Source organism: Selaginella moellendorffii, unplaced genomic scaffold (genome assembly GCF_000143415.4).
Source record: "Selaginella moellendorffii unplaced genomic scaffold, v1.0 SELMOscaffold_50, whole genome shotgun sequence".
Lineage (NCBI taxonomy): Eukaryota > Viridiplantae > Streptophyta > Lycopodiopsida > Selaginellales > Selaginellaceae > Selaginella > Selaginella moellendorffii.
The window spans coordinates 450005-579771 of NW_003314311.1; the positions used below are offsets into that span (position 1 = coordinate 450005).

At 45.4% G+C, this 129767-nt stretch overlaps 31 protein-coding genes, 3 long non-coding RNA genes, 1 other non-coding gene and 1 pseudogene across 48 annotated transcripts; 15 read left to right on the forward strand and 21 right to left on the reverse strand.

The window, feature by feature from the left end:
* Positions 1-6456: 6456 nt before the first annotated feature.
* On the reverse strand, positions 6457-7080 carry LOC112350444 (pentatricopeptide repeat-containing protein At2g13600-like). Its single transcript, XM_024686667.1, has one exon. The coding sequence runs from the start codon at positions 7078-7080 to the stop codon at positions 6457-6459; it is 624 nt and encodes a 207-aa protein (XP_024542435.1).
* Positions 7081-8206: 1126 nt separating this feature from the next.
* Positions 8207-9146, reverse strand: LOC9648162 (mediator of RNA polymerase II transcription subunit 7b). The gene is made up of 6 exons (XM_002981699.2): positions 9134-9146; positions 8953-9086; positions 8824-8893; positions 8585-8751; positions 8438-8511; positions 8207-8387 (listed from the first exon to the last, which is right to left on the reverse strand). The coding sequence occupies exons 2-6, from the start codon at positions 9082-9084 to the stop codon at positions 8321-8323; spliced, it is 510 nt and encodes a 169-aa protein (XP_002981745.1). The 5' UTR covers positions 9085-9086; positions 9134-9146; the 3' UTR covers positions 8207-8320.
* Positions 9147-14662: 5516 nt separating this feature from the next.
* On the reverse strand, positions 14663-17658 carry LOC9648321 (oligopeptide transporter 4). The gene is made up of 6 exons (XM_002981701.2): positions 16873-17658; positions 16717-16814; positions 16084-16656; positions 15740-15995; positions 15490-15672; positions 14663-15430 (listed from the first exon to the last, which is right to left on the reverse strand). The coding sequence occupies exons 1-6, from the start codon at positions 17455-17457 to the stop codon at positions 14810-14812; spliced, it is 2316 nt and encodes a 771-aa protein (XP_002981747.1). The 5' UTR covers positions 17458-17658; the 3' UTR covers positions 14663-14809.
* Positions 17659-18103: 445 nt separating this feature from the next.
* TRNAG-GCC lies at positions 18104-18174 on the reverse strand. Its single transcript has one exon. It is a non-coding gene; the product is annotated as a tRNA-Gly (tRNA).
* Positions 18175-18263: 89 nt separating this feature from the next.
* On the reverse strand, positions 18264-19485 carry LOC9648322 (probable 2-oxoglutarate-dependent dioxygenase At5g05600). 2 transcript variants are annotated; one of them, XM_024686635.1, is made up of 4 exons: positions 19051-19485; positions 18795-18997; positions 18667-18744; positions 18264-18611 (listed from the first exon to the last, which is right to left on the reverse strand). In XM_024686635.1, the coding sequence occupies exons 1-4, from the start codon at positions 19416-19418 to the stop codon at positions 18325-18327; spliced, it is 936 nt and encodes a 311-aa protein (XP_024542403.1). In that variant the 5' UTR covers positions 19419-19485; the 3' UTR covers positions 18264-18324. The 2 variants fall into 2 exon arrangements, with proteins under 2 accessions (XP_024542403.1, XP_024542402.1); XM_024686634.1 differs by having other exon boundaries at positions 18667-18997.
* A 144-nt stretch (positions 19486-19629) lies between these two features.
* LOC9648323 lies at positions 19630-26940 on the forward strand. 5 transcript variants are annotated; one of them, XR_002993764.1, is made up of 8 exons: positions 19630-23791; positions 23842-24014; positions 24071-24188; positions 24232-24445; positions 24501-24812; positions 24877-25529; positions 25590-26634; positions 26737-26940. XR_002993764.1 is itself a non-coding variant. In XM_002981618.2 (7 exons), the coding sequence occupies exons 1-7, from the start codon at positions 19814-19816 to the stop codon at positions 26481-26483; spliced, it is 6342 nt and encodes a 2113-aa protein (XP_002981664.1). In that variant the 5' UTR covers positions 19630-19813; the 3' UTR covers positions 26484-26940. The 5 variants fall into 5 exon arrangements, 4 of the variants coding, with proteins under 4 accessions (XP_002981664.1, XP_024542401.1, XP_024542399.1 ...); XM_002981618.2 differs by having other exon boundaries at positions 25590-26940; XM_024686633.1 differs by having other exon boundaries at positions 24501-24776; positions 25590-26940.
* A 1516-nt stretch (positions 26941-28456) lies between these two features.
* On the reverse strand, positions 28457-28982 carry LOC112350483. Its single transcript, XR_002993787.1, has 2 exons — positions 28865-28982; positions 28457-28788 (listed from the first exon to the last, which is right to left on the reverse strand). It is a non-coding gene; the product is annotated as an uncharacterized LOC112350483 (long non-coding RNA).
* Positions 28983-28984: 2 nt separating this feature from the next.
* On the reverse strand, positions 28985-29354 carry LOC9648163. Its single transcript, XR_002993786.1, has 3 exons — positions 29185-29354; positions 29068-29128; positions 28985-29014 (listed from the first exon to the last, which is right to left on the reverse strand). It is a non-coding gene; the product is annotated as an uncharacterized LOC9648163 (long non-coding RNA).
* A 1004-nt stretch (positions 29355-30358) lies between these two features.
* On the reverse strand, positions 30359-33858 carry LOC112350446 (pentatricopeptide repeat-containing protein At4g02750-like). Its single transcript, XM_024686668.1, has 6 exons — positions 32566-33858; positions 31783-31833; positions 31557-31627; positions 31113-31200; positions 30763-30897; positions 30359-30625 (listed from the first exon to the last, which is right to left on the reverse strand). The coding sequence occupies exons 1-6, from the start codon at positions 33856-33858 to the stop codon at positions 30359-30361; spliced, it is 1905 nt and encodes a 634-aa protein (XP_024542436.1).
* A 179-nt stretch (positions 33859-34037) lies between these two features.
* On the forward strand, positions 34038-36119 carry LOC112350447 (pentatricopeptide repeat-containing protein At4g02750-like). The gene has a single exon (XM_024686669.1). It carries the CDS (start codon positions 34038-34040, stop codon positions 36117-36119), a length of 2082 nt encoding a protein of 693 aa, XP_024542437.1.
* A 168-nt stretch (positions 36120-36287) lies between these two features.
* On the forward strand, positions 36288-40121 carry LOC9648324 (putative ion channel POLLUX-like 2). Its single transcript, XM_024686797.1, has 23 exons — positions 36288-36377; positions 36426-36499; positions 36572-36618; positions 36681-36805; positions 36875-37119; positions 37168-37239; positions 37297-37372; positions 37428-37526; positions 37618-37772; positions 37821-37922; positions 37987-38073; positions 38136-38220; positions 38275-38422; positions 38482-38558; positions 38629-38709; positions 38762-38875; positions 38940-39050; positions 39114-39312; positions 39373-39446; positions 39493-39610; positions 39682-39755; positions 39808-39918; positions 39993-40121. The coding sequence occupies exons 2-23, from the start codon at positions 36426-36428 to the stop codon at positions 40092-40094; spliced, it is 2376 nt and encodes a 791-aa protein (XP_024542565.1). The 5' UTR covers positions 36288-36377; the 3' UTR covers positions 40095-40121.
* Positions 40122-49272: 9151 nt separating this feature from the next.
* LOC9648164 (DNA mismatch repair protein MLH1) lies at positions 49273-52387 on the forward strand. Its single transcript, XM_024686800.1, is given in 16 exon segments — positions 49273-49484; positions 49656-49828; positions 49879-49951; positions 50022-50156; positions 50209-50416; positions 50471-50619; positions 50674-50772; positions 50822-50876; positions 50924-51047; positions 51100-51206; positions 51254-51362; positions 51419-51584; positions 51635-51796; positions 51849-51995; positions 51998-52159; positions 52212-52387. Coding segments are annotated over 16 exon segments (2124 nt in total). The 5' UTR covers positions 49273-49274; the 3' UTR covers positions 52257-52387.
* Positions 52388-53045: 658 nt separating this feature from the next.
* On the forward strand, positions 53046-54733 carry LOC9648165 (cyclin-dependent kinase 20). The gene is made up of 2 exons (XM_002981621.2): positions 53046-53966; positions 54214-54733. The coding sequence occupies exons 1-2, from the start codon at positions 53076-53078 to the stop codon at positions 54682-54684; spliced, it is 1362 nt and encodes a 453-aa protein (XP_002981667.1). The 5' UTR covers positions 53046-53075; the 3' UTR covers positions 54685-54733.
* LOC9648167 (ADP-ribosylation factor GTPase-activating protein AGD12) lies at positions 54689-58314 on the forward strand. 2 transcript variants are annotated; one of them, XM_024686755.1, is made up of 7 exons: positions 56857-56977; positions 57034-57109; positions 57194-57357; positions 57415-57598; positions 57663-57779; positions 57830-57928; positions 57989-58314. In XM_024686755.1, exons 1-7 carry the CDS (start codon positions 56898-56900, stop codon positions 58283-58285), a joined length of 1017 nt encoding a protein of 338 aa, XP_024542523.1. In that variant the 5' UTR covers positions 56857-56897; the 3' UTR covers positions 58286-58314. The 2 variants fall into 2 exon arrangements, 1 of the variants encoding a protein (XP_024542523.1); XR_002993779.1 differs by lacking the exons at positions 57194-57357; positions 57415-57598; positions 57663-57779; positions 57830-57928; positions 57989-58314 and having other exon boundaries at positions 54689-56977; positions 57034-57107.
* An 818-nt stretch (positions 58315-59132) lies between these two features.
* LOC9648168 (two-component response regulator ORR21) lies at positions 59133-61445 on the forward strand. 4 transcript variants are annotated; one of them, XM_024686771.1, is made up of 5 exons: positions 59133-59245; positions 59550-59671; positions 59921-60073; positions 60230-60616; positions 60677-61445. In XM_024686771.1, exons 2-5 carry the CDS (start codon positions 59569-59571, stop codon positions 61336-61338), a joined length of 1305 nt encoding a protein of 434 aa, XP_024542539.1. In that variant the 5' UTR covers positions 59133-59245; positions 59550-59568; the 3' UTR covers positions 61339-61445. The 4 variants fall into 4 exon arrangements, with proteins under 4 accessions (XP_024542539.1, XP_024542537.1, XP_024542540.1 ...); XM_024686769.1 differs by having other exon boundaries at positions 60230-61445; XM_024686772.1 differs by having other exon boundaries at positions 59137-59245; positions 59591-59671; positions 60230-61445.
* On the reverse strand, positions 61285-64057 carry LOC9648169. Of its 2 annotated transcripts, none has more exons than XM_002981704.2 (3): positions 61629-64057; positions 61456-61532; positions 61285-61394 (listed from the first exon to the last, which is right to left on the reverse strand). In XM_002981704.2, the coding sequence occupies exon 1, from the start codon at positions 63344-63346 to the stop codon at positions 61637-61639; it is 1710 nt and encodes a 569-aa protein (XP_002981750.1). In that variant the 5' UTR covers positions 63347-64057; the 3' UTR covers positions 61285-61394; positions 61456-61532; positions 61629-61636. The 2 variants fall into 2 exon arrangements, with proteins under 2 accessions (XP_002981750.1, XP_024542536.1); XM_024686768.1 differs by having other exon boundaries at positions 61322-61411.
* Positions 63664-65357, forward strand: LOC9648325 (12S seed storage protein CRB). The gene is given in 7 exon segments (XM_002981625.2): positions 63664-63684; positions 63897-64008; positions 64135-64319; positions 64393-64668; positions 64670-64750; positions 64795-65015; positions 65082-65357. Coding segments are annotated over 7 exon segments (969 nt in total). The 3' UTR covers positions 65155-65357.
* A 6339-nt stretch (positions 65358-71696) lies between these two features.
* Positions 71697-73362, reverse strand: LOC9648170. The gene is made up of 2 exons (XM_024686798.1): positions 73043-73362; positions 71697-72995 (listed from the first exon to the last, which is right to left on the reverse strand). Exon 2 carries the CDS (start codon positions 72987-72989, stop codon positions 71763-71765), a length of 1227 nt encoding a protein of 408 aa, XP_024542566.1. The 5' UTR covers positions 72990-72995; positions 73043-73362; the 3' UTR covers positions 71697-71762.
* Positions 73363-79536: 6174 nt separating this feature from the next.
* LOC9648172 (protein JINGUBANG) lies at positions 79537-81185 on the forward strand. Its single transcript, XM_024686756.1, has one exon. It carries the CDS (start codon positions 79614-79616, stop codon positions 81063-81065), a length of 1452 nt encoding a protein of 483 aa, XP_024542524.1. The 5' UTR covers positions 79537-79613; the 3' UTR covers positions 81066-81185.
* A 162-nt stretch (positions 81186-81347) lies between these two features.
* Positions 81348-82299, reverse strand: LOC112350432. 2 transcript variants are annotated; one of them, XM_024686629.1, is made up of 3 exons: positions 82234-82299; positions 81758-82176; positions 81348-81701 (listed from the first exon to the last, which is right to left on the reverse strand). In XM_024686629.1, exons 2-3 carry the CDS (start codon positions 82149-82151, stop codon positions 81673-81675), a joined length of 423 nt encoding a protein of 140 aa, XP_024542397.1. In that variant the 5' UTR covers positions 82152-82176; positions 82234-82299; the 3' UTR covers positions 81348-81672. The 2 variants fall into 2 exon arrangements, with proteins under 2 accessions (XP_024542397.1, XP_024542396.1); XM_024686628.1 differs by having other exon boundaries at positions 81348-82176.
* Positions 82222-83627, forward strand: LOC9648173 (serine/threonine-protein kinase BRI1-like 2). Its single transcript, XM_024686671.1, has 2 exons — positions 82222-82275; positions 82368-83627. The coding sequence occupies exons 1-2, from the start codon at positions 82222-82224 to the stop codon at positions 83625-83627; spliced, it is 1314 nt and encodes a 437-aa protein (XP_024542439.1).
* A 166-nt stretch (positions 83628-83793) lies between these two features.
* Positions 83794-85670, reverse strand: LOC9648174 (DDB1- and CUL4-associated factor 12-A). The gene is made up of 12 exons (XM_002981706.2): positions 85621-85670; positions 85307-85573; positions 85144-85246; positions 85039-85096; positions 84841-84971; positions 84736-84798; positions 84531-84684; positions 84383-84484; positions 84276-84331; positions 84083-84223; positions 83996-84034; positions 83794-83936 (listed from the first exon to the last, which is right to left on the reverse strand). The coding sequence occupies exons 1-10, from the start codon at positions 85662-85664 to the stop codon at positions 84098-84100; spliced, it is 1104 nt and encodes a 367-aa protein (XP_002981752.1). The 5' UTR covers positions 85665-85670; the 3' UTR covers positions 83794-83936; positions 83996-84034; positions 84083-84097.
* Positions 85671-85749: 79 nt separating this feature from the next.
* LOC9648327 (DTW domain-containing protein 2) lies at positions 85750-86465 on the forward strand. The gene has a single exon (XM_024686625.1). The coding sequence runs from the start codon at positions 85780-85782 to the stop codon at positions 86452-86454; it is 675 nt and encodes a 224-aa protein (XP_024542393.1). The 5' UTR covers positions 85750-85779; the 3' UTR covers positions 86455-86465.
* An 81-nt stretch (positions 86466-86546) lies between these two features.
* On the reverse strand, positions 86547-86966 carry LOC9648175 (40S ribosomal protein S30). Its single transcript, XM_002981707.2, has 3 exons — positions 86902-86966; positions 86707-86844; positions 86547-86652 (listed from the first exon to the last, which is right to left on the reverse strand). The coding sequence occupies exons 1-3, from the start codon at positions 86903-86905 to the stop codon at positions 86606-86608; spliced, it is 189 nt and encodes a 62-aa protein (XP_002981753.2). The 5' UTR covers positions 86906-86966; the 3' UTR covers positions 86547-86605.
* Positions 86967-87067: 101 nt separating this feature from the next.
* LOC9648328 lies at positions 87068-88785 on the forward strand. The gene is made up of 7 exons (XM_002981631.2): positions 87068-87444; positions 87508-87670; positions 87726-87820; positions 87877-88023; positions 88079-88148; positions 88207-88301; positions 88361-88785. The coding sequence occupies exons 1-7, from the start codon at positions 87106-87108 to the stop codon at positions 88682-88684; spliced, it is 1233 nt and encodes a 410-aa protein (XP_002981677.1). The 5' UTR covers positions 87068-87105; the 3' UTR covers positions 88685-88785.
* A 238-nt stretch (positions 88786-89023) lies between these two features.
* Positions 89024-90489, forward strand: LOC9648176 (uncharacterized protein At5g39865). Of its 2 annotated transcripts, XM_024686627.1 has the most exons (3): positions 89024-89276; positions 89326-89895; positions 89956-90489. In XM_024686627.1, the coding sequence occupies exons 2-3, from the start codon at positions 89326-89328 to the stop codon at positions 90010-90012; spliced, it is 627 nt and encodes a 208-aa protein (XP_024542395.1). In that variant the 5' UTR covers positions 89024-89276; the 3' UTR covers positions 90013-90489. The 2 variants fall into 2 exon arrangements, with proteins under 2 accessions (XP_024542395.1, XP_024542394.1); XM_024686626.1 differs by lacking the exon at positions 89024-89276 and having other exon boundaries at positions 89297-89895.
* A 432-nt stretch (positions 90490-90921) lies between these two features.
* Positions 90922-95338, reverse strand: LOC9648177 (B3 domain-containing protein Os07g0563300). 2 transcript variants are annotated; one of them, XM_024686622.1, is made up of 13 exons: positions 95043-95338; positions 94427-94757; positions 94152-94233; positions 93919-94023; positions 93283-93857; positions 93134-93224; positions 92903-93077; positions 92784-92842; positions 92472-92738; positions 92367-92416; positions 92204-92317; positions 92077-92144; positions 90922-92009 (listed from the first exon to the last, which is right to left on the reverse strand). In XM_024686622.1, exons 2-13 carry the CDS (start codon positions 94546-94548, stop codon positions 91090-91092), a joined length of 2628 nt encoding a protein of 875 aa, XP_024542390.1. In that variant the 5' UTR covers positions 94549-94757; positions 95043-95338; the 3' UTR covers positions 90922-91089. The 2 variants fall into 2 exon arrangements, with proteins under 2 accessions (XP_024542390.1, XP_024542391.1); XM_024686623.1 differs by having other exon boundaries at positions 92472-92729; positions 95043-95337.
* Positions 95339-95493: 155 nt separating this feature from the next.
* On the reverse strand, positions 95494-97266 carry LOC9648329 (pentatricopeptide repeat-containing protein At3g12770). Its single transcript, XM_002981709.2, has one exon. It carries the CDS (start codon positions 97253-97255, stop codon positions 95723-95725), a length of 1533 nt encoding a protein of 510 aa, XP_002981755.2. The 5' UTR covers positions 97256-97266; the 3' UTR covers positions 95494-95722.
* A 1122-nt stretch (positions 97267-98388) lies between these two features.
* On the reverse strand, positions 98389-100349 carry LOC9648330 (WD repeat-containing protein WRAP73). Its single transcript, XM_002981710.2, has 6 exons — positions 100075-100349; positions 99498-99986; positions 99217-99438; positions 99089-99161; positions 98914-99024; positions 98389-98840 (listed from the first exon to the last, which is right to left on the reverse strand). Exons 1-6 carry the CDS (start codon positions 100189-100191, stop codon positions 98470-98472), a joined length of 1383 nt encoding a protein of 460 aa, XP_002981756.1. The 5' UTR covers positions 100192-100349; the 3' UTR covers positions 98389-98469.
* Positions 100350-100379: 30 nt separating this feature from the next.
* LOC9633872 (60S ribosomal protein L5-2) lies at positions 100380-101930 on the forward strand. The gene is made up of 9 exons (XM_002981633.2): positions 100380-100496; positions 100549-100618; positions 100673-100764; positions 100835-100961; positions 101028-101107; positions 101156-101275; positions 101334-101468; positions 101531-101703; positions 101772-101930. The coding sequence occupies exons 1-9, from the start codon at positions 100494-100496 to the stop codon at positions 101860-101862; spliced, it is 891 nt and encodes a 296-aa protein (XP_002981679.1). The 5' UTR covers positions 100380-100493; the 3' UTR covers positions 101863-101930.
* On the reverse strand, positions 101860-103519 carry LOC9648178 (putative pectate lyase 2). The gene is made up of 6 exons (XM_024686636.1): positions 103469-103519; positions 103276-103402; positions 102603-103218; positions 102417-102520; positions 102225-102363; positions 101860-102167 (listed from the first exon to the last, which is right to left on the reverse strand). Exons 2-6 carry the CDS (start codon positions 103386-103388, stop codon positions 101958-101960), a joined length of 1182 nt encoding a protein of 393 aa, XP_024542404.1. The 5' UTR covers positions 103389-103402; positions 103469-103519; the 3' UTR covers positions 101860-101957.
* A 28-nt stretch (positions 103520-103547) lies between these two features.
* Positions 103548-105366, reverse strand: LOC9633873. Its single transcript, XM_002981712.2, has 7 exons — positions 104566-105366; positions 104424-104511; positions 104254-104348; positions 104116-104188; positions 103968-104060; positions 103828-103914; positions 103548-103768 (listed from the first exon to the last, which is right to left on the reverse strand). Exons 1-7 carry the CDS (start codon positions 105177-105179, stop codon positions 103682-103684), a joined length of 1137 nt encoding a protein of 378 aa, XP_002981758.2. The 5' UTR covers positions 105180-105366; the 3' UTR covers positions 103548-103681.
* A 102-nt stretch (positions 105367-105468) lies between these two features.
* LOC112350448 (thylakoid lumenal protein TL20.3, chloroplastic-like) lies at positions 105469-106164 on the forward strand. The gene is made up of 3 exons (XM_024686672.1): positions 105469-105520; positions 105658-105855; positions 106031-106164. Exons 1-3 carry the CDS (start codon positions 105469-105471, stop codon positions 106162-106164), a joined length of 384 nt encoding a protein of 127 aa, XP_024542440.1.
* Positions 106165-111802: 5638 nt separating this feature from the next.
* Positions 111803-112425, reverse strand: LOC9633874. Its single transcript, XR_002993765.1, has 3 exons — positions 112263-112425; positions 112098-112184; positions 111803-112043 (listed from the first exon to the last, which is right to left on the reverse strand). It is a non-coding gene; the product is annotated as an uncharacterized LOC9633874 (long non-coding RNA).
* Positions 112426-118089: 5664 nt separating this feature from the next.
* Positions 118090-120187, reverse strand: LOC9633875 (annotated as a pseudogene).
* Positions 120188-120213: 26 nt separating this feature from the next.
* On the reverse strand, positions 120214-121725 carry LOC112350449. The gene is made up of 2 exons (XM_024686673.1): positions 121602-121725; positions 120214-121430 (listed from the first exon to the last, which is right to left on the reverse strand). Exons 1-2 carry the CDS (start codon positions 121723-121725, stop codon positions 120214-120216), a joined length of 1341 nt encoding a protein of 446 aa, XP_024542441.1.
* Between the last annotated feature and the right edge of the window lie 8042 nt (positions 121726-129767).

The window sequence follows — 129767 nt, forward strand, 5'->3', positions numbered from 1 at the left end:
CACTCATTAATTACTCATAACAAGATCTTACAATGCTTTGCACTTTATTGTAGAATAAATCATAGATTGAATCAAATCACTCAAAAAAGAGGAGATGACATGGTTGCACATATGGTATGACATTTCCTATACAAATATTATAATGCACACAATTATGAAATATAATCAAAACGCAAATGTGGGCATAATAAATTTTGTGTGCAATTGAAATAAAAATAACAATCACACATATATCATCATATAAAGGAATAGCTATAAAATATAAGGAAAAACTAAAAATAATAAATTAAACTAAAAAATTTAAATAAGTAAAGACAATTTAACAGCTCTATTAATGTTGTATTTTTAATTTATAAAATCTGGATGATCTATTTATAAATTAATATATTAATCATAGATAGTATCTTATATATAATATAGACTATTTGATTTGATTAAATAGTCCATCTAAGGGTTTAAAATCTAGTTAAGATATTTATATCACAAATACTAATCATTCTTATCAATGAAATATAAAAGTTTTATGTTAAGTACTTTTTTAAATTTATTCTCAAAATATATTTCATTGGAGATAATAGAGCAATTATAATGGAAATAAATATGAATAATATTATATTTTTAAACCACTCATTGCCTTCTAGTGGAAATAATATTTTTATTAGTATGGATAAGTGTATGGCTTGGCTAGTTTAGAGTACTTAAAACTCTAGATGCAAAGGCTTTAATAGTTATTTTAATGGTTTTGCATGATATAGGCATTTGATGGTGGAATTAGCTTGAGGAGTTTTGTGTAGATAAAAAACCACCAACATTTATCATATATAAGAGGTTATCTTTTATTAATTTTTTGCCTTCAAAGAGTTTAGAGAAACTTTTTGACATAGCTTGTCAACTTAACAATGACAAGTACAAGTTTTGTCAGTGGCCATATTTAACTTCTTAGAGAGAGAAGGAAAATACTTTAATTCCCAAAAATTCTAAATCCTCTTTCTTGCCCACAAGGGTTAAAGGTGGCCATAAAGAACCTTAGAGCATTTTCTTATGTTTGAGCGAGTGTTGGGGGAAGTGCCCTTCATTCCCCTAACAAATGATGAATTTGGCACAACACACCTTACTTTCTATAAAATTATTTTTCTCTTTCTCTTTTGACTACTAACTTTGAGGAGTGATTTTTTGTTAATTTAGCTCTAGATTTACTTGATCTTGGGCATGTTAGATAGTTTTAGTTCTCTTTTTTTCTGTGAAGTATAACATTCATCAAGTTGTGTAATATTTGAGGAGATAAACTATTTCTTGGCTTGATTTTGTGAACATTTTAAAGTTTTTTCTTTATTACCTAAATTCTTAGCCTAATTTCTCAAAGTGGTGCATTTGGGTTTATAGATCTGGCTTATATCTACAAGTAGAGGTGGTTCTTTGTGCTAGAATTGAGAAAATTCATAGCATGCAAAATGATTTTCTTCTTAGGCTAAATAAAGGTGTTTTTATAGCAAGAATTTAAGCTTCTTTAGGCTTCATTTTGGATGCCATTTTTTTCTAGAGGCACTTTTAGTCATAACCTTTCCATCAATACTTTTAGCACTTTAGTATCGATCTAAGTTGACAACATGGTAGTGGTTTTTCACAATATTGATATTCTAGATTTACCTTTCTTGGATCTTATGGGATATTAAGACATTGTAATTTCCTAAATTTAGACTTTCCAAGAGGATAACCAGCCCAATACTACTTAAATCCAAAGACATTTAACTCCAAGACCCTTAACTTATTGAAAAATGGAGTTCATTTTTATTTATATGCCTTTTTTCCTCTATATTTGAATTTTTATGAATTGTTTCCCAAGTCATTCTCTTTGGTTGCTTACAGGTATTTTCATCACGAATTCTTGAAATAGGGTTGTAGATTGGGTTGAGCTCTTTTCAACAAGCCTATTTAAAGATAGAATAGTCGTTAAAGGTTATTTAAGATTATACAATTTAGTGTTTGCTTCCAAAGCCCCTATAAAAAGTTGAATATGTCTAGAATTAAGATTAGGATATTTATTTCCTTTTTTAAATTAAACCTTGTTAAAGGTTTTTTGGAAAAGAAGCAATCTTTTTAGTAGACGTGTTTAAGAGTGGGTTTTAAGATGTTGAGGGAGCTACCCTAGAGCAAATTTACCAACAAAACTATATTTCTTTCATTTTCAAGCTTGTTTTCTTTGTCACATGATTTTGGTATTTTGAGTATTTGATACCGGTATTGAAGGTGTAGTGCATCTGATTATGGGATGAAATTTAAATATATTATAACCATAAATCCTTGAAATCTTAGGGATAGAAACATTATTCTTCTTTCCCCAAATCTTTGTCAGAATTTGAGTTTTCTTCTTCAGTGGGATTTGGCTGGAATAAAAAAAAAAAAGCCACTAAAAATGCTCTTTTATTAAATAATTGATCTTTTTCCAATTGGTTTAAGAGGAAAGAAGTAAGATGCATTACATGTGGTATAAGAGTAAATGACACTAGGTCAATTCCCATTGATTAATGGCTATTTAAAATATAATATATCCTTAAAATGGAAATTGTACATACTTTCCTTCATCTTATAAAGCATTTATAGACAAAGGTATCCACCGTTGGACTATAGTATCTCTAAAGAGGAGGTAAGTGTCTTTCATCTTATAAGGCATTTATAGACAAAAATATCCATCATGGGACTACAATATTTCTAAAGAAAAGGTTAGTGTAACACATGTGATTATAGGATAAGATTTGGATTTAGAGAAAGATACGATACACTACATTATGCATGTGGTAAATTAACACCCTTTTCTCATAACTCAAAACTTATAAAATCCAAAAGCAACTTAGGTATGACATAGCACCTTCAAAAGCCAAATCTTCTTTATCATTGATAAGTTCCAATGACTTAGATTTGTGAGTTATGGTGCAGCCACCTTTAACTTGAGCTTAGCTCCACATTTTACAAAAGAAGAGTGATCTGCCAACTTTTTCAAATGTTGGAGTAATCTCTCTAATGTTTCATATCAACCTCTTTGACTACTATTACACCACAAACACAATCATCAATGATGATTATATATGTTGTGACTTTTTGCAATCTCTTAAAAGCAAAGCGACAACTTAGGTGGAGTCTCTTCTCCCAATGGATAGGATGGACTTCCAGATGCTACTTGCTTCCTTTAAGTAGCATTTCATCAAAGAAAAACCCACAAATCAGCTATTTATTGATTTCTTTTTGTTCTAGCAAGGACTCACGAGTCTATCCTTGATTATATCACCAAGCTTAGAGCTTGCTAGCTATTTATGACCATCTAGTCCACATATGCATGGATTAAGTTAGGGACCTTAACCTACCCTAAAGGCTTATAGTAGTAATGAAGGTATAATGGATCTTTTGAAGTAGTTTAGGGGTGAGGAACTTTAAGAAGTATAGTTATACTTCTTTATTTTTGTTGTTTAGTGTCAAGTCATAGCAAATGTAGCTTAAGTTTATCACTTAGTTTCATACAAGAAGGCATAGAAAATTCCTTTCATACTCTACAATGATGATAAGTTTTTAAAAAAGAGGCATTCTTTCTATATTAGCAATAGTGGGCTGATTTATATTTATTTATGCATGTAATATTTTAGTGTGTACTAATCCCAACTAAGCAACTATGGTTGTTGATTGTATGTAAACATATCCTCCTCTAAGAGCAAAACACATAAAAAGGGTGGTAGGAATAGGAATTAACCATAAATATAAAGAAAAGCTAGAATAAATAAAAAATAATAACACTAAAATACAAGTAAAGACACTACTAAACATCTCCACCAATGTCACATTTTTGCTTGTATAATAATGGATGGACTAAATCAAGCTCTATATATAAATTATCTATTTATTTGTAAATTGCTATGTTAAGAATAGATAGTATCTCATACACAGCATGAACTGTTTGATTTGATTGAATAATCCATATCTAAGGGTCTACTTCTAATTAGGATATTTCATATAACAATTATTAATCATTCTCATAAATGAAATATAAAATTTTTATTTTAATTAATTTTTCATATCTTTCTATTTATTATTCTCAAAAAAGATTTCATTATGAGGATTATGGAGATAATGGAATAATTCCAGAGCAAATAAACATGAATGATTTAGCATCAATGTTTATTATTTTTCTAAGACACTCATTGCCTTCTGGTAGAAATACACAAGTGGGTTCCACATTTTATACATCTTACATAAGTTCAGAGATACATATTAATATGTTATTTGTTATACTATCTGCAAGCATAAATTGTCCAATAAGCAATGGTATACATGAAATTAATAATGATGCTACTAGGCTTTTATTATCAAGAGTTGGTAGAGAAGTTTATTTATCTTTTCGAAATGCTAGAGCATCACATTTTATAAGTATTATTATTCAGTATGATATTGGTATTTTTGTAGTTTTATATCAAATACATGGCTATATTTCTAGAATAACACCTTTTTATAATATTCACATACATTCACTTCCATATAAATTTTGTAACTTTTTTAAAAATAGATTATTTAGTGGATATAAAGGTTTATATATAGCTACACTTAATCCTGGTGAATTTTTAACACATTTTTATAAAGCATATATATTTTTAGTACAACATGATTGTAATACTGTTTTTTATTATCAAAATATAGTTTTATGGGATACTAAAACTTATGGAGCTAGTTTTGATTGTAAATTAAGATTACAAGAAGATGGAAATCTTGTACTTTATTCAACATTTGATTTACAATCATTATATGCAACTGGAACTTATTGTAAAAAATCTAATTGTGTGAAACCATCAATGCTTATTCTACAATTAAATTGTGATTTAGTTTTATATCAAGATGGAAATCCTTCTATACAAATGTGGTCAACTGAAACAATATGTTATAATTAATAAATTCAAATGTAATTAGAATTTTATATTTTACTTTAAAACTTGAAATTTTTCAAACTTATTCCCAAATATAGCTAAAATTCAAATTTACCTAAACTAGAACAAAATTTATTTAATAGTTGTATGCCTAGATAATTTATTCTCAGTTCTAATAAATTTATAATACTATATTACTTTCATTAAATCAAATATTAATTTTGTGAAGAAATGCTAAATTTATGCAATAAATATATTTAACGTAATTGTACTAAATACTAAAATACAGTTTAAAAGGATCCCATTGTAAGGAATGAGGGTTTTACCATAGAACTTCCGACCTGGAGATTTGGTAATAACACTTGAGTAGCCCCTTGTCACTTTTACTCTCTTGCTCGGCTCCTAAAAACTCTGCAGCAGACGTTTGCGAGTCCTGGGTATGGTGACGAGCAGGATTGGGATGCTCCATGACTTGTTGCGCAGCTGTTAGACCCAGGAGCTTTTCACTCTGAGTTCCACAAGCAAATAGAAGATCAACCATGCAAGCGTAATGCTCTGGTGACATCAGTTTGTTCGGCCGGTCGTCCGCTTGCATTGACTCGATACACTCGTAACCTTCGGCCCTCCAGCACAGATAACATGCTCAACACAGTGATCTCACTGCTGGAACAACTTATACAACTCTGAAAGAAGATGCACAGAAGCAAAACGATGGACAAGGATGACTCCCACTCTGATATATCATCACTGTGTATATACATATACACATGATCAACAGTTGTGACTATCCTACACCTGGATCAGTGATGTGGCAACTCCAACAAACTCGACTGCAAATTCTTGCAAGACATTATGGTGTGGTACGCTACGTGTTTCTTTGTCTTGGCCACGGACGCAGTTCACCCTTTCGTTGTTCTGCTTTGCAGAAGCTGGTCTTTCTTCACACCATGACATGGGGAAACCATTTTAAGGTTTTTATGAATGCTGGACTCGCCGTTAGAACTTATCGTTACTACGACAACAAAACCCGCGGCCTTGACTATGATGAGTGATGCTTCTCTGGATTGTTTGTATGAAACGGCATTGTTGGCTTCTCAGGTATGCTCGAAGATATTGGTGCCGCGCCAAGCGGCTCATCTGTGCTCATAATCCCACCACACCACAGAAGTGGGAAGGAATCCGGCAGGCAATCCGGAATAGAGGACATTTACTATTTTATGACAGTGCTTATCATATAGCTGAAAATACGTACAGATAGAACCGTCTCGTTCATTCAGGGGTTTGCAAGTGGTAGTTTGGACAAGGACGCGCTTGCGGTTCGAACCTTCGTAGCTGATGGCGGAGAGCACTTCATTGCTCAAAGCTTTGCTAAAAACATGGGACTTTATGGTGAGCGCGTTAGAGCTTTCAAAGTTTCGACTCTCGTTGCAACTCCACTAAATTTCGTGACCTGAAAAGAAACTTGATATCTGTGTGAGGGGGCCTCTTTGGCGAAGTGCCGATACGAAGCATGCGAGCATTCTTGTTCTATCTTTCGAAACAGCTTCCATAATCAAACCACGGTGGCCGCTCTACACATGTTAGAGAGCATTACATATGGTGAACCGACACCAGGCTCTGCTTGCATGGCAGCCTGGGACGCGACGGCAAGGCCATCCTTGCTGCTGTAATGGCCGCCCCGACACGCCGCTGCGAAGCATCTCCAGTCCAAGGCACTCGGAGCGAATGGCATGGCGGCCATCAAGGCTTGGGCGTCGGTCAAGTGTCCCGCACTGCACAAGAGGCTCAGCATGCAGCTGTAGTGCTGCCCGCTCGCTACAAGCCCAAAGTCGCAAGTCATGGACGTGAAGCAGTGGCAGCCGCCTCTCACAGCTCCTCTATGGCTCCACGCCCCGAGAACGCTCGCGAAACAGATGCCATCCGGGTGCCCCACCAGGTTCATTTCGTTGAAGAGCTGCAGTGCCATCTGCGGCTGGCCCGCTTGAGCGTAGGCGCTGATGACTGCCGTCCACGACACCACGTCCCGCTCGGGCATGCATCCAAACAAATTGCCACACTTGGACATTTGCCCGCACTGGGCATAGGCTGCAAGCAAAGCAGGGCGTTCCACGATATAACATCTCTCTCTCGCATGGCGATAAATTCCTTTATGCTTCCGCCGAAACACCGAAAGCATTGCGTTGCAGCACGGGAGGTTCTACTAATTGAGTTATCTCATTATTTCAAACATAAAACCAAAAACAGAGCAACTTGTACCTCTTGCGCGCGCTCCGCCAGCTCCTCCGCCAGCAGCCCGCCAGCGCCGCCGCCGCCTCAGCTGCCCCGAGCACGCAGCGTGAGCGTCAGCCGTATACAGATGAGCGCCACCAGGCGGAGGATGGTGCACGGGCAGCCCGCAAGTTGGTTGTCGGGGCCGAAACACTCGGGGGTGGAAGCGATAAGATGAGATGGTGGTCGACTTTTCAGGGTGGGGGTGGTGGGGGACGTCGCCGCCGCCGCCGCCACAAACGAGAGCGCGGCACTGGATCTAGGAGCACAAGAGGAGCCGCCGGGGAGGAGCGAAGAGGCGGCGGCGATTGAGTCGGCGGAATCGGAGATTGATCGTCGGGAGGCGATCGCAGCTCCGTCGCTCAAGGCGCCTCCTCCATCGCCGGAAGTGGACGCGGCCATGGCGGCTGGGGACGCCGAGAGGCAACCAAAGCAGCAACAGGGCCATCACCACCACCACCGGATCCGCCAAGAACATGGCCCGTCACTCGGTGCTGGAGCGGTCGCTCTGCGCCGCCGGATCCAAAGGGGCGTAGCGGTGGAGGAGCCCGAGGAGGAGGAGGAGGCGGAGGGGCGGAGGGGCAAGTGCTCGACGTGAAAGCGCCACCAGGTGGAGGTTGGTGCACGGGCAGCAGCACAGCGCCGCGCAGTCGCCCGGCCCCGACAACGAACTTGCCCGAGCTCGCTTCGAGCCCGTGACCATCTTTCTCCGAGCGTACAAGCGTTTCGAGCTCCCGACCTCCATCTCTGTCTCTCTCACTGTCGGAGCAAGAACAGACGCGTCTCTCTCTGTGGCATCACACGAGAAAGCCAGAGGTTTGGCATTTTACTTCGTGTTTGGTCACGGATCTGACGATTCCATATTACACGGCAGCCTGTGCTTCAGTTTTGAGCAACTCAAGTGTGTTCCACCGCTTCTTCCGGAGAACGAGAAAACGTTTTTTTCTTCGTTAGGTTGAGGGTTTAAGAATTATAAATACTAGTTGTTTTAATATATATTTGAACAAATCTACAAACTTTCCTAACTCGTATTGTGTAGTGGATATTCTCAAAATATATTGACATATTCTAAATGTGTAATCAAGAACTGTAAGTAACCAAAACTTGTAACATAAACGACAAGAGAAGAAAGCTCACAGCATTCTTTGCTAGCTAAGTTGGTTTTCTAGTGTGGCTGTCGATTCCTGGAGGAGTAATCTTGCCTCGTTCCTTCTCCTGACAAAATCACAGAGAAAAACTATGATAAAAACGAATCCAGTGCTTACTTGCGAACTTCTTCCACGGCTTGCTTTCGTCTTTGCACTTGTGTCTCCAGAATGCGAATAAGTGTCGCTCTGGCCTGGAGAACAGTGTTTTCCATGAGCGAAAGAACGAAAAACTTGAGAAAAAGAGAGATTTTTTTTTTTCCAAACCTGGTGTGGCCTGAGTGAATTCAGCAAGTGATGCATGTTTCTGAGAATGAGCCCCATGTCTTCCACTCTCCGAGCATACTGCGAAGGCCTCTCCACCAAAACATCGGCGAGCTCCATCATCTGGAGCACAAGCTCCCGGTTCAAAGCCTTGAGCTCCTTCTTGTAGTCTAAACTCCCAAAGTTTGAGGCAATCCACTCGTAGAAAAAAAGAGAAAAATCTTGGTCGAGTCTCGACTAACCAATGTTGGGTCCTTTGGGGTACAGTTGCCGAAGCCCCACTTCCTCCAAGCTGGGTAGCGCATCGTCAGTCTGGAAGCTCAAGCTTGTAAGAGAAGGAAAAGAAAAGAGGAGAAAGAGGGTCTCTTAACTGTGTAGGTGTTGCCAAAGACGCTGTAGGTCCCCTGGAGCGGCGAAGGCGGCGATGGCGCGGAGGTTTGATCCTTGTAGAGCTTGTAATAGGGAGGCGGGGGCGGATATGCAGCAGACGTTGTGGCAGCCATAGCTAGGGCTACTTATTCCCGAATGTTCTTTTTCATTTAAAATTTTTACCAGCTGCGCTCGTAACCCGGTCCTGCTGATCATCGATGTACAACCCTGGGAGCTCGCAATCAACACTCCATCGAAAGCGTCAAGGAGGACGCCACGCATGAACACGTATTCTTACCAATCGTAAGCACCTATGATGAATGAAGCCTTTTGAAACTTCATTGAAGGTCGTGCTTTACTTTGTGTTTTGAGCATTTGTTACGAAATGTGGAAGGATGTTTATCAACACTTCCTACCAAGGTCAGAATTGACAGAAAATAAATAGAGAAGTTTTTTACTGATCAGCTTACTTAAACCAATGCTTCAATCAATTGCCACAAACAACTAAGGTTTTTATGTGAAGACATAAAGAATCCCATGATTCAGTGGTCTTCATCCACATATACTGTTTACATGGGCTCATGGCAGTCCCCAAGCGGTTATGTTCTTAACCTGCCAAATGAGAGTGGGCTTTAGTGGTGAGTAAAGAAACAACATCCAGTAAAAGTGATACAACATGTTCTCATCACAGAACTCTTGAAATAATGTTTGGCCAAAGTTGGATCACATTGAGCCAGTGTTACACATTGTTGCCTAATTGATAACATGTCCAAAAGGATACTGTGTCTGAATATAATCAGATGTTTGTAATCTCTATTGTAAAACTTAAATTTACTTTTTGCTCCTATGATTTATGTAAAATATAAATTATAATTTTAAAATAAACTAAAAATTACTAATAATATAATAAAACTTATTAAACACTTTTCATCATAGTAAATTAAAATTTAATCAATTAATGCATTAATAATTCTGACTTGAACCGCTGATGTGCCTCATATAAGCATGAACAGGTAATATATGATAAAATATTTCTAATGTAAAACTATTATGAGATTCCCAAGTTTTATTATGAGTTTATGACATAATTTCAATAAATGTTTTTCAAGAAATAAGATCATATATGCATTTAGAAAAGTTTTTTACCTATAAAAACTGTGTAAGTATTAATTTAAATTGACTTGTATTATTTCAATGTTTAAAAACTTAAAATACACTATAAATTGCAAATATTAAAATTTCAGTTTATATCTTTTTACTTATCTTCTTTATGAAAGAAAAATATAATATGAACAAAAATATATGGCTATAAGGTTCAAGTGTATGGCTACAATGCCATATACTAATATTAATATAATGAATTTTGATAGCTGTTAGATTGGTTTTAATCCGAACCATTTGCTCATATATATAAACTAGGGTTTTTGGGCTAATTGATATGCATATTTCTGTATTTCATTTTCATCTTCCATGCACTCACATTGATGGAGGTGAGGGGCAGTTTTAATTATCTCTAAAAAGTGCTTAAATTTGGGATTTTAGTTTAAATCTAACTTTTGCATCATATAAATCTCTTTTTCCTTATAACTTTTTCAATTTCTTCTTTTATGGTTTTTCCTTTTTGTTCATCTTTATGGCAAAGTAGCAATGTCTTCTTCCTTTGACTCTAGAGTAGCAATTGGTATAGTTGTTTGATGCTATGTAGTTGCAATTGAACAATCAAACTTAATTAATAGTGACATTCATAATATATGGTATAGCTCTTCTTGCTCTTACTACTAATCTTTATGTTTGGCTGAAGTTTTTTTGTGGGAATCTTAAGGATGATATGTACCATTGGTTTGATCACTTTACGATGACTATCACATATTATTCTTGGGATGATATTTATATGAGTTTCCTATGTATCTCCAAGGGATGACACTACAATAGCACAACAACCACTTATGCAAGTTAGAGCATTTTCCAGAATGTCTTCAAATGCACATTTAGACATGCTAATGATTGTGATGATGCCTTTTAATAATTGCATTGTCTTTGTCAAAGGCTATCTGAGTTAGTGATGCAATTTAGTATTTGTTTCTGAAGCATCTTGCTTTGTGCAGAGCCAAATATGTTAAAGTGAATCAGATTGAAATGTTGTGGCCTGCACTTCTTCAAGATTTTGTAAGACTTTTGCATATACTTGCTGTAGCCACCTTTGACAATAATCTTCACTTAGCACAATGTTATGAGACATCACTTTTTCCACTTCTTATTATATACCTTTCAGCTTTACTTTATATAGGAGATGATTTTGTTCCAATGGAGGTTCATACTAATGCTACCCAAATTCAAGGACAAGGGTGAGGACATGGTCATAGTTATGATATCCTGTGTTAGGTGTGTGATGAAGTTGGTCATACTTATTGGCATGGTCGACATTTTTTAAATTGGCGACCTCCATTTCTTAGGTGGAGACTTTGGCGTCAACAATGTTTTGTTGGTGCTGCTAAACTATGACCATGTCTTCGGGGCTTCTTTAGCCTACGACACCTCGGCGAGTTGGTTCCTTACATTCGGAACATCGTGGCCCTACGCGGGCCTCATGGGCACCCAAGTAGTTTACTTGGAGCTACATTGTCCTTCCTCATACAAACTGGTAGTTTATTTAGATAACATATTGTGAGTTTAGTGCTAAAGATTGCAAAGCATTGTCACGGTGGGGCTTGGTAATCCTCCAAGTGTCAATCAAGAACTACTTTATAAATCCATATAAACGAAAATGAGGAAGAAGCAATTGTGTAAAACAATCTCACCTGACTTTCTAGAGTATCTTCAAAGGGTTCATTTGACATTAATTCATCTAATATTTACTTTCCAAGCTCATTTTTATAACAAGAGGTCTTCTATTATTCTCTTTGTGTTGGTTGATACAGACTCAAGTTTATCTTTCATTGCTCAGCTTGTTGCCACATGTTGCCGTCTACATTTGCAATGTGCAGTAGAGTTTGTTTTCATTCTTTATGGCAACGGCCATACACACGCATGTGCACGAGATGAGGCAGATCTAGTTGTGTGTGTGAGTGATCTTAAGCTTGAGTTGTAGTCATTTCAGGTCGTGCCAAGTCAAACTTTAGACCTCATCTACAAATCAGCGGAGGTGAACTACTCCACAACAGAGGAGTGTTTAATAGCAGTTTAGGGTTTCGAGAAACTTCATACATATTTACATAGTTCTCAAACATTACTAAAAGGTGATCATGTTGCAGCTACCATGATTCTCCTATTCTAAGTGGGTATATAAGATATCATCGTGTGACTAAAAAGCTGTGTAAGTCTTTCTATTAGCTAGAAATGTGACGTGATGTCATCCAGTATATGCATAGTTGTGTTTAGTGTCAAACTTATAATGCTCCTCCTTGTATTACAAAAAGACTATTGGAACCAATTGTAATTTCCCATCCATTTGAGTTAGTGGCATTTGATATAATGGTTACAGTGGACACTTGGCAATAAATATATTATTATTACTTTTGACTACTTGATTTATTAGGTGGAAGCTGGTACTCTTGTTAGTGCCTTTACAACTACTATTGGATATTTCCTTCTCAATCAAGTAGTGGTTTAACAATTCTATTTAGAGTGAATTCTTTCAGATAATAACCTCACATTTACAATTGAGGCATTTCATGTTTTAATGTCTAGGTTGGGGATATGTCACATACAAATATTTATTATCCACAATCAGATGGTTTGGTAGAATGGCTTGCTCAGATCTTCAATGGGATAATTTTGAAATACATGAGCTTTAAGCATTTGGATTAAGATGGTTATTTGCTATGTGCTATTCTTTAGTGTAATGTATTCTTAAGTAGTGTAATGTACAAGTCAAGATCTAGAAAATGGCGGCAGGGTTTCCCTTCCAGTTGCAACATTATATTCCCGAGAACTTATAAAACTTTCATGGTGGTTTTTATGTGAGGCCACTCCACCATTGTTCATCATTTTGAGTGCTCCAATGATCTCGGAATCCATCTACAGAGAAGTTTTTTTAGTTGTTCCAGAGTTGGAACTCTTTTCTCCCACGAGAAGTATATTCACATACCTCTTCGATTGCTCCAAGCGGTGGCAAACCAGCTCGAGGTGAGACGAAGTCCAAGCCAAGGATGAAGTCATCCTTTTTTATTGAGCGTTTTCCAGGCCTCGGAGATCACCTGTTGCGTGAAGCGCGAACCTATCAGAGGTAACATGGAGAGAATTTTGTGCTTTTACCTTCTTGGATGCTGTCTTCTTGTCGCTCAGGAAGGCTTTGACACTTTGGCCGTCGAATTTCTTTCGTACGTGAGCCATAGTTCTTTGAAGAGCTCCACATACTCGTTTTGATCGACGAGGGCGTCCTCGTTAACTCCCGATCTCGAGAGAGCAGCGTCCACCACGGGCAAACTCGCCTGGAAGAAAAGAGTTTAAACACTCCGAGGAAGCTCACACAACCCCAAAGAATTCCGCTTGATCACGGAATTCCTCCGCATAGAAGCTACTGACGAACTGGTATCCAACTTTATCATCTCCAGCTATGCAGCGCCTATCGAAGGAGGCCATGTCGTCAATCCGCTTAAGCTTGCTAACCTCGAGGATGTGCCGTAGAGACATTCTGATGCTGTTCATCTCTGCAGAGTCCTCAAAGGTTTTAAGAGCTGCCCTCCACTCGTCATCGTCTTCGAGTAAAGCCACAGCTTCGTCAACCGATGCCTCCATAAACGTCCAGTCCATAGGCAAACAAGATCCCTGGAGCACGTCAGGTTTCGGCACCAGTTTGGTGGAGGCATGGAGCCTGCAGCTTTTGTCGAGCAAATCCAGCGAGAAAGGGTGCATCCCTGCATAGTGCTCCACAAGCTTGGCGCGTTCTGGAAATCTCGAGCACAGCAGCCCAAGCACGGGAAGCTTGCCCATGAAACCTCTTGAGAATTCACACCGCAGTAACTCCATAGACAACGAGCTCAGCAGTGGAGGCAATATAAGCCACCTCCTCACGAAACCTCTTTCGCTTTTCTCTCCAACATTCTCCCTCTCCCACGCTGCTGCTAAAGATATCGAACAATTCCGCCTGATCAATGATGAACAAGAAGCTCTCGCCAGCAGCTCTCCTGACCCATGAACGTCTTTCACAGACGCTAGCGTTGCAATGCGATCCAGCCGCTTGACATCCCTGCAGTAGCAAAACCGCAGCGCGTTCATCACATAGCCCACCAAGCCGTCGTCTCGATAACCCATGAGAGCGCTCTCCACGTCCCAGAAGCAAACAACTAATCATGCAGCAAGCCAGCGCCCTCAACAAGCAGCTCTTGCCAACAACGAGCGCTGGTCGGCGTGGAGTCTCAGCCGCTCGCAGTAGCTCCTGACGGCCTACAAACGCGACCTCGCCGCCGGGTCTAACCGGTGGCTTCCCAACGCCTGGATATGGAGATCCGTGATCGTGCCTGACGTGCATAGCTTCACCTTGTCGATCTTAGCTATCTTGTCGAGTGCCTGCTTCGCATGCTCAAGATCGCAAGCCAAGATATAATTAATTGATTTTAAATAGAACTTTACTGAGAGTTAATCAGAGATGGTATGAAGAGAGCGGTAATATAATTATTATAATCAAATTACTATTGCTTTTCTATAGAAATATTCATAATAAATCATTGATTGACAAAGAACCAGGTTTGGTGTTTGAAAGCATCTAAAAAATTGATTGTCAAGGAGATGAAATTTCTTTCTAATTCTTTTCTAATATAGTAGTGAAAGTTCCTGTTACAACACATCTATACAAAAGAAAAAGCTACCAAATAATAAGCGTCCCACTTCACAAGAACTTCTCCAAGTTCTTGGAAAACTTTAAGGAACTGGACAACTCTTCACGAAGGGCACGATTCCTGGTTGAGTCGGGCACGCTGCCAGTGGACAATTATCAATGGTAGCCCCCCACCAGTTCACAGAATAGTCTCCCATCCTAGTAGCAAAGTAAACCAAGATAGCCATAAACGCAACGCCAGCGTCCAAGGCAGCTGATAGAACATAGTTGTGCCGCTGCCACCACGCCTTCTTATACCGGAAGATGAGATAGTTGAAGACAAAGCCCATGAGAAACCAGCTCCAGTAGTTCACTGCTGTTGCCGGTGGTATGGCTCCGGTGGCTCCCAAAAGAATCGGCATGTTGACGAGCCTCAGCCATCGCTGCTTGGGGAATAGCTTGATGGCGATCCAGACGAACACGGGTGCCACAGCCCCGACCAGGAAGAACCAGTTCATCTGGTTGTACTGGCCGAGAGAGCCCCACATTCTCATGGGGCCGATCAATCCCCAGATAACCGAGGCGTCGAAGAAGACGGTGTCGTTGGGACACGTCCAGGGGCTGTTTCGCGGGAGCTCGCTGGGATGGCAGATGCCTTTGATGGAGCTTAGCAGCCACCAGGCGGTGCTTAAGTTGACGGTGGCTGCGATGACAGTGCCGAGAACCTGTGCAAAGATGAACAAAGAAGTAGAGCCGAGTGAAAACTTGATTCGAGTGACTCTACCTGGACTGTGAACATGGACCTTGGAGGTATTTTCATGTAGTGCCCGAGTTTGAAGTCGGATAGAAAGCTCACGGCCTGAGTCATGCTTATGTAGCCGTAAGTTTTGAAGAGAACGTTGGCAACTGGCCGGTTTGGATAAACATAGCCGATGAGATACTCGGTGATGACGTTTAAACCGGGTACCTGGAAGCGTAGGGAAAGAACTATTTTCTTGTCAAGGAACAGTTTGCAACCAAAGACGGCTTCGTACCTGGTTAGTGGTCGCGGCGATTATGGCGATTGGCATGGTGAAAATAAAGGCGATGCCAAACGCAAATAACAGCCCCCACCATCGCAGCTGAACTGTGGAGTTGAAGTACTCACAAGTAAAAATGGCGAGTGCCATAGAGGCGAACATCATTCCTAGAAACCAAAACTGTGGGACGGTTTTATAGCGCATCATCAGCCTGGTGTGCACGTCAACCTTGCGAGATGTCAAGGCACTCGTTGTCATAGAATAAATCTCCCTGGAATGGTCGAAAGTTATCAGAAAATGCAAGAAAAAAAGCATGCAAAAGCCAAAAGAAAAAGAGAAAACAAGATTGAAAAACTTACTTGCCATGGAAGATGGCTACGTGAGCAAGAGTCGCGGTAAGCGCTGCAAACGAGGCCCCATAAGTAAACACAAAGAAGTTGCTCAGGTGGAGCTTGCTGTACGAGTTGTAAGCATCGTAGTCGAGTTGCAGACTGTGATCCTTGATCACCCTGGTGAAGTTGTATTCCGAGCCATCGTCTGCGTAGAGCCCCGAAGAGAATATAGGAAATCTCTTGGCCCCGTAGAGGTTGCTCCAGTAAGTGAGCGGCGTGACCACGTACATGAAGAGTGAGAATCCCACCATCACGTTGGCAGTAGCAAACCAGGGACTCGCGAGTGGACTGCCGAGGTAAGAAGCTATGGCGGCCCAGTCGAAAGCAATGCTGCCCAGGCCAAGTCCATAAAACCCCGAGCCTATTTGTTGTGCTGTGACCGACTTTGGCCAGGCGTAGCATACCCACGACAAGGAGCTCAAGGAAATAAACCAGTAGTCCGGGAATGTGTAGTAGCAAAAGCTGAAGGTAAGCGCGATGAGAAAAAACTGTAGTCGCGTCAGTCCACCCTTTCGACGGACATCCTTTTCATGCAAAGTCCTGTTTCAATCATAGAACAAAGAGAAACTTTATTCTAGTGTGAAGTTAGCAACAGCGTACCTGAAGATCGAGACTTGCACCAAGTTGGAAGGCCACCACATCTCGGCTGGATCCACCAAATACTTGCGAAAGATCCCAGCCCAACCATAGCCAATGATCTGTATCACAAGAACAAGTTTTCTAGATGAAGTTCAAGAGCATAAAAGACTCTAGTACCTGAGTCGTGATTGTGATGAGCAAGCCCACTCCAAAATCCATTCTTCGCTTGTAGAACGCCTTGACAATCGTGACGATTCCCACGGCATAAGCACTGCCGGCACCGGTGTTTGCGAAGATGGTGATGAGGACATGCTCCTTTTTGTTGAAAGCCCCCGGGTTGAGCGAAAACTCTCGGCCGAAGATCGAAAACTTTCTCGTCGGCAGCGTTGCAGCCATGAGCTTGCCGAGCGGGAGCGTGACAATCTGCGCGGAGATGGCAGTGATGATCAGAGGCTCCGTCCTGTACGCGAAGAACTGGTTGAAAAACGCGAGCAGCACGCACGACACGACTCCCAGCGTCCACATCCGAAAAGTGTAAACCGGGAGGCTGGGATCATCGCTAGTGTCGACTGTGAGAGCAACCTCCTCGATCGGAGACTGTTCTTCTTTCTCTCCAACTTCTTCTTTCTCGGATCCTCCCTGGTCCAAACTTTCATCCTTGAGCTTGGGTTCTTCTCCAACTTGATGATCTTGATCTTCTCCTCCAGCCTGCGAATTCTCTTTGCCATCGTGAAGATCTCTAGCTTCTTTCTCTGCCTCCATCCTCTAGACTGGCCTCGATCTGTCTCCTTTGCGAGACCAAAGTGTGCCGACAAGTGAGAACTTCGCATGAAACAAGGAGGAATAATGTCCAAGCTGGCTGGCGCTCTTCCCCTTGAAAACGAAACTTTCTTGGCGTTTACTCGGGACCATCTTCGCACTAAGACCGACCTCCTGGCCTCTGTCGGCGATTTGGATGAATCCAATTCGCGATATCGTCGATCACACGGAGAGCCAGGCCCCTCGATTCACACGGCGCGTAGATCGTGGCGCGCGCCATGGCGAAATGTAGGTCCTACCCGCGCAAACCGCCTGGACGAGTGTGGATCATCCATTGCGCTCACGGGCGACCTAACAGCCTTGATAGATTTCTGTGGCATATTCTGACATAAGCTTTGACTTCAACAAGTTTGCACTGCCCAGGAATCGAACCCGGGTCTGTTCCATGGCAGGGAACTATTCTACCACTAGACCAGCGTGCTTAGATGAGTATTCCCGTAACCTTTGATTAGATTTTAAAGTATAATTTTATAAAATTTGCACAGCCCAGGGTCTGTTCTGCAGCAGTGCTTAGATGAACGTAAAAAGACATTAGCTACATAATCTGTAATAACCTTTGATTAGTTTAAAAGCTTAACTTTAGAAAACCTGCACTGCCCGGGAATCGAACCCGGGTCTGTTCCGTGGCAGGGAACTATTCTACCACTAGACCAGCAGTGCTTAGATAAAGATTCTCGTAGCATATTCTGACATAAAAAACTTTTTTAGATTCCTTAATAACCTTTACTAAACTTTCAGCTAGATTCCCATGGCATATTCTATTGTAAGTATTAGTTTAAAAAGTTTAAACTTTAAAAAAACTTGCAGTGCTTATTTGAAAATCAAAGCTATTAAGGCTAAACCCGGTTTTAAACGGCGTAGTGCTCGATAGTCACCTCCTTGGCTTTGTTTCCCATGCTCCTGTTCTTCATTCGCAGTTGGATGTACTCTCCCTGGACGAATTTTCGATACTTCGGTGGCTCGTGGGCGGTGAATTCCTCGAGAGGAGCGATCTCGGTGCTGGATCCCGGGATGTGGAAGAAGGCCATCGAGAATCGATCGTTTTCTCTCCTCACCACCCTGTGCATCACACTCTTGTATCGCCCATTCGTCCACACCTGATCGATCAAAATCGAAGATCGATGGAGCAAAGTTTGATCGAGCTTTCCTTACCTGCATCACGTCTCCAACGTTGATGACGAGGGAGTTTTTGAGTGGCTTCACTGTGATCCAGCGATCGTCCTTGAGAACCTGGAGGCCGGGGACTTCGTTGAGCTGCGAGAGAAGCGTCAAAATCCCACCGTCTTTGTGCTGGCCGAGAACCAATTCGTGCTCGTAGTCGGGGGGGCAGGCCGGGTAGAATGGCAGCAAGAATGAGTCGCCGGATTCCTTGTTGTAGATCTCGCGAGCGCAATCGCCCGAAAGCCCGAGAGCCTCGAACAAAATTCTGGTCAGGAGCTTGGAGAAAGCCGCGCACTCGCGCATCATTTCCTCCACCACGCCCCTAAAGAACAAGAACAATATGATCATAAAGAGAGAAAGATTCCCAGCCTTTACCGGAAGCCGTGCGGCGATTCCGGCCACGCATTGTGCCGCACGCTGGGATGATCCAGGCCGAAGAACAGCAAATGCTCCTTCCGATCCACCACGCCGCTGGCGCCGCTCTGGTTAAGGAAGCCGATCGGGGACATCGGCGTGACGAGATCCAGCTTCCTCTCCAACGGCAGCGCGAAGAAGTCCCTGGTGCACTGCAAAATATTCTCCAGGCGATCGGCGCGGAGGCCATGATTCACAAGCTGGAAGAATCCCCAATCGCGGCACGCCCTGTCGATCTCGGCGAGAGCTTTCACCCTGGCGCATTCATCGCCGAGAACGAACGCGCTATGATCGATAACAGGGATGCTCGCCTCCTCGTCGATCGCCATCGCTGAAAGATAACCTAGCGATCTATCTATCTATACGATGCCCTCTGCGAAGCATGAGAATCAAAACATCGCAAAGAAACAAAGACACTAAACCCCTAAACCATAACGTTAGACCTTTGACTGCCGGAAAATACATACCGGAAGATACGTTTCCAACCGACGGAATATGCCGGGCTTTAAGCTTTGGGTTTTTTAGGGCTTTTGCATCTAAGCCCGCATTCCCGGGGCAGCCCTAGTCCTAGGGCTTGAGCGCTACAACGCGCTTTGATCGTTCATCGTCTAGATCTTCGACCCCTCGCGGTCTCGTGCCAGATTAGCAGCTGGATGCGCGGCACAGACTTCCAGCCGATTTCTCAGCGCCGCAGCGGGAGCAGCGAAGTAGGTTCTAGGGTTTCATGGCCAGGACCTCGAGCGGAGGTGGATCCAGGTTCGCGTCGTCCAATCTCAACGATCTCTATGGCAAGCAGGCATTGTCGGGTGTGAACATCGGCTCTGGCGGATCGAAATCGAGGTATTTGCATGGCGGCACGCACGGAGGTATGCTCGTTCTGGCCAGGCCAGTGCGAACGCCGCCGGGGAAGCAGGCTAAGCCGGCACAGCCCAAGCTCACAGTCCCAGCGCCCGTGAATCTCCCCTCTCTTCGCAAGGAGCACGCTGGGAACGACCCTAGCATCACGCTCGTCGGGGGGACTGGAGTTTCGGGATGGTCCAAGCAGCAGGCCCCAAGCCAGCAGCAGCAGCAAGCGCTGGTGGAAGATCCGGGCGTGGGCGATGGCCATCTCAAGTCCAACGGGTGGGGGATGGCTCAGGCACAGCACTTTGCGCAGGGCGGCGGCGGCGGAGCTGCGGTGATCTCCTCGGAGCAGTCGCCGAGGACAACAGGGAAGTACACGCCGCCGGCTGCTCGGGGCAGTGGCGCTCCTCTTGCGGCTGCTGCTCCTCCAGTTCGTGCTCCCACTGCTGTGGTGCTGCGCGGGGAGGATTTTCCGACGCTCCAGGCTGCTGCTCCTCTCAATCCCGTGCCGTCGCAGCAGCGGCAGCGGGAGATCCAGCAGCGGCAGAAGGACAAGCAGCGAGAGATGAAGCACCAGCAGCTCAAGTTGCAGCAGCTGTCGCAGAACCAGTTCGAGAAGGAGCTGGATGAAGATGATGGCTACAAGCCGCCATCGCCGGTTCTAACTCTCCAGCCGCAATCCAAGCAGGGTGGTCTCAGAGACGAGTCTGTCCGGAGCTACTTTTCTCTCAAGGAGAACAGGAAGCCGAATGACTTGTCTTTGAGACCGGGGCCTCTCATTCACTTGACGCACACTTCCAACTGGGCTGACGATGAACGAGAGACGGCTTCCGTGTCCAAGCCTCCCGACTGGGAAGATCCACCGCGCTACGGACAGTCTTCTTTTGCTCGACCGGCATTTCAAAGAGAGGAGCGAGCGAGCTACAGGAGGGATGTGCCCGAGTATGGTCGTAGCAGGGAAACGCAGGACTTCGGCTGGGATAGAGAGGGGTCCTTCGGGAGAAACGACTGGAACTTTGGGAGGAATAGCGGTTTTGATAGAGCAGAGGCGGATTCTAGAGGGAATAGTTGGCGGATGCGCGATAGCTACCACCACAATCGTGATAGTTTTTCGAGGGAGAGCTTTTTCAACAAACCGGGAGGCGACAGGGGAAGGCTTGGTGCACGAAATGGAGGTTTTGATCTTCCGGTGCGAGTCCGTAGCCCGTACTCTGAAGATACGTTCATGAGAGATTTTCCGGAGCTTCCAAACTTGGATCTTCGGATGGATTTGAAGTACAGAATGCGGAGGAAGAGGGAAGATTCGAATGAAGTCAGCTATCGCGATCTGGAACGCGAGTCATTCGAAACGGAGCTTGAGAGAGTTCAGAAGGAGCAAGAGCAGGAACGGCAGAGAAAGATCGAAGAAAGGGAGAGAGCAATTGAGCTTGCGAGAAAGGAGGAGGAAGAACGAGAGCGTCAGGCAAGGGAAGAAGAGGAGCGCCAGCAAAGACTTGAAGAAGAGGCCAGGGAAGCTGCAGCCCGTGCAGAGCAGGAGGCCCTTGATTCCGTTCGAAAGGTTGAAGAAGCTAAGAGAGCTCGGGAAGAGGAAAAGCGCAAACTGGTGGAGGAAGAGGAAAGGAGAAAGGAGAATGCACGTCGAAAACTTCTTGAATTGGAGGAGCGTATCGCTAGACGTGAGATGGAGAAAAAACAACCGAAAAATGGAGTGGAGGCCCCTGGTGAAAGCAATATTCCAGCAACAACAACAAAGGCGCTAGATGATAACGACGACAGAGCCACTTCCAGAATTTCTGGTTTTCGGATGCAGCAGGATCAAACCAGCTCCCGTTTACGATCGCCCGACATGCACAGGGTAACTCGTGAACCGGTCCCTCGTGGTGGAGATGATCGGTCACGACTTTCTTCTGCGTCTTGGAGAAGAGATTTGGGCGATCTTTCGTCTTTCCCCAACGATCACGGCAACGGTATGATGCACTCTCCGGGGCGCAGAGTTCCAGATGAAGGTGATAATTTTTACGGGAACGTGGATGGGCCTGTTGACAGTTACAGGAAAGATCGGGAAGACAAATGGTCCTCAAACGGCGATCAGCTGCGAAACATGTTCGGATCCCCGCGTCCAAACAACTTTCCAGAACACGTTTTCATGGAAGACGATAGACGTTGGAGCAGGCGGCCAAGGGAGAGCAGACCATTTTCACCTCCTTCGCCAACTTCGTACGGCGGCAGCTACGATGCTCCTGATGGAGTTTCCTACGGACGCTTGCGGCAGTCGCTTCCAAAGCAGCCCCGTGTGTTGCCTCCGCCAACAAGAACACATTCTCAGAAGCCGTCATTTTCTGGAAGTCAATCAGCTGCGTCAACTGTCACTTCATCTTCAGATCTACGAGAAGATGTTGCTCCGTCTCAAACAGCAACCGATGTGGAGAACACTCTGGCCGAGGAAATGTTTCCGGAAGACGAAGCATGTAGCGTAGGCGATGTACAGATCGACGTTACTGCTGAAGCTGTAGAGGCTGATACGAAACAACAGGGTGGAAGCACAGTGGAAGTCTCCGGTGCTCCAAATTTCGAGGAAGAGATCTCTGAAACGGTGGATGAGACGGTTGATGAAGAGCAAAGGTCTGATATCAGCCACGAAGAAGACATCTTGAAGGGCACCGGTGAGCAGTCAGAGTTCAACTCGGAGATTCACGAAGAAGTAGAGCACATTGATGCAGCAGATCTGAACGCCACCTTGTCAGAACTCGTGGACTCGATCGTGGTGCTCCCAAAGACTGAAGTGGTGGAAGCTACTCAACTTGACGCCGTTCCTGTCGACGAAGACAAGTCGGAGGAAGTTGAGCTCAAGAGCGAGGTCATTGAAGTTGTTCAGGCTTCTGAGGTCCCAGCTGCGTTACTGCCGTCACCATTGCAAACTACACAGCCTTCTCCAGCCGGGCTGCAGCAACCGTTTCACCATCCACCGAGTTTTGTTCCGCCACAGCTTCCTCTACTTGATTCCAGGCCGAGAATGCAAGGTCCAATGCCAGATCGACCAATGACCCTTCAGTTCGGGCTTCTTCCGGGTACATCTCTTCTCCAAGGCTCGATTCCAGCGATTCAGATTGGCTCCATTCAAATGCCACTTCAGCTACATCCTCCCATCGGACATCACGTCGCACACCTCCAGCCGCCACCTCAGTTTCAGTTCGGACAGATTGGTCAGCAAGCACCACTACTGCCTTCGTTTACGGTTCATCCTCAGGCAATGATGCAGCCTTCTATCATGAACATGGATGGCCAACAAGGCGTTCATGGGCAGCAGTTTCGAATGCAGCCACATCCTGAGAGGACGTTTTGGACTCATCAATATGGCCAGGGAGGTGCAATACTCCAGTCTCCGGTCCAGAATAATTCGGCGAGCGAAAAACAGGTGGAGGTAACTGAACATGACGATGGAAAGCGCAAGAAAGACGCCGGAAAACCAGCAGCCGCAGCCCAGGATTCATGGAAGCCATCTTTTACAGATGGTCAAACCTCTGGTTACAGTCGTTTTCAAGAGAAAGTTGATGCGAAGCAATGGTCAGCGAGGCACGAGGGGCATAGTTCGACAGAATCTTTTCGTAAGAAGCCTAATCGTCGGGGTAGTCTGGATTTCAGAGCGCCAAACTTGTCAGAACGTGGACATTATGTACCGCGGAAGGGGGTTAAAGGTGACGACGAAAATGAGAAGTCTAGGCAAGCGGCAGAGCTGGCTTCTTCCGAAAGATTATTTGACCCTTCCGGAGGGAGCGAAGAAGATGACTTTATCGAAGTCAGATCAAAACGGCAGCTGCAGAAGGAGAAGCAAGTGAAATCCAAGCCAAAGCACACAAAGGTACTATACTTCTACTTGCTGGTTTTCTCGCAACTGATCTTGTATATTAGCAGCAAGCTCCCAAGCAACGAAACGGGTCGAAGCCTCTCCCGCCTAGAGATGCGAAAAATGACAGTATGCCCTTGGCAAATTGCCTCGATGTTGTAGTGACGACTTCAAGAACAAGGCAAGCTTCGCTATCAAATCCTGAAGTGGGGTTTGAAAAGAGAACAAGAAGTCCACAGTAAGTGCCTTTTATTTTAGAAACATCATATATCTTTGGCTTTTCTTTTCATGCAGACCAACACAGATAAATTCCCTTGTTCCCGAGGCTCCAGCTTTTCCTCCGATTGTTGGTGAAGGTCAGAGTGCGCAGGCTAATGGAGCTGCATGGGGTTTTGGTCGATCCAATCAAGAGGTGACGCACTTTACATTAGCTCAATGTCTGAAACGTTTTATAGGTGGTTACGCTTACACAGATTCAGCTGGAGGAGGCAATGAAACCAGCTCGGTTTGAAGTTCCACTTCCCTTGCAGGTACCTCTATCAGAGCATCTCAGTTCGGGACTAGAGTCCACATCCACACCATCTGTTACAGCGAAAGAGAAAGGTCCTCGGCCTGCTGCCGCATCAGGGCCTGTTAATTCTCTTCTTGCCGGAGAGAAAATACAATTCGGTACTGCTGCTTTCGATCTTGTGACAAGTGATCTCATGAGAAGTTTGTCTTGCAGGAGCTGTTACGATGCCAGCATTTGCGTCAACAGTCCCTTGGCTGGGTCCCTCCCGCTCGGAGGGATTTCTGGGTGCTAGAAAAGAACTACAAGATGAGAATGAACTGGCATCGTTTGGCAAGGGGAAACGCTCCCGGGAGAACGAAGACGGGACAATGGACTCGGAGGCTGAAGCTGAGGCGGCCGAGGCAGAGGCAGCTGCATCAGCTGTTGCTGTTGCAGCAATCAGTAACGATGATTATCTACACGGTGCTGACCAGCTCGTTTCGTCGCACGGTATTATTGGTTCTTCTAACAAAGGCTCTCCAGCTGGTATTTTTATGCTGCAGTTTCTAAATTGCATGTCAACTAAGAGGTGTCCTTTCGCTTGTTTCAGGACTTGACACTCAAAACCCAACACAGTCTTCGGGGATTGACGAGACCATCAATGTCTCACTTCCAGCTGACTTATCCGTCGATATGCCACTGAGAGGACCTCCCACTTCTGGGCCACACTTGCCTTCGCTACCTGGCTTTCCTGGTTTGGAGATGGGAACCTTGCTAGGTGGACCAGTTTTTGCATTCGGCACGGGTGGTGAGGCCTCACGCGACTCCAACGGTGAACGTCCTGGTCCCGGTGGTTTAAACTGGCATCCGCGTCACGGTGTTGACTCCTTCTACGGTGGCCCGCATGGCTTCGCAGGGCCTTTCATCAACCACGGACCGATTCCAAGCATTCCTCCACACACTCTTGTCTACACCAGTCCGTTTGGTGGCGTGGGCCAGTTCGGGCAGCTGGGTGTAAGCTACATGGGACCGGCCCACATACCTCCCGTCAAGCAGCCGGATTGGAAACACACTCCAGTGACTTCTACGTCCTCAGGAGCAGGAACAAACAGTGGGGACGCTGGAGGTGGTAACGGACCCGGTGCCGGCGGTGGCAGTATGCTCTACGCTCCGCACAGTAATCGTCACTTGGGCCATGATCCGTCAGTCATCTCGGTAGTTCCTCCTGGTCCATTCGACATGTACAGGGATATGGCATTCCAGGTAGAAGAGACTTTCTTTTCTTTGGTTTTCGTTCAACTGGCTCACTTTTGCTCTTTGCAGTCCCAGTGGTCGCACGTCCCGGGGCCGCATGCACCGATGTCTGGGCCGATCCCGGGCTTTCCCCCGATGCATATGAGGCACCCCCACCCGGCTTATCACATGCAGCATCAAGCCGATATCGCCAACGATCCGAGCATGGCGTCCGCGGCGGCGGCAGGCGCTGGAGCACCGGCCGAAGCCAGCGACCAGTACCTGGACGAGCTCGGGCTGGGGGATGCCATGTCCACGGCCAGCTCCGACGCGAGCAACACTTTCGCTGTACACCAACAACAACAACAACAACAACAACAACAACAGCACAAACATCACCAACACCAACACCATCAACAACAGCAACAGGCAGCGCCGCCTTTCAAGCCTCCCAGCCCGGTGGTCTCGTCGCTACCCGCGGGAAGCAAACTACACTCCAGAGTGGTGGTCCAACCGGTGAGTGGAGCTGAGGGTGGCGGTGGCGGAGCTGGTGGCAGGCCAAACTCTGGAAGCTCTCGACCCGGCGGTGCTGCTGCGACAATGCCGACTTTCCAGCCTCACTCTTATGTCGCCACCGCCGCTGCCGGTGCTGCTGCTGCTGCTGCTGGCCCGCGACGCTCGATCGGGCACCAGGACAGGAGAGTGGCTCACGGTGGCGGCATTGGCAAAGTCGGGGTTGCAACAGGATGGTCTAACCACAGCCACAGCCAACAGGGAAGGAGAGGTGGAGGAGGATTTGCGGGTGATGCCAGCGGTGGTAGCAGCAAAAACAGCGGCTCCTCGTCGTCGGTGGCGCCGGCTTCCAAGCTCAAGCAAGTGTACGTGGTGAAGCCTCCTCCTCCAGCGGCGGCGGTGGCGATCAACACTGGCGGCGGTGATCACCATGCGGCAGAGATCTTCTCGGCGGACGCGAGACACATGTAGCGCGAGGCGAGAGGCGAGGCGAGGCGACAGAGGAGAGGAGGCGAGGCGACAGAGGAGAGGCGGCGGCGCGGCGCGAGCAAGCGAGACGGAACGAGGCACAAACGCTCAACGCTCATCGCGCAAAGCACAAGAGCTTTCCTTCTTTGACGAGGTGAGAGAGTGAGTGAGTGAGAGAGAGGAGAGAGTCTTTTGGTGACGGGAACGAAGGGGAAGGAAGCTCTCACTTGCGATGCTCACATTCCTTTGATTCCAGAGAGGGATGGATGGGCGCAACCGAGAGCTCCGCGCGCAAAAGCTTTGTATTGGTATTTACGAGGAGGAAGAGGAGAGAACATCTCTCGAGCAAAGTTTGTGTTACTAGGCAACGAGGGCAAAAAGACTGACAGCGTGGGAGTGGTTTTGTAATAAAACAACATGTCTATGATTTAAATTCTAAGACTAATTATATTTCTATGAACTAATTCATTTTTTTAGATGTATATGATTAATGTGACATATACTTGATAAGTGATCATCATCAATTCACCAATTGTATCATCAATTTCTTACCATTTAGCGAACAACTGGCACATCCATCAAACGAGCAGAAAGTTCCAGGCAAAGAACGCTACGTTGGAAACTCAACAAAGCCATCTATGGCTTAAAGCAAGCTTCTCGCCAGTAGTTTGATGGTTATCTTTTCTAGAAGAGAGTGGGAGATGACGCAATTTGTATTGTGGTCTATGTTGATGATTCGTTGTTTGTCCGCAACAGCTCTGAGCTGAGACCAAACAGATTTTTTCTTCTCAAGGACTTCATCCAGCATGACAGGAAACGAGATTGGCTCCATTTGCCTACACCAAGCCAAGTATGTGGAGGACATACTTCGGAAATGTTCCATGGGGCGTAGCTCACCAGAACCAACACCAATGATAGCAGGTCTGAAACTTTCTAAGGATACATCTCCTTTCACCGATCATGAGAAGCGTCCCTTGTATCTGGTCGTTTGCACTAAGCGTGGTAAGCAGATTCCTGGACAACCTAGCTTGTAAACGAATTTTTCGGTACTAACGTGTCTTCTGGCCTTTGCTACAAGCAGCTTTCAGCTTCACAGGTTTTTGTGAGCGTTCCCATACAGGCTATTCTTTTAGCTTCTACGCATGGAGCAGTAAACACAAACCTCGTAGGCGTGTTCCAGCTGTGAGGTCGAGTATATGGCAGTCGCAAGGAATCCATATGGTTGAGGCGTCTTCTCGCTGAAGTTGGCGTTCCTCCGGCTGGCGCGACTGTGACAACCAAGGCTGTATTTCCTTGAGCAAGACCTCAACTCTAGAACCAAGCACATGGACACAACTCACCATTTCCTGCGTGATCAGTACGAGGATGGTGTGCTTGTGCTCACATACTGTCCTACTCAGGACATGACTGCGGATGTGTGTTGATCGAACCATTGTCATCACCAAAATTCTTCCAGTTTTGAGCAGCCCTCGGTGTCTGCCCGAGTGGGAGTGTTATGGAGAGTCCGTGGAGTGTCCATTCTTTGGTGATATTGAATTCAATCTCAATTCAAGATCTTACCAGACAGGTTGATCGAGTTTTTTACGGGAAGCACTAGCGTGAAATATCGAGTTTTATTAGACCAAACATAACTTCAAACGCTCACACAAATGGTATGGTATTCCGAACAGAGGGACTCTGTTCCTGGTGGAATGATATTTTTACATGCTCAATACACAACGGGAAGGCCTCCCTATGGCGAGACTGCAGATATGTTTTTTGAAAAGTCATGAGCAGATTCCATAGCCCTATCTACCATATGGACGTGGACACTGCATATCCGCTAACTCTACAAGCTGCCTCTAGTGCAATGGATCCAAGATCATGGTGGAATGTGATTCACGAACTCCTGCCCAGCTATGCTGAACTCCTATGTGCAAATTAGTGCCTCATTGAGCTAATGATACACATCCATAATTGCTCACGGACAGCAGGTATGGCTTAAGCAGTTGTCAAGATTGTGTTAACACAAGGTTCGATGAGTGCAGGGTTCATAGCACATTTTTGTTAAGCTACTGCCTTCGCTAGCTAGGCTTCCATTTGCCGGTGATTACTCTCCATGATCTCTAACTGCAACAGGCTAGGCATATTTTTCATGGGAACTGACTTCTTTATCCATACACTAATCCTCAACCCTTTCCCTTACCCTCCAGAGGTTCACCTCCTATCCACGCCCTCCAGAGGTTTACCTTCCGCATCCACGTAGCAACGACGGTCGCGGTCAAATATACTTATGTCATACTTGGGGCCCTTCAAAGGCGCTCCACGGCTGCATGCAAGTGTCAAACACCCAAAAACAAAAAAGAAAAAAAGACAAAAAAAAAAACAAAAAGAGATGAACTCACTAATAGCCAACCCTCTGGAGAGCCTCCTTGAGTGCTACCGCTGATTCCCACTGCTCTTTTGGGAGGTCACAGTTCTTTGGGTCATTGTCTGACCCATGGATCCAATCAACAAACTTGCTCTTTCGAAAGCCTACCGACACATGGTCCGTCCTGTGTGCATTGGACCAAATTTGTAAGCTCGGACATAAGGTCAAACCACAAACCTTTTCAGCCTTTCAATTCGCCGTCGCATTGTACTTTCACCATCCGGGTTGAATTTCATCACTAATTCGAGCATCGTAAAAATTTATGTGTAGAGGAGGCATGAAGAAGACACTTACTCGGAACAGCTTTCCTTTTTTTCAGAAACTCCTCTCTCAGTGAAGCAGCCACCGCGGCATCATCCAGAAAGGAGGGAATGAGCGACCGCAGCCGGCTGAGTGGCATGTCATGGATTTTGGCGTATATCTTACCCTTCTCATCCGCCGCCAGCGGCAATCTTCCAAACCGATCCCACATCTCCGCCGCCATCAACTTTAGGGCACATACCTAAAATGGTACATTTGGGGTGGAGGTGGGATTTTTGACTTTGGAGTTGGTTCTAGATCAGTTTTGTGGATGTTTTGAAGACGGGACAGCTCTGTTTTGCTTGCGTTGCTCACGTCGCTCGCACAACAGCGCTTATGGAGCTCAGGCGTATCTCACAGTGTTAGCTAGATCTAACGGTGGCAGCCACGGGGCAGCTAAGGTTTGTATTTGCTCTCTTGGGAGCTATCACTGGCACTAATGTCACCCAGCAGCACTTGGACAGAGGTAGATTGTATTGGTATTTAATTTGTTTGTATTGAAAATGTACAAAATATAGAAGTACATCATATGAAAAGTCAATGCAATGCTTTCAATGTTTGTGTGTCAACCAAGAACCCCTTGCACGTACTTAAGATTCTTCTTCTCTAAGGAATCACCTATCTCAGATGTGCATTGGCTTGCACTGCCTGAAGCCATGACAAGATAATTGCATACATGAATAATTAAATTTTCATAGAGTTTACAAAATCTATAACCACTGCCCATCTCCATGCAAATTAAATTAGATACAAAAAGTTATGAACTTAAATGTGCTTGCTAAAGGAAAAGATTGGGTTGTGCAGCTGCTTTGTTTTGTTGGTAGCATTGGAGACTTTTAGCTTTGATCATGGAGTTACACATTCCAGAACTGACGTTAGCACTAACACCAAATACGTAAGGTGTTATAAATTTAAATCTGATACCTCGTATGGATTGCATGATCAAAGCACCAAAAATTTTCCTTATCATCTCGTAAATAGCTCCTGGCTTATGACCATCACTGCTTCTAATATATGGGATCCCACCCATTAGAACCCTCTGATGAAGGCCAGAGAGGCCTGAGCCTAGAGATCGAAACTCGACTGGCTGTGAGCATGTTTTAAGGCCCAGATCCTCTAAAGTGTGGTCATGCCCACAAATCTAGTGCTTCTTCACCAGATCTTTCCATCATTCTAGCATATCACCCGGCTTGCCTGCTGGAACCTCCTGTCGCAGCTCTCCTTCAAATGTTGCTCGCTCCGCAAAAATATGACATTTTCCTCGAGGCAAGAATCCTGGAAGCACTGGATCTAAGGAGCTGAGATTTGGGTCCCCTAGGTTGTAGCTACTGGAGCTCAGTTGCCCTGCTTTGGCCACCTCACATGGCGCCAAGCAGCATCTTCTTCCCAATCGACCAAGGAGAGCGGCGACAGCCAGAGGGCTGGTAAAAGGAATCTTTCGCATGACAAGGAGCGAGAAAAAAAATTCCCAGGACATTTACCACTATCCCCCACTTTCCCCTTGTTGTGTAGGAAACTTCACAGCGGTAAAAGGAAATTTCTTATCGCTCTTGCAAATGAGGAGAGATGAACATATTCCTTTTCCTTGTCAATTTTCTTAGAGTCACCTATCTGGGGAGGGTTTTTCTCCAACTCTTTCTCTCCTCCAATCTCTTCCAAATAGTCAGCTCCTTTTGGTGTTGGCAAAACCTTCCAAATGTGGCAAGCCTGGGTGAAAATAGTCTAAGTTGGTTTTAATCCACATAGCGATTGGTCCATGGGTTGTTCTCTTCTTCTTCCTTTTGCCCTGACTGCTCTTGAGCATATCTGGCTTGCCAATTGCAGCTCTAGGGGTCTTCTTGTAGCAGGATTTCTGCCCACCAGCTCACAGTACCAAAAAGATGTTGCATATGGATTTTCTAGTGAATCTTTCCTACTCCTACCTTCTTAGTCATGACAGAAATGGCTTTTGGTTCTTTCTTAGGCATTGCCGTGTTCTCAAATGTGCCTGGAAACATTATTGATCTCCAACTATTCCCAATGCATTTTACCCAAGAAGGTGTCAAGCTTTTTCTTGCACCAAAACTTGCTCCTAGCCACTCCAACTCACTAGAGATTCTCTCAAGACTTCCAGCACACTTGGGATTGTTGTATTTCCACAAACAACTTCAAGATTCCCTCCCTACTATAATGATGGGACAAACTCAGAATTCTCTCATGACACTCCAAAACTCACAAAGAATACTCTCTTCCTTCCAAAAAAGATGGAAATTTATTTCTAAAACCAAAGTAAAAGGTCACTCCATCCTTGGCTTTATATCCTCTAAGCCTTAGATTCTCACATTCCCGTGTCTGTTTTGTATGCTTCTATCATGTTTTTGCCACACCTTATGATCTTTATGGATCCTCCCAAGCTATACCAAGCTCCAGAGATGTCTGATTCCTTCCTATCAAAATTCTGTTTTACTCACAAGATACTAAAGTTTGCTTAGCTGAGAAAGCATATGCTTAATAATGCATAGCAACTTTTACCCTTGATCATCTGAAAAATATTTTCGCAAGAAAGGACCAAAACAACTCAGAATAATCCTTTACTACGTATAAGAAACTGACCAACTCTAGTTTGGACGACCATCTAAAGAGCACCCTCTCAAGGATCTTACCCTGTATAACCTCATAACCAGTCGCCCACTCACATTTGTCAGTGCCACACTTGTGACTTGGGAGCGTCAACAGTGATGACGCCTCCACAAATCTGGAGCTCCAAGAAGTTCATGTTGGGGTTATGTAACTCAAGGTTAGCGTCTATCAGTCGCAAGCACAAATTTGCCTTTCTCACACTCTTGATATGAAAGCCTAGAGTGCATCCCATAAGCCTTGCCAAGCGTAGGAGGGATTTGATTTGGATACGTGAGATAGCACAGATGAAGTGCTCCTCAAGGTGTCTTGGCACCCATCAGTGATAAGTGGAGGACTATGAGGAGGATTTGCAACACAGACCTATTTAGAGATGCTAAGGACAGGAAGAAGAGATCTAGCACTACTTCTCTAACCCACAAGATTAAAGACTTTGAGCCTTGAAGTGAAGAGGTTGGTGTTGCACACTACTGCCTCCAGACTACTATTGAAAACTCTTCCAGACTGTGGAATGATTCAAAGAGAGGGCAAAGCACTTGCTGGAAATACTTGAATGGGTACTTATATTGACATCTCGTCAAAGCGAAAGACATCCCTAAAAGCCTCCTACAAACTATTGGAATTGCCATAAGTGAGTACATTGATAAAGTTTGAATATTAGTTATTAAAGCCACTCAAGCTAGTGAGGCTCCAAATGCTTGCAAGTAGCAGGTAAGTCACAGCATTTTGATCACTCAAGCTAAACAAGTTGTTTGTTACTCGAGCTCCAAGCTCCACATTGTTATGATTCTTGCAGGCACCAAGCAAACATGTCCACTCCCATGAATCTGGACAAAATGGCATATATGCTATGAGCTCTCCAGCTTCTTCTAGTCTTCCAGATCGAGATAAGAGATCCACAATGCAACAGTAGTGCTGCTTCGTTGCTTTCAATCCAAAATCCACAGTTAGTGAAACAAAGTAAGAGATTCCAGCTTGGGTTCTTCCAAGGTGAGTGCATGCTAATAAAACACACACAAAGGAAGCCTCATCTGGATTGATATTAAGCTCCATCAAGTAGAAGATGTCAAGAACCTCCAATGGCCTTCCATTTTGGGCATAACCAGCAAGCATAGCATCCCATGAAACACTGTTTCTCTCTTCCATGGAATCAAAGAGATGTCTTGCCATGTGAAGATGCCCGTTCTGAGCATATGCCGAGAGCATGGCCGTCCAGGAGAGAATATCTCTTTCCTTCATTGAGTGAAATATTTTCCATGCTTCTTTAAGGTAACCATGCTGGGAATATCCTGTGAGCATCGCATTGAAAGAGACGAGGTTGTGCTCTTGCATGGAATCAAACACGTATTTTGCTAACTCTAGATGCCCGTTTTGGGAATAAGCTGAGATCATAGACGTCCAAGTTACTATGCTACGCTCTTCCATAGTGTCAAAAATTTCCTTAGCTTTATCTAAATTACCATTTTCCGAATAAGCTGTTAAAATAGCATTCCTAGACACCAGATCCACCTCTGGTATAGTTTGAAATATTCCTTCTGCTTCTACAATATGCTCTTTTTCAGCATATGCTGCCAACATTGCTGTCGAGGAAACAAGATCATGTTCTGGCATAGAGTCAAATATGGTTTTAGCATCTGTTAGTTTCCCATTCTCAGTTAGACCACTGAGCACACAAATCCAGGAAACTAGATTTGTCTCTTTGTTATGCTTCATGTCGTCAAACAAAATCTTTGCCTTGTCAAGATGCCCGGATCGAGAATATCCCGCAAGCATCGCAGTCAAAGCTACAAGGTCCCATTCTGGCATCTGGTCAAAGCAGTATTTCGCCTTTTGCATGCATTCGGATTCTGTAAAGGCGACAAGCATCGACGTCCATGAAATCAAATCCCTCTCTGGCATTGCATCAAAGATACCCTTTGATTCTTCAAGATACCCCGTTTGGGCATATGCAGCAAGCATTGCATTCCACGACACCAGATTTCTCTGCGGCATCTGTTCAAATATTTCACGCGCCTCATATGTAAATCCATTTTCAGCATATGCCGTAATCATCATTACCCAAGCAAAAATATCTCTATTTCTGCTGGAGAGATTGTCGAAAACTCTTCGTGCAGTGTGTGGATTACCCTGTTTGCCATGGAATCTTATTAAAGAACGCTCTATCATAGAATATGTATGAGGATAGAAATAGTAGATCATAACATCTTTTGACCGTTTAAAACTTCCATTCCATGAACCAGCTTGATAGAAACTCTTGCATTCTTGAGCTCAAGTCGTGCAAAAGCCTTGATGCTGCCAAAAATCTCCACTCCAAATTCCACGCCCTGATCTTTCAATCCGACGCCTACGTCCCCAACAAGCTCGTGGAGCTCTATGGCAGATGTGGGAGTGTCAATCTTGCCCGTTCGGTGTTTGACGGCATCAACAACAAGGACATCTACTCCTGGGTGTTGATGCTCTCGGCATATTCCAGAAATGGGCATATTCAAGAAGCCCGTAACACGTTTAACAGCATGCAAGAGCACAACTTAGTAGCCTGGAACTCGATGCTTACAGCATATGCCCAATCCGGGCATCTGCTAGATGCTCGGGATCTTTTCAATTCCATGCCAGAGAGAGACCTCGTCTCCTGGACCACAATCACTGTGGCATATGCGCAGCGTGGCTATATAGAGTCTGCAAAGGCTCTCTTTGATACCATGCCTGCAAGAGATCTAGTTACTCTTACCGCAATGCTAAATGCCTATGCACAAAACGGACACTTGGACGAGGCAAAGTTTGTGTTTGATTCCATGAAGGAGAGAAATCTAATTTCCTGGAATGTGATGCTCACGGCATTTGCTGGTAGTGGGTTTCTCCAAGCGGCCAAAGATTTGTACCATTGTATGCCCGAGCATGACTTGATAACGTGGACGGCAATGTTGGTAGCGTTCGCATCGGACGGTCAAGTGGAGCAGGCCAAAAGAGTATTCGATCAAATGGACGAGAGGGATTTAGTCGCGTGGAATGCCATGCTTTGTGCATATGCCGACAATGGGCATCTGGAAGAAAGTAAGCGCTTGTTTGATTCCATGAAAGAAAGGAATATCGTCTCTTGGACTGTACTGGTCACTGCATATTCCGAGGTCGGGTATATTCGTGATGCGAGAATCCTGTTTGACGGGATGAAGGAGTGGAGTTTAGTGACTTGGAACGCGATGCTCTCGGCATATGCCCAAAATGGTCAAGTCCTTAAAGCAAAGAAGCTGTTTGACGAAATGGACGAACGGGATGCTGTCACGTGGACCGCGCTGATGGTGGTTTACGCACAAAACGGACATCTTAAAGACGCAAAGCTCTTGTTTGATCGGATGGAGCACTGGAATCTCATCACATGTAACGTTCTCCTTTCAGCATATACCGATTCCGGGCATATTGATTCCGCGCGTGAACTGCTAGAGAGCATGCTTGAGCGGGATGTTGTGTCGTACAACTCAATGCTATGCGCATATGCCCGTCACGGGCATCTGGAAGATGCCTGGAGAATCTTAGAGCTCATGCCGGAGTGGAATCTCATCACCTGGAGCGCATTGTTCTCGGCATATGCCCAGAGAGGGTATCTGGAGGAGGCCATGAAGATGCTTTACAACATGAGCAGCGAGCCGGTCGTGTCATGGAATGCGGTACTATCATCGTACGGACAACACGGCTACATTGACGAGGCCAAAGCGGTGTTTGATGGAATCAAGGATAAAAACTTGGTAACTTGGTCGGCAATGGTTTCCACGTATGGACAGAATGGTCGACCCCTTGAGGCCAGGCGAGTCTTCGATTCGATGCATGAGAGAAACTTGGTGGTGTGGAACTCCATTCTTGCCTCTTATGCGCGAGCGGGGCTTTCCAGCGAAGCTTTTGAGCTTTTCTATGGCATGAACATGATAGAGTTTCCAGACGATGTATCGTTTGTGTGTGTTCTTGTAGCTTGCAACCATCTGGGCGAGGTTTACCCTGCAAAGTTTTGCTTTGGGTCGATCGCCATGGACTTCGGCTTGGTTCCTACGAGACAACACTACTGCTGCGTGATTGATCAGCTCGGACGAGCTGGTTTTCTCAGCGATGCCGAAGATCTTATCAAAACCATGCCTTACTCGCCGGATGCGCTGGACTGGAGTTGCCTGCTTGGAGCATGCACGAACCAGAAGGATCGCCGGCGAGGGGAACAATCCACCAAGTGTGTTCTTGAGCTAGATCGAAAGGATGGGTCGGCTTATGTGTTACTCTCGAACATTTATAAGTCCAGTTTGAAAGCCAAACTCTCTCATTCTGGTCTGTGAATGTATTCTTTCTTCTATTATAATAGATGAGAATGTAAAACTTTGACCACCTTTTAAGACAACAATATATCCTGTAATTTTATCAATAAGAATGTATGAGGATTTTTTAATTTTTAATTTTTTCTCCTTCTTTCCACTGTGTTTTCTTAGGGTTTGTGTGATCGCGCTCTTAGACATTGGAGCGCGCATGAGTTATGCATTTCTTTTGTCGCGTTAAAGTCCATCTTCGTCCGCACCCGCACCGAGAGACACGGACAGGTAACTTGTCATCTTTTGTTATCTTTCTTCGAAGAGCTGTGATCATAGATGATGTTGCAATTGCCCGGCATAGCGAGCAATCCCTTGTGGCTCTCACCGTCTCCACACCGGCAATGTAGCAGGTAGAGTGCTCTAGAAATGGTGTTACAAAGAATAGAAGTTAGAAAAATCTCACATTAGCTCTCTCTGCACAGGCCTGTGCGAGCGAGGAGGAAATGGTCAATCTATGCATCCAACAAAGGTACTGCGATTGAAAGGAGAGAAAAATCGTGTCGAAGAATAGCTAAAGTATGAGCTTTCCAGGCTCCAAAGGAGATGGAGAATTGTTTCAAATGCTGCAAAGGTTCATGCGAAAGAAAGCGAGGGCCCTCAAGGGGGATTTAACAACATTGCGAACAGCAAACCATCACCGTAGACCTCTCACAAGAGTATGTATCTTTTTCGACTTTTCTCGCTCCGATCAATTCCACTCTACTTTTCCTTCTTTTGTCTCACAGACTGTGACACTTGGCCTGATTGCGGTCTCAGCAACGCTCTACCTTTGGAACTTGAAGGCTTCGGTTGCAAATATCTTGAAAAGAGTTTGCGTCGAGGCACTGTCGAGGTCGTCCTTGAATCGATTCGCGTCTATCAGCCTCTCTGCGCTATCAAACCACAGGAGAGAGTTTGTAGCAAACTTGAGGTGGTCCATCGCCCATCTCTCGTATTTACTCGACGTGGTTCTCGAGCGCCATCCTACTTCGTGAGTAAAGCTTCAGGCTCTTTGTTTTCTCATCTTGTTTTGACGCAGATATTTAGTGATTCTCGGGACAACTTGCGCGGTTCTTATTTTCATTGGAGGCTTTGCTTTCTACCATCTCAGGTAAAAAAATTCTGTTTTTTCTCCTGTGACTGGTAAGTTTTTTACTCTTTCTTCTAGAACACGTAAGCAAACGCTAGGCGATGCTTTCTGGGAAGCATGGGCGTGTCTTTGCAACTCCAGCACACACCTGAAAGTAAAACTTACTCTTTTTTGCTTTGAAGTTCTCTCAACTTTTGTTTTGCTTGCAGGAACAAACCGTCGTGGAAAGAGCAACTGGATTGCTACTGGCGATTGGTGGTTTGATGTTCTACTCGCTCCTTACGAGCACACTCACGGCGCAATTCAAGGTTTTACTTCCGGAGTTCTCGTCTCTTTCTTTTCTAACAGCTTATACATCAGGATTTCAATCAAACATAACTCTCTCGTTTCCACTTGTAGAGCCGGATGGAAATCTTACGCGAGGGTGCGCTCTTTGAGGTGATGGAGGTCGGGCATACTGTAGTCTGTGGCACCAATAACCATTTGAGCACACTGCTCAAGCAGCTCAACAAGGCGCAAGACTTGGCGTTAAAAAATAAGACAGCAACTTCTCGGTATTTATATAACTTCGTGGCTTTTTAATTCGTTTTTTCATTTTCCAGAAAGAAGACTGTAGTTCTTCTATCCGAGAAGATGAAGAAAAGCAACAGTGTTGTCTCCAATACAATCAAAGAATGCAAGGCTTTGAATGTCCTGGTTCGAAGGTAAAGCTCTTTTTAGTGGATCATATTTTTTGAGCTCGAGTCATTCTTGTCCATTATTTTGCAGTGGCAAGCTTAACAAGACCTCGACGTTTCAAACAGTTGGTGCTTCCAGAGCCTCTCGTATCATATTTCTTGCGAGGAAAACTGATTCGTAAGTAGACCATACTAATGCGGTATTGATTGTTGTTTTTTTTTTCCTTTTCTCTAAACCAGATACGAGGCCGACGCAGATGTGGTGCTGTCGGTGCTGGCTTTGCAGCCATTACGCGAGGAAAAATCGGTGCAGGTTATCGCGGAGGTAATACTTTCTCGGTTTTTCTGGGTGCTAGAAGAACTTTTTGATGAAAACCAGGTATCTAAGGAGGGAACAGCTCAATTGCTTCAATCTCTCGCTGGCCAAAACATAACTACTGTGCAAGATTTATCCTCCAAGCTCTTGGTACAGTGCTCTCGACAGAATGGTCTTATAGACGTGTACCACGAACTTCTCGATCATGGAAGTATGTCTTTTGGATTCCTCCTCTGTATTATTTCCTGTGTTTCTTTTTATGCCTTGCAGGACAAGTGATCATTTTGCGACACTATCCGAGCTTAGCTGGTTACAAATATCGTGATGTGCGTCGTAGTTTTCAAGAGGTACCATTCTTTATTCTTGATATTATTATTATTTTCCTTTTCTTCTGAGAGATTTGATTTCTCTTCACAGGGAATTGTGTGTGGAATTATACGAGATGGTGCAATCAACTTTCATCCCAAAGATGGTCTTGCCTTGGAGTCTACAGACAGGGTATGAACTTTCTAGTCTTACAGGCGTTATAGCATTTTCTTGTTTTTTTCAGCTAATTATTATTTCCCACAAGAACAGCAGTGAAGAAGTTAGTATACTTCCCGCGACTGCCCCGGCATTCAACATGGCAAGCGTCGCTAGAAGATCACTTAAACCTCTCTCAAAGGTAAGTCAAGCTTCCTTTCCAATTATCACAGTTGTAAACATATTTCGTATGGATGGTTTTTTAGATCGAGTGGAGCATTCCCAAGAAAGAGTACATTCTTATACTGGGATGGAGACCATCGATGAAAGACATTGTTGCCGAGTATGACGACTATGTTGGTCCTGGAAGCGAGCTGGTAAAAATCTTTTCCCCTTCTAGTTTTGCGTTCCTTTTCTGAATGGAGATCTATTATTTGCAGCTGATCCTTGCTCAAGAGCCTCTTAAAAAGAGGCAACTGGTAACTTCGCCACTCAAGAACATCAGAGTTACTCAAAAGATTGGAAATCCTCTAAACGAGACAGACCTGGCAAGCGCGATATCCGAAGTCGAGGCTTGCAAATCCAGCACAGATGCCCTGTCCATTGTGGTCATCATCGACGATAAATGGCAGCAAGAAAGTTCGTTCGCTTTTTCTCACTAAGAACTCAAGTACTAAACCAGTTTTTGTTTATATACAGGCATTTCCAAATCTGATAAGCAGTCCATCTACGCACTTCTGCTCGCAGAATCTGTTTGCATCCATTTAAGTCAGGTGGAAAATCGTTCTTTCTTTTTTATTTCTCATTTTGCTTTACTAGGTTGCAAGCTTAGTTGCAGAGCTTGTAGACACAAAACTTGGAAAACAAGTTGTGAAAAGCCATGACACTTTGACATTCATTGGAACAAGCGAGTTAATAGGACTAGTGACAGCCCAAGGTGATTTTTTCGATTTCTATTTTTTATAATTCTTCTATTTTTCAATTGTTTTGGTTTTCACCATTCCACAGTGGCCGAGAACACGGAGCTAAATGATATATGGACTGAGCTTCTCAATCCCTGGGGAAATGAAATCTATGTCAAAGTGAGAGACCGAGCGAAGCAAAAAAAAGTTCTCACCAAGGAAACTTTTCTAGGATATCGCTCTCTACATGAAATCTGGAGAGGCTCCAACGTTTCAGGAGCTTGCGGATCGAGCGGTTTTCCGGGATGAAGTTGCCATCGGCTATAGAATGCACAATAACACAGTAAGTTCTTCCTCTCTGATTGGTTTTTTCTTCTCTTGTTCTTTTTGTTTTCTCATGCAGTATTTTGTGTATAGGTGATCAATCCAGCTTCTAAAGATGTCCCACTGTGCTTCTCACGAGGGGATTCTCTTGTTGTCATCTGTGAGTTTGAATATGGAAATTATCAAGGGAATTAATCCAATTTAAGTTTTCTTTAAGAAAAATCAATATACCTTCAGGTATCCAAAAGATAAAATTTTAATTTTTAAGGCTACATTAAAGATAATTTTTTGTTTGCTTAAGCAAACCTGTATGGTAATGAATATACTTAGAATATGCTTGGATATTTTAGGATATTTTACCATCTAATGGTTGTTATTTATTTAGATTAATCTTGTATTTATAATTTATAAAAATGTTTATAATTTATAAAATTTCTTGAACCCTTTCTAGTATATTCTTTTTTATTCTATCATCTAATGGTTGATGCGCAATAAGATTAATCTTGTGTTTATAAATGATAAACATGCTTATAATTATAAACTTTATTTGATCAATTGGATTAATAAGAAATTATAAAACAACTATTAAGCAAACCAAGTGTTGCTACATGCAATGAGTAGCAATTTAGTATTTAACATTTTATTTTTTGGAAACTTTGATGTCTTGTACTACTAATAAAGTATTATATTTTGATGCTGATTACTAAATATGTGTTGATTAAATATTAATAAATATGCTAAAAGTGCTCCGAACCATAAAAATATGATGAAGATCATATACATACTTCTTTATAAAATTATTATTTTATTTTCTATTTAATATGCCCAAAAATTAACTACTAATAATAAATTTAATGTTATAATGATATCTTCAAATATTGCAAGATCTCATACTTTACTTTTAGGCACAGTTTTGAAATAATTGTTTTTTTAGAAAAACTAAAATAAAAAGTAGGAAATAAATTTCATTATCCTGTAATAACAATATCCTACTTATTATAAATATTTCAAACTAAATTTATATTGTTTTAAAGAAATTATTACCTCTATTTAATAATAATAATAATAATAAATATATTTTACTTTATTTTTACTATTATTAAATTCAAAAATTTATAATTTATAAATACTAATTAAACATTTGTTAATTATAATAATATTATAATAATTTTTAATAATATTAAAAATAAAATATCTAAGATAAAATTCTTTTATAGTAGTTTCTCTGAATAGATTTCCACTTTTATCATACTCCGCAACACATATGTCATATAGATTATTATTAAATAATATTTTTATGTTTAAAAAATCATCTTAATCAAAATAATTTAAATAGTAAAGTTATAAAGATAAGTAGCTTATTTTTTTTAGTAATTCTAAAATCTCTATCAAATTTGGTTAGACACTTATTAAATTTAGCATATTCATTCATATTTATAAATTAATCAAAAAAATATAAATTGTGAGGTCCAAGTGTACAACTACAATGCTGTATACTAATATTAGCATACTATGATTTTGATAGCTATCAAATTGGTTTCAATCTGGACCACTATATATAAATTGGGGTTTTTGGGCTAATTGATATGCACATTTTTGTATTGTATTTCCATATTCCATGCACTTATATTAGTGGAGTTGAAGGGTAGCTTTGATTGTCCCTGAAGAGTGCTAGGATTTGGGATTTTAATTTAAATTTAGCCTTTTCATTATCCAAATCTCCTTTTTCTTATGGTTTTTTCCAACTTTTTCTCTTTTGCTCTTTCTTTTTGTTCATCTTCATGGAAGAGTAGCAGCCTCCTCCTCCTCTAACTCTGGAGTAACAATTGGTGCAATTGTTTGATGCTATGCAGTTATAATTGAACAATTAAACTTAGTTGATGGTGGCATTCATGACATGTGATATAGCTCCTCTTACTTTTGCTGCTAATTTTTGAGTTTAGCTAAAGTTCTTCTATGGGAATCTTAGGGATGATGTGTACCATTGAATCGATCACTTCTTAATGATTACCACATATTATTCTTGGGATGATGCTTGGGGTTTGTATGAATTTCCCACGTGTCTCTAAGGGACAGCGTTGCAATGATACAATGGTTTAAGTGTAGCCATTTGTGAGGATTGGAGTATTTTCCCAAATGTCTTCAAACATGCATTTGAACATGCTAATGATTATAATAATGCCTTTCAATAATTGCATCATTTTCATTAAGAGCCATTTGAATTTGTGATGCAATTTAGTGTTTCATGTGGAGCTAAATATATCGGAGCGGATCAAGTTGAGTATGTTGTAGCTAGCACTTCGTCAAGATCTTATAGGACTTGTACATGCACTTGCTTTAGCCACCATTGATAATGCTCTTCACTTGGCACAATGTCATAAGATTCACTTTTTCCACTTCTCATTGCACATTTTTTAGCTCCACTCTTTGTGGGAGATGGTTTTGTTCCAATGGAGGTTGATATTGCTACTACCGAAGTTCAAGGACAAGGGTGAGGACATGGTTATGGCCGTAATGTCTACTGTTAGGTGTGTGATGAAGTTGGTCATACTTATCAACATTGTGGGCGTTTTCTAGATTAGCAATTTCTATTTCCTGGGTGGAGACTTTGGTATTAATAGTGTTCTATTAATGCTACTACAGTAAAAGGTTTGGACACCAAGATGCTTCCGAGAAACAAGGAGTCACACAAATACCAAAGGGACCTTGTGCGAATAAATTAATGACTCTTCCATCTTTCTTTTAGGAGTATCATCAAGGGGTTCACTCTGAACCAATGCATCTAGTGTTTACTTTAAAATTTATTTTTATAATAAAAGATGTTTTATTTTTTTTTTCATATTGGTTGATATATGTTTGAGTTTATTTTCTATTGCTCAGCCTATTACCACATGTTGCCGTTTACATTTGTGTCGTGTGGGTAGAGCTAGTTTGCATTCTTTACATGTGCATGAGATGAGGTAAACCTTGTTTGCTTGATGTTGGATACTTCCTCCTTAATCAAGTGGTGTTTTAGCATTCCTATCCAAAGTGGATTCTTTCAGATAATATTCCTATATTTATAGCTGAGGCATTTTATGTTTTGACATCTCGGTTAGGGATACACCACACTTTCATAAGTGCTTAACATTCATAGTCAAATTATTTGGTGGAATAGCTTGTTCAGACTTTCAAAGGAATGATTGCAAAGTACGTGAACTTTTAACAATTGAATTGAGATGGTTATTTGTTATCTCTTCAATATGTGTATGTCATAATGGTGTAGAGTTCTATTAGTATTTCACCATATAAACTTCTATATGGTCATGATCCAATACTACTAATAAAGTTGGATTTACCTTTGCGATTGCCATGAGTTGCCAATGCTAGCTTGTGGAATTAATATTTGACGAGCATTCTTCTATTTGTTTGAGTAGAGTCTGCTAAACACTTGAGCCATGTACAAGTGGGACAACAATAGCGTTATAACTCCCATCATCATCCATATATAAAGTACAAAGTGGATGACTTAGTGTTAATTTGTTTTCCCCAACTTAGGGTACGTGGTTTATCTAAAAGCCTACTTGCTCAGTGGAAAGTACCGTATCAAGTGTAAGAACAAGTTGGATCTCAAGTTTATGAAGTTTAACATAATATCCAATAGGTCAATCCTCTAAAAATTATACATGTGTAACAACTAAAACACTTCATACAAAAAGATCAAGAATAATTGACATCACCTACAGATCCCCCAATGCCACTTTTTAATGTCCCTCTAAATCCTAACCCATCCACAAGAGAACCTGGAAAGTCTTTTATCATTCCAAGAGGAAGGAATGATGTGAAGTCCAAGTGTACAATTACAATGCCATATATTAATATTAGTGTAGTGGGATTTTAGTAGCTATTGGATTGGTTTCAATTTAGACCATTTACTCCTACATATAAACTAGAGTTTTTGGGCTAATTAATATATATATTTCTGTATTCTATTTCCATTCCATGTACTCACAAAATTCAAATTTGTATTAAAAAATAATAAATATTTTTATATACTACTAGGTGTGTTAATATATACTAATAAAATACATGAGTTTTAAATTCTTTATTAATTTCATACTTTACATAAACTAAAAACTGTGAGGGCCAAGTGTACGGCTACGATGCCGTATACTAATATTAGCGTAGTGGATTTTGGTAGCCGTCGGATTGGTTTCAATCCGGACCACTCGCTCCTGTATATAAGCTAGGGTTTTTGGGCTAATTGATATGCACATTTCTGTATTCCCTTTCCATATTCCAGGCACTCACATTGGTGGAGGAGAGGGGCACCTTTGATTGTCCCTGAGGAGTGCTTGGATTTGGGATTTTGGTTTAGATCTAGCTTTTGCATCGTCTAGATCTAGCTTTTTCCATTTCCTTTCTTTTGGTTTAGATCTAGCTTTTTGCGTTGTCTAGATCTACCATTTCCTTCTAGCTTTTTGTTATCTCTCTTCTTTTGCTCTTTCTTTTTCGTTCATCTTTATGGCAGATCCGCAATCTCCTCCTTTGACTCTAGAGCAGCAGTTGGTACAATTGCTTGATGCTATGCGCTTGCAATTGAACAACCAAACTCAGTTGATGGCAGCGTTCACGGCACGTGGTACAACTCCTCTTGCTCTTGGTGCTAATCCTCGCATTCGGCCGGAGTTCTTTCGCGGGAATCCTGGGGATGATGTGTACCATTGGTTCGATCACTTCATGGTGATTGCCACATATCATTCTTGGGATGATGCTCGACGTTTGCGTGAGTTTCCCACGTGTCTCCAAGGGACGGCATTGCAGTGGTACAGTGGTTTGAGCGCAGCCACTCGTGGGGATTGGAGTGTTCTCCCAGACGTCTTCAAACGCGCCTTCGGACATGCTGATGATTGTGATGATGCTTTCCAACAATTGCATTGTCTTCGCCAAGGGCCATCTGAGTCGGTGATGCAATTTGGCGTTCGTTTCCGAAGTCTTTTGCTTCATGCGAAGCCAAATATGTCGGAGTGGATCAAGCTAGGAATGTTGTGGCCAGCACTTCGTCAAGATCTTGTCGGACTTGTGCATGCACTTGCTCCTGCCACCCTTGACGATGCTCTTCGCTTGGCACAACGTTATGAGACGTCGCCTCTTCCACTTCTCGCTGCACGTCCTTCCGCTCCACTTCCTATGGGTGATGGTCCTGTTCCAATGGAGGTTGATGCTGCTGCTGCTCGAGTCCAAGGACAAGCGCGAGGACGTGGTCGTGGTCGTGATGTTCGCTGCTGGGCGTGTGATGAAGTTGGTCATACTTATCGGCGTTGCCGTCGTTTTCCGGATTGGCGACCTCCATTTCCTGGGTGGAGACCTTGGCGTCATCAACGTCCCGTGGGTGCTGCTGCAGTGGAAGGTTTGGACACCGAGATGCATCCGGGAAACGAGGAGTCGCGCGAGTAATGGAGGGACCTTGCGCGAATAAATCAGTGACCCCTCCATCTTTCTTTCGGGAGTATCATCAAGGGGTTCACTCGGCACCGGTTCATCCCGTGTTTACTTTCCAAGCTCGTTTTTATAACAAGAGGTCTCCTATTATTCTCTCCGTGTTGGTTGATACAGGTTCGAGTTTATCTTCTATTGCTCGACCTGTTACCACACGTTGTCGTCTACACTTGCGTCGTGCGGCGGAACCAGTTTTCATTCTTTATGGCAACGGCCGTACACATGCATGTGCACGGGATAAGGTGGACCTGGTTGTGCGTGTGGGCGATCTCGAGCTTGAGTTGCAGTCGTTGCGGGTGGTGCCGAGTCAAGCTTTTGACCTCATTCTTGGTATGGATTGGTTGCAGCGCAATCATGCCAAGTGTGACTTTGAGGCTTCTCCCCTTTGTCTCATACTTCCTTATGTTTCATCCATTCCTCTCACTTCCATACCTCTTTGTCCCTCTACTTCTACCTCTGCTTCCATTACTTTTGTTCCCCCACTCTTTCCTTCTGTGTTTCCATCTTGTTCTGCTTTTCCCTTTTCCGATCCCTCCGACGATCTTTGTGTTGCAGCAGTTGACCGGCTCATGAAGGAGTATTCTGATCTCTTTGAATTTGACCTATCGTCTGGGGCCAAGATTGCCACACGTCATCCGATTCCAACCAGGGATGCTCGTCCAATCAAGGTTCCTGTTCGTCGTCGGTCACCTAAGGAGATTAAGATTTTACGAGCCAACGTCAAGGAAATGCTGGAGAAGGGTGTTATTCGGAAGTCGCGGAGTCCTTGGGCATGTGAACCTCATTTTGTGACGAAGCCTGATGGGAGTATTCGTTTCTACATCGACTATCGTCCGTTAAACGAAGTGACGATCCCAGATGTGTATCCTCTTCCTCACACTGCTGATCTCTTAGATCGTCTGGGGCGAAGTCGTTGGTTCACCAAGCTAGATCTTGCTTCTGGGTATTGGCAAGTACCGATGGCCGAAGAAGATATTCCTAAGACTGCTTTTCGTACACCATTTGGTTTGTACGAGTTCTTGGTGATGCCGTTTGGTTTGAACAATGCTCCCGCAACTTTCCAACGGATGATGGACGAGGTTCTTTGCGATATGCCGGAAGTGACTGCTGACTTCATTGATGATGTCTTGATCCACTCGGAGGGGACGTGGGAGGAGCACGTTCGTGATGTTTGTAAAGTGTTGGATCGGCTACGTGATGTTGGTTTAAAGCTGAAGCGGTCAAAGTGCGTGTTTGGGTCCAAGGACACAACTTATCTTGGGTACCGTATTTCTCGTAAGGGTTTGCAAGTTGATCCTGACATTGTGGCTGTTCTAAAGTTCCCTACTCCGAAATGTGTGAATGATGTGCAACGCTTTTTGGGTAAGGTGCAGTATCTCGGTCGTTTTGTGGATCATCTTTCCGATCGCACTACACCATTGCGAGCGTTGCTGAAGTCATTAACGTCATCTTTCATCTGGTCTCCAGATTGTGAGCGGGCGTTCGTGGATCTCAAAGAGCTATTGACGACTCCTCCGGTTTTGGCATATCCTGACTACACTCGACCTTTTATTTTGCGCGTGGATGCTTCTGACATTGGTCTTGGAGGTGTGTTGATGCAAGAGAGCTCGAGTGTGCCTGGTCAGCGCCATCCCATTGCATACATAAGCCATACATTACAACCAGCGGAGATGAACTACTCCACGATAGAGAAGGAGTGTTTAGCAGCAGTCTGGGGTTTCGAGAAACTTCATGCATATCTACATGGTTCTCGGACGTTACTTGAAAGTGACCATGCTGCTGTTACTTCATTATTGAAGCGGAAGAACCTGGTTGGTCGTACGGCTCGATGGGCTTTGAAGCTTCAAATATATGATTTCGATGTTGTTCATCGCCCAGGGAGTTCTATGGTTGATGCTGATGCCCTTTCTCGAGCTCCTCTTCCTTTTCCACTCACTTCTCATATTTCTGACGAACCTGTTGTTCCAGCGTCTGTGGATTTTCTAGATGAGGATTCTGTGCTGTCGGCAGTTGCTGTCCTTGACGTTCAATGTCCACAGGGCGTAGAGCAAGATCTACCTTCTCTTGATGAGGTTCGCGAGGCTCAAAAAATTGAGCCATGGATTCGAAGGCTTCGAGATGGGTTTGAGAATCCTGTATCACTTGCTGATGACTTGCCTTTCTGGCATTTACATTCTCAATATCGCCTTGAAGATGGCCTTCTTTATTTTGTGGGGACGGATCCTGATGATCATTTACGGTTGGTGGTGCCTTCGGTGTTTATTCCGCGGTTTCTCCATGCCTACCATGATTCTCCTGTTCTAGGTGGGCATATGGGACACCGTCGTGTCACCGAGAAGCTGCGCAGGTCTTTTTATTGGCCGGAGATGCGACGTGATATTATCCGGTATGTGCGTAGCTGCGTTTGGTGCCAAGCTCGTAATACTCCCCCTTGTGCTGCGGAAGGACGGTTGGAGTCAATTGCAGTTTCCCGTCCGTTTGAGTTGGTGGCGTTTGATCTTATGGGACCTTTTCCACGATCGACTACTGGCAATGAGTATGTTATTATTGCTTCTGACTACTTGACTCGTTGGGTGGAAGTTGGTGCTCTTGCTAGTGCCTTTGCAACTGCTGTTGGATACTTCCTCCTCAATCGAGTGGTGTTCCAGCATTCTTGTCCAGAGCGGATTCTTTCGGATAATGGTCCTGCATTTATGGCTGAGGTATTTCATGTTTTGACATTTTGGTTGGGGATACGCCACACTTTTACGAGTGCTTATCATCTACAATCAGATGGTCTAGTGGAACGGCTCGTTCGGACATTCAAAGGGATGATTGCGAAGTATGTGAACTTTCAGCATTCGGATTAGGATGGTTATTTGCCATCTCTTCGGTATGCCTATGTCACAGGGGTGCAGAGTTCTGTTGGTGCTTCACCATATAAATTTCTATATGGTCATGATCCAATATTACCAACAGAGCTGGGTTTACCTTCGCAATTGCCACGAGCTCCTGATGCTAGGTCATGGGATCAATATTTGATAAGCATTCTTCCACTTGTCCGAGCAGAGTCTGCCGAACACTTAGACCGCATACAAGTGGGACAACAATGGCGCTACAACTCCCATCATTGTCCACCTGCGGAGTACAAAGTGGATGATTTGGTGTTAGTCCGTTTTCCCCATCTTACGGTACGTGGTTTATCTAAGGGGCTCCTTGCGCAGTGGAAAGGACCGTATCGGGTGTTGCGGCAAGTTGGACCGCAAGTTTATGAGGTTCGGCATGACGTTCAGCAGGCCGATCCTCCGGAGATTGTGCATGTGCAGCGGTTAAAACGCTTCATACAAAGGGATCAGGAGCAGTTAATACCGTCTACAAATCCGCCGATGCCTCCACTTGACATTCCTCCAGATCCCGGCCCATCTACAAGAGAACCCTGACGGCCTTCCACTATTCCGAGAGGAGGGGATGATGTGAGGGCCAAGTGTACGGCTACGATGCCGTATACTAATATTAGCGTAGTGGATTTTGGTAGCCGTCGGATTGGTTTCAATCCGGACCACTCGCTCTTGTATATAAGCTAGGGTTTTTGGGTTAATTATTTCTGTATTCCCTTTCCATATTCCAGGCACTCACAAAACAAAATAATAAAATGATATAAATTATCTGTAATATGTCTTTCATACATAAAATAAAAGTTTAAATAAAATTTCACAAAGATAAATTAAAATTTATAATTTTTATTAAAAATTTACAATCTTAACATTGTATGCATTCCCTTTCAATTATCACTACTATGAATAGCTATAGTTTTGTTTGTTTTAATTGCCTTTTACCAATGGATTCAATCTAATGAGCGTTTCTATTAGGGTTCTTATGATTGGCGCCAAACCCCGTGATGTTTCTAGGGCTTAAGGGATGGATATGGCATTGCCGCCAAGAATCCGCAAGCTCGAGGAGAGCGTCGTCAACCGGATCGCGGCGGGCGAGGTGATCCAGCGCCCTGCCTCGGCTCTCAAGGAGCTCCTGGAGAATAGCCTGGACGCCGGCGCCACTGTCGTCTCGGTCATCGTCAAGGATGGGGGATTGAAGCTCATCCAGATCACGGACAATGGGCATGGGATCCGGGTATGTTGTTTGTTTGATATTCCAGAGATTTTCGAGAGTTTCCTTCTGGTAGAAAATGTAGCTTGAGATTTGTATAGCATAGTCTTGAAGAAATGCTGTGACGATTTGGACTAGATGTGAGATGTTTTAGCGAAGTTTGCGATTGAATTTTCCTCTTCTGTTTCCTTGCAGTATGAAGACCTTCCTATACTCTGCGAGAGACACACCACCTCCAAAATCACTGCCTTTGAGGATTTGCAAAGGGTTAGCACACTGGGCTTCCGAGGGGAGGCTCTGGCGAGTATGACTTTCGTAGCTCATCTCACTGTTACTACAATGACTGAAGGCCAAACTCATGGATACAGGTGAACTTTACGCAGCTTTAAGCTCACGTTTCTCGATTTTTGGATTTCAGAGCCTCGTATAAGGACGGAGCGATGGAAGGCGATCCTCGGCCTTGCGCTGCTGTGAAAGGAACCCAAATAATGGTTCGTATGCTTTGCTAAGGGTTTTTTCTTTCTTTATTTTTTTCTTGTTCCAACTTTGTGTGTTTTGCAGGTGGAAAATCTCTTTTACAATGTCACAGCTAGAAGAAAGTCTTTCAAGAATCCAAGTGACGAGTATGCTCGCGTTGTTGACGTGATCAGCAAATACTCGATCCAAAATCCGAAAGTCGGATTTTCGTGTAAGAAGGTTCGTTTCAGTGTCGTTTTTTTGGGACGAACGATTCACATGTTTGTCATAGTTTGGTGATGCACGAGCAGACGTGCAAACTCCTGGCAACACGTCGGCGTTGGAAGCAATTCGAGCAGTCTATGGACCTGGGACCTCTCGAGAACTTATCGAAATCAAAACCTCCAAGAACGATTCCTCGGACTCTTTTGAGATGAACGGTTACATTTCGAGTGCAAACTACAGTGCCAAGAGAACAACCATGATTCTGTTTATAAACGGTATGGACTTGATTGAATATAAAGTTTTTGACTTTGTTAGCTGCTCCATTTCAGATCGTTTGGTGGACTGTGCTCCACTGAAGAGGGCAATCGAGGTTGTGTATGCGGCTGTTCTACCAAAGGCATCAAAACCGTACATTTACATGTCTATTCGCCTTCCTTCGGAGCATGTTGATGTCAATGTTCATCCAACAAAGAAAGAGGTTTAAGAAGTTTGTTCTCGCTAAGAAGCTACTGATTATCTTTTATTTGAACAGGTGAGCTTTTTAAATCAAGAGTCGCTTATAGAAGCAATCCAAACAGCAGTCGAACAAGAACTTTTGCAGTCTAACAAGTCTCGGACGTTTTATGCTCAGGTACGACTCTTGTTTACAAGCAAGTGACTAGAGTTGTATTGTTGTCCAGACTTCGCTTGAAGCGGCATTTCTGCCACAAGGACAGCCTAGGAGTCAAGCAGAGAGTACGTTCTCGATCTTTTCTTTCTTTCTCTTTTCTTACAATTATCAGATAAAAGCTCTCAAAAGGCACCTGTTAATAAGCTTGTGAGGACGGACTCGCAAAGCCCCGCCGGACGAATGCATGCTTTCCTTGCCAGTGGAGCGGAGCTTAAAAATGATTTAACAGCCATGCGGTAAGGCTTCCGTGTCCTATGATCTTTTGATAGACAACTAGAGATGAAACAGGCGAATTGTAAGGCAACGACGGCACTCCAACGATACTTCTGGCTCATCTTCTGGCTCGTCTGCAGTCGAACGTATGCTTGCCGCTGTCGATACAGAGACACATTCAGGTACACAGGGAATACCACATTTGCTGGTTTTCATTTGATATTGACAGGCCTGCTCGAAATCATAAGGCACTCTACGTTTATTGGAATGGCGGACGATGTCTTGGCGTTGATCCAACATAAGACGAGGCTTTATCTTATGAACTGCTTGACTCTGAGGTAATATATTTTTTTTTAAAGGGACGAATGCTGACAAACAAAATTCATGCTTTCAGCAAAGAGTTGATGTACCAACAGGCACTCGTCCGGCTTAGACGTCTAAATGCACTCCGGCTCAGCAATCCTGCGCCAGTGTATGACTTAATAGTCATGGCTTTGGACGAGGAGGAACAGTGTGGGAACTATCATGCTACAGATGGATCTAAGGATGGAATAGCTCAGGTGAGTTGAAATATCTGTAACTTAATGTCCTACTGACGTGTGTTGTGCAGGTTTACTGTAACCAGATTTTAAAGCGTGCTGAGTTTTTGCGAGAGTGTTTCTCGATTGACATTGACGATAATGGGAACGTTTGCACACTTCCCTTGATCGTGGAGCAGCATACGCCGGACATGGACAGGCTCCCTCTTTTCGCCCTGCATCTTTCGAAAAGCGTATGTGATACAGGCGAACCGTATGCACTTTTAAGAAACAAAACTTTGGCAGGTCGATTGTGATGTAGAGGACGAGTGCTTTGAAGCGGTAGCAAGGGCGCTTTCGGAGTTTTACGCTCTTCACCCTCCCTTGTTACCGAGACCTTCAACCAATCCTCCGGGTAAGAGCTATGAAAACTGTTATCCTTTGTCACAGCTGTTTGCGCAGAAAGTAATGAAACCGAAATGGACGAAGATGTCGGTTTGGAAGCAGAAAGCAAATGGTCCCAGAGAGACTGGACGATTCAGCATGTACTCTTTCCAGCCATGAAGCTGTTGCTAAAACCACCGGTAAGGATGGCGACTGACGGTACTGCACTCCAGGTACGCCATTCTCATCGCCATTCTGATGCTCAAGCGCGTTCGTCCCTGCCAGGTCGCGTGTCTAGAAAATCTGTACAAAATTTTCGAGAGGTGCTAAGGTAAACTAAGTAAGAGGTTTAGAAGTTGGTCAGGGGTTCCCAGCATCTGTTTCAGTGAACATCTAAATTTTGGTTTGATTGTACTTGTGTAGTTGTCGTTTTTCCAAACAAAAACTGATACTTCCCATAATTGCGTAGAGAACACAGAAGCTCAAAAACTTTCTTACTGGAAATGATAAAAGAGAATAACTAATTTCGGGATATCTTAACTCATACACCACCCTTGAAATCTGAGAGTTAAGGAGCATTCGCATTAGCTTTGGAGTTAAGGAACTTGCAAAGATGGTGTAAACTGAAAAACAGACTGATTTAGAGGAAGACGTTTACTCCTTTTAAAATTCTGACTCTTTAAAGGATCACACAAAAGCTTGTGTTTCTTCTACTCTTTTGTTTCTTCCAGGTCCGTGGATTTGCTGGCATCCCGAGAAGGTTCAACTTCCTGATTCTCAGGAAGACAATCCCGAGAAGTCTTCCACTTAGACTTCTCCTGTCTCTGACTAAGTGGAAGTTGAACCAGGGAGACCTCAATAAGCTCAAATTCAATCCATTTATATACATATAAAAGCAAAAACTAGTGAATATACCTAAACTATGCTTGAATATTTTAAAATATTCTATCAGATCTTTATATTGCTAATTATAAATATGTTTATAATTTATAAAATTTCCTAAACACTTTTAGTATATTTTAGTTTATTCTAATATTTAAATAATTATATAAATTATAACTTCCAACATGAATATTAAAGTATATTCTTTTGTTCTTGTTTAAAGCCCTAGAACCTACATTAGGGCTGACGCCAGGGAGCGATCGATTCATGGAGAGTGAGGAGGAAGAGGAGGGCGCTGCCGCGGCCAAATTCGCGAGCTGGAGCATCTACGAGAATCGCGAGGTCTTGGCCAGGTACGCGGTGCTGGATCCCATTGGATCCGGCGCCTACTCGGATGTCTACCACGGGAAGCGCCGTGACGACGGCCTCCACGTCGCGCTCAAGGAAGTCCACGACGGCAAGAGCTCCTCGCGCGAATTGGCCGCTCTCCAGCTCCTCACAAACTCCAGCCATGTCGTCCAGCTCTTGGATCACGTCTGGCTCCATCCCGGGGTATTGCTGGTGCTGGAATTTCTTCCGGGCTCTCTCGCGGAGGTGATAGAGGAGCGCAAGGAGATCCCTTTCCAGGAATTCGAGGCCAGGAACTGGATGGAGCAAATCCTCAAGGCAGTGGCCGAGTGCCACAGTGCTGGGATCTTGCACAGGGATCTCAAGCCATCCAATCTTCTCATCTCCAGCGATGGCGTGCTCAAGGTGGCGGACTTTGGCACGGCGCTCGTCCTGCCAGTGGAGAACGTCGAGGAAGCGGTGAAGGATTCTTCCAGCGGCAAGAAGAAGCTCAAGGGAGGAGAGGAGTTCGATCGATTTGGCAGCGGCAAGAAACTCGACAGTGAGGAGATCGAGGCATGGCTCCAGGGCGGGAGCTTCAAGCTCAAGTCGGCCGCGACATCGTCAGAGCAGCAGCCGGAGACGATGGTTCCAGCACAGATTCGAGGCAGCAAGAGCTACGATCGTCTGGAAATCGAAGACTCCGGCACCGAAGTTAGTCCTCGAGTGAGCGATGCAGAGGAAGAAGAAGATGGTGCTCGAAGCAGGAACGATCGCTACAGCGATGGCGAGTGGGAGAAAACTTCCAACAAGGATTCCGATTGGTACAAGGTAGAGACTCTCTCTCTCTCTCTCTTCGAAGTTCTAAGTTCTCTCTCTCGCTCACTCTCTGTTCTAAGTTCTCTCTCTCTCTCTCTCTCTCTCTCGGTTTTACGGTTCTAAATTCTCGGTTCTCTCTCTCAGTTCTAAGTTCTCTCTCTCTCTCTCTCGGTTTTACGGTTCTAAATTCTCGGTTCTCTCTCTCAGTTCTAAGTTCTCTCTTTCTCAGAGTTCTAAGATGTGGTGGTGTTCTTCACAGGTCGGAAACGATGACTTCCGCGGAGAGATGACCGACTGCGTGGGGACGAGGTGGTACAAAGCTCCGGAGCTCCTCTACGGTTCGACGAGCTACAACTTCGCGGTGGATCTCTGGGCCGTGGGTTGCATCCTCGGCGAATTGATCCAAGGCGAGCCACTCTTCCCGGGAGCCTCCGACATAGATCAGCTGAGCAGGGTGGTGAGAGTTCTCGGTGTTCCAAACGAGACGATCTGGCCCGGGATCTCCAGCCTCCCCGACTATGACAAGATTTGCTTCAACGACGATCGCCCGCCAGTGACTCTGGCCAGGATTTTGCCGCGAGCGTCCGGAGAGGCGCTGCGCTTGATCGAGAAGCTCTTGGTCTACGATCCAGCCTCGCGGCTGTCGGCGTCCCAGGCGTTGTCTCACGAGTTCTTCTCTGGACGCGCCAGCTCCATTGATGCTTGGCTCAATGCTGGAAGTCGCAAGTAATGGAAGATCCAATGGAAGATCTAAGAAGTTCTTCCAAGAAGTTCTTATCTATCTATCCAGCCATGGAAGACGTCCAGTTCTATGCCACCCTCCTGCGATCCTGCGAGAAATCCCGGGATCTCGCCAGGGTCAGCGAGATCCAGGATGAGATCCACAGCAGCGGGCACTCCCGGAACATCTTCCTCGCCAATCTGGTGATCCGCGCATTCGCCAGATGCGGGAGCTTGGATCGCGCGACCCGCGCATTCGCGGCGCTGGATCGCCCCAACGTGTTCTCGTGGAACACGATGATCGCCGCTTACGCGCAGCACGGGCGCCTGGATCTCGCGCGAGCGGCATTCCAGCGGATGCCCGCGACAATCCGAACGATTCAGTCGTGGAATTCGATGCTCCGGGCGCTCGCTGACGCTGGGGAGCTGGGCGACGCGATCGATCTCTTCGCCAGGATGGAGGAGCGCAACACCGTGTCGTGGAATTCCATGATCGAGGCCTATTCCCGCGCTGGGCGAGTGACCGAAGCCAAGGATCTCTTCGATCGCATGCCCGACCGGGATTTCTTCTCGTGGGCTGCTATGATCGAGGCCTTCCTCGCGAGAGATCTCGTGGATCCGGCCATGGAGCTGCTGCGCCGGATCCCACTTCTCGACACCGTGCTCATCACAAGCGCGATCGTCGCGATTGCCAGATTGGGGCATCTCCGCAAGGCCTGGAGCTTGTTCCTAGGGATTGTAGAGAAGGATCTCATCGCCTGGAACGCGATGCTCCAAGCGTTTGTTCTTCATGGGCATCTGGAAGGGGCGCAGGATCTCTTCGATCGAATGCCAGAGCACAACGCAGTGACGATCAATACCTTGATCCAAGGCTACGCGCAGCACGGGAGCTTCGATCGAGCAAAGCTTTTGCTCGATCGATCGCCCGAGAAAGATCCAGTAGGATGGAACTCTCTCATCACAGCATATGCCCTAGCAGGGCAAATGGACCTCGCGAGAGAGATGCTGGATCGGCCGTTGGTTTCGCTCAATGTGGTCTCGTGGACGGTCGTGATTAACGGGTACGGACAGCACGGACGAATGGAAGAGGCTAGAGGAATCTTTAGAGCGATGTCTGGCCACGATTTGGTCGCTTGGAACGCGATCGTTCAAGCGAGCGCGAGTGATACAAAGGTGGCACGTGAATTTTTTGATAGAATGCCGGAGAGGAATTTAATCTCTTGGAACACCATGATTCAAGCTTATGCTGACCATGGTGATTTGGAAAATGCGGCTATGGTGTTTAAAGCATCGCGAGAGAAAAATCTCGCAACTTTGAATGCAATGCTTGTGGCAAGCTCGAAGTCCGGAAATTTGGAGGAATCGAAACGAATATTTGACCAAATGCCCGAGTGGGACGTTATTTCATGGACTACCATGATCATCGCATATACCCAACATGGGCATTTAGATGCCGCAAGAAGAATCTTTGTTAAGATGCCCGTCCAAAGCATAATAACCTTCACAGCTCTTTTGTGTGGTTTTCTAGGCAACTTTGAATTTGTTCTCGCGAAAGCTCTTTTCGAAAGATTCCCAGAGCGAGATCTAGTCTCCTGGAATCGAATGGTATCAGCATATGCCCAAGCCGGGCATATACCCATTTCCAAAAAACTCTTTGACACAATGCCAGAGAGAGACGTGGTCTCTTGTACGGCGCTAGTCACAGTGTATGCCCATTTAGGGTACGGCCTTACAGCCATTGAGAGCTTCCAGACCATGGCCATGGATGCCGTACACCCCAACGACGTAACTTTTCTGGGCGTGTTCGTGGCGTGCGCGCATTTGGGCCAGGTGGCCGAAATTTACGCCTATTTGGCCTCCATGGAAATCGACTATGGCATCGTCCCAACCCAAGACCACTATTCGTGCATCGTCTCGGCGCTGGGGCGATTAGGGCAGCTCAAAGCCGCGATGGAAATGATCCAACGAATGCCCACCGCCGCCACCGCCGCGGCGTGGGAATCTTTATTATCCTGCTATAGATTCCAGCGCGATCCACGCCGCGGGATCGATGCCGCCAAGCAAATCCTGGAAATCGAGCCCCAAAACGCCGCGGGCTATGTGCTGCTATCAAACGCGCTACTTTAGATGGTCAACGGATTCTTTTTTAAAAACAGAATATACCGGCATACTTTAGGGTTCTTAAAACTTTTTTGTCGGGGTTTTAGGGTTCTTGAGCATCAAATGCAGGGGCTAAAGAGGCTTTTGGCGCAGCGGGACAATCGCGTGTGCGCCGACTGTGGAGCTGCCGATCCGAAATGGGCGTAAGTGCTGAATTTCTGAGCTAGCGCCGTCATCTCTGAGCACTGAAATCGAGCAGATCTGCGAATTTGGGGGTTTTCGTGTGCATACAATGCTCTGGGATCCATCGCAGCCTTGGCGTTCATATTTCTAAGGTACTGTCCTCTCTTATTTCCTCTCTTTTGACAGTGATTCTCTCCAACTTTCTTTGCTTTCTTCCCTTTTCTTTGTTCTAATAGGTGATGTCGACCTCGTTGGATGAATGGACAGACGAACAGGTCTCTGTGATGGCTGAAGTTGGAGGAAATGCGGCAGCGAATGCAATCTACGAGGCCCATTTGCCCGCTGGAAGCCGGAAGCCATGTCCAGATTCGACTATGGAGGAGCGAAGGGAATGGATAGTGTAAGACTATTGCATTCTTCCTTAGACTATCTCACACTTCTTTCCATTCTTTCTCAGGAGAAAATACGAGTACCAAGACTTTGTGAAGCCCACACTCCGCTTGAATTCCACAAACCATTCTTCCCATTACAGGCAGTCGTTTAGACAAGAGGAAGAGCGTCCTTCCTCAACCTCTCGTCGATCTTCCATGCGGCATCTCCTGTCCCGAAAGAAGACATCCAAAAACTCTCCATCTAAATCAGTCTGTGCGCTTTGATTGAGCCTTGCCAAGTTTCCTCACGACTAAGCTTGCGTTTTTATTTCAGGCTGCCATGGTTGAGTTCCTCGGTTTGCTCAAAGTGCGAGTTGTCAAAGGGACGAACTTGGCCGTAAGAGACATTCTCACGAGTGATCCTTACGTGGTACTGAACTTGGGCCATCAGGTACTACTCTCCTTCGTTCTTTGCTCTCATAAAACTCTTGTTTCCGATAGACGGCTAAAACCAAGGTTGTGAACAGCAACTTAAATCCAGTCTGGGACGAAGAGATCATGTTATCGGTTCCAAGCGGGCCTCCTGTTCCACTCAAGCTCGTAAGTTTCTTTAAACCTTTTGTGACAGGATTGATCTTCTCTTCGCTTTTTGTGTCACAGCAAGTTTTCGACTATGACAAGTTCTCGGCGGACGATATTATGGGAGAAGTGGAGGTGGATTTACAGCCGATCGTAGCGGCGGCGAGCGTTTTAGAGGAAGCGATGGAAGACCAAATCGTTGATCCGGGAGAAGTCCAAATAGGGAGATGCCTGGCCACGGCCGAGAACGCGCTTGTAAGTGACAGCGTGATTAGATTAGTCGGGGGTCAAATAAAGCAGGATTTGGCTGTAAAGCTCCAGAACGTCGAGAGCGGCGAGGTCCAGCTCGAGCTAGAATGGGTTCCTTTGGCACAGTAAAATAAAAAGCATAGCTTTTCATTTGGTAAGAGGATATTCGATTGAGCGATTGTCAAACAAATCTAGTGCGCGAATAGCCATCAAACAAAGTTGGCGAGCCAAAGATCTTTTCAGGCTTTTTGCTTGGGCATCCAAGTTGCGCCCCGCATTGTGTGGCTTGGAACACTCCATGTCACGTCAGGGAGCAAATCTATCTGGTTAGTTGACAATGATCTTAGGGTAGCGAAAAAAGGTGGCGGAGGAAAGAAAAAGAGGAAAGAGAGGGTTCCACCACCACCAACAGTGTAGCAGTGGAAATCCAGCAAACTAACCGGAAGGGTCTTTTCGATTATCTTTTCTTTCCTCTCTTTTTCTTTCTTTTTTTCTTTTTTTTTCTTTTTTTTCTTCCATCGCGTCTCTCTGGCATTGCAAGTTGGAGCATTCAATCGCCCAAAGTCTTTCTCGTGTGTTGTTACATGTTTAATCTCTTTGAAATTGAGGCGGTGTTGCTGCGTTGCGTGTTCCACTCGAATTTGATAAGGTAAAGCCTGGTTTGCGCGCGTGCCCATACAATTTTTAGGTCACCCAACGAAGAGCGAGAGAGAAGATGTACCAAGACACACGGGCGCACACAATTTGACAATTGGCATGTTCAAACGTTCTTGCTGCGAGCCAGTAGCAATCTGCCACGTGGCAGTATGGAAGTCTCCGTACATGGGCCATGGCCGATTCGACAAAAATGGACAACTGGACTTTGCGTTTAATTTTTTTTTCCCTTTTGTTCTTCCGCGTCAAGTGGGATAATCGGATCGAGCGCGCTGCGCGGGCGCCGGGCAGGCAAATGGCGAATGCAGGCCGCGAGTGGGGCGTCACGGCGCGTGTGAACTTTCCATGAGAATATCTGATCTCGCGCCTCTCGCGATCGCGTAAATTTGTGTCGGCGGGAGGATCTTGGCATCGTTTCTCCAGCGGCCAGGCCAGGTACTTGTGTTCTTCGCTCTCTAATCCCTCCTCTCGATGCTCCGGAGCCTCGCGGGGCGATATTTCGATCGGGGATGAGCTCGATCGCAATCCCTAGCCCTCGCCCGGCGATATTTCGATCATGTTTCTTCTTCTTTCTTCTCTTCAATCCTTGCGCCTTGAGATTTCTTTCTTTCGTTTGGAGCTCGATCGTTCTTGTGTGTCAGAGACTTTCTTCTTCTCCTCCTTCTTCTTCTGTGGAGCTCGAGCTCCATCCTTCCTTTGCCAAGCACTGTTTCATCCAGATTTTTTATTCTTTTCGCAGGATAACTTTTATGCGCTAAATGGATCACTTCTCGCCCACAGGTCTCAAGGTGTTGGTCGTGGACGATGATCCTTGCTGCCTCACTCTGCTAGAGCGAATGCTGCGAGAATGCAAGTATGCTGGTAAGCTTTCACTCCAATTCTTTTCAATCCACTCGAAAGTCATTGCTTGTTCTTCTTGAAACACTTTGCTGCTTGACTCTTAAAAGCTTTTTTTCCTGTGTGCTGCTTGACTCTCAAATTGTTTTGGCTGCTGCTAGATACTCTGTCTTGGAGTTTATCTTTTTCCAAGTAAAAGTCCGCTGGGATGTACCTCTTGCCTGTTGTCTCGTGGTTCTTTCTTTCTGACTTGGAGTGTGGTTTCTCTCGCAGTTACAACTTGCAGCCGTGCGACAGCAGCCTTGACAATCCTCCGGGAGAGGAAAGAATCATTCGACGTAGTGATCAGCGACGTTCATATGCCTGACATGGACGGTTTCAAGCTGCTGGAGCTCATTGGCTTGGAGATGGGGATCCCCGTTATCAGTAAGTCTTCTCTCCCTCTTTAATGCTTTCGCCCAGGACGAAACAAACCGGGGACAGCTACGGCAAACCCGTAGAAACAAAACAGAAGAGAGAAGAAAGCAACAAAGATTCTAATGGTGACGCTCACACTCACACTCTTTTGTTTCCTTGCAACAGTGATGTCCGCCAGCGGCGAGACGGACGCGGTGATGAAGGGCGTCGTGTATGGAGCCTGCGATTACCTGGTGAAGCCCGTGAGGATCGAGGAGCTACGGAACATCTGGCAGCATGTCGTCCGGCGGCGTACCAAGGACTCGGCTGTCCGAGACGAAGCTCCCGAGGAGTGGGAGGACTTCATGAGGTCAACCCCCACGGATTCCTCCGAGGAGGCCGACGTTGACCTCCGCCTCCTGCGAAAGAAGAAGCGTCCGAGCTGCGACTTTGGCGGCGGTGGCGGCGACGAGAGCATGAGGAGCATCGCCAGCAACAAGAAGGCGAGGGTGGTGTGGTCATTCGATCTCCACCAGCAGTTCGTCAAGGCCATCAACCACATAGGAATCGAAAGTAAGTTACTTCTTGTTTTCTTCGATCTCGAGAGCTCACATTCTAAGTTTCTTGTCATAGAGGCCGTGCCAAAGAGGATTCTCGAGGTGATGAATATCCAGGGGCTCACGAGAGAGAACGTCGCCAGTCACCTCCAGGTAATCGCATTACCATTTTGTTCTTTCTCTCTTTTCCAACGCTCTATCTTCTTCCCTGTGCAGAAGTATCGTCTCTACCTCAAGCGATTGAGCGGCGTCACGCCCGAGCCATTCCCGATTGCTTCGTTCCAGGCCTACGAGGGTGCCACCTTTGGCGGCACCATGCAAATCCACCACCACCAAAGGTCCTCCTCCACTCTACCTCTCCTCCGTACCAGGAGTAGCGGCAGCAGCGGTGGCGGCGCCCCGCCGTACAACGTGGACACGCTCGCCACTCTCAAGCAGCTCCAGGCACTCCAGCAAGCGGCTCACGAGAAAGGCCAGGCGGCGGGATTCGTCGGTGGCAGCGGCGCCGCCGCCGCCGGGATCCGGCCGGGCTTGCGTGTGGAGGAGGAGGATCACCATCACCACCATCCAGAATTTGGTGGCGGTGACGACGACGAGCAGCATCACACGGGCAGCGATCACGAGGAGGAGCTTTCCGTGCGGCTCAAGTGTGACGACAGCCTTCACAGCTCAATGCCTGCGTCATTCCAAGGCGCGGTGTTCCACCGCCACCACCACCACCACCAGTATCAGATTTAGATTCGATTGCTCGCCGTCAAGGAAGAGAAAGAGAGTAGAGATCTTGGCTGCCTGATCTGTAAAATTCCAACCACTGTATTAATATGACCACACCAAATGGGACCAAACACAGCGTACCTTTTGTCTCGCTATCACAACTTGCTTTCTTCTTTCTTCTTTTTCCACCGCAAGTTAGTCGATCCACGAATGCTAATCTGGAAGAACAAAGATGGTGTCAATGGGAAAAACGAAGATGGTGTCGAGTGGTAAAGGCAAAGATGGTGTCAATGCAAAGGAAGGAAAGAACTTACTTTTTACACTAGGATGGATTCGTCTTGGCTTTGTCCTTCTCCAACTCGCGACGCAATCGCTTTTGCTCGCGTCGATCGATCGCCTCCAGTGGAATCCCCCGGCTCCTCTTGACCAGCTCGATGAGTTTTCTTTGCTCCTCCAGCTCCTGCTTGAGCCGTGATACCTCCTGCTCGTGGACAGCGCTCTTCTTCTCCAGGCTCTCGATGACCCTGTCGATCTGTGCCTCCTCTCCGTTCCTCGGCGTGGAGCTCCTGAGAGCCAGTGGCATTTCCTTGCTTTCCTCCGCTGGCTCCCTCGGCTCCGCCGCGTCTTTCACGGCCAGCGCCGCGCTCTGCCCGCCTTTGACCGACTCCAGCTCCAGCCTCAGCCTCTCCAGCTCGCGGGCCATGCTGAGATTCATCGTCACGTACCATCGCTCCCGTCTCTCGGCGTCGGCTAGCTGCTGCTGGAGACGCTTCACTTCCTCGCTCGTAGAGTCGCTGCCGCACGCCGTCGTGGTTGGCATCGCTGTTCTCACGCGCTTCTTGATCTTGTGAGGCGTTAGAGCGACGAGCGGCAGCGTTTCCTGCTGCTGCTGTGGAGCTTCGATCGCAAGCACACTCTCTGGAGCTGGGGCTAAAGCTGGAGCTGCCGCCATGAGTAGCAAAGCAACGTCGTTCTCCATCGGCTCCTCCTTCTCCTGGAACTTCATCTCACCCTGGGAGCCGCTGCACCCGTTCTCCACCAGTCCGGTTCCCTTCTCCCCTTCCAGCTCCTCCCCGAGAGCGTTCTCGATCATCCCCGTCAGCCACTCGCCAAACGCAAACCTCACGTTCCTCGTCCTCAGCTTCGTCAGCTTGATCGCGTTCTTGATCGTCTCGGCCATGAAGTCGGCCCACTGCATGAGCACCTTGAGCCGCAGCGACGTCTCCATGGCCAGGATGATCGCCCCCTTGATGTAAGTCAGCTTGAAAGTCCGGCAGACCAGCTTCTCGGACAGAGCACTCGCCACTGCCACGAACGTCTCGGTTTGGTCCTTGTATCGCAGATACCGCAAGTCGTATCCATAGCTCGTCCGTTTGAGCCCCGGAATGAGCCTGTCCATCACCGGAAGATCCTCCGCCCGGACGTCGTGAACGATGGCTCGCTCGCCTCGGGTTCCAAGAGGGAGACCCGTGAGCTTCCTCACGGCCTGCGCAGTGATCTTGATGAGCCGGCCATTCACCACCCCGGCACCTTTGTGGTGGCTGTAAGTCGTGATGAAATCCGTGCAGTAGCTCTTGTTGAATCTGGGAACCTCGGTGTGGAGCAAGAACTGCTCGAGCCCAAGGCTCCGGATCATCGCCAGCCCCTGTCCCTCGCGGAGGAAGTGCCGGTTCTTGAGCTTACAGCGCGTGAACTTGTAAGGCTCCATGCCCCGCTTCTTTGCTCCTCCTCCTCGATCCTTGTCCAGCCCGCTACTCCGGGCGGTGCTATCGTCGGGATTGGTGTCCTCGCTGCCGCCCTCTTCGTCCTCGCCACCACAGCCATCGTCCTCCTCGATCTCCTCGGACTCGCACACCGCCCCCTCGGGATCGCCGCATCGCTCCGCCAGGACCTCCGCCAGGACGTCGATGCTGCTCTGCATTTGCCGGGGCTGGCTCTTCATCGCGCGCTTCTTGCGCGGCACAGAGAAATCCGCCGGGCGATCGCGGCTTGGGCCGGCCACCGCGATCTCTTGAGGATTTCCCTCCTCCATCCTGGAGATCTTAGGGCGGGCGAGTCGATCGATCGATCCTGGCTATGCACGAGCGGTCATCGATCACTGCACGGGCCGCGCACGCCTCAGATCTAGAGAAGTTTGCGAACCTGAGAGTGCCGCCGATCCAGGAAGAATGCGGCGCGTGGATCAAGGCGTCATGGAAACCCTAGCTTCCAGATCGAGTGCGCTGTCCAGTAAGAACCCTACCGCGCTGCCTCATGCCCGTGAAGGGCATCTTGGAGAGAAGAACAGTATGCCCCGGTTTTTAGGGCTAGCGCCCAGAGATTAGGGCAAACGATCGCCCAGGAGCTGCCATGGCGGAGCAGTGGAGCAGTGTCATTTCCCTCTTTCTGTGAAAACTTTTCCTTGCAGGCACGCTACCTCCATGCACGAATTCTCCCAGCTTATAAATCCATGGAGCGAGGATCCATCACAGCGCCAAAGCCAGGAAGCCTTCGCTCTCTCGATCATCCAAAAGATATGAGATCACTGAGAGGATTTCTCGCATTTTTTCTCGCGCTCATCATGGAGCGATTTGAGGCCGCAGGATGCTCGAGTGGCGCTCAAATCCGACGGTGGAAAATTGGAAGTCTGGGAAGGCTCCGGAGTTTTCGAAGAGCTCGGAGTTGTGGCTGGCCGGACGATGCTCAAGCGTAGGGGTCTCTTGCTTCAATTCTATCTCGACTCTTCCCTGCTCCACATTGTCACTTGAGGTATAGCTATAGTTCTCAAACTGTTCTTCGCTAAGTGCTCGTAAGGTTGGTTCTATGCTTCTAAAACGATAGGTGGTGGACTTGTTGGGATTTTCATCTCTCTTGATGATCGCAAGACACGGGAGAGCTGTTTTAAAGTCGAGAGAGGAGATGTTGTCGCAGTTCCGCAAGGAGTGGCTTTGTGGTGGTACAACGGCGGAGACGATGAGCTGGAAATCATGGGAGTCGCACATCTGGCTGACAATCGTCACACAAAGGTAAAATCTCTCTTTTTCCTCCATCGTTCTTGTAGAGACGCTTATCAAAATCCTTTTTTTTTTTACTTGGCAGCCATTCCTTGTGGCCGGAGGAAAGCCGGACGAGCAAAGCCGGAGAGGATTTGGTTTTGGAGCTGTGATCCATGGCTTCAGCTCGGGAGTTCTTTCACGGGCCAGCGAAATGGACAAGAGCAGCGTTCGAGACGTCTTGGAGGGCCAAAGCGGTGTTGGCTTTGTCAAAGTGGACGAGGACGTAACTTTCCCAGATGCCACCAGCGCTTTCGATCGAAACTTCATCTATCGCCTCCGCGAGATCCATCCCGACGTTCGCGTCCAAAACGGTGGGGAGCGGGATCCGAGAGCTCAGCAGCTACAAGCTTCCTATTCTACGAACCTTGGGGCTTGGTATCGAGTGTGTCCATCTCAACAAGGTAGAGACCTCCATCTTCTGTGAGTTAATACTAGTTTTTTCCAGGGAGCCATGGTCGCTCCAAATTGGTTCCATGGTAGCCATCAGATCCTCTACGTCGTTCATGGACGAGGAAGGATCGAGGTCGTGGATCCCAGTGGCGAGAGAGTTCTCGACGAAGAACTGGAACAATGCTCGCTCGTTGTCGTTCCAGCTTTCTATCCTTCTACTAAAATCGCTTCCAGCGAGGAGAGCTTCCATTACATCACATTCGTCATATCCCACAGGTATCCAAAACTCTCCAAAATACTCCATAGTTTTTTTTTTAACTTTCTTTTTTGGTGTGTGTTTAGGCGTATGATCTCTTACTTGTCGGGGAGAAATCCGGTTTACAGAGGAATGGATCGCCTCCAACTCAACAATTAGGTAAAGACTTCCATTCGAGATAGCACTGTCAAAGTGGACGAGGATATAACTTTCCCAGGTCGATCCACGGTCCCCAGCTTCAAAACTCCAAAACCGAAGTCTCTTTACTTTCCAATGTAGAAAAAAAGAGGAGGAAATTAATACTCAAAGTTCCACTGCGCCGATTTGTCTCGATAAAGATTACAACTCAAATGAAGGTTCATGACGAAAATACTTCACTTTCATTATTCATATTTCAGTCCATTAAATATAATACAGAGGAGGAAGCATTTGCTTGGCATCATTTTGACCAGAATTTGAACCACAATATGTCTACACAGAACAATTGCAAATCAAATCATTATTGAGCTAAAAATTGCAAGAATTTTCTTCCTTGATCCAGAACAATTGCAAATCAATTCATTATTGAGCTAAGAATTGCAAGAATTTTCTTCCTTGATCCATCAACCTTGCACGGGCTTGGGGCAAGAGCAAGTCTCACAACTGCATGTCCGGCCACACTTGCAGAAGGGCTCGCCTGAGGCAGTTTTCTTGGCACAGGTGCATGTCTCACAATTGCAGTTTGCACCGCATTCGCAGAAAACTCCGTCGTGGCCACTAGCACATGATCAAAAGAGTTGCAAAACCAGCATAATGTATATATTGGAAAGCAAAGGATCCATAACAGAAACTTACGTTCGTCCAGCAACTCTACCCATTGCTACACATCTGTGATCAAGGGATTTGTTGATTGATCAACAGTTCTAGAAACACAAAGATATCTCTTACTTGCAATGATCTCCGCATGGGCATGGATTCCCACAAGCACATCCAGCAGTACAGTCGCAGGTGGCCGTGATAGCAGCTCCAGCAGCAGCGGTGGCCATTGCTAGAGATCAAACAAAGAAGTGAAAGAAAACTATCGATAACACGATTGAGAAACCCCCACAGCTGCCGTTTTTATAGAATGGGTCATGCATGAGACACCAGCAATTGTTACTGCACCGGTAAATTCTTATATACTTCACCAATGGGCAGTAAGCAGAGATAAACAACGCCATCCCAGTTCAGTCAAGGAATTGGCTATTTATGGGAGTTAATGTAATGTAATGTAATAAACTATCCACAAATCCCACAAATAATCCCAGTACTGGAAGATTTGTGGCTCCATGCTTGGAAACAGCAACCTTTTGACATCTTCCCAAACATAACCAAAGCTTTAAGGATGTTTCTTTTGGTTGGTATAGATGGATATTGTCAAACATGCAAGATGGTAAAGGAGCATAGCATGTAGTTTTGTCTCAATTTATGCCAGACTCCCAGATCTGGATTTCATTTGATTTAGCGTGAGGTGCTAGGATTTGAGGGGAAAAAAAAGAAGTTATGTTTACTACCAAGATAATCACTTAAGCTTCTGCTCACCATGCATTTAACGGAAATTGGCATCTGAAGACTAATTTTAAATGCTATGCTTTTGTGGTTGGTTGGCATGGTTGATAACGTCCATAAGGTTTTTATTAAGATTATCAAAGCACCTTTATGTTTTTCTATAAATGCCCACAGGATCATCCTTACATTTAATAGGGGAAGATCTAAGAAAATATTTAGCTTCTTCTCTTTTAATTGTTAAGATTAAAACTTCTATGCTTTTAATACTTTTTAACCAACTTGAAATAAATTTCTGCACTTTGCAGATTCATAAATCTTGAATTTTGTTGCTAGTTCTCAAATAGATTAAAAGAATATCACAAAGTTTCATTTCCTATCCTGAGACAAAACCTCCACCCAAAGTGGATCACCTCATAAGCATTGCCCTAGTGGCACAAAAGCACTCTATATATTCAACATCCTTATTATTTAAAATATATATTCCTTTATGTTGCCAAGTTAAATTTATAACACTTATAATATTATTAAAGAGTATAGTATTAAAATCACCCCAATTTATGGTGGATAAAACAAATCTTACTAAAATAAAAAGGCCAATTACTTAAATAAAAAAGTTCTTGGATCTCTCTCTAAGAATTTCTTTTTTTTACACCTTCAACACTTGTCTTGTATATTAGTTTTAATTTTTCTAATCTTTATTTATTGCTTAATAAAGAATAGCTTTATTCATTTTTTTATCATATTAGATTGTGTTTATAGTTGCATACTTGAATTATTATTATAAACATCTTCCTAATTTGTTTTTGAGAGAAATAAATTCTTACTTAAATGGGATATTATAATGCTTTTTGCTATCTCAAGCTCTACAAATATAAAAACATATGAATCAACTTCTTTCCATCTACCATACTATCACAAACATGTAAGAGCTTAAATATTGGTATTAATGTTTTATTTTGTAAAGTTTCATTTTTATTTTTTTATTTACAAAAGATTTCACTTAAATTCTAAGTATCTTTAGAAAATTATCTTCATCACTAAAAATTTTTAAAAATGCTTTATAAATTGATCTCAAAAAACTCCTCAAATTTCTATATTATCATAACTATAATAGTTTGAAACATTTACTATGCTTTTATAAAATATATTTTTCAAACTAAAATAATTTTTTTATTTATGAGAAGTTAGCTAGATTCATCTTTTTTCTATTATCTAAATACTTAAGTTGTGAGGAAAATTCTTTTTTATTATGTGCTATGATAAATATTTTAGTTAATTCATTAAATATATTATATTTAATAAATGGTGTGCTTGTTAGAAATAATGCCTCTTGCTTTACTAAAAGACTTTTTATAAAAGATTAATATTGTCAACCATAACAATACTTTTCTTTTTAGTAATTTATTTCAAAAGAACTTGATAAGTAACTCTATAAAATATCAATTTTATTAAAAGTCTATAAATTTTTTATAAGTTGTGGTGGCTTTAGATTTACATATATATATATATATATATATATATATATATATATATATATATATATATATATATATATATATATATATATATATATAAGTAACAAATGAGAGTGAATTTCATTGAGAGAATCCAGAACAAGAAGCAAATAAAATATTAAAAGAAACAAGCATAGTATATACTATCCGGTAAACTTAGCTTTTTTATTGTCCTCACATGCAGCACAATCAGGCATCCGAACAAGCATCCAAACAAGGTGTGGAGGATCGGCAAAGCGAAACATTTTGCGACTTATAGCGCAATGAGCATTAAATCTATAAACTAAAAAATAACTTTATCAACAATAAAAAAGAAAACTGTAAAAAAAATTAAAAGAAGTTTTATAAAGAATTATTTTAGTTGAGTGAGAAGTTTTAAACTTAAATTTGAAGAGGAAATAAAAGATTAAATAGAGTTTTTAAAGCTGTAGTTTAATTATAAATGATAGTTGGTAGAAAAACTTTATAATTAAAGTCTTATTTTTAACAAATTAAAAACCTTGTTAATCCTTTGGACTCTACTACCAAAAGACTTGCTTTAGGTGATTATAATTAATTATTTAAGTTTGAAAAAAAATTCAATTATGAACAACATGCTTTATGAAAAGGGAAAAAAGCATAGAAAATCTTGCCTGCAATTGAAGCAATTGATTGTGCTAGCCACAACATCAAGAATCTACCCATATTCACAAAAAAATTCATTAAAACTAAGTAATAACTTAATATTTTTGTTTAAAGAAAGTACAACAATGTCTTAAAGATTCATAGTAGAAATAATTGTAGAGAAGATTTTTCTTTATATAGATGTTTTTCTCTCTCTATTTTCTTTTGAGGTATAAAAATAATTTTGTAGTATTTAATTTGAAAATAAGTTGTTGAATGTAAAAGAATCATCTAGTTTGCAAACTAGATCACCAGATATCAATATCAAGATGTAGTGTGATTCTTTTAACCAACTAACAAAATCAAACCTAAAACCCATTTGATACAAAATGTAAATTCGTAAGTTTAACCTTCCCAATAAGTCATCCAAGGGAAAAGGCTTATAAATAAATTTTTTCCAATCAATTAAGAGTTTTAAGATACTTAGGGTTAATGGTCATTGAGTTTAACTAATATTTGAACCATTATAGATCATTTTTCAAGTTATTTTCTTTAGTTGTTTACAATTCATTATACTTCCATACAATCTTACGCTTTCATAAATGGAAGTTAAAAATTGTAGCTCCCTACACTTCTGACTTTTAACCAATTGAAAAAAAAGGGTGTACTCTTGTTTATGGGCTTTTTTCCTCTATATTTGAACCCTCATGAATCGTCTCTCATATTTTTTCTTCAATTGTTTATAATATCTCATGAAGATGAATATTTTATAATACCTTTGCAATATTTATATATAAATGTTTATATTGATATTTTCTAATATATTGACTATATATTAAAAGAAAAAAAACTACAAATTATAGTAAATTATTTGTTTCAAGGAGGGATCTAGGCAGATTTTCTTTTAATCTTAGATTGGAAGCTAGTAAATCTTTTTAGCAACATTGTATACTTCAACTAGAGGCACATCTTTGAGGATAGCTATAAGTTTTTCCAATAAATAAAGGGTTATGTCATTTTCTCAATTGGAAAAGAATAATATAAATTGTAGATTCTCTTCCTATCACCTCTATAAATGTTTTATCTAACAATTTAATTGGCATTATCTAAGTTTGGAAATTTTAAAAACTTGAATTTATCCTTTTAAAGTAATGTTTCTAATGAGCTCAATAAGCTCCAAAACTTGGAATCCTTCAATCTCTTTAACAATTACTTGTAACATGAGATTCTTTAATCACTCACTTAACTATAGGAGTAGAAATGATTTAGAATTTTATACCCTCAACTTCAAATCAACCTTTTTCTTTATATCTTAATACACTAATAATGGAATTTGTGGTCAATCCATTGAAATAAGGGTATTCAATTTCTAATACACTTGATGATAGTTCAAAGTTGAGTGATTCAATGGTAATCAGGCTTAATCAAAGTTGCACCCCAAGTGGAAGTCTTCATCCACATATACTGTTTATGCCACAACTTCCAAGGAATTCAAGTAAGCTACTCTAATAATCACCTCCAATCAGAAAAAGGACCTTGGTAGAAAGTATGGATAAACATCTTTCATATTTCATAACAAATACTTGAAAGCAAGACCTTTATACCATAGGAATAGGTTTATCCATTTAAAGGTTCTTACAACCTAGTCCTTAATGATCAAGCTTGCACTAAACTTCAAAAAAAGCACGAGAAATATAAATTAAAATATAACTTTATTGAAACATTTTTTAATAAAGTGGTGTTTACACAACAATTTCTTTTAAATTCTTTTAAGATAAGCTAGTAAAAAAGAAAGTACCATTTTGGCTGACAAGATCAAACTATTATAGAAATTCCCTTGCCAAAGTAGGAAGTATGCACAACTATGCTAAAGTAGAGCTACTAAATACAATAAGTTTAATGACTTAAGCTAGAGTAATTCAGAACAAAGGGGAATCTAGAATTTTTTGTGGAACATAAGAAATAGGAAAAAATTTAGTTATAGTTTGAGCATATAAATAGTAGAGCATAAGTGATCTAGTTGACTTCTTAGGAATAGAAATAAATGAGAAATTAGTTCTAATTTTAAAAATAAGTTTTTATAGAAGCATAGTAAATGCTTCAATCTATTAGAGTCATAACATTGTGGGAAGCTCCATAGGAATTTGAAGACTTTTATAAGGCAATTTTACAAAGACTCTATAGGTAATTGTTGGTAATGAAGATGATCTGCTATAAACTGAAGCAAAGTTTATAATTGAAGCAAAAACTCTTGCCCCAAATGAAACAATAGAAAATGGAGTAACACAAGATAAAATATTGGTGTTAATTATTGAATTCTCTTTGATATTTCATGCTCCACAAATATAGAAGTGTTTGAATCAATGAATTTTTCCTCACTATACTACACACCATAATATCCCATTTAATGGAAATCCATTTCTCTTAAAAAACAGGCTAGCAAAGGTGAAAGCTAGTGTCTATGATAATAATTCAAGTGTGCAAACACAATCTAACGTGAGAATAGGAGTGGATGTAATTATTCTTTATCAAGTAACAAATAAGGATTGGTATGATTGCAATTGGTACATAGACAAGTGTTGAAGATTTAAAAAAAAAAAAAATATTTAGAGGGAGACCCAGGAACTTTTTTATTTGAGCAATTATACATGATATTTTTGCACTAGTATCAAGAACAAAGATTTAAAATATAATTTATTTGATATTAATACTGTGCTTCTTGATAAACTTAACTTTGCAACATAGAGGAACAAAGATGTGAAGCACTTTGGTACCAACTTTTGATAATTAATTTAAATATTAGTTCAAACAAATAAAAAAGCTAAATACAAATCTGTAGATGGTAGTGAATATACCTAAAATATGTTTGGATAATCTAGGGTATTCTACTATCTAATGGTTGTTATTCATTTAGATTAATCTTGTATTTATAATTTATAAACATGTATATAATTTATAAACTTTTTTAAACACTTTTTAAAATATTCTTTCTTTATTCTACCATCTAATGGCTGATATGCAATAAGGTTTATCTTGTGTTTATAAATTATAAACATGTTTATAATTATAAAATTTTGACATTACTGTAGCAACACTTAGCAAATTATTTTAAAAACACCAAAACTATTCCAAGATCTTCTTGCGCTTCAGTGCGGGCTCCGCGACCGCTAGTGGCAAGTTTGGGTAGTGAACGCGATTGCTGAGCGCGCCCAGTCCCCACAGAGCATATGCGTCGGCGGCTTGATCGTCTCTGTCAGGGCCCCAGACCGCAGTCCCACTGATGTGCGCAAGAACAGAGGCGCTCAGCTCCGTCACGAACAGCCCCGATCTGTGCTTCAGCACGCGGTGCGCCATCGAGGACTGCGTAGGCAGCACGATCACCTCCTCCTTTTCGAGGTGGAGCTGCTCTGGATTCTTAGGATCTGGCTGCAGGTGAACAGTGAACACCGCATTGATATTCGCGGGGGAGCCGATTGAAGATCCTAGCAGCCAGATCTTGAGATTCTTGCCCTGGCTGCGATGGTAGACACCGTTGTCGAAAGCGAGATGGAGAAGTCCGGCAGTAGTCGCGGTGGTGAGATGGAACCAGGTGATCCATGGCTCGTTCGTCACCTTGTTGATGCTAATCCTTCCAAAGGTACCGGTTCCCCCTTTCAAATTCCCAAGCAGGACGAACCAGGCATTTCCGTCGGGGCCAGTGATGAGCCCAACAGGGGTGCTTCCCTTCTCAGTCGGAATCTCAATCTCGAATGTGACTTCGGTATTCCTCTGTAGGCAGAATATTCTGCTACTCTCGTCCATGCTGGCGTACACGTACTCGTCTGTCGGCGCCACAAAGATGGGGCGGCGGCTGCAGGGGTAGTATGCCACGACAGCAAACTCCCGGTGATTCACCTTCGCCACGTGGCAGCTGTCCTTACACGTCACCCACAGGTAGTCGGAGCCGTCCTCTATGACGACGTGGGGGCCTCGGAGAGGCTTTGGAAGCCGAAACCTCCTCTCCACCCGTGGGGGCTTATTCTGTTGAGTCGCAATGGGATCAATGAGAAGTAAGCTGTTGTCGAACTGGAGCGTCACCCAGGCATAGCCCGGGTAAGCTTTGGAATCGCGGAGGCCATGAGCTCCTTGGTATGTGGATCCGTCCAGGGTGAATTTGGAAGCAAATGTCGGGCTGCCGGTTACTGGATCCAGTGCGACTTTGATGATCCCATTGCACTCCTGCTGGGTGATGAGCAGCAGCTCGTCTCCAATGGGGACGACCTCGTGCGTTTGAACGGTTGCAGGCAGCGCGTACTCCGAGACTTTCTTCTGGATACCCACAATGGGGACGATGCTGTTGCCGTTGTCCATTACGCTCTGCAGAGACGATGTGAGCAATTCTCAACATTCCAAAGTATCCTTACCTTCTTGGTGGTTGAACCAAAGTTTGAGAATGCAACTAGCTGCTGCAGCTCTTGATCGCCCAGGTGAGAGAAGAGGACTTTCAGAGCTCCAACTTGACCGCCTCACCTTGGGGCTGTGAAGATTTGCACGAAAACAATGAGGCAACAAGCTGGGCTTTATAGCCCCGTGAGTTGCAATGTCTACACTGTGACATCTACAGAGCGCATTTCTGTTCACATATTGTGTGGCTGTGGCTTTGCACAGGGAGAGAATGTACAAATTATTGGCGCAAAATGCCAAATAACTCACATAATGCCAAATAACACAAGTTTCACGTTGGGGATAAGGTTTAGATTTATTATATTAATTGCTAAGTGCTTTTGTTTAGTGTAATATGATATACAAGGAGAAAATGTCTTTTCAGATGTATCAACGTGCTGCATGCCATGATCCAAGAATTTCTTCCCTGCTCTAAGATAATCGAGAATCTCTGGAGAAGAAGTCCAATGAAAAATGGAACGAAGTACTGCGACAAGACTTTTTGGAGTATCATATACGTCCATACACCTTTGCTAAAAGTTGAAGGTGATGAAGTGGTGCTGGATTCCCACCTGACAATAGATGAGTTAATCAAGTATAAATATTTTTTTGTTAGCATATAATTTACTATGACTAATCCATTATATACTAATTTTGAATTAGCAAAATCTAGAGAATTTATTTGTGAGAGATAAATTTTAATTTTGAAACTATCATGAGCAAGATGAGCACTATGGACCCTTGCAACCATTAAGAGAACATTGTAAAGGAATGTAGAATTTCTCCTGCCAAATAAGATATCGTAGGAAAAAAAAAAAAAGAGATGATAAGATTCGTTTTGGACAATGGCAGCTTTAGTAGAAGGATAGAAAGCTGAAATAACAATTAGCGAGCCTTGTTCCACTTGTTCGTCGATAACTCTCATCCACGGCCCTCGATCTTTCCTCCCTCGTCCACCATGGAACCAATTTGGAGCGACCATATCTTCTTGGAAGAAACAATTAGTTCACAGAAGAATTTGAAAGAAAAAGAGTTGTTGAGCTGGACGCAGTCCATTCCAAGTCCCAGGGTTAATAGATTAGGAAGCTATGGATCTGGCGGAAGTGATAGATGAAGTTTCGATCGAAAGCATTGGTGGCATCTGGGAAAGTTATATCCACTTCGACAATGCCAACACCACTTTATCTCTCCAAGACATCTCGAACGCTGCTCTTGTCTATCTCCCAGGCTCGTGAAGGAACTCCCGAGCTAAAGCCATGGATCACAGCTCCAAAACCAAATCCTCTCTGGCTCGTCCTGCTTTCCTCCGGCCAGAAGGAATGCCTGCCAAATACGAAACAATAGCTTCTCTACAGGAACGATGGAGAAAAAGAGAGATTTTTACCAGGGTGTTTTTACCAGGGCGTGAGATCACAGGGCTGCATGGAACACCATCCTTGGCGAAGGAGACCACTGGATGGCTGGTAGCCACCGTCGCACCTCTTTAGAACCACTCCGAGCTTCCTTTTACGTCCACCAGAGCCCGCGAGATTGCAAAAGAAGAGGTTTTAGCGGAAGTCGGATTCTGCTGGAGCAATCTCCCAGTAAAACGCTGCTTCGTGAGATCACCTGTTTAATTGTCAAGAGCGCTGGGATTGATAGCTTGGACCTATCAAATCATATCAACGCCCTGGTGCTCGTATCAACGCCCTGGTAAACATCGAGGTACTCAACCCAGCTTCGCTGGAGATCTCGGGAATAGAAGTGGCAGGCATTGACGAAGATCCAGTGGAAAATCTCGACTTTGCAGAATCATGAGTACATTTGCGCATTTCGTTTCACAGCTGCCAGGCTACGAAGGATTACGAACGGTCTTCATACAACACAGGGAACAGCAGCAAAGCCCACGTCTTACTTACTTACTCGTCCGTTGCTTTGAAAAACTTCCCCGTGGAACAGTGGTTTCGATCCTTCAGTGCGAGGCAGGACAAAGCTGAGCGAGAATTTTTTTCTGTAACAGGCAGCATTGTTTCCAAGCACAGAGAACAGGCCAAGAATCTAGCCTCGATTGTTCTTCTTCTGCATCGTACTTGGAAACTCATCACATTCAAAGGCAAGTGCACAGTCCAATGACGAAATTTTCACGGTCCACTTTGTTTATAACGTAGGCTCTTGTGAGCCGTCATGTCAAACCATGGGGTACTACTTCCTTCTCTTTTCCTCCTTTTCTTCAGTCGCTTCTATAGAGACAATCGAACTTGTAGACTGTGGTGGCTTGTCCAGGTCTTGCACAGATCCTTATTACGACTGTCTAACGAACTTTCCTTGCAACGTGCACTCAAAAGAATGGCTCTCCTCACCGCTCGTCTGTCCTGGTAAACCTCCTGGGCTTGCGATCATGCTCGGGAATGGATGCTCAGTGCAGATTTGGAATTGTCCATCTACGCATGACCAACGATTTGTACCTTGTCAACCTTCCAATTGTCTATCCTTTCATTAGATTTCTTATCTCATACAAAACATAATATAGTGGCATTTCTTTTACCAGCAGTAACAATTGGTGGTGAACTCGTGCCTGCCCTTGCATAATGCATGACCCATTCTATAAGAGTGGGCAACTGTGGGCATTTCTCAATCAAGTTCCTCACTGTTCTAATAGAGTGTTTTTTCGTCCTCTTTTCTTCACTTTTTGTTTTGCAATGGCCACCGCTGCTGCTGGCGCTGCTGCTATCACGCCCACCTGCGGCTGCACTGCGGGGTGTGCTTGTGGGAATCCATGCCCATGCGGAGATAATTGCAAGTAAGCGATATCATTTGTGTTTTTATAGCTTTTGATTGATTCACAAATCCTTGGATCACAGATGTGCAGCAACGGGTGCTGCTGGACGAAGGTAAGCTTTGTGTTTTCCTTTCAATTAAATGCTGATTCGGCAACTCTTTTGATCCTGTGATAGTGGCCACGACGGAGTTTTCTGCGAATGTGGTGAAAACTGCAAGTGTGAGACATGCACCTGTGCCAAGATAACGGCCTCAGGCGAGCCCTTCTGCAAGTGCGGCCGGACATGCAGCTGCGAGACTTGCTCTTGCCCCAAGCCAGTGCAAGGTTGATGGACTTGAAAGAGAGATCTTTATGCAATTTTTAGATCAATAATAATTATAAAGTTTTGCTTACAGCTGTGGTCAAGCTGATTTCTTCTCGATCTGGAAAAAGAGACTTCTTCTTTTCTAAGACCTTTTTTCTCTTCTTTTACAGGACTTCCTCGCGCATGCTGGGCGAACAAACGGCAAAGAAGCTGGTCCGGAATGCTCAGCGTTTTGATTGTCCTTTTTATTTCTTACGTTTTGTGGCTTTTATAGAAAATCTTTAGAAATCTCCATGAAGCAGAGCAAAGAAAAGCAGCATTATGTCATTATATTCCATTCTTTTAAGTATATTCTAATCAATTGCGTAACATTTCGAACCAAGTATTTTTATTCCAGCAATCCATAAACCAACACTTTTGGTTACCAACTGCTTCCAGGACTATCTCCACGACATCAACCCTGGGAGAATCATTGGCCCAGCATCCACAACGCCACAGGCTACACCAAGGCGGAAGACAGAAGCCGCTCACGCCTAGAGATGCCCATCTCTCTGTGCAATACAGGAACAGAGATTCTATCTTATGTCATATATGACTACCCTGCCTACATGCGGCTATGGCTCTTCTTTCCCACACTAGACTTCCATGCCCAAGACCTCTAGCATTCATGGGAAACACGACCATGGCAGCAATGACTGCTCTTGATCTATGTGTCATTGAAGACTGGAGGGCACCGCTCATCAAAGCAACATGCCCCCACTTCCCAGACTGAAACATATAGCAAATGCTTGAATGCCCGACTCCCTGCTCTCCTCCCCACTCAAAAGTCCCATGCTCTCACAGGTTAACGGCAACTATAAACACAATTATCTATTTATCTATCTATCTATCTTTGGTTATTCTTTCCAAAGTTTTTTCACTTCCATTCTCTGTTGTTTATATGGTCGGCCACTGGACAGTCTACCTGGACATTGATTTGGGGTGGATATGGAATCGACTCCTCCCATCCCTTCGAAGATGAGTTGGCATCCACAACTCATCTTCGTGTTGAATATCCAATTCGTGTTGAGCACCCAAGTATTGGAAGATTTCAGACTCCATTCCTAGAAATAGCAATTTGCTAACATCTTCCCAAATGTAAGGATGCTCCTTTGGGTGTTGATCAAGTCGGTGGATATTAAATCTCACCTCCTCAACCTTGTTAAACACGCTTGCCAGCCAATCCTTAAGGAGAACAGCATTTGCAAGGTGTCTTCATCCATCCCAGTCTGGGATTTTAAAGTTGTCTCGATGATAATGGCAAGAGCACATTCGTTGTTGTGGTAGTCCATCCATACCCCGAGCAGCTCTCAAAACTCCCGGCTGAAGCTCAAGAATTGACAGCCGAAAAGTTTGCGGCAGCATGAGAAAAGTTTCTCCATCCTCCATTGAAATGAATAGAATCTAAACCTTATGAGCATTTAAATAGCACAAAGGTTTATGCTAGGGACTAAAAGGTCACATATACCCTAATATCCCTTTTGTACATTGCATCTAGTACAAATTTTGTGCATAATGCAGCCATTCTATAAACGGGCAGCTTTGGGCGTGTCTCCCAAGATGCGTCAGAAGGTGCGGCAGGTAGATTGATGAGCCGGGACAAAAGGCTTGGTGGCAGAAAACTTAGAAGAGTTTTGCAAATGTAAGATTATCAAAACAATTTACTGTAATCTATTGGTCTCATGTTTCTTAGTGGGTACTACTAGACTATGTAAACAGCTAATGAATGAAGGAATGAATCACTGTGTCTCATCTTCACTTGATCGAGAAATGGCCACCACTGCTGCTGTTGCTTCTGCTACCTGCGGCTGCACTGCGGGTGTGCTTGCGGGAGTCCATGCCCATCTGGAGCTAATTGCAAGTAAGTGATAAACGCATGATTTGTGTTTCTGTAACTTCTGATTGATCGACAACTCCGGATATTCAGAGCTGCTGGACGAAAGTAAGCTTCTACTATTCTTCTCAATTTAAGGGTTGGCAACTTTTTTGATCCTGTGGTAGTGGCCACGACGGAATTTTCTGCGCATGCGGTGCAAACTGCAAATGTGAGACATGCACCTGTGCCAAGAAAACGGCCTCAGGCGATCCCTGTTGCAAGTGCGGCCGGACATACAGCTGAGACTTGCTCTTGCCCCAAGCCTGTGCAAGGTTGATGGACATCAACGAAGAATTTTCTTGCATCTCTGAGAAATAACTTCTTGATGACAGGTTTAGCACTTCTGTGTACATACAGTAGTCCAAATTCCAAATTCAGATGGTCAAGAGAATCCTGCTAATTGTAAGCAAATACGTACAAAGTATAGGTTTAAAATTGTAAGCTAAGGATGATAAAATATGTTTTTATCATGGACGGTTTTCTTCATCATTGGAACTATATACTTACACAGGTAGTTGCATAAAGAACGGGACAAATCGGGGCAGTGGAATCTGGACGGCGTTATATAAACTTTGAGTGGAGCTTAGGCGATTCCTATAGCTTGACGGCACAGCTTGATTCTTTTGTTGTTTGTGATTGGGACTTCCAAATTGTTTGGATGCTAATGACCTTCATTTGTTCTTGTTTTCAATATTCATGGTTGGTATGGTCACTGGAAAAGTATGCTTTATATACTAATTTGCTATGATCATGATCCACTTAAGGTCGGTTGTTTGTTAATTACATACTAATTTGATCACTTTAGCTGGGCAGACTTGCGGCAGAAAGTGTCAAGAACGTTTCCTGTGACTTCACATGGGGCTGTGAGATCTTAAAACTTAAAACTCGTACAGTTCGAGAAAGTTGGTCAAAAAGAGAGGATTTGAGGTTGAAAGTTTGGAAGTTTGTCTCAACTTAAACGCTATTGAGTGAAAAACAAGTGAAGGGAAGGTTCACACAACTCTAAACTTTTTCATAAATCGTGCCGACTATCAGACAACATGCGTTGGGACGGGCATGACTGCATGAGTGCTCCACCTCGATGGAATAATACCGCGCACAAGCATCGAGTATTTGTATAATTTTTACTAAAATACTAAATTAGAGCATGGTCTAACTTAATTATTTTTGGAATCCACCGCGTCGAAAAATCGGATATCCATTAGAAAATTTTCTCGCACAAGAGAATACCAGAATTACTATCCTGCCAATGGCATATGGCGTATATAATGGACATTCCAAGATGGAATATTGTGGGCATCTAGATTCAGCCCAATGAACATGCACCACGTGGATTCGTGTGTTGTCCACGTGTGCGTGGTGCAAAGTTGCGTTTCTTACAAATTGCGCGCCATGAGAGGAAGTCTCCACAAAGTTTTGTCTCCCAACGCAACTTCCCTTCATGTTCCACGGGGAATAGTTGTTTTACCGTGATTTGCGAGAGATTTATTCATCCATATCCTGCAAGTAGAGTTCTTGAGAGCGATTCAAGTTAGTTGATCTCGAAAAGAGCGTTTCTCGATTTCTATAAGAAGAATGCCGTCGAGTTTCTACGAGAATGACACTGGCAGCGAGAGTTTTAGCAGCAGCAGCACGAAATTCAGCTCCATTCCCGCCAGCTCTAATACCAGCGATGCCGATCGATCATCTGGACGAGAGTCATGGTCTCTGAAAAGAAGCCTCAATCGTATTCACAATTCTAGAACAACTCGAGGAGCCGAAGGAGGAGGAGAAGTCGAAGATCAAGCTCGCGAACAATTTCGCCACGCCTCTTATTCCTGCCTGGGTTCTTTCCGGGCTCCACAAGGTCCCATTTTCTCTCTTTGCTGGGCTGGGAAAGATCTAGATCATGGGCTTTTGCTCGCTGGCTCCCAGGACAGCCATATCAGTCTGTGGCAGTGCTTCCACCGATCAGAGAATGAAGGAGCTTTGATCCACTTATCGGACTTCGCCAAGCTTGGAGATGGTGGCTGCGTCAAGTCCCTCCTCCAAATCACCCACAGAGGCAGAGCACTCTTCCTCAGCGCTCACCAGGACAACAAGATCCGCGTCTGGAAGACAGTCGAGCTTCTCAAGATCAACGAATTCGACTCCATCGCCAAGAACAGCAACAGATCATTCACGATGAAGCTCCTGGCGACGCTGCCCCGGGCCAGAGACGTCGCGAGGTCGTGTATGTTTCCCGCGAGGTATGTTCGCGTTCGTCGCCACAAGACTTGCCTGTGGCTCCAGCACACGGACACGATCTCGTCGCTCGCGAGCTCTCACGACGGATCTCTCGCCTTCTCGAGCTCCTGGGATCGCAGCGTCAAGGTCTGGAAGGTCTCCGACCTGCGATGCCTGCAATCCTTCCGAGCTCACGACGACGCGATCAATGCGCTGGTTGCGTCGCCGGAGGGATTTCTCTACACGGGATCCGCGGACTCGACGATCAGGGTGTGGAAGAAAGGGGGAAGCGATAGGAAGAAGAATTTTGCGCTGCTCGGCACACTGTTCCACGAGACGCTATCAAAGAGCGCTCGCAATGGCTCTACTGCAGTGAACGCGCTGGTTCTTGGGGGCGAGTTTCTCTACGCTGGACTCTCGGATTCCACAATTGCGGTGTGGGAGAAATCGCTAGCAGTGGTTGTTCTTGGCGATCGCGATCGCGATCACGATGATCCGTACATGAGTTGCGTGGAAAGATTGCGAGGGCACCGTGGAGCGGTGCTGTGCCTGGGACGCGCCGGGGAATTACTGTGCAGTGGATCCGCGGACGCGACCGTGAGGATCTGGAGTGGAGGGCTCGGTGGTCACTGTTGCCTGGGAGTTTTGAAAGGGCATACGGGACCGATCAAGTCGCTCGTGGTCGTGGCCATGGATCCGCGAGAGAAGAACGATGATATCGCGGAAGAAGATCGCAGAGAGGGAGACGAAGAGCGCGCGTTTTGTATCTATAGTGGAGGTCTGGATCGGCAAATCCGAGCGTGGAAGGTGCGCGCATTCTAATTCTACCCTGGACCAACGTTTGACAAGTGTTTGACTGGAATGAATATTCGTTTAAAATAGATTTGGCATCCTCTTTAAGATGAAAGAATATTCAAGAGTATACTTGAATATACTAGGTATTTTCTCTGAAACAGAAGAAATAAAATAAATTTGGCATCTCTAAAGAATATTCTCCTATAAAGTTATGGAAGAAAAGTTCTTCCTTGTTGCTAAAGAAAATGGGGCAAAAAAATAGTTTTGTTCTTTTGTAGAGCTCTGCCTTCTTTTTTTCCATTTTTTTTCTCCACCATGGCAGGCTTTCTCGTGCACGCTTTTCTTCTCCAACTGATAGGAATCGCGATCCTCGCCGCGGCGAGCGATACCAGAGCGCTCTTATCCTTGAAAAATGGAGTGGGCGATCCATCGCGGAGCCTCGAGAGCTGGAACGCGAGCACGCCCTCTTGCCAATGGCAAGGCGTGCTTTGCTCCGTCCATGGCCGCGTCGCGTCCCTGAGCCTCCAGTTCTTGGAGCTCCCGGCCTCTCTCCTGGCTTCCACCATCGAAGAGCTCCCCCGGCTCCGCCAGCTAAACGTCTCGGCCAGCAACTTCACGGAGCCCCTGGCTGGGATCACTCTCCACTCGTGCTCGCTCGAGTCCCTAAACATTTCCAGGAACAGTGAGCTCCGCGGGAGTTTTCCAATCGAGTTTCTTACCAGGTGCTCGGGCTTGCGGCGGCTGGACCTCTCGCAAAACCAGATAAGTGGCTCGATCTCTGGAGCGTCTTTCGGCGATGGTCGCTATGAGAGCTTGCAATGGCTGGACCTGTCCGGGAATGATCTGGCTGGAGCGATTCCTCCAGAGCTCCTCACTGCCTGTACCAATCTCCGGGAGCTCTACCTGTCTTACAACAGCTTCTCCGGGGCTTTCCCATCGCTCGGCTTCTCCAACAGCATCCGGAAGCTCAAGCTGGCCGGGAACTCTTTCACCGCTTTCGAGATCCGGTCGGGGGCTGCGTGTCGGAAGCTGGTCGAGCTGGACGTGTCGGCTAACAACATCTCCGGAAAGCTCTTCGTCCAGCCGACGCCGTCCTGTCCGAAGCTCAAGCATCTCAACATCTCGCTCAACTCCTTCTCTGGAACACCAGGCGACATTCTCGGTCGTCAAAGCTTAGAAAACGATGGTTTCTTACCGTCTCTCGAAGTTCTCGACGCCAGCTACAACGGGTTCGCCGGTGAAGTCCTCGGGATTCACCAGAACCTCGCGTTTCTCAACTTCAGCTCTAACAGATTCACCACGATTCGGGACAGCTTTTGTCTGGAGCAGAGCCCGCCGTTCAAGTTGACGAGCCTTCTACTGCCAAACAACAAGCTCGGCGTACGGGTGCTCGACTCGCTCGCAAACTGCACCAGTTTGGAGATGCTGGATTTTAGTTTCAACAACGCAACTGGAGAAATACCGGATCGTTTATGTGAGAACCACCCGCAGCTCCAGCATCTTCTTGCGTGGGTGAACAAACTCCAGGGCATCGTTCCGCCAGCTCTCGGGAATTGCACCAATCTGACCATCGCACTTTTGAGTTACAACAATCTGCATGGAGCTATCCCTCCGGACATCTCTCGCCTTCAGAACTTGTGGTGGCTTTCGTTGTCTTCAAACAGACTGACTGGGAAAATCCCGCCATCCCTGGGAGAGCTGCAAACCATCGTAGTTCTCCAGCTCGGAAACAACTCTCTGGAAGGTGGCGTACCTCTGGAGCTGTCGAAGTGCAAAAATCTGGTCATGTTGGACCTGAGTGCGAACCAGCTCACGGGCACGGTTCCTTCTCGCGTTGGTCGCGATTACACCGGAGAAATGGTTCTCGGTTTGGCCCCGGTCGTAGCAAGCTCCCTGGGGAACTGTAAAATTCTCGAGGTCCAGTTCTCCAAGTGCCGAGGAAGGGACGGGTTGTTTGCGCTCCAGGGACTCCGCCTGGAAGACTTGGAGCAGCGTGTGAGTGAGTTGGCGACCGAGTGCGTTTGGTCGATGCAATATCTGCCGCTGTTCAAGGTGGAACTGACCAGCCTCATCGTCCTGACTCTTTCGTACAACAATCTCACTGGTGGTATTCCTGGAGAATTGAGCAGCATGCAGAACTTGTATAAGCTGGATCTGGCACACAACTTTCTGGCCGGTCCGATACCTGAGTCGGTTGGTCAGCTCAAGAACATCCAGGTGCTGGACCTTTCAGAGAATTTCCTGAGCGGCCGGATTCCGGATTCGATTTCCGGGCTGACTTTTCTTTTCAACTTCAACGTTTCCTACAACAGATTGTCAGGCATGATTCCTCAGAAAGGCCAGCTTACCACTTTTCAGAGCAGTAGCTTTGAAGGTAATCCAGGACTGTATGGTTTCCCTCTCTCCAACATCCGCCCACAGGATTCTCCAGCCTTATCTGTAGAAGAACATCATTCGGACGATGGTTACCGTGAGGAGCTCCTGGCTGGAGTCCCATGCTTTATCATTTCGTTTCTGGTAGCCACCACCGCAACAATCCTTTTGACTCGTGCAAGGCAAGTCCAAAAAGTTCTAGGCCTGCGTAGATAAAGAAGTGTGTATATAAACTTCGATCGGATTTAAGAACGTCGTCGTTATATTTAAGAACATAACGCCGACGTAGTCGTTTTGTAAAGTGGTGCTGTATAAACTCTTTTCTATTGGCAATAGAATGTTCTTAAGAAAAATCTTGGGACCGATCACTCCCTGTAAGGTATCGACAAAAGTTATCTTTTAAATTGACATTTCACCTTTTGCGAAGGATAGCCTTGTTAAACACGGAAACATTTTGAGGAGAAACTACCACCTCAATCGAGCTAAGAGAACGACATTTTTTCATAGAAACAATCATACGCCAATCTGAAGAAAACAGAGTTACGATTCTTGCGGAAAAAATCTACGAAATTACGCATACACACCTAAGCCTCCCTTTTAGTGGTCCGCTATATACATTGAAACTGCAAGAACATGATCGATAGGTGAAAGACAAGACTCGATAAAGATACCTCTTGAGCAAGCTACTACCAAATAGCAGTATAGCACCCTTTTTGACCATACAAAGCTGGACCACCAACGGCGAGCAAAGAGGTGCCAGTCACGTCATATGAATGTGCATAAACAGCATGCCATTTGAAGTCTCGTTCGGCCTACAGAAAACGTAGATCAGAACCATAGCTTTTTTTATGGGTCACTCTTTACTGGAGCTCCTCTGCCAATCTTGTAATATAAGTGCTTATTTCCGCTAGCGTCCGGGTCTGCGATCCAGAAACGGATTACGACGCAATAGAAAATAATCTACGACATACCGAGAGTAAGGTACTTCATCGCTCTCATCTCGAAGAAAGATAATCGTCCCTTTCCACCTCCACATGTTAGCAAAGGACCTCTGAGACTCAACGAGCGAACACCTGCTAAGCCAAAATGAAAGATCCGTATATAAAGTCTAGATGTTACCCCAGCCGTCGTCCAGAGATTCAATGTGTTTAGTAAGATGCCCACATCTCATGTCGATGAAAGATACGTGCTTTTGAGAACCAACAGCCAAAACCGGGTACTGAATGGCAAGGCACTGCAAGTGCCTTCTGTAGTGCAGCTGGACGGTTGAAATCTAAAGAAGAAAGAAAACTAATATTATTCAAAGGAAGCTTGAAATACTTACCACTTCCATCACGTGTGGATCCCATATTTTGCAAGTGCCATCTTGACTCAGCGTCCCTAGAATCTGGAATGGAGTTGTAAAGATAAGAAATTCCAGTCTTGTTACCTCAGCCTGGGAACAGTATTTTATATCCCTCACTTTATCCCGGTGATATCTTCTCTCAGCAATGGGGCTTTCGTTGAGGTAAGAGCGGCTCCGGGTCACTGACCAGAGCTTTACAGTGGAATCCCGAGAACCTGTAGAGCAATCAATCATAGAAAGAGCCAGGACGATAAAAAGAAAAGAAGGAAACTTGACACAAACCAGTTGCAAGAACTGTGTCCGTAAGCCAGGAGGTTGCAAAAATCCAGTCGTCGTGTTTCTGCAAAAGGTAAAAGTTGTAAGCAAACAAAGAAAAAAGAAGCTCACCTTTAAGAGCTGCAATGGTTGGAAGGATGGAAGTCGAAAGACTGCAGCATCGTTTGGATGATCCGCTCCAGTCACGAGAAGCGACTTGGAGAGATTGAGCGAGCTAACGGATGAGGATCACGTCCACGATCGAGCAGAAATAGAAAAATCGTTGGAAGGATACATAGAGTGGATGCCGCAGGAAGAATCCACGGGCTCTGGCCGGCTCCACGAGTTCCTGCGAGGAAGTGTTATCTCGACACGTCGATCCTTCTGCGAGTGGACGAGCAGCAATTTGTTGTCCTTGGTGCCGAGCGCTACATTGGCATCGTCGATCCATGCCGCGGCAAACACCTTATCGCAGCTGCTGGATCCGATCGAGAGCTCGCGCTCGCGAAGGACGTGAGGGACATGGCACGCGGCTCTCTCCTTGCACAATCGCAGCTCTTCCCTGCGAAATATTCTCGTCGCGCATCGAAATCCAGCCAAGAATCTTACCCGCATTGGTTCGAAACCTCGCGTTTGCCGATGTAATCGATCATCGCCAGGGAATTTCATGAGAGATCGCGATCCCGCCGCTCGCAGCGCCAACGATAAACCCTACCTATTTGTCACGCAAATGGCAAATATTTCTAGGGTTCTTGCGAAGCGAAGGCAATGCGCCCACGATGCGATGGATGCGATAGGCCCTGCGCGGCGTGCCTGTGCCCGGCCATGCCCAAGGAGCGCATCCAGACGCGAAGAACAAGCGTGATCGTGCTGCAGCACCCGCTGGAGACGAGGCAGAAGCTCGCGACGGTACCGATTCTCGCCAAATGCCTCCATCCGGACTCCTGCGAGGTGATCGTCGGGCGGCGATTGAGGAAGGGATGCTCGGCGCAGCTGGATCGGCTCCTGGGATCGCCCGGATCGCCGGCATTGCAACCGGTCTTGCTGCTATTCCCAACGCCAGACGCCACGGAGATCTCTTCCTGGGCGAGAATTGGCGATGGAGCAGCAGGCGCCGAGAGGATCGTCTTGCTGATCGTGGACGCGACCTGGCAGCACGCCAAGGAGATGGTGAGCGCTAGCATGGAATTCCTGCGGGGATTCGCGATCCCGGTGTGCCTGCCGTTTGACAAGCGCAAGGAGGGGCTGGGAATGGGAGGGAATTCGGACCTAATCCTCAAGAAGGAGCCCTACCATGGGTGTATGAGCAGCATGGAGGCAGTGGCGAGGGCGCTGGGCGTGTTGGAGGGCGAAAATGGGGGAGAGATCGAGCGGGCATTGCTATCGGTGCTTCACAGGATGGTCTCGCTACAAATCTCCCATTTGCCACAATGTAAGAATTAGGGTTCTTCTTTTTTCAAACTGCTGAGATGATACGAAGAATTAGGTCTCCTTATTTTTCAAACTTAGGTCTATCGGCTGGGATGATGCACGTGTACGGTCAAGATGATTTAAAATCTCTCGTTTGCTTCAAAAAGAACTAAGAACATCGCCTCTACTTCTCAGACGAATTGGGGCCGCGCTTCTTGCCAAATCCGACCACTGAAAGCGCGAATCGTGAGCGAAACAGCAAGAAAATTTCAATCGCTAGCTCACCGGCGGTGACGAATCGCCTGTTGTATTGCTCCCTCTTGTGCGCCCGGCCCTTGGGCTTCTTCTTCTTGTCCTGCTTCTGGACCTTGGGCGTCTGGCCGCGCACCTTGCCCGCTCGGGCCAAAGATCCGTGCACCTTACCTGGAATCACAAGAAAACGCTATTGCTACAAGCGCAAATCCTCGCTCGCGGACTTACTCATCTTCCTCGCCGCCTCTGGAACTCCTTGCCCTAAATTTCACTTAGGGTTTTAGACAGAAGAATATTCTTTAGATTCCTTTACTTTTACATTAAGTTTATTTTTATTGCGGAAAAAATACTTTATATTCCTTTTTCTTTAATACGACTAGAGATTAAAGAAATTAGGGCTCTTATTAGGTAAGGCTTGGTTGTGAGGAAGAAATGCGCCTCTGGAGCGCCTTGGTGCTATGGGTCCTTCTCGCGGCGCTGCTCAGCACGGCCGATCGGAGAATCGCCGAGTGGCGAGGTGTGTCGACCGAGAGATCGTCGTCGCAGTGGCAAAGATTTCGGATCCAGCTCCCGACGCTTGCCGATGGAGTTTCTTTTGGCTACATTGTGGATGATTCTTCGTCGCTGGTCGATTCGGCGGCATCGTGGCTGCGCCGCGCCGCGGACCGCGTCTCCGGGGCCTTCTGGGGTTTTGTGGACTTCTTGGAGCGCTCCAGGCGCGATTTCTACTCCAAGATCAACAATCTTGTGCTTCCGGCGCGCTCTTCCTTCGTAAGCTCCTCGAAATCTTCGTGAAACTAGCATAGTTTGTGACACACTTCTTGTTCGTGGCAGAGGTCTCCATTTGGTAATTCCGGAGCTACTGAGCCGCTTGCTGCTGTGATTCCGGAGCCACCGACGATATCCCACACACATGACCTGAGAGAGCGGCTCTACCTTGCAGCGGATAAAGCGATCAAAGCCTTTTCTTTTTACGACCGGCCAGGTTCTTGTTTGAGTAAGTACTCTTGTAAAGTGGGTTCGAGTGTGCTGCTAAGCTTTATGCTTTCTAGGCGCCGTGGATGGGGAATTGCCGGTGTTGAGAGAAATGGTGAAGCACGAGCTCGGGGCAGGAGTTTGTGGAGCTGCGGAAGTGGACCATGAGTTTGTGAGTATTTTTCTTTTGCGTACCACCACAAGTTCTTAAACACTTCCCTTGTTTAGTGCAAGGTCTTCAACATTGACAAGGAGATGACTGTCGATATGGTTTTCTCAATCTTGAACGTTAACCCAGTCGATGTTGTTGCAAGGCATGTGGAACAAAAGCGGCACTGTCACAGTGAATTCGGAGCCGGACACTGGCAGAAGAATGTGAGTCGCTTTTTTGCTGTTTGTTTTGCAAGTGATTAACTGCGATGCTGTGCAGGCTCTTGCTCTTGGACATATGTTTCACGAGAGTAACAAATTCGCTACGGCGATTGTTGACAGCCCTGAAGGTAGTATAACACGAAAGACGTTTCTCCAGCGGCTTCGTACTCACAAGAATGCTTGCAGAGTCCTATCAGCATGCTGCTTCTCTTTCTCGACTGGGACAAGAGCGGGTGCCTTTGATTTGCAAGAGCACTCGTTGTCCAGATGTGCTCCAAGCTGTGAGTAACAACTCGATACGTCTTGTCGCCCGTTACTAACATGAGGTATTTCTTTTCAGTGCCACCTCAGGAAGAAGCATCCAAATGTCTTTGCGGCGCTCTTCTCTTCGACCTTCCGCCCCTGGGACATTGCACGCGGTGACACACTGGCTCCGCGACGCCTGATCCGCTACCGAAGGGCAATGCTTTTCCCTCGCATGCCAGTCATGGGCATCCAGGTTTACAGCGACAGCAGGGTCGTCACGACGCTCGTGGCTTTTGGAACTCTCAGCCTTGACAAACCGATCGAGAGACCTGTCGCAGTGCCGCAAATCAGGAAGCGCGAAACTGACGAGCCTGTCATCAGGATGAACGCAAAGAGTGCTGGAGCTGCCGCGATGTGAGCGGTGCTTGCGGTGTACATACTAAGAAACTCAAGCTGTTCGTTTTACTACTGCAACTACTACCGCAGCCGAGAATAATCTACGTACATTTTCTCCTTGCTTAACTTTCCATATTCATCTCTGTGTTTTTGTCTCTGAGATTTTTCCTTCAGTAATTTTAGTTCGCTCAACCAGATCATCTCGACTTTGGGTACGTAGTAGTTTTTTTTTTCTTATCAGCTTTTTCAATTTAGTGACGACTGATTATCTGAATTTGTGACTGCTGAATAGGTGGATGAGAAAGTGATATGCAATTTCCCCTGACTGACACTGAAAGGGAGATGGAACTACTGTAGCTCCTCACCGGTTCCTACTTAACTCTCGATCGTTCTTGATCCTTTCATTGACAAAAGCTGCAGTACGTGACAGGGAGATTATCCAAGTCATTTGTACCGCAACATGATGCTGAAAAGCATGAGGCAGTTAACATCCTCTAGCAGACGGCTCAGAGATGGGGGTGGAAGTTGCCGTAAAAGAAGCAAGCAATTAAAACGGCTGTCAGAGCTGGAATGAGAGAGAACTGTGGTGAAAGGTTTTTCACTCGGCAACACAGGTACAATGAGATCTCTTTCTTCATGTGGTCCTGATCTCACTCCATGCAGATGTTGTCTCAGGAGGCACCACAGTGCGATGGTGGTCAAGAAGAAAACGATCAAGAAGAAAACGAGCGAAGGAACTTTGTGGAGTCCTTCCAGCAGTGCTGCCCGCCCGGTGGCGAGTCAAGCGTTGTTCTCTACTGCACCAGCCTGAGGGGTATTCGAAAGACGTACGAGGACTGCCGGAGCATGCAGATGCTCTTCCGGACGCTGGGCATCAACATCGACGAGAGAGACGTGTCAATGCACTCGGGCTTCCGGACGGAGCTGCGGCAACTCCTGGGTGCTCCGGTGGGCCTGCCGCGGGTGTTCATCGCGGGGAGATTCATCGGTGGTGCCGAGGAAGTGAGATCGATGCACGAGCAGGGAAATCTGGCGAGGCTGCTCCAGGGGATGGTCTCCCGGCATGGATCGTTCCTGGCCTGCGACGGGTGTGGTGGGATGAGGTTCGTTCCGTGCCGCTGGTGCCGTGGAAGCTGCAAGCTTTTCCTGGTGGGAGGCGGCGGTGTGAAGAAATGCCCGCATTGCAACGAGAACGGCATAGTTCGCTGCCCGATTTGCTCGTCGCCTAAAGCGGTACTCGTCTCACGTTTCTTAATGTTTCTCGTGGCTCTTATGATTGTCATGGTTTTCCAGGTGACACTTCACATTAACGCGAGCCACAGAGAACTGTATCCAGGTACACTGCCATGAGTTGGTATTGTTTCACGTTTTCTTGTTCCAAGTCTTCCAGTAGAATCATGAAAAGCAGCGTTTTTGGCACTGAAAGTCCAGGTCTACACCTAGTCGTTTGCGTCGTTTTCTTCGTGGTCGTGAGTCCGTGCTTAGAGATTCCCGGCGTGCTCTCAGGATCGAGTCAACCATGGATCGATTGATCGATTGATCGATGCTTCTTCCAGCAATTCTCTCCAACGTGAAAGGGATAAGTTCCAATCCTCTCCATGAAGCTAGAAAGCTCTACATGAAAGCTAAATCCAGAGCATCAATATCAATGCTTCTTCTCAGCTTGAAGATGATCCAATGAGTTCCAATCCTCTCCAGCTAAAAAGCTCTCCATGAAAGTCAAAGAGCCTGGATCGACAAAGAGTTTCTCCTTTTCCTTTGTAGGCTCGATGAAACGAAGAGGGAATTAAGCTAGAGGGAGGGGAAATGAAACTTTTGCTTTGTTCACATTGTTGTTGGATCTTTTATTGCTTCCTCCACTGGGAAGCTAAAAGCTCTTCTCTACATGATCCAGGATCTCATCCTCCATGCTGCGCTTGCTTCCGCCGCAGGAATTCGCAATATCTTCCAGGATCTTGACGGCAACGGACCCTCGCACCGGCTGACCCATGCTTCTACGTTCTGCTCTGCTAGGAAAACCAAGAACAAATCCCAATTATAAGTAGGACTATTCGTATGTCCTTGCAGATAAAATCTTATACAAATCTGCAGCTTTGGACTAGTAAGAAGTTTCATTCCTCTTTCCAACAGACCAATTCTAGAACCATGCCTCAGTAAAGAGTTATCAGCTTGTATCAGATAACTAATATACCAAATATTAAAGTAAAGAAACACAAATTCTGGAACCCACCAATTATCAGAAAAGAAACACAAATTCTAGAAGCCACAATTATCAACTTTGATCACCAATTATTAAACAAAGAAACATGTCTTTCTTCCTCTATTGCTTCCTGTTACAGTATCAAAAAAATAAGATAAAAAAAAACCACCACCCAACCATGTTGAACACAGATAAATAATCTCTCCAACCTGCTCTGCTGTTTTCTTTTAACCATCTTGCACAGAGGAGGGTTCTGCTGCTGCTTGCTGAATTTGCTGCTTTGCATCACTCACCTGCTCACCACCACCACCACCACCACTCCCACCACCATTTCCACCACCACCAAATCCTGGAGCAAGGTTGGCCATCCCTTGCTGCTTGAGATACATATCCAGCGGCAAGCTCGCGTCCTGCAGCAGCCTCATCATACTCAGCCTGCTCTGCTGTGCCGCCTCGTCCCGCTCCGGCTGGCTGTTGAGATCAATCCCTCCTTTCCCCGCCAAGTTCTCATCCGCCACAGCAGTAGCACCACCACCTCCTCCTCCTACTCCTCCCCCTGGAACTGGCGGTGACGCAAACGCTCCCAGCAGCTCTGGGAATGGAAACGTCTTACCTCGCTCCGTCACAAACGGGTTGATCGGGTTGATCGGGCTGGGACTCGGGCTCGGGCTCTCCGCTGGCAATGCCGGGCTCGCCTTTGGCGGTGCCGATGCCTCTCTCGTGTTGTAGCGCTGCTGGCCCCTCTCCGGCGTGGTGGTGACGTTGTTGTTGTTGTTGTTGCCTTTGAGCCACTTGGCTTCTGCCGGGGACGCCGCCGCGGCCACCCCGTCGTCCTTGTCCCACGCCTTCTTCTTCCGCGCCGTCTCCGCCTCGCGCTCCGACTGCCGCTTCTTCCGCCTCATCATCAGCGTCTTGAACCTCCGCTTCACGGTCAGGCAGACGTTGCACACGCACGTCGGCTTGTGCTTGGGACCCTTGCCGCTGGGAGGCTGGATGCAGACGATGCATGTACAACCCGGACGGTGGCGGGGATGCTTTGTTGTCGCAGCTGGTGGCGGAGGAGATGCTGCCTTCTCGTCGCCAAATGCCGCAGCAGTTGCCAAGGCATCCAATCCCGATGGCGAGCTGGCCGCTTTCCCTGGTTTACCTGTTATATATACGCACACACACCACATGCTTATCAGTTTCTAATCACATTCGTTGCTGGGCTTTACCTGACATACTGTCCATGAGCTGGTCCATGTCTTCGTTGCTGAGCTCCTTCGCGGCACTACAGTTTGCTCTGGCGACAAAGGACAGACGTGAGCACTCACTCTGCATGCTGTATAGAAATCTCTCTACCTTTTCAAGTCCCAGACGTTGTCGGTACAAGTCCATCTTGTGTGTATAAATATGTCAAGAGGAACCCGCCTAAACTTTGCACAATCATCGCATTGCACCCAGCGGTCTTGCTCCCTGCAGAGCACGAGAGGTTAGTGGAAGAACGAGATTGAGAGCTTCTTACCCCGAAGGTTTGGTCCTCGTCACCGTTTTCTTCGTAAGAACAGGAGGCTCCTGCAGGTTGTCCATACAGCTTAAATGCATGCAGAATGACTACAAACCGAAGTACCTCGTACTCTTCAAATTGATGGCCGTCGATAGTGACGAAGCTGGGCGTGACCCCGGGAGGCGGTCTTAACAACTCCTGAGCTTCTTCCCAGCTTGTCTTCAACTCCAATGAGTCTTCACTATCTAGACGAAGTCGCTTGCTCTTTGCTCCTAGAGGCCGACCCCTTCTTTTATCCGCTGAAAGAGTTGATTGAGTTTCCTTGGCTTTTGATTTGTAATCTGTCTGTTTAGCACCGGGGTACTCACCGTCCCCAGAATCCTGAAGAGGCTTATGCCAGATTCATTCATGTTACTGTTGTAGTAAATAGCTTACCTGTGCCTTCCTATATCCCATTATAAGTTTTCCTTCTGGTTCTAGACGGCTGAAAGTGACTGGAACCAGAAAAGGCATTGTTGAAGACATGAAACAGAAACTTGTCATGGGTATCATACCTGTGTCACCGGCTTGGAGATGCATAGCCTGTATACATGGTGTAACACCTTCTAGTACATACATGCGACTGTTGTTATTTGGCCAGAAACGGAACTGGAATTGCCACTCCCTCCCATTGATGTCATTAATTCTTAGCGGAAGGCCTTCAGCTTGTGAAATCGTGGGAAAATACGCCTGCATCAAAACACAGTCGCACAGTGCCAATGAAAAGGACAAAAGAACATGCAGACCTCCGCACATGCTTTTGGAAGAACCAATCGTCCAATACGTCCAGCGTCACTGGCACTGAGTACTTTCTCGAACAGGGGTGTAATTTTAGAGCTGGAAACAAATGAGTCATAAGAAAAACAAGAAGAAAAAAGGAGAACGAACAACTTACTCTCCAGAAGTGAACTGTTGAATTTCCTGGTCTGTAATCCGAGGCCAGTAGCGAGGCAAAAGCTGGTTCCTGCCTTTACTATCAGCAGGAGGACGTGCAACTCTCGGGTCGTTAGTTGGTTCAGGTGCAGCCCCTGAGAGCGGAACACGCGGTGGAACTGGTTGCTTCCCAACCTGCCGATGTCGTGGTCGATATGGAATCGGTGAATACTTCGAAGGATTTTCCTTGGTTTCGCCACCTGAAGCTGGACTTTCCGTTTGGAAAAGATTACCAGCTGCTGTGTCATCAACTTTTATCCCCATCCCCAAGCCTAAAGATGTATTCAGGCTCGCCACCTCGGTTTGAGTTCCAGGTGATTCCCTTGTAACCGCTAGCTTTTCCATCTCTTCCATGTAAGTATCCACTTCCCGTTTTGCCGACAATCCCTCTGCGACACCTCTAACCTTTTCGTCTTCGCTACCGGTCCCCGCCATTTTCTGCTCGAAATCTACTTCAGACTTTGGCTTGAGAATAAGGTTTTCTTCCTGCTCCTTTCCTAAGTCACTATCGTAGGAGAATCCCCCCAAAATGCCTTGCTGAAAAAAAAGGAAATGAGAACAATGGAAAATCAGAAAAAAGAAAAAAGAAGCTACGCACCACGTTGCGAGACTCTCTAAGATCGACACAACCTCGGCAGGAAACGCCTCCCGTATCCAAAAGCACAAAAAGATGAATGGAAGCTATACATCCACAATGCAGACCCTGCAAGTTCACACAAAACACTGGTCAGACGTGAACTTCCAAAAGACGATGCATCCCATGCTCTCTAGTAAAACCCTCTGCGACTACTTGGAAGCGGCCGATCCTTCTAAACATTAGAGCTATATTACCTTTCCGCACGCAATGCAACTTCTCCACCCGGGATCATACGCATGAAACTTTTCGCAAAAGCGTGACAGCTCAAACGCCGAACTGGTAACACCGCAAACCAGAAAGAGAAAAAACAGTCAAGGTCTCTCGCGACTGAAGAAAAAAAGAAACGTGATGTGGGTGAGACTTGCAGGATCAGCCGAGCTCACAGCAACCCAAGATGCAAAACACCACAACACTAATCCTGAAGAGAGCTAAAGAAGGCAGCCACTACGTGAAGGATAGAATCACATACCCACAGTCTGTGCATAAATCAGCTCGGTCGCCGGAGCGGAGCCGCCATCCTCGCTTCCATGCTGCGCTCTCGATCGCCTCACATCTGACATTCATGCACGCTTTGTGCCGTGTGGGCTCCATTGCAGCACCGTCCACCGCAGAGAAAACTGCCCAGCCCCTCCTCTGTCCAAAACTAAGAGGCCCCCATCTTCGTTCTATCTCCTATTCTCCCTGTCCCTGTGTGTTCTGTTCTTCATGAGAGCCCCATTCCTAGTACTGTACTATACTAGTTTCTCGTCCATAGTCACGACCAAGTCCACGTAAACCCAAACAGAGTGTCGCGATCCTCACTGCAAGAGTATTTTCACAAGGAATTAGTCACAATGCACGCTTCCAAAGATCATCACTCCACACGCACACAAGACACTCACACAAACGAAGCGCAGGAGGGAAAGAAGTCAAAAAAGGGGAGAAGAAGAAGGAGAAGCTCGAGCGGGGAAGAAAAGCTGCCATATGCACAGGACGCGAGCAAAATTTCCCACGCAAGGCGTGCGACGCACGCAAGCCATGGATCGCCAGGCCGTAATATCGAAGATCGAGACGCGCGGCGCGCAAAAGATTTCACGGCGGCGTACCTTTGCAAGCTGCGCGATGCCGCCGCCGCCGCCGCTCGACGCCATAGCCAGCACCTCGTCCCTGCGATGGATCACTCGAGCCCTAGCACCAAACGAGTCCCAGGGTTGTATGATCTACCACGCAGCGCAATGGCGGCGCCCTGGCCCTGGAAAACCGCAATGCCTATCTAATCGAAACCCTGGCGCCTCGATCGCGGCCAAGCGCAGCGCCGAATCACTCGCGGGGCGACTGGATCACGCCGAAGAAATGGGGTCGAGTGAGTGCGTGCGTGCATGCATGCACGACGACATATAAACGCACACGTTTTTAACCATTCCACGGTATATTCCGTTGCGGAAGGATATTCTGATAAAGAGCTCTATCGCGTGCCGTTGGATTGGAACGAGGGTAGTGGCCGGCCCTTAAGTAAAGATAAATATAACCGAGGATTGACAATAAAAATGCCAGGTGTATTCCACTAAAAGGTAGTTTGCTATATTTTTAAAAGGTATAAACGTACGGGCATGCATGCATGGACATGTATATACTAATCCTTCCTATACAGCAATCATGACATTACCTAGCATGCCGACCTGACAAAGCTAATGAGAGTGTTTCAAAATACCGCAACGTGATTGGTGGGCGCCGCTAAGATTCCTACATTTTCGCCACGTCGCGAGGCGGCCGCGTGTCACTTTCGCTAACGTCCGCACGAGCAAGATCCACCGTCGAACCGATGGAGCATCTCGGCGTCCCTCACCACGATCTCCCTGCGGCATCTCTTGGAGATGCCCTTCATGAAGGCGTGGCACTCGTGGCATATTCCCAGGCTGCTCACCACGCGCAGGGGGATCTCGCCGCTCGTCTTGAGCATCGCAAACGCCACGGCCACTTTCTCACTGTGGAGGCAGTGGAACAAAGGAACCGTGGGAGAATCTAGCTCGAGCTCCAGGATCTTGGCTTGGATGGAATCTTTCTCAGGGTGTGTCTCATCGCCTTGGATAAACTCGTGGAGCCGCCCATCAATCTCCACGAAACTCTTGCCCGTGGACTTGTCCAGAGTGTTGGCCATGAGCTGCCGTACCCTGGAGACCTCGTCCCACATGCCGTGGCCGGCATACATATTGGACAGGGCCACGTACGGAGCCACCTCCCCGGATTCCACCTGGAAGGCCCGCCTCGCCACGCGGGCCCCCCTCTCCACGTCACCGTGAGTCCGGCACGCCCCGAGCAGGCACATCCACGCGGATATTCCCAGCCTGTACGGAACGCTGGCCATGAGCGCCTCGGCCTCGTCTAGCCGCCCGGACCGGCCCAGCAAATCCACAATGCAGCTGCAGTGCTCCTCGCAGGACTCGATCCCGTAGTCTCTGCCCATGGACGCGAAGTAGTCGAGACCATGGTCGAGGAGCCCGGCGTGGTTGCAAGCAAAGAGGATGCTCACGTAGGTGATATAGTTTGGGCGGAGCCCTTGGAGCTGCATTTCCCGGTACATTTCCAAGGACCGGTCGGGATGCCCGGTTTGGGCATATGCTGCTACCATCGCCGACCACGTCGCGACGTTCCTCTCCTCCATCTCCGCAAACACGAGATCAGCATCCACGAGATGCCCTCCACGGGCATAGGCATTCACGAGCGCAGTTCCAAGCACCACGTCCAGCTCCACGCCAGTGTCCACAATCCGAGCATGGACCAACCGCGTTTTCGAGGTGAGCGCGAGGCTGGAGCAGGCATCCAGGACGCCAATGAGCGTCACTTTGTCAACCCTAACGCCCTCCAGGTCCATGACGTGGTATATCCGGATCGAGTCCCTGCTATGCCCGCTCTGGGCATACGCCGCGATCATCGCATTCCAGGCCACAATGTCCTTGTCTCGAATCCGCTGGAAAGCACATACGGCACCGCCAAGGCTGCCGCAACGGCCGTACATGCTCACGAGCGTGGTCCCAACTGTGGGCCGAGACTCGAGCCCAGTGGCCAGAATGTGCGCGTGGATGGACCTGGCCTCGTCCAGGGCGCCCACCGTACAGCACCAGCTCAGCATCCCGACGAAAGTGCCCTCGCCCGGCCGTACGCCCTCGACGGCCATTCGCCGCAGCACCAGCACCGCCTGGGCCATTTGCCCATTCCGGGAATATGCCGCCACCATGGCGTTCCACGCCGCGAGATCCCTCCCGCAGATGCCCTCAAACACCGCCCGCGCGTCCGCGACGCTGCCGCACCGCCCGTACATGGTCACCAGCGCGGTGGCCATGACCGCGTCCACCGGCATGGGCCGCTCGTACGGACGGCTCCGTCCTCCCAGGACGTGGGAGCGGTGGATCTCGCGGCCGGTTTTTAGGTCTTCCAGGTTCGCGCAGGCGCCCAGCACGCTCACCAGCGTGATCGCGTTGGGCTTCACTCCCTCGCAGCTCATCCGGCGGTAGAGCGCGATGGATTCGCGGCTTTGCCCCCTCTGGGCATTTGCCGCGATGAGGATGTTCCAGGGAAACGCGATCCTCTCGCGGGCGACGAGCTCGAAGACGGCGGTGGCGTCGCGCAGGCTGTCGCATTTGCAGTACATCTCAACGAGGCTGTTGAGGAGGAATCGCTCGCCGCCATAGCCGTGGCGGAGGATGTGGGCGTGGATGGATCGCCCGGCCTCCAGAGAGTGTGGATTCGCGCAGCGCCGGATGAGGGACTCGTAGAGTGGGACTGTGATTGGGAGGCGCGAGTGGTCCATCCAGTCCAGCGCCGAGAGCACATCCATGGAGGAGAGCTCGTCCAGGATTTGCTGCTGGTGATTGAATCGTCGAGGCAAGCCATTCGAGCATGGTGGTGCTTGCATTGGACAGCGCTGGCTATCTCTTCGACATGAGAACTTTTAGATCGCGTTAGAACCTCGAGCATCTGATAGAAAACTTGATATCAGGTAACTCAAAACCATAGCTGACCTGATAGGAAACTAGATACCATGTAACTCAAGCCAGGAAAACCACAGCTGACCTGATAGAAAATTTGATACGAAGTTAACTCGAGCTAGGAAAAGAGAATGGAAAACTCTAGCTGACCTCGGAAGCAAGAAAAAAGCTATGAAACTCGAAGCTGCAAAAGATCAAGAACAAGAAAAGAAAAAAATGAAAAGAGCTACCTGGAACGATATCTGTGAATTTCAGAGCTTACAATCACGTTACCATCTAAACTAGCTAGAGGTGACTTGTTCTCTTCATACCAAGTAACTCAAGCCGAATGAAAAACTTTAGCTGACCTCGGACGAGGCCGGAAACTTGATACCAAGAAAAATGCTATGGAACTTAAAGCTGCAGAAGCTCGACATGAGATCAAGAACAAGAAAGGAAACGAAGAAAAGAGCTACCTGGAAGGAGATCTGTGAAACTCAAAGCTTACAATGATGTTGTTAACATATCAATAACATATCAATAACATCTAAACGAGCTAGAAATAAGTTTAGCTGACCTGTTCTTCACCTTCAAACTCGGAGAGCATCGGTACGAACGTACAGCTGAAAGCTTCTCGGTCTTTGAGCAGCACCAGTGACGAGCCATCCGGGTTCCATTTGAGATCGGTCACCAGGAACTCTGAAAGTGGAACGTTAACGCAGCAAGCTCCTGCGGGAGTCCACATGTAGAGCTGCGAGTTTCCAGTGCACAGGGCCAGGCGCGGAGACACTGGGTCCCAAGCAGCAGCACGGATTGGTTCTCTCTGTATCAAAAGCGCTGCGAGCTCCAACCGGGAGATGTCCCATATCCATAGTGCTGTTGGCATGTTTTCGTTGCGGCTAAGCAAATATCGACTGTCAGCACTCCAAGCCAACAGACCTGCGATCACATTATGTTTTTGGAAACCATGAGTCACGATATAAGCTTTAAAAAAAAAAAAAAAAACGCGTACCGATGCCTTGCTTTGGATTTGGCTTGTCGGCGGGCGGCTTCTGAGCAGCAATCCTGACTGGAATATCAGCAACTTTGTATCGCACTCGTACATGAGAGTCGCCAGAATTTTCTGAGTGGAAACAGCAACTTTAAAGCGTCGTCCATCTCAACACAACGATATGATATACTCGTACCATTCTGGAAAATTTCGTTCTCTCTGTCATCAGTCAGATACAGGCTTGACATGTCAAATGGCTCCTCTATTTCCTGCTCAGAGAAACTCGCATGAGTAAGAAGCAAAACCACAAACGTAAACGCGTACCTTAAATACCACAGCAGTTGCTGGTCCTTTCACGGAGCTCGTATGCGTGAACTCAGCAACGGGCTTCCATGTCAAATGGTTCAAAACGCGAGCGATCTGGTCATAGCTACCTACACCCAAAAACTGGCCGCATGGCGACCATGCGACTGTTCTTACACCCAGAGCATTCTCGTAAGCTTGGTACTTAAACAAACAACGGCCATCTGGGGAATACACAAGGACCTGGAAAAAACAACACAATGGTTGACAAGAGAAAAAAGAAAGAAAGAAGAGCGACTTACCTTATACTCGAGCGATGAGTCCCAAACGGCGATCGTGTTATCGTTTGGCGACCACTCAAGATCAGCAAGGTCCACAGTATCCACGGCAAAAGTCCCCATTCCTTCCCAAGAGTTACTCGCCAGCAAGTGAACATAGTCCTTACAGTCCCGGCGCGTAGCAATCGCTACAAACTTCCCGTCCTGAGTGAAGGACACGCCTCGAGCAGCATGCTTGGGCCACTGGACGTGAACACACGCGGTGCTCACGAGAGACCAAACCGTGAGACGAAGCTGGAAGTCGGAGGTGGTGAGAATGTGTCGACTGTCCGGACTCCATCTCGCGTGAGCGATCCCGGCAGGACCCTCGTCGATCTTACACGTCCATTCGGGCTGTGAGACCGACCAAGCTTGCACCATCGCGCGCTTGACCAGCGCACAAAGAACATACTCCGAGTCGGGTGCCCATTCTACATGGCTGATCTTATCGAGGCAAGAGTAGAGCTGCACGACCTGTGAAACAAAAATAGTTCCAAAGAAAAACTCAAAGAACTTGCATTGGAAAGAAGAACAAAACCAGCAAAGAAAGAGATCACAGTACCTTGAGGCTCACAGCGTCGCGAATTACAAGCCTGGCCTCCACAGCGACGGCGAGAAATCGAGCATTCGGAGAGAACGCACAGGGGCCGCTGTATTTGTAGGTGTCGCTGAACTCCATTGAGCTTGGATCAAACCCTGGCACTCACTGCCCGAGCGGCATTTCCTCCAATCAACACCGGCGCTAGGGTTTTGGGAAGCGCCAGCAGTAGCATCATACCTCTCGGATCCAATCCTCCGGCGCTAGGGCGATCCTCAATCTTCCACCATCACCATAGCCCTGATTTTACCTTCGCTTTACCTATTTGGCGGGAAAATTACCCCGTGAACCCTGAAAGATCTCAGCCGTTGGATATCTTGCGGCCGCCCAAGTGTTTAGGGTTCTAGCGCTTAGGGTTCTAGTGGGTTTCTGGCAGCGCAGCCATGGTAAGCGCCTGTGGATCAATGCCGCTAGATCTTAAATTTTCGTCCATCGCAGGCAGTCGCCAGGGCGCAGAAATCCAAATCCTACTACAAGAGGTACCAGGTCAAGTACCGCCGCCGAAGAGGTAACGATTTGGATTCTTGGAGCTTGAAATTTCACATTTCTCTTCGCTTCATAGAGGGCAAGACCGATTATCGGGCTCGGGTGCGCTTGACGAATCAGGACAAGAACAAATACAACACACCGAAGTACCGATTCGTCGTTCGCTTTGTAAGTTCTATCTCCTTTATCCTTTGGAAAACTGGAAAAGCTTACGTTTTTTGTTTTGATTTTGTGTTAGTCCAACAAGGACATTGTGGCCCAGATCGCATATGCTACTATTGCTGGAGATGTGATCATGGCTGCTGCCTACGCGCACGAATTGCCGCGCTATGGTCTCAAGGTTGGCCTCACAAACTACGCGGCTGGTAATTCTCTATCTTTGCCTTGCCAAACCATTTTTTTTCTCACGTTTTCTATGACTTCGTTTGTAGCTTACTGCACGGGGCTGCTGCTGGCAAGGAGGCTGCTCACGAAAATGGGCATGGCTGACATCTACGAGGGAAACACTGATGTAAGTTTTACTTCTTTCTCTCTATTTGTTCTTACGCTCGGGACACAGGTGAATGGTGAGGACTACAACGTTGAAACTCTGGACGAGAACAGGCGTCCATTCAGGGCCCTTCTTGATGTTGGCCTGGTCCGGACTACAACGGGCAACCGAGTCTTTGGTGCCTTGAAGGTTTGTCGAGTTTTTCGAGTTCCTCTGTTACAAAGTTTCTTTTTTTCTTGCTTCACAGGGTGCATTGGACGGTGGACTAGACATCCCGCACAGCGAGAAGCGTTTCGCCGGCTACAGCAAGGAGGACAAGTCCCTGAATGCCGAAGTGCACCGGAAGTATATCTATGGCGGGCACGTTGCTGCTTACATGCTGGTATTCGAGGCCTCTCATTCTCATTCTTCTTGTGGAGAGCTCACGTTTATCTCTTCTTCCAGAAACTAAAAGATGAGGATCCCGAGAAGTACCAATCGCACTTCAGCCAATTCATCAAGGAAGGCGTTGAGCCGGAGAGCCTGGAAGAGCTCTACACCAAGGTCCATGCTGCGATTCGCGAGGACCCAAGCCCCCGGGAGCCTCCACCAAAGAAGGATCACGGTCCTCACAAGAAGTGAGTATACTTCCTTTGGATTATATGTCGGTTTCACTGACATGGTTCCTTTGGTTTTGTCTTTCCAGGGTTAAACCCACGAAGCTCTCTTACGAGCAGCGCAAGGCCAATCTCATCAACCGGATCAAAGCACTCAACGCGGCCGAAGACGATGAGTAGAGGAAAGTATGATGTGCCTTTGAAAGAAAGTTTTGGTTATTTCAATCACTCGACTTCTATATCGTTTCTACCTTGGCTTTCCACTAGGAAGAACTTTAGCAAGTTGCGAGACTGGATTGGCACTTTAGGACTCCTGCCTCGGCGGTCATCGCCGTAACTTGGCTTCCAGATTTCACTTCGAATTGTTGCTCGGGGGTGTATCTGGAGATCAAGTCTCCCCGCCCCGACTCCACGAAGAACGCTCCATTCAGGAACACGTCGTCGATGGAGATCCAATCCCCGGCGTGGCCGACGCGCTTGGTGATCTGTGCTCTCTGTTTTGTCAGTGCCAAAGAAAATTCTCAGCGAGATATTGGACTTACTTCCTTTGCGTCTCGTTTGTCCGAGGCAAGGAAGCGGTTTCCTTGACTGATAATCGTGGGATGAGCGCTACCACCGATCGCATACATCTCCCAGGCGTGGTAGTCATTGTTTGCTACATGGAAGTATCCAAACCGGCATCTATAGAATAAAGTTTTCAAGAGTTCTATCGAAGAACTGGGAAAATAAAGCACCTGGGCATTCGCTGCACGCATCTGGGTCCAAACCGGTTGTAAACCACCGTGATCTTCATATCATGGTCGAGCTCCGACTCGTCAGCATGGCCCAGAAGCATCACCTACATAAGTTTCCAGTCAAGTTTCCAGTCAAGAAGGGAAAGAAAAACTAGGAAAAGAGCTACAACTTAAAAGAACACGTACCTTGTCGTGGTCGTGGAAGTGATTGTTGGAGATGGTGATGAAGTTTGAGCCGTGAAGAACGTCGACGAGGCCGTCGTGACACTCCCAGAAGCTGTTGTGGTCGATCCAGACGTGGTGCGACTCAAACACCCGGATCCCATCGCCGTCGGCTCGGCCCCGGTGACTTAAGTGGCCCGGCTTGGTCGCCACCCATCCTCCCTCGGTCGTGACGCAGTGATGGATGTTTAGGCCGTGGATGATCACGCGGCTAGCCCGGAAGATCGTGATGCATGCGCCGTGGGCGATGTGAACGCTTGCTCCTCGTCCATCTAAAGTTTTGTGGCTGTTGACTACGAGCTCGTTCCGGAGAGTGATGGTCATGTCGCTCTGGAAGACAATCCACACCGGCTCTTCCTGGATCACTGCGTATCGGAGCGTTCCCGGCTGTGGATTCAGTGGATCGTCGCTCGGGTCTGTCACCGTGTAGTAGTTCCCGTTAGCTCCGCCGAAGGCACCGCTGCCAAACCCGATTCCACAGCCGGCCATGTGCATTCGATCGCTGTTCCAGTCGACGGCACTTTTTCGGCAATCGTCTATAGCGTTGCCTGTGCTCAAAGTTTGCAGTAAACTCCGCGTCCTGTGGAAAACAAAAAGATAATTGAGAGACGTTAATTGAAGGATCAAAACTTCGTACCGGTTGGACGAAAGGCCTGGGACGATAGCTTCAACCTGCATTGAGAGGAAAACGAAGAAACAGTATGAACAAAGATGCAAGAACGAGGTTTTGCCACTCAACGAGGCTGCCATGATCGACCACACTCCTGCGAGGCAAGAAAGAGCGAGCTTTAATACGGGAGTTTTGACGGGGAGAATGTGAAGCGGCTTACATTAACTTGGCTGAAAAAGATATGGAACTCGTGGCGTGCCTCGAAGAATAAGCTCCTTTGCCTGTGATGAAGCTTTGCAAAAGATCAAACCGTATGTGTATATTCAACTCAAAACTTGAAGAAAAATTCACGTGAGTTAGTGGCTTGTTAGGCCTCCTTTGCAAAAACGGCCAACACACCACCTCCAACTCTTCACAACAAAAACTTAGCTCTTCAGTGACTCTTTGAGTCGACCTCGGTGTGCGTCGCGAAAGATAGGTAGGCGTTCCAGACTAGAGCAACGATATTGCTAAAACCGACCTACGTATCCAAGAGAATTGTCAAAATCCACGTTCGTCAGAACACAAGAAAACATCAACCTGGAGCTTCTGAGGAACGAACATGAAGTTGATAAACTGGAACGGCACCCACAACTTCCAATTGGTAATGACTGCTGATGGCCAATCCTGGAAGTTCGCAGGCATTAGGAGACAAGCGAGAACACAATAGTAATACAAACCCGGCTTAGTTTCGGACCGATATCTGAAGGCCGCCCTTCCAATGTAAGCAAGCAAATGAAAAATACTCCGATAAAGAGCGGGGAGAAGAAAAGCTACAAAAAATAACACTGAAGGTTGGACGAGAAGTTGGAGGATCACGAAAGTAACCTGGTCAAGGAAAAGTCGAATGCCAGTTCCCTTCACTCCACCGATTTTCACTACTTTGCTCAAAGTCAAGTACCTGTAAGTTTATCAAACGATCGAGCAATGGGAAAACAAACAAGCAAACAAAAGGCAGTGATTTACCAAAAGTGAAGCGTAGGGCCTACGAGCATCAATCCCAAACTTGTGATCACGACAATCCGCTTGATGTCAATGCCACCAGATTTTTCTATAACAAGCTGAAAGTTTCACAAGCCTCCTGTCAGACCAGGAAGAAGAAGAGCATAAAGAGCAAAGAATGCGAGACGATCTACCTGGGTGAATAGATCGCCCATGAAAGTCAGTATAGCCGCTGTCACTGCCTTCGTTGTTACAGGCCTCTCCTCGAGCAATTTCATGTACCTGGCAGTAGCCAGGAAGGAAATCGAGAAAAAAAAAAAAAAACAAAGAACTTACCACGCAAGAACTGGATTTCCACCTCCTCCTCCTCCACTCTGTGAATGATGATCACCCTGTCCCCCGCCACCACCGCCACTTCCACCACGTCCAGCACCACCAGCGCCATCGTCGCTCCTCAAAGAACCACCGGAGATGAGCCCTTGCTCCTCATTCTCGTCCGGAAGCGCTCCCGCCACCGAGCTGTGCTGCTGGATCGTCTGCGTCGTCGACACGCCCTTGAAAATCCCTCCCATTTCCAGCGCTGGATGCTTGGGGCCGAGAGCCATACACGGCCGACGAGCTGCCGATCGAGAAAAGCTCCCGATGGCGAAATTTCGAGACGAATCGCATCGACGCTGCTCCAGCCCACCTCCAGAATGCCGATTACAGAGCGCCAGCGCCGATCGAGACGGCTGCGAGTGGATCGGCGATCGGGGAGAAGAACAAGAAGAGAGGCCGCGCGAAGACGCTAGGCGCATGGCGCAGCAACGGGCCACCATTGCCATATCGACGGACGGATTGAATTCTAGGGCAGCGGCCACCGCGCGAAGATCGCAACCGCTCATCTCCTGGCGAGATTTTGAGCTAGAATGTCCAGCTATCGCGCCTTCCATGGCCAATGTGGTGGTCATCTCCAGCGCCTCGAGGAGCGCTAGCCCTAGTCTTTCTTCCAGAGAGGTAGACGCTTCGATTGATCAATCTAGAGCTAGAATTTCTGTGATTCTTCCAGATTTCCAAGGAGAGGAGCTACAATGCAAAGAGATTGTCCCTGGCTGGGCCGCTGGCAGCCATTTCGATCGCTAGCGCCACGATCGCGACTCCCTATTGTGCTCTGGCCGAGTTCCTGGTAAGAAAGATCCTTTCTAGAGAAGCTAGATTAAATTTTTGTATCTTTGTGTCAAGAGTTACGATCATGCTAGCATGCGCGGGGCGGATCTTTCAGGACAAGACCTTAGAGGCGCTGTCTTCGCAGGTAAGAGTTTCTTTCCTTTCCTCTTTGTTCTTTCAGTGGGAATCTCTTTTCTTCTTCTTTCACTTTCACTTCTTTCACTTCTTTCACTTTCTTCTTCTTTCACTTTCAAGTATCTTAAAGAGTGAGAATTTTTCCAGCTTGTGACTGCAGAAAGATCAATCTAAGAGGATCAAACCTCGACAGCAGCACTGATACTTTTGCGGGATTCGAAGGTGGTGATCTTCAAGACACAAGCTGGTACTTGTCTCTTCATGGAAAATCTTATACACGTTTTGCAAACAGGGTTCAAGCCTTGGCTGATCGGGTCGTGTTCCGAATGACGAATCTACAAAACGGTACGTCTCATGGATTGCTTTGACTCTTCCTAAGTTTTTGGGTCTTGAATTCTTCTCGCTAAGCTTTTCCTCCAATGCAGCAATTTTCACGAATGCGATACTGACTGGTTCACAGTTTGATGGTAGCTTTTCTAGCATTCCTGGTTCTTATGTCCTACTCATGATCTTCTTCCAGGCGCAGATATCACTGGAGCCGATTTCACAGAAGCAATCCTGGACAACTACCAGCGTCTCAAGCTTTGCAAGCGAGCAACAGGGACGAACTCGATCACTGGCGTTGAGACACGAGAGAGCCTCGCTTGTTCGTAGTCACACAAAGCAGTAACTTTCGACTCTTTGTCTGTCGATCTCGAGGATCAGGTACATACATTTTCCTTCATCAATCTATGTGAAGTTCCTTTTTTTCAGGAAAAGTTATTTCGAAAAAAGAAAAAGGGAGTGTTGTATTTGTTTTAACTCCTTTGGAAGCTTAGTATGGCTAGCAGCAATGGAGCTTACTACTCGGCTACTCTCATTCATCCTCCACAAGCTGGTTCTCTCCAAGAACACCGAGAATTTACGTTCCAATCTTGGCTCTCCTCGGCAAGCTCCCTCACATCTCCCTCCTCGATCTCTCCTAAAGGGATGGAGGACTCGTGTACCTCAAGCTCGGGCAAGTTGATGCGCTCATCGTCTCCTGCCCGGACGCCGCGAGAGAGCTCTTCAAGTTCCAAGACGTCGCGATTTCTTCCGGGGCCCCAGTCTTTTCGGGGAGATACTTCGGCTACGGGAATGAATCCGGAAGATGTGTACTTTGGAGAGAATCGTCGCCTTGAGCAAGCCTGGATCGCCTACCTTGTCGGAAAGCTTAGATTGAGCACTCAGCAAGTTGGATAGCTTGTCTCATGAATTCATTAACGAGCAATAGGGGTGGAGAGATCCTCATTTTCATTGAATATGTATACGCAAGCTCCGGCTCCTCACGGCCAAGCGGGTCCAGCCCATTCGCAAACAAGAGACCGAGAACTTGCTCCTGGCGATGGCGGAGGAGGGCCGGGAGGCCGATTTGTCGACAATGGTGAAGGATGTTACGTTCAACACCGTCGCCAGGATGGTGGAGCAAGAGCTACTCGGCCGGGAGCGCGACCCGAGCAAGGAGGAGATGAGGAGGTGCTGTTCTTCAACCGGGCAATCACTCGGGCGTTTGAGCTCGGTGGTAGCATGCACATTGGGGATTTTGTTCCGTGGCTGGGATGGATGGACACGCAGGTTGCAAAGATCGAAGAAGTCCAGCACGGGATCGACCAAAGGAGATTGACACTCATCGCAAGAACTTTGGTAGCCAGCCGAAGGACTTTATTGACTTGATGACCTCCACGGGGGAGTTGACGGACGCTTCGCTCAAGGCAGTTTCGCTCGTACGTTGTAGCAACGGAAATTCGTATGAAAATCTTTCTTTGGATGGGAAAGTTGACGTGAATTTTGCAGGACATGATCGCGGCTGGAACGGACACTTCGGCTGTTCTCATATAGACTGTGCAATGGCGGAGCTAATCAAGAACCCAGATTTCATGGACAAGGCTCGCGAGGAACTCAAGCGAGTGGAAAGCTCATGGAAGACGAGAATATCTCCAGGCTCGAGTCCTTGCAAGCGATTGTCAAAGAGATCCATTGGCCAGTTCCACTCTCCAGGAGTAATTGAAGAATCTATATGCGGCATCTCCTTAGTGGGCAGCACTCCTAGTGCCTAGAACTGCTTTTGGCAAACTGGATGGTAGCCAGGGTGGGTGAGAGGAAGAAGAGGAACAGCCCAAGCCAAATACATGGATTAATCCTACTGATTTAGAACTGACTTGGACTATTGTATTGTCCAAGGGTGGGTGTAGGTTGCTGATCTCATGTACTACACTGTTGATAAACTGTTGTACCGTCAAGTGTGGGTGCAGGCTGTTAATTACATGTATTACACCGTTGATTGGTTTTTTAATGTCACTTTCATTCACAGGTTGAGGAGTTCATACCTCAAAGGTGGTGCTTCCAAGTGCTTGAGGGATGGCCTTAGAAAGAGCTTCAATAGCCTAATTGTGTTGTGAGGAGATAATTCTTGAGAAGGTAGCGAGCTTTGGCACTTCTCAAGAGTCTCTGTGTCAACCTTTTAAGTCCTTCCAATCCATGGCTTCTAAATGCATGGAACTTCCTATAGTTTATTTTTTTTGCAGGTATGATTTTTGCCCATCACATTCTCTATCCATTCTCATTGCCGCTAGAAACTCTAGGTGGGGTCTAGAACTATGTTGGAGATTGCCTGGAATCAATGCTGGTTGGAGGATGGCCTCAGCCTTATAAATTTAAAACCTTTTGTGCTCCTCTTGACAATCACATGCCACTTCTCTCAGTTTTTTATTTGAACCAGATCCATGCGTGAAAGCACCCTGAAACTACTTCATTAAACACAGTTTGTATTAGTTAATATTAAACGCTTGAGCGGAGAAGTGGGCACGCTCAATCCAGCAACTCGGACATAGCCAGGGACGCCGGGTCCAGTCCACCCCAGTCAAACACATGGATCAAAATCTCCAGGTGAATTCCTGGGCAGCTCCTCCTCCCGGATCCAAACGGCAAGAGTTGGCCCTTGACATCCACACAACTCCCCAGAAATCTATCTGGATCAATCTCCCTCCATGTGGTTTTGTCACACCGGATCATGTAGGCATTGATCAAGATCCTGGTTTGATTGGGACAAAACTTAGCCACATGGCAAATCATGAAATAGACAAGTCTGGAAGCTTCACTAGTAAAACATGGAGGTGGCAGAAGTCCACAGCAACAATATAGAAGATTCATCCTTAGTGGGAGATCATAATTTTGATAGAAAGGAATCAGAGATCTCTGGGGCTGGCAAGAATGTGGCCAAAGCATATAAAACAAATATAAGTGAGTCAAGAAATGGTGGGCATTATTATAGTATGAGAATCTTAAATTTAGAGGATAAAAAGTCAAGGATGAAGCCAGACCTCATCCAATCACAACCCTTTGGTCTTAGGAGCAAATTTCTATATTATTTCAAAAGAAGAGTGTTCTTTGAGTGGAATCTCTTTGTAACTTGTGAACTACTATGGATACATAATGTTCCTAACCCAATAGTACCAATTTAAGTGTGTTGGAAGAAGTTGTGAGAAGATTTCAAGCTTGTCAGATCTTTCTAGTGTTAGGGAGGGAATTTTGGAATTGTTCACTATTGGCTATAGAAACTAGTGATTTTGACTATACTGGAAGTCTTCAGAGGGTTTTTAGTGAGTTGGAGTGATTGGTGGGAGCAAGTTCTGGTGCAAAAATGAGCCCACCACCTTCTTGGGCGAGTTGGGTTGAAGAATCTTGTGAGCATTTATAAACTAGTGGTGTTCTGAAACATATTTGAGAATAAACCAATGCAGGGCTAAAGGCCATTTACATTAATTTCAGCGCCACATCTGGGCCGTTCATCCAGCATCAATCCAAAACGCTCATCTCCAACAACCTCAAAGAATCCAGACTGAACACGCCACCCACATCCAACGAAGCAGATTACGCCTCCAGCAACTTCACATCCTAGGATGAAGAACACAGTGAACCCTAGCGAGGAACACAAGGATCATGGAGCAGGAGCAGCAGCAGCAGCCATGCCTCAGCCACAAAGTTAGGTACGCCATGATTACAACGAGATCAGGAAGGAGTATGAGGATAAACTCTGCGACCTGAGCTACTGCACCTGCAAGTTATTCAAAGCCCTCAATCAATGCATGCACCATGAGCAAGCAAACCACTTCCCAACACCAGCCAACATCACATAGGACCTTCTCAAGCAAGACTCCTTCATATACAGGGGAGCAATCAAGAAGGAGTTCCACCGGCTCGACACTCAGCTTAAGGAGATGAAGTAGATTTGCACTGACCTCTGGGACATCAAGAAGATCATCTCCAAGCAGCCATCAGTAGCTCACGAACTCACCTACAAGTTCAAGTACGATAAAATCAACACCCACTACTGGAAGCTCGAGGATGATCATACCACCCTCTTGGCCAAAGTAGCCAAGCTCCAGGAAGATGGGACAGATCCACTAGATAGTGTCCCCAACCACGAACTCACATCCTGCAGTAGAAGTGTCACCTCTATTGACTCGAGCAATAGTAGCAACAAGCGATGGAAACTGACTATGCTCACACTGAAGACAATGTCTAATTCTATTAGGGGAGCAGACTATATCAACCAAAAACCTAGGCTCAAGGAACTCCAACCTTAAACCCAAGGCTGCATAAACTTGATCATGCACAGCATATACCATTTATTAACATATGCTGGTAGTTAGAACCACCAGCCTTTCAAGGGGGGAATCCAAGTTGTGAATCCCTATTTCCATTCATTATTTTCATATTAATTCACAGCACTATCTTTCCTTTCATCCCCTGGAGATCAAGCCTTTTTCCCCTTTGTTTTCTAGCTAAAACCTCTTAAATATCTAGCTAAAACCTCTTAAAGCTTGCCTGTTAACTTGATCCAACCGTTAGCAGCCGTCAGATTAAATCAGGTTCTCTGTGAGAATGTGGCTGACAACTGCTAGGTTCTCACTCGTTCCCTCCCGAACGCACTCGCCTTACCCGGGAACTCCCCAGGTCATATGAATTACATTCCATCTGCAAAAAGCACATTCAGTTAGAAACCTCTATAATCCGTCTCGTGCTCCTGGCTTTAAGCTCGCCAGGGAAACACATCAAGACCTGCCACAAATATTCCACAAGTTGGTCAGTCGGCCTTTTACTTTCATTCCAGGTACAGGTGCTGATTGGTAAAGCAGCTTTCGAATCTCCAATGATGCAATCTGAGACACAAAGGATTAAAGTTTCGTACATTGCTTTCAAGTCATCTAATTACGAAATGTAAATGAGTGGCTCCCAGAGAAGAAACAGCTTACTGCTTGACATATACCACGCGCGACAAATGTATCCCAGGCCTCACCACAGGAACTGCCTTGACATAGACCAATGTTCCAAAAACTATCAGAAGGTCGCTAACATGAACAAAATCTTCCGTAACGGTTGGAAGCATTCAAACAGTCAAAGTAAGCAATCAAATTATCCACAACAAACCTTTTGAGCTTGGCACTGTCTTCTGGCTTGAAAGAAAAGCTGCGAAGGTTCACCAGAGCCAGGAACTGTTAGAAATGTCAACCAGTTGAAAGAAGCTCGGCGATGCAAACTTCTGAAACGAAGGCGTAAGGCACGAAAAACAAAAGAAAAGATGCAGGCTCTTACTTGCAGCCGTCCACGGCACCTTCGTCGTCTCCACGCGCGGAATACTTTTCACTTGCTGCACTGTGTTCTGCAGCAACTGAGCTAAATCATGACTGCGAGACAGCGAAAGGACCCAAACGGCCGTTCAATAGAGTCCAGTTCTGCAAAATCTTAGAAGTACCTCAGTAGCTGTCTGAAATCCAGGAGTCAGTCAGTTGTCGCGCATAACGACGGTCGACTTATCCTCAGCATCTGACGATCTGTGCATCAGCTCCTGCTGACTTGCATCTGACTCTTGAGATCCACGTCTCGTCACTACGGATTTAGAAGACTTGTGAAACTGATTCTCTACTTCTGCCGCAAATCACGATGCATTCCACATAGCTGGAGCTGCATCAGCTTGTACGCATGTCAATCGAATCTGTGCCAACCTTGCCCATAACTGAAGTACAAACTCTTCACAAGCTTTACCTCGGCAGCTTGTGCATGAACTGCAAATCACAAAAAAACGAAGTTACGGAATGCAAGCCTAGAAAAAATCATACCAACCTGGACCCGGCATTTCTTATCACTGAAACTCCATGCGCGTCAGTAGGCAAACAAGAACCTGATGCCACGTCCTGGGAATTATCCAGGCGAGAGCTACCAGCGCGAGCGCCAAGAAGTGGCCTCGTCAAAGATCCGGAGAGGAGTCAGCCTCAAGGAAAAAGTCATGAATCTTTTATTACGAACTCTCGGAGGTGACAGGAAAAAGGGGGGAGCTCCCAACAGAAAGAGTTACCTCCGGAAAAAAGGAAAAATGTAAGCAAACTTACTGGGGGGGTAAAGTGGAGTTTACGAGCTTCTCCAGCTCTAGCAACACACCCGTACACTCCTCGGTGGTGGCTGTAGCATGCAAATCTTGTTGGAAAGAAGTCGATGCATCCAGAAGCATGTTGAAGCTTAAAAAAAAACAGTTAAACTTTTAAAAGGAATAAAACGAAATGAAAGCTTACTGATTATGCTGAGTGTGAAATGACATTGAAAAGATGTAGCCATACTAGGTTTTTCATCACTCCTTGATTCAACTGATCCTTCTTGATCTTCTCATTGTGGATTGCAATGCCCAGGAATTTCTGGAAATGCAGCTCTGAAACACCAAAAAAAATGCAGTAAAATACCTTGAACAGACTCTTAATCGGTTCCTTCTGAAGCAGTTGCTCCTCGCAGGTGTGGACAGGCAAAGGAGGTGTCCTAGCTGCTACTCGCCCTCTGAACCGTAGAGTTGGCGGCGGCGGTGATGGAGGAGGTGGCGACGGCGGCGGTGGAGACGGTGGGGGTGGAGGCGGCGACGGTGGCGGTGGCGACGGCGGCGGTGGAGACGGTGGGGGTGGAGGCGGCGACGGTGGCGGTGGAGGCGGCGATGGCAGCCGTGGAGGCGGCCCCGGCAGCACTGTAACACACAGGGATTGAAAGAAAGAAAGAAAGAAAGAGAGGGACATGAAAGAACCTTTGTAGATCCTGCGATGGGGGCACCGAGGCGGTGGCGGAGCTGCAAAGAAAGAAAGATTAAAGAAATGTTTGAAATGATTGGAATGGAGCGCTTACGCTTGTAGAGGTGGTTTATCAGAGATTGCCCCGAAACTTCTTCTCCTTTGCATTTGGAGCACGGGGAAGAAACGCGAAATTGTGCTAGCTCTCCTCCACCTCATCGTCACTGTCAGTACCCATCCACATTCCCGTGAAGATCAGTGGGACAAACGAGAGAACAGCCACGAACACAACAGCATGAATCATTCAACAGCATGAATCATTTGCATCGCGCTTCTCTCTCTCGCCTCTCTTTCAATCAAACATAAACCCCAATCTTGTAATTCAACGTCTCGATATATATATTAATTAACCATTAATCCACAATGTAAATTAACAAGAATGGCTTAAACGTCGAGAATTGTCTCACAGCTCGAAGGAACGAGCTTGGCGTCCTCCAGACTGGCCATTTCGGTGCGTTGATAGATTCTTCTCCTGCATCCTGTCGAAGCCGCCATTCTCCCACGGAGTGTTCCCGAAAGAGGTGAATTCCTCGCCTCGTGAGCCCGGACTCCCTGCTCGCATAGGCTCGCACAACTATCGAAGATGCGCCGGTCTTGACGCCTTCCTGGTTCATCCCGGCCTCCTGGTCTGAGCGTAAGCATCTTTGTCCCCGTTCCTGGCAAATACTTGGAGCAGCGCCTCTGGAGGAAGCCCAGCGGAGATAACGAGCTCCTGTTGCAGACGTCGAGCAGAAAGGTGACTTTGTCGGGCCGGACGCCTTCGTGCTGCATCGTCCGGAAGAGCTTGAAGGGACAAACCGCGGTGATGTCTCCTAAAGCAGCTTCTCGAGATAGCCATGCAGAACGTCGCAACATGGTAATCGTTTTCCAAAGATCTCCCCAGTCCATTCCAGGAGCTTTCGACTCCTGTGAAAAAGAGGCCGAACGTCACATCTACGCACAAATGAGCATGCTCCTTACCCTGGCGGATTGTAACGCTATGCCTTCTCCGAGCGTAAACTGTGACCCAGCCCACCGGTAAGTGATATGAATTAGTACCAGCTCAGTGAAAGTTCGAAACGGGGGGCCTTGGTTCCATACCTGGGAGTCACATTCTGCACAAAGTCTGCATCTGTCACTCAAAAACCGGAAAAACGGAGATGAAAATCCGATGGCATCAAGGCCTGCCGGTCATGGTCATACTCACGGTCCATGTGATGCATCAGCTTCTAGTGATCGCAACCGCCAGAATCGACCTGAAATAAAGAGTATCCCAATTTATTCTGAACAACAAAGAGATATACACTCACCACAAAAGCTCCAGCAGGGAGACGCTCGATGCCTTCCGGTCTCAATTGCTACTGTAAGCAACTGTTTGCGGCCATCAAGCAAACTGCAGAACTCTGTACCAGCGGGCTTGAGGCAAACGCTGTGGTCATAGGAATCAAAAGGAGAAACTCACTGAGCTTATATCTTTGCACTTCATAGTTCCACAATATATATGTTCCTGCCTGGTGTTTTAGTCAGCATACTTTGGCTGCCTATAATCACGAAAGCAATGACACGACTTTACCTGGATAAACGTTTTAGGAAGGCCAAACTCAGCCATTGTAGAAGACTGGCAAGTTGAAAGCTTCCGCGGCCTGACTTTGCGCGGGAATGGATTGCTGCAGTTAGAAACAAGCAAGTAACTGCAGTGAACAAAAACCAGACCTTGGCTTGTATCGCAGGTGTCTTTCGCAACACCCAGAAAACCGCCGATTCCTGGTTTGACTGCAAAACGCACCAGCTTTAGGCATGGCGCGTAAAACGACTTCCGAGAAAGAACATTGAAAATTGAAGGTTACACAGAACCTCCGGGGCATACTATTTGCTGGAAATACGTACTCTCTGCATCTGGAAGAAGCTAGAGTGTTCACTTTGAGGAGTATGACACCCCTGCTTGTCGAAAATGAACGCTAACTTAAATCTCAACGGAAGGATGTCTTACCAAGATCATTTGGAAAAGGTTTTCCTCGTCCTAGGGAGCAGTACGTTCCGAGCAGATATCCACGCTAACCATACAATTGAATCGTGTATGTGAAACGAGATATATTGTGCTAGAAACAATAGGAGAAGGATGCCTGATTGAGAATGACTTACTGACCTTGTCAATGTCCATGCTCCTGTGGACTGTAGTCTGGAGTCAAAGAATAAAACACTGGCAGCATCCCGACAAAGATATTAGTGCACAAGCACGCACGAGAAGACATAAAATAAAGAGCAAAACGAGCAAAACGATTCATTCACCTTTGCCAGTGTCAGCGGTGCTCGCAAAGCATATTCGTATACAGTGGCCGGAAGAATGAGGAGCGACTCAGATGCAGCCCTACATGAGAAGCAAGCTGTGTTTCTCGCCGGACTGGGCGGCAAGATCGATTGCCGCGTTCTCGATCACTCCGGACCAAACCCTAGCAACAAAGTAGATCGCCAGTGATAGCTTGACGATAGCAAGCTATGTCCAGCTGCTTTGCGTCAAGGAGTAGTACACGCTGATCCTTACCTCAGAATACAGTGCTCTCGTGCCGACAAACACCAGCTGGATGAGCGTAAGGAGCGCCGCAGCAGGTTGTAGCGATCCGAATTCGGCACTAGATGGTCCGTCCAGACGATGACGATAGTCTTGGATCCAAAACTGGTTTCATCTCGACCCATACTTGCGAATCTGTCTTGCTTTAGGTGCTTTAGGTGCGTTGCTGCGTTCATCTTACTCTTGCAAACTGTGAGCATCCATTTCAGGCAAGCTGGATTTGTTACCGGGACAGGAAGAAGTGGATTTCTGTCACCTACAATATCTTGATGCATTACAAAGCTCAAGGAGATGTATCTTCGAGGCGTCAAGGCCAGCGTTGCCTCCGTGTCATAGGGAGGAAGCTCGGGTGTTCTTCTCAAAATTGAAGAAGCAGGACCTGGAGGTCACGATGAGTTTCTTACGTTTCCAGCACTTTTGCTTTTCTTCCTGGCTTCCGAGTGAACCCGTGTCTAATTGTGCAGTGTAGGCGCATGGTCAAGGCCGAGGTTATGCGCACTTTCTCGTGTTTGCTGCACGGGTATGGGCAAGCAAGGGAAGATTGAGGAGGCGATGAAGATTTTCCAGGCCATGAGAGACAACATCTCGATGACTGAATGGCCACCACTACCATGTTTCCACGAGGATGATCGAGCCTGAGCTATGTACGCTGATTCAAGTCCGTTGGCGCAACGACGAGGTAGAGCATTCTTCATTTTGTGTGTCTCTCCTAAGCTCTGATGGGGAGTTCCAGCCAGTCATTATTCTCCGTTACTACAAATCCACGACGACCAAGTGAGTGACCCTATCTATGTTTTTCTTTTCTGACAAACACCAGATGACATTCGGTCCTGTTGTTCCCAGGTGGAATCTCGGGAAAGGTGATCAGCCCGGACAACGAAGGCTTGAAAGATTTTCATGTCGGGCCTGATGTCGACACTAGGCTGGCGTTGTCTCTTGGAATTCAAATGGGACAAACAGTACTAAGTGTCACCGGGGATCTTCCCAGAGTGTGGTTTAGATTGGTGCCTTCTTCACTGTTATGATACCACATATACAGCAAATGCCAGGATTCTCACCATTGCGATATTTTTTTATTTTCATGTCTTTCTAGGAGCGGGAAAAGTACGTATAACCAGAAGCTGATGACATGGAATTGAACTCCAGTACCGTCGGTATGGCTTGCAAGCTGAGTCTATCTTTTCGTTTGTGCAAAATGTTACTCCCAGAGGCTTTCCCATTGCACTAAAACCATTTTGGTGCAGGATCATCCATGAGCTTGGCCCATTTTATGAAGGCATAAGCATAAAACGAGCAGAGTTTGGCTCAAGGTGTACGTCATTTTTGTCCACGATCTATCCAAACATAAAGGTCTCTTACGTCGCTGTTAATCCCAACAACAACTGTCTCAACTTCGTTTTACTTACAAGAGTTACAGCGATGTGGAGCAAGGCAGCTGCATAGCTCTCTCCCCTTCGAAACCAGGCTCCATAAATCCCGTGTCTAAATGAGCCTGTCTAGCTCTACAGGGTTCTTCCGCAACTCCAGTCATTCAAAAACCTGGCAGTGAATGACATAGCATGGATAAGAGTCGACGCCATTGAGAAGAGCTCTGCACCACAACAAGGAAAACTACAGCCTGAGCAAGTGATTTCGAATGGCTTTCGAACCTCAATGGAATAGCATAAGAAATCTGCCTTGGCCTTTCTCACTTTCGATAACAATGTTGAGCTGTGTGCACTTTCACAGCCTGCACCTGGCGTGGTATGAAATTTCTCTTTATTCATTCATTTATTTTCTACTGTCGCCATTAACATTTTTGAGACCAAGTCTCTAACTCTCCCAATCCACACTAGATACATGGCCATTCTTATCCCAATGTATTTTGATTTTTGAGACCAAATCTCCTGGAGAAGTATATGCATAAAGTTCATTCTCTCCAACCGCAACCAATTTGGTTACTGGATTGCCTTCCAGCTTTCCATCCAAAAATTCCCAATCAGATTCATTTTCATTCCAAAAGAAGAGCCAATTCGTGTTGGTGTCACGGAACCACTTCACCATTACTAGCACAACGTTGTTTAAAGTTGTTATACCCGGGATCACACCATCTTCAATAACGTCCGTTGCAAACGGTGGCCTCCACCCTTTCTTGTTAACACCCTTGTAATCCAAATCTAGAAACCTCCATTCTAGCTTTACTGTTTTAATTCCGCACGGAAAACTTTCGCGTTTAAAAACCCCAACAATCCCATCCTGTAACACAAGCAACCTCTCCAACTCGCAACCTAAAGGAAGTCTTTGTTGCAAACTCCATTTGTCCAACCGCGGGTTATATTTTTGCAACTTGAAATCAGCAGCAACGTAGATATTATTTCTGAGATACACCATTTGTAAATTGTTCATAAAGTTGGTGAGCCAAGTGATGGGATGACTAGTTCCATTTGAAAGGTTGAACAAGTGAGCTTCTCCAAGCTTTCTACAATACGTTATCACAAACCCCTCCATGCAACACATAACGTCCCACTCATCGCTATGATCTCCAGTAGGGCATGAAACTGCTGCCTGCCCTAATATCTGACATGGAAGCTTTATCATCTGAAAAGATTGGTCTTTCGACTGATCTTCGACTTCTCCAGAAGAACCCCCTTTGCCAATTGCCTTTCCAGTAGAAGTACCTAGACCATCAAGCCTCACAACACTTGCCCTTGAAATAATTTCCTTCAATAAGTCGTCTGGCAACATGTCAAACCCTAAACATGCCAAGCCGACCTTGTTCTTTTATACTCAAACCAATACCCTTTCATTTATAAACTTTTTTATGAGATCTTTTGGCGGTATGAGATTCGAGAAATAGCGCCGTGAGTTTAGCACTAAGTTTGTCTGATTCGTGTACAACCCACAAAGTTTTGTTTGAGCTTGCTGGAGTTACTTCCACGGCATGTGATACTTGACTCCTGCTCGTCCGAACCAACTAGATGCCACTTTTGTGCCTTGAATGCTGCTGCCACTCAAGGATTGCTTCGATCTAGTCACAGCGAGAGCCGGCTCCAGAGATTCACGAGTGGGTAATCCAAGACTCGTATCTCTCGCTGTTATAACTCCTCCATGTTCGAACGGCTGTAACAAGTCCTTTGCGTCAGGCAATTTCCATAGCTGCGTCTTTCTCGTCCATCTCTTGATCCAGGGCTCCCGGAAAAGGCAAGGATGGGAACGAAGAAAACAGATGACGATATCAACTTAGTCTACACACCAACACTTGTTCTTGACATGTTGAGCTGAAGCTTGTTATAGGTTTCGTCAGTGATATATACAAGTTTCTTGTTTCTTGTTCTTGACACGTTAAGCTGAAGCTAGGCAAACAATACTTTCCTATCAACTTTGTCAGCTCACTTGCCTCATTTTGAGGATTGGAGAGAGCTGAGCTGCCAATCTTAAAGGTCGGTCCTGATATTGCACATGGTAGCATTGTCATCAAGGCATCTGTTGATCGCCAGTTCTTCCAGCTGGGAGAATAAAAAATGTAATTTCGGTGGTGTATAGGCATAAACCTTGATAGATTGCTGAAGCAGAGTACACAGTGGCATCGTCAGAAACAAAAGAGATAGTTTGGCTGCGATGAATGCTGGTTGAGCTGAAGCAAGCACAGTCACAAACGACTCCGTTGTTCTGCAACAACAAAAGCACAGTCGCCACGTTGAAAAATCTAGTGTTTCACTCCAGCTTCTTGTCCTCGCTTGCACTGCTCACTTCTGCTGCTTGTGCCGCTCGCTGCTGGTTGCTGCATTGCTCGGGCATAAGTCTTGTGCTGGTAAGTCAGTGTCGATTCCAAGAGATCAAACAGGGGTTCCCACTCTGGAGCAAACACCAAAGAGAGAGAGAGAGAGGGAGAGATGTTTAGACACGATTGGTCGAAGGAAACTAGAACAAAGCCAGAACACTCGATCGTGGCTCTTACCCAGTTGTTTCTTGACGATCGTCATGTCTGGAATGCGCTTGTCGCTGTCATCATATCCCTCCCCGTAAAACTCTTTCGAGCTCATGGGCTCATCCATACACCTGTGTGTCACCAATAAGAAGTACGAAGATAAGCCTGGGAAACTGAAAGAAAGTTTTCAAAACAACACTTGCCTCAGAAAGTTCTCTAACTGTCACTTCGTTGTTTGGGTTGCCCATGTAACCATTTTCTTGTTATGGATTTTCTTGTCGTGGTTCCAATTGATTAGACTACATTTGGATTTATTCCAGCATCATAGAGACTTACCACCATACGCATCACCGTGTCAATGGCATCCTTGATGTACACGAACGTCCGTTGTGATTGTCCACCATCGACAAGCTTCATAGGCTCGCTCTTGAGCAAGTTCTACATGGAAGTAATAAAGTAATTCGTCACATAAAAAGAACACCGACAGCTAGACTCCACAGAAATGTGGTGGCTTGCATACTGTACTGAAGAAAGCCAAAACTCTTTGTATGCCTTCGCTTGGCCCATCGATCCCGGGAATAAAATCCATCCGTGGCCCACTCCAGTTGAACGATTGTGAATTCAAGGCCGTTCTCTGCTCCCTAGATTATAAAACACCACACCCACATCCTTAGTTCCTTTCAGACAGAAACTTTGCTTACCATAGATCACAGCTGCTTTGCACAAACATATGACCATCACTGCTTCTCAATCGGGCCAAAAATGCAAGGAGACTCGTCCTCCTTAAGCACGTAGTAACTTGGGTCCTATCGCCACAAACAGAAAAAAAAATACAATAGAAGCAAAGGTAAAATCAGACAGATCGAAATCAACAAAAAAAACAGAAATACATACCTTCCTCAAAGAACTGTCCAGCTTCTAATCGTTTTTCCATATACTTCGCACGAACGCAAGCAGAAAGCATCTACAAGAAGAAAACTCAATCACATATTTAAACATAGCTTCAAAACATGAACACGAACATGAACACGGCATTCAATTTTTTGAACACGAACACGGAACACGGAAATGAACACGGATAAACACGGGTGAAAACATGAATATTCTCTAGAATATTCTACTTATCACTCCATCTCATCTAGAAGCTCCTCATTAGCAGGATCATCATCTTCATCTTCGTCCTCTTCTTCCATAGCTTCAATATCATCATTAGTAATTTGAGGAATACTTTCTGTCTGGCTCAATCCCACAAACTTGTCATAGGAAGTGTGGCTCCCTATCAACTTAGTATTACTGGCCACAAATACCAAGTCTGCAATCCGGTTCACTACTAAGCAATTCCTCTTCTTTGAAGCGATGTGCCCAAAAATGCTGAACAATCGCTCCACATATGAGGAAGAACTTGCCTGACTAAGCACTTGAATTGCCAACCTCTGCAAATTTGGACCTGAGTAGCCATTGTCCTCCCACCACTGCACAGAACCCTTTGTTGTACGATCCATCTGAGAGTCTCCGGTGCCAAAACTACCCTCCAAGTTCCTGTATTGGCAAAGCTGATTTTTTATAGTTGACCTTTGCTGATAGTCAGGGAACTGGATCTCCAAGTACATGTTCCAATCTTTGGAAACTTCCCTGGATTTTTCCTGTCCTCGCCCCTGAAACTCTGGATCAAGCATGTATGCCACGGAGTGAAAGGTGCTATGATAAGCCCACCACCTGTTTGAAATCAGTTGGTTTAGCTCCTCATACCTAAGATTGTTCTCCTCTTGTTGACGGATGTTCTCGCTCATCTGATCCATCCCCTTGTAGACCTTCCCAATCACAGGCATGTCTCTGTCAACCATCCATAGCAAATACATCACCCTCCTTGAAACACCTAGCATGTGGTTAACCTCGTTCCAGTATGTATCGTTGAACACAATTCCTTGGCATGCTATCCCAGAATCTGTCCTTGACTCTAGCCTTGCAATGTAAGCGTCGCTCACAAACATTTGTTGTAGCTTTGGCCTCAACTCCACCAATCTCTCCATCATAAGAAAGTTGAAGGCGAATCGTGTTTCGCTGAACTTCAACACTCGTCGTGAAGAGAAGGATGCCAAAATCGCTACTAGATGCAAATGGTTCCGGAGGAAGCCAACTAGAGTCTTTCCCTTGTCTAGTAGCCCAACCATCCATGGTAGTTTTGCGAAATCCTTGAGAATGTTGTTCAAACAATGAGCTAAGCATGGAGCCCACATAATCCTTGGCTTCCTCGCCTCTAGAAGCCTAGTAGTAGCCTTGTTTGAAGCCTCACCATCCGTGACAATAAAAACAACATTCTCCTCTCCAACAATCTCGATACCTCACTCCCATGTCGCAAAAACGTTATTAGCCGTCTTCCCACTAGAAGATATATCAATGGCCTCGAGAAAAGTCGACTGTCCTCTGCTGTATGCAACAAGCCCCATGATATGTCAATTTCTTGTGTCATTCCATGCATCAGCAACAAGAGTAACCCCACAATTCTTCTAACATGCCTTCACCTTGGCAAGTTGAATTTCAAGATTGGCTTTCTCCACTTGCAACAATTGCTCTCGCAATGCTGTCTCTGTTGGAAGATCGTAGGGAATTCCATGCCTTGCAATCTGCTGCACCATCTCCTTAAATTGGTGAGAACGAGCTTTCACAAATGGTATGTGCTCATTCTAGAAAAATCGTCCTATAGCCATATCCACTGCTTCCTTCCTTTTTGGATCAAAAGAATCCCGGATTCCTTGTTGTTGTTGTGAAAAAAACCTGGAAATTCCTTCTATAGAATTGCCACCTGGTGTAGAACTCTGGGAAGCAACAAAACTCTCTCCTTTAGTGCTTTGGATGCCTTCGACACGTGTAGAAACTGCTCGTTTCTTGCTTTGGTGTTTTCCAGCCAAAACTTGGTCGTCGATGGTTTTAGCCATCTCCCTAAGCTGTTGTCTCTTCTCTGCTGAGATGACATCACAATTTAAGATTTCATGACCAGCTTCCCCTGTGAGATGTCCCCTCACACGATCCACACCTGAGACTTTGTCTCTCAACAAACACCACTTGCAAGACCAGTGTCGATGCCCACTATGGCAGTTTGTTTGATCACCAAGGATCATTTCTTCCCACCAAACGGATGATGGATGTCGCCCTGTTGAAGTCCTCCTGCTCTGGCTCCCAGATGCCATCACTCAGCTCAACCTCTAAAATCCTGCACCTGCTTCTACTCCAATCCACAATCACTCAGTCCAACCTCTAAAATCCCACACCCTGCTGCTGCTCCAATCCACAATTGCTCAGCCTCCAAAATCCCACACCCTGCTCCTATTCCAATCCACAATCGGTCACGCCCTGCGCCTAATAAATTTTTGAAAAACTCAAAATTTTAGAATCATGCCGTCAATAACACAATCGCAATGCCAAGCAACTAAGAATCACAACAATCTACAAAGATGCAGTGCCAAGCAGCTAAGAATTATGGCAGAAACAATCCAAGGAGAAAATTTGGGAGAGAAAATCTACAAACCTGGAGACAATGATCAGGAATTTTTTGCAGCGAAATCAGGTGTGGCTGAGTGCCATTCCTCCCACTCCAGCGCTAGAATCCTAGAGAGGGCATTCCCAGCCCAAGAAAATCGCCATAGATCGCTGGAAAAACCTTTTGATTGATCGCAAGACAAGAAAACATCAAAGCACAAAACGCTCACATGAACCACGTGAACTATTGTTTTAGAACACGGCATGGTCACATGGTATTTGACTGTGTTTCAACCGTGTTTGGAGCCGTGTTTTGGAGCATTGACCGAGTCAATGAACACGGCCCGTGTTAACACGGCTGGGGGCCGTGTTCGTGTCACCACGCCAACACGCCGTGGTGCATGGCGTGTTTTGAAGCACTGTATTTAAAGCTGTGTTATAATACCTCCATCGTACTGCTATAATCCGTGAACAAGTGCCTTGCTGCATTGCATCCATTGGATTCTCCTTGCCTGGACATAGAAACCATAGAAATCAATCCAAAAATGGGGACAGCACCAAGATATTTGGACATGGTCAGGACAGCAGATCCCTGGTGTTTTGATCGGGGCTCCAATACCCGCAGAGCATGCAGCGGCAGCTAAGGACTGATCTCCGTTGCCATGGCACAGGACAGCGCCATGGCTAGAACAGCTCCATAGGATCAGATCAGATAGGATCGGAGGTAGATTTCAATGCCTGGATGCTGCCTCGCTCCTAGTGCCCTGCTTCCAGCTGTGAAACGTTTGTGAAAAAATTTCATACGATTAAATCACTGGAGTTTAATTGATATTTCACAATGAATGAAATCAAGGACTTTTCTAGTATGAAGCTAGGCAAACAATACTTTCCTATCCAAAAGTATCGAAATAATTTTTTTTGAGAAATTATAAAATGTAATTTGATTTATTTCTAGTTGTTATATGGTAATTTTTTATATGTATAACAAATATATATAGCTTAAAATAATTTATACCTTTTAATTTAAAAATATGGTTATAATTTATCATAGTTTTTATAAATTCTAAATATAATGTGACTATATATATGTATGTATGTATGTATGTGTATATATATATATATATATATATATATATATACAACTATGGGAAAAAGACCAATCCAATATATTTGAGACTACTAAATACATGAAACCAATTAGCAAGGACATATATTTAAGAGATTTCAAGGGGTATACTTTCTTCTTTATCTTAGGACATTTGCTTTGATATAGACAGTTAGATGTAATAGTAAGAGTACTTTCTTGAGTGACATACTCCTCCTTAGTATATCCAGATGCATGAAGTTCTTTATTTGACAAAGTTGTCATGATCTACATCAGTAGTGGTTAGGCCCTTTTTCACATCCATTGATTCACTAGTATCCTCATAAAGTTCTGAGGTTAGTAATGAATCTTGTAGTGTTTCTACATTAAAGAAGTCATACATGATTTTTATATCCTCTTTAGTAGGAGGATCATCTGTAAAAAAAAAAGATAAACTTAAAAGTTAAAAGTATATTATGTACTTGAGTTTTGTTAGCTTACACTTGCTAGTGTTTGGAACCTCTTGCAATATTGAGCTTGGTCTCTCAATATTTGCTAAATGATAACTTATTATGTTTGCCAAAACACTTTTGCTATCATACCCCTTGTATTGGTTCTGGTGGTGTGGGGGGTTTTAAATGTATAGTAGGGATAGTAGTGGGTAGGTTAGGGTATGGCTGACCAACCTGAGGCATAATCTACCTCCTGCTTATGTGTTTGTCCTTGTTTTACATCTAACTTGGGTTTAAGTCCAAATTCCATTTCATACTAGTTGATTAAATACCTATATTCTCGCATTAGGCCACTAGTATATTGATATAATGCTAGACTTTGTTTGGCTCCATTTTGCATGTTAGTCATGGCATTAAGATACTAGATACTTTAGGACCATTCTAAGTCATTCTGTACTCTTGTCCTTTCACTCTTTGGGTTGTATGCTCAAGAGTCATTATGTGCTCTAGTTTTGTCACTCTTTGGCTCCATTCCTTCATTTTAGTGGCCTAAAGCTCTAAAACTTGAGTTCCATTTGCTGTCTTTGGACATGTGGCATATAGAAGGTTTAAGTTCCACTTTGTGATTATTCTATAATAAATCACTATAGGATAAAGGGTGTAAATTATGTGTACTACATTTGGTATCAGAAGATGAATCTCAATGAGTACTATCCAATGAAGATAGGCAATTGATTTCATTATATATGTAGAGATGAAGATTATGATCTAAGTGGGTACACGTTTGGGTGCTATAACTTCGCATTTATTCCAATTTAGTTGTTTAAGATTGAGATGTTAGTACCCATATTATAGCTTTGTTTATATGGGGGATGGTCCAAAGTTGAGTTGAGCTCATGAGTTGAGCTCAATTCAACACAAGTCAACTCAAGTCAACATAGTCAATAAGAAATATTACAAAGGAGATCTAAATTGAACAAATGAAGGTTCTAGCAAACTTTAAAATATTAAAATACGTAAATATCTAAGTTAAAAGTTTCTATAAGATTGAATTATTTAAAAAAGACAAAGTTCATGAGAACCTATCTTTTATAAAACTATATTATTTTATTATGACAACTGTTACAGCTGTCATATTTGATTTGACTACTTAATATTTTGAATACTTTTACAGCTGTAGATATTATTCCTTCATTCAAAAGAGTTTTTAGGGTTCTTGAGAAGATGGGAAGCAAGGAAAATACAAGATCTGTGAGTAAGAGTTGTAGTGCAAAGGAATGTGAGAATGTTAATTTTGTTTCACTACCACAATCTCTATATTACACTCCTGGTCCTTATTACCCATCTGGGAATGTGGAGACCATTATCACGATTGATAAAAATGCTCCTGTTACTTCTGAAACAACAGTCCAGAGCAAAAGAAATGAAGAAATGAATAGCACAGCGGAAAACACCAAGAAATCTACTCCATAAAACTTTCCATGACATTTGTAATTTACATATTAATTCATATTAAAAACTCTATTGCTTGCCTATATCGCAATCCTCTCATATGATAAGACCAAGGTATATTTTGCAGTGAATCCTCATTAAAATTTTTTGGGAATTGTTTGTAAATAATGATAAAAGAAATCAAAATCTTTCGAAAGACTCAAAAGTAATATCACATCAAAGAATCAACTTTATTTACATTTCCAAGACTAAAAGGCAATCTCACATGAGAGAATGGTAGCGTGCCAACGTGCTCTACCACTATAATGTGGTCTATATTTCCTTGCAATTTATTTCCGTAGACATTTGGCATGTGTAGAAAAGAATATATGTGTAGCAAAGTAGGATTCATCATAATGATAGAGCATGTGTATACACGATAATCTAAAATTCTAGAAGCTCTTATGTTTACAAGAAAGCTATGATTATGAAGCCCCATTTCCAAGACTGACATTTAAAGAATCTGAGTATTGTCAGTGTTATAATAAATAAACCTCATTCCCAAGAATCTGAGTATTGTCAGTGTCATAATAAATAAACCTCGTTCCCAAGAATCTGAGTATTGTTAGTGTCATAATAAATAAACCGCATTCCCAAGACTAAAACTTAGTATATAAACTATCTAGAAAAGTTATAGTCATTGTAGGTTTTTTGTTCTCCTTGAGCTCCTTAGAAGTTTATATTGAAATGGCTCAAAGGAGACCCATTGCTAATCATACTTGGCCCCCCAGCATTTCATATCAATCTCCACCTCCATCCCCAAGTTCTACCAACATTCCACCTTCACCTCTACATAACAATCCTTTTTCTGCTGAGGGCTCTAGTGAAGCTGAATTAGAGCTCCCTATATGTGAAATTCCGGATCTTGCTACTAGAGAGGGATTGCCTTTAGCGCTTCAAGAGCAATGCCACATGTTTTTGCAAGATCTTGCTCCTGACATGGCAGGACTACTTGAAAGCACAGAACGCTATTACATTCAGTGTCTAATATGCTACTTTTTCTTGGACAAGACAAATGGCTTTATGGGTTTACAAACTTTTCTTGAGCATTGTAAGAATTGCCCAACGGCAGGTCTGGAAAATGTGCACATGTGGATGTACAATAGATTCAAGAATGAGTTACAGACACATACCCACTATCGCTTCATGGTGAGGAACAACATCCCCTTGGGAAACACTACATTGGCTAGTGCAAAATATGGGGTTTTTAGGCCACCCTATAGTGGAATGTAAGATCTAGAATTACTTTACTATACTATAGTATTGTCACTATTAAAAGAAAAAATATAATAAAATGATATTAGTTGTAGGTAACATACCTTGTTCTAGAAGGTGCTATCATATCATATACAATTGTTTACAAAATGTTGAAGGAGGAGATGGCAACACACAAACGCTACAAAGTGATGGTGACAGGTGAGAATGATAATCTATAATTATGGTATCTGACACTGACACTGACATCTGACAATTTTACTGACATCTGACAATTTTACTGACATCTAACACTTTCACTGACATCTAACATATAACAAGCTTTCCATTTTATGTAAGGATGCAATTAACTTTCTTCTGCCTCATCATCAACATAATGATTTCTTTTATACTTCCTCCTATAGTGGTATTGTGGGGAAGATTCACCTTGCATATGTTGAGCCATGGCTTCTGCATAGTCAGGGAGACTTCGAAAGCCTCCAATTCTAGAAACTCCAGGTGACTGTGATCTATAAAATAGAATGAAATATATATTGAAATTTTAATAAACATAATTTACCTCCTTGAGGTTGAAGGCAACTCACGAAATCCTCTGAGCCGGCGTTTGAAGAAATGATGTTCTTCAATAGCAAACACCGACCTACCAGAGTCACGTGCTGCCTCCACCATAGAACCACTACCTGCTGTGCAATCAATCACAATACCATTTGGTGGGCAATAGAGCTCAAGCAAGACTTGCATTGCTGATGGAGTTCGGAATCGGTACCCTGGAAACGTGTTGCGGATCTGCTCATCCACAAGGTTGGGTATGATGTTAGTGGAACTGTCGTACCCAGGCAAAACACATGCTGCACGTTCGCTATCACGAAACCCATCATGTGTGTTTCTGTAGAAGGTATGATAGGTCCACATCATAACCTGGAAAATAAAAATGTTTAGAAATTAGATAAAAATATAAAATACATACTCACCTTTTCAGGCTTCCCTTGGACGCCCCTCGTATCAACGCCAATAGGATCCATAATGCACCCGGAAGAGAATGACTTGAAATGAACTTCTGCTGCGCACGTCATAAAGCTCATACATCCAATTGGGGTCGTTCGGTAGGATGAAGACGACATGGCCAGCTTCGAGCATAAGTACTTCGGACAATAGGAATGCATCGCGCAAGTGGTCAGGTGTGAGAAAGTTCCAATCCTCAACTTTCCCATCGATATCTGAAAGACCATCTGGAAAGTCGAAGAGAATGAAGTCCGCAACTGGGAGCACGGGCCTTTGTATCTTTCGGCACCAACGGTTGAACTAGTGGCGTATATCCATGTTGATATCGTCTTCTGTGAAAGATGTCAATAATCTACTGTAAGAGCCAATGAAGATACCCACAATGCCTCGTTGTGTTATTGGGGACACAGGACGGACCTATAAAAGAGCTAAGTGAATGAAAAAAGTAATAAATAGTATGATACCATCATATGGCGTGTTGTCGATGAGAGTTCCTCCAACTCCTCTTCACGAGCATCTCGTTGAGCTGGAATGAAATTACTACCAACAGTCATTGCTGCAAAAAACATGTATTACCACCTTTAGTTTGTAAAATTCACTTTTGCTTACCTTGAGGTCGACGTGATATTCTGTGAACCACTTGATCATTGTTATTTACTGGTAAAACCTGATCCGGATCTTGGTTGTTTGATGGTTGAATTGGAGCCTGTTCCTGACTGTCTGGTGGTGGAACATGAACTTGATCTGGAGCTTCCTCATCCTCGTCTCCATCGTCACTTGCATTGCCATCGTTGCTAGCATTGATAATTTCCTCACGATCTAGTGTAGAGGTCTCCTTCCCTAGGAGCTCCAACTCCCAAGGGCATTCTATCTTCCGTGCCTTCGGAACTCTCGCAAACATTGTTGGATACATTCCTCCATCTCTTACACCCTTTGCAACAAGTCGAGTGCAAACTGGTGCCTCAAATGGCATGCCTCTATATCGAAGATACCTGTAAACAATATATATTAAAAAACAGTCTTAGAAATCATATTATACCTATAAGCTGCACGTCGCATGAAATAAGGTTGACCATGTTGGCAATCATAAGTTGTTGTGCTTGTAGACTTCTCTGGCAGCCACCCCTCTTCGATCCCTTCCAATGACGTGTTGATGTAGGTGTTGAAAGACATAAATGTGCCATCTGGATCGTCACCAATGTGTGGTGCCAAGAACTTCTCACCTTCACTTATAGTTTGCGTGATATAGACAGCCCTTCTCATCATGTTCTCAAATAGTTCTGGCAGTCCTTTCTCTCTGTTCATCAAGTAGACATTGAGGAACTCCAGAGTCTCTATCTGTTGCTTATATGGAAGCTTCGATTTTGCGATATTGTAAATCATGTCATCTGGAGTTTTGTTCACTGCAAAAGTAACATATGCATAATTAAGAAAAATGAAGTGTGATAAAAAACTTACATTCATGAGAAGAAATTTCGGCTATAGTCTCTAGCCACTCCTTCGGCCTGCGATTGTCTGCAATACATACTAGTTTCTTCAACTTTGAGGACTTTGCATGCTAAATTTTGTGCTCAATTTGTACAAACTCAGCTGAGAGCTCTTCCCGACTCTTCTCCGGATATGCAAGTTCGTAAGCATCCTGCTTGACCTTCACCAAAGGCTAAAAACCAAAACAATTAAAAGAGGCTTTTATAAAATAAAAGGGAAAGACATACCTTACACCACACAGCAAGCATAAAACTGATTGGGTTGTTGAACCAAGTTGTACCGTCATTTCGAGTGCGTGAGTGCCGAACAAGTGTTGCGAGATCATCACCATAATGTTGGCGGATGTCATCCTCACTCAAGTTTGCCAAAAATCGAAGTTGCTCGATGTCATGGACAAGATTTTGTTTTTGAATAGCGAACTGCCCAAGCCTACATTTAAACACAACAAAACAAGTTAAAGTGGAGTTAG

Bases quoted from the DNA above. Each gene is read 5' to 3' on its own strand.
- LOC112350444 (XM_024686667.1), bottom strand. From the start codon at position 7,080: ATGCTTTCGGTGTTTCGGCGGAAGCATAAAGGAATTTATCGCCATGCG.
- LOC9648162 (XM_002981699.2), bottom strand. From the start codon at position 9,084: ATGGCTGCCACAACGTCTGCTGCATATCCGCCCCCGCCTCCCTATTAC. The intron at 8,894-8,952 runs GTTAAGAGACCC...TTGAGCTTCCAG, and splicing joins TCTTTGGCAACACCTACACA to ACTGACGATGCGCTACCCAG. The intron at 8,388-8,437 runs GTAAGCACTGGA...TGATTTTGTCAG, and splicing joins GCCGTGGAAGAAGTTCGCAA to GAGAAGGAACGAGGCAAGAT.
- LOC9648321 (XM_002981701.2), bottom strand. From the start codon at position 17,457: ATGGAGGCAGAGAAAGAAGCTAGAGATCTTCACGATGGCAAAGAGAAT. The intron at 15,996-16,083 runs GTAAGTTTTTCA...CGACCATTCCAG, and splicing joins GTAGCCATCTTCCATGGCAA to GGAGATTTATTCTATGACAA. The intron at 15,431-15,489 runs GTAGAGTCACTC...ATCTTTGCACAG, and splicing joins GGTCCATGTTCACAGTCCAG to GTTCTCGGCACTGTCATCGC.
- LOC9648322 (XM_024686634.1), bottom strand. From the start codon at position 19,418: ATGGCGATCGACGAGGAGGCGAGCATCCCTGTTATCGATCATAGCGCG. The intron at 18,998-19,050 runs GTAAAGGCTGGG...CTTGTTCTTTAG, and splicing joins GAATCGCCGCACGGCTTCCG to GGGCGTGGTGGAGGAAATGA. The intron at 18,612-18,666 runs GTAAGGAAAGCT...TTGATCGATCAG, and splicing joins ACGTTGGAGACGTGATGCAG to GTGTGGACGAATGGGCGATA.
- LOC9648323 (XM_002981618.2), top strand. From the start codon at position 19,814: ATGGCCAGGACCTCGAGCGGAGGTGGATCCAGGTTCGCGTCGTCCAAT. The intron at 24,446-24,500 runs GTACTGCTGCTT...TTTGTCTTGCAG, and splicing joins CGGAGAGAAAATACAATTCG to GAGCTGTTACGATGCCAGCA. The intron at 24,813-24,876 runs GTATTTTTATGC...CGCTTGTTTCAG, and splicing joins TAACAAAGGCTCTCCAGCTG to GACTTGACACTCAAAACCCA.
- LOC112350446 (XM_024686668.1), bottom strand. From the start codon at position 33,858: ATGATTACGGCATATGCTGAAAATGGATTTACATATGAGGCGCGTGAA. The intron at 31,201-31,556 runs GTGTGGCAAAAA...CATTGGGAATAG, and splicing joins GGATCCATAAAGATCATAAG to TTGGAGATCAATAATGTTTC. The intron at 30,898-31,112 runs GTAGGAGTAGGA...ATTTTCACCCAG, and splicing joins TTTCTGTCATGACTAAGAAG to GCTTGCCACATTTGGAAGGT.
- LOC112350447 (XM_024686669.1), top strand. From the start codon at position 34,038: ATGAACCAGCTTGATAGAAACTCTTGCATTCTTGAGCTCAAGTCGTGC.
- LOC9648324 (XM_024686797.1), top strand. From the start codon at position 36,426: ATGATGTTGCAATTGCCCGGCATAGCGAGCAATCCCTTGTGGCTCTCA. The intron at 38,710-38,761 runs GTATGAACTTTC...TGTTTTTTTCAG, and splicing joins CCTTGGAGTCTACAGACAGG to CTAATTATTATTTCCCACAA. The intron at 39,313-39,372 runs GTTCGTTCGCTT...GTTTATATACAG, and splicing joins CGATAAATGGCAGCAAGAAA to GCATTTCCAAATCTGATAAG.
- LOC9648165 (XM_002981621.2), top strand. From the start codon at position 53,076: ATGGAGAGTGAGGAGGAAGAGGAGGGCGCTGCCGCGGCCAAATTCGCG. The intron at 53,967-54,213 runs GTAGAGACTCTC...TGTTCTTCACAG, and splicing joins AGGATTCCGATTGGTACAAG to GTCGGAAACGATGACTTCCG.
- LOC9648167 (XM_024686755.1), top strand. From the start codon at position 56,898: ATGCAGGGGCTAAAGAGGCTTTTGGCGCAGCGGGACAATCGCGTGTGC. The intron at 57,358-57,414 runs GTAAGACTATTG...ATTCTTTCTCAG, and splicing joins GAGCGAAGGGAATGGATAGT to GAGAAAATACGAGTACCAAG. The intron at 57,780-57,829 runs GTACTACTCTCC...TGTTTCCGATAG, and splicing joins TACTGAACTTGGGCCATCAG to ACGGCTAAAACCAAGGTTGT.
- LOC9648168 (XM_024686769.1), top strand. From the start codon at position 59,569: ATGGATCACTTCTCGCCCACAGGTCTCAAGGTGTTGGTCGTGGACGAT. The intron at 59,672-59,920 runs GTAAGCTTTCAC...TTTCTCTCGCAG, and splicing joins GCGAGAATGCAAGTATGCTG to TTACAACTTGCAGCCGTGCG. The intron at 60,074-60,229 runs GTAAGTCTTCTC...TCCTTGCAACAG, and splicing joins GATGGGGATCCCCGTTATCA to TGATGTCCGCCAGCGGCGAG.
- LOC9648169 (XM_002981704.2), bottom strand. From the start codon at position 63,346: ATGGAGGAGGGAAATCCTCAAGAGATCGCGGTGGCCGGCCCAAGCCGC.
- LOC9648170 (XM_024686798.1), bottom strand. From the start codon at position 72,989: ATGGACAACGGCAACAGCATCGTCCCCATTGTGGGTATCCAGAAGAAA.
- LOC9648172 (XM_024686756.1), top strand. From the start codon at position 79,614: ATGCCGTCGAGTTTCTACGAGAATGACACTGGCAGCGAGAGTTTTAGC.
- LOC112350432 (XM_024686628.1), bottom strand. From the start codon at position 82,151: ATGCTTGAGCTTCGGACAGGACGGCGTCGGCTGGACGAAGAGCTTTCC.
- LOC9648173 (XM_024686671.1), top strand. From the start codon at position 82,222: ATGGTTTCTTACCGTCTCTCGAAGTTCTCGACGCCAGCTACAACGGGT. The intron at 82,276-82,367 runs GTGAAGTCCTCG...TGTCTGGAGCAG, and splicing joins CAGCTACAACGGGTTCGCCG to AGCCCGCCGTTCAAGTTGAC.
- LOC9648174 (XM_002981706.2), bottom strand. From the start codon at position 85,664: ATGATCGATTACATCGGCAAACGCGAGGTTTCGAACCAATGCGG. The intron at 84,685-84,735 runs GTAAGTATTTCA...TTTCTTCTTTAG, and splicing joins ATCCACACGTGATGGAAGTG to ATTTCAACCGTCCAGCTGCA. The intron at 84,485-84,530 runs GTAACATCTAGA...TTGGCTTAGCAG, and splicing joins ATCTCTGGACGACGGCTGGG to GTGTTCGCTCGTTGAGTCTC.
- LOC9648327 (XM_024686625.1), top strand. From the start codon at position 85,780: ATGCGCCCACGATGCGATGGATGCGATAGGCCCTGCGCGGCGTGCCTG.
- LOC9648175 (XM_002981707.2), bottom strand. The intron at 86,653-86,706 runs GTGAGCTAGCGA...TCGCGCTTTCAG, and splicing joins CAGGCGATTCGTCACCGCCG to TGGTCGGATTTGGCAAGAAG.
- LOC9648328 (XM_002981631.2), top strand. From the start codon at position 87,106: ATGCGCCTCTGGAGCGCCTTGGTGCTATGGGTCCTTCTCGCGGCGCTG. The intron at 87,671-87,725 runs GTAAGTACTCTT...TATGCTTTCTAG, and splicing joins CCGGCCAGGTTCTTGTTTGA to GCGCCGTGGATGGGGAATTG. The intron at 88,302-88,360 runs GTGAGTAACAAC...ATTTCTTTTCAG, and splicing joins GTCCAGATGTGCTCCAAGCT to TGCCACCTCAGGAAGAAGCA.
- LOC9648176 (XM_024686626.1), top strand. From the start codon at position 89,320: ATGCAGATGTTGTCTCAGGAGGCACCACAGTGCGATGGTGGTCAAGAA. The intron at 89,896-89,955 runs GTACTCGTCTCA...ATGGTTTTCCAG, and splicing joins TTTGCTCGTCGCCTAAAGCG to GTGACACTTCACATTAACGC.
- LOC9648177 (XM_024686622.1), bottom strand. From the start codon at position 94,548: ATGGAGCCCACACGGCACAAAGCGTGCATGAATGTCAGATGTGAGGCG. The intron at 92,739-92,783 runs GTAAGCTATTTA...ATCTGGCATAAG, and splicing joins TGGGATATAGGAAGGCACAG to CCTCTTCAGGATTCTGGGGA. The intron at 92,145-92,203 runs GTAGAGAGATTT...CTTTGTCGCCAG, and splicing joins AACGTCTGGGACTTGAAAAG to AGCAAACTGTAGTGCCGCGA.
- LOC9648329 (XM_002981709.2), bottom strand. From the start codon at position 97,255: ATGTACGGGCGGTGCGGCAGCGTCGCGGACGCGCGGGCGGTGTTTGAG.
- LOC9648330 (XM_002981710.2), bottom strand. From the start codon at position 100,191: ATGGAGTTCAGCGACACCTACAAATACAGCGGCCCCTGTGCGTTCTCT. The intron at 99,439-99,497 runs GTAAGTCGCTCT...TGTTTTTTCCAG, and splicing joins ACTCATCGCTCGAGTATAAG to GTCCTTGTGTATTCCCCAGA. The intron at 99,162-99,216 runs GTACGCGTTTAC...TTCTCTGAGCAG, and splicing joins CAACTGCTGTGGTATTTAAG to GAAATAGAGGAGCCATTTGA.
- LOC9633872 (XM_002981633.2), top strand. The intron at 101,469-101,530 runs GTATTCGAGGCC...CTCTTCTTCCAG, and splicing joins ACGTTGCTGCTTACATGCTG to AAACTAAAAGATGAGGATCC. The intron at 101,704-101,771 runs GTGAGTATACTT...TTGTCTTTCCAG, and splicing joins GATCACGGTCCTCACAAGAA to GGTTAAACCCACGAAGCTCT.
- LOC9648178 (XM_024686636.1), bottom strand. From the start codon at position 103,388: ATGGCAGCCTCGTTGAGTGGCAAAACCTCGTTCTTGCATCTTTGTTCA. The intron at 102,521-102,602 runs GTACGTGTTCTT...AAACTTATGTAG, and splicing joins ACTTCCACGACCACGACAAG to GTGATGCTTCTGGGCCATGC. The intron at 102,168-102,224 runs GTAAGTCCAATA...CAGAGAGCACAG, and splicing joins ACAAACGAGACGCAAAGGAA to ATCACCAAGCGCGTCGGCCA.
- LOC9633873 (XM_002981712.2), bottom strand. From the start codon at position 105,179: ATGACCACCACATTGGCCATGGAAGGCGCGATAGCTGGACATTCTAGC. The intron at 104,349-104,423 runs GTAGATCGTCTC...TGAAACTTTCAG, and splicing joins TGGGCGATCTATTCACCCAG to CTTGTTATAGAAAAATCTGG. The intron at 103,915-103,967 runs GTTTGTATTACT...GCGAACTTCCAG, and splicing joins TCGGTCCGAAACTAAGCCGG to GATTGGCCATCAGCAGTCAT.
- LOC112350448 (XM_024686672.1), top strand. From the start codon at position 105,469: ATGCGCGGGGCGGATCTTTCAGGACAAGACCTTAGAGGCGCTGTCTTC. The intron at 105,521-105,657 runs GTAAGAGTTTCT...GAATTTTTCCAG, and splicing joins TAGAGGCGCTGTCTTCGCAG to CTTGTGACTGCAGAAAGATC. The intron at 105,856-106,030 runs GTACGTCTCATG...ATCTTCTTCCAG, and splicing joins AATGACGAATCTACAAAACG to GCGCAGATATCACTGGAGCC.
- LOC112350449 (XM_024686673.1), bottom strand. From the start codon at position 121,725: ATGGTGCAGCAGATTGCAAGGCATGGAATTCCCTACGATCTTCCAACA. The intron at 121,431-121,601 runs GTTAGAAGAATT...CATGGGAGTGAG, and splicing joins ACTTGCCAAGGTGAAGGCAT to GTATCGAGATTGTTGGAGAG.